Source organism: Spinacia oleracea, chromosome 2, assembly GCF_020520425.1.
Source record: "Spinacia oleracea cultivar Varoflay chromosome 2, BTI_SOV_V1, whole genome shotgun sequence".
In the NCBI taxonomy this organism is placed as follows: domain Eukaryota; kingdom Viridiplantae; phylum Streptophyta; class Magnoliopsida; order Caryophyllales; family Amaranthaceae; genus Spinacia; species Spinacia oleracea.
The window spans coordinates 111,662,071-111,799,519 of NC_079488.1; the positions used below are offsets into that span (position 1 = coordinate 111,662,071).

General features: G+C 34.8%; 15 protein-coding genes and 2 long non-coding RNA genes across 20 annotated transcripts; 9 read left to right on the plus strand and 8 right to left on the minus strand.

Moving 5' to 3' along the window:
• The first annotated feature begins 19,770 nt into the window (after nt 1-19,770).
• Nucleotides 19,771-20,946, plus strand: LOC110774878 (protein PHOSPHATE-INDUCED 1-like). Its single transcript, XM_021979501.2, has one exon. It carries the CDS (start codon nt 19,855-19,857, stop codon nt 20,839-20,841), a length of 987 nt encoding a protein of 328 aa, XP_021835193.1. The 5' UTR covers nt 19,771-19,854; the 3' UTR covers nt 20,842-20,946.
• Nucleotides 20,947-23,934: 2,988 nt separating this feature from the next.
• On the plus strand, nt 23,935-28,157 carry LOC130468117 (protein FAR1-RELATED SEQUENCE 5-like). The gene is made up of 5 exons (XM_056837858.1): nt 23,935-24,703; nt 24,813-25,731; nt 25,877-26,041; nt 26,364-27,477; nt 27,881-28,157. The coding sequence occupies exons 2-5, from the start codon at nt 25,133-25,135 to the stop codon at nt 27,992-27,994; spliced, it is 1,992 nt and encodes a 663-aa protein (XP_056693836.1). The 5' UTR covers nt 23,935-24,703; nt 24,813-25,132; the 3' UTR covers nt 27,995-28,157.
• Nucleotides 28,158-28,295: 138 nt separating this feature from the next.
• LOC130468118 (uncharacterized) lies at nt 28,296-30,697 on the minus strand. Its single transcript, XM_056837859.1, has 9 exons — nt 30,464-30,697; nt 30,287-30,343; nt 29,919-30,107; nt 29,770-29,828; nt 29,563-29,678; nt 29,326-29,466; nt 29,104-29,247; nt 28,735-28,938; nt 28,296-28,656 (listed from the first exon to the last, which is right to left on the minus strand). The coding sequence occupies exons 1-9, from the start codon at nt 30,676-30,678 to the stop codon at nt 28,540-28,542; spliced, it is 1,242 nt and encodes a 413-aa protein (XP_056693837.1). The 5' UTR covers nt 30,679-30,697; the 3' UTR covers nt 28,296-28,539.
• A 205-nt stretch (nt 30,698-30,902) lies between these two features.
• Nucleotides 30,903-37,219, minus strand: LOC130468119 (uncharacterized). Its single transcript, XM_056837860.1, has 10 exons — nt 36,957-37,219; nt 36,701-36,847; nt 34,924-35,226; nt 34,740-34,829; nt 34,482-34,656; nt 34,191-34,331; nt 33,500-34,096; nt 32,679-32,831; nt 32,109-32,573; nt 30,903-31,669 (listed from the first exon to the last, which is right to left on the minus strand). The coding sequence occupies exons 1-10, from the start codon at nt 37,004-37,006 to the stop codon at nt 31,040-31,042; spliced, it is 2,751 nt and encodes a 916-aa protein (XP_056693838.1). The 5' UTR covers nt 37,007-37,219; the 3' UTR covers nt 30,903-31,039.
• A 2,128-nt stretch (nt 37,220-39,347) lies between these two features.
• On the plus strand, nt 39,348-40,632 carry LOC110774797 (protein EXORDIUM-like). The gene has a single exon (XM_021979414.2). It carries the CDS (start codon nt 39,494-39,496, stop codon nt 40,454-40,456), a length of 963 nt encoding a protein of 320 aa, XP_021835106.2. The 5' UTR covers nt 39,348-39,493; the 3' UTR covers nt 40,457-40,632.
• Nucleotides 40,633-41,345: 713 nt separating this feature from the next.
• On the plus strand, nt 41,346-43,882 carry LOC110774693 (F-box/kelch-repeat protein At3g23880). The gene is made up of 2 exons (XM_056837861.1): nt 41,346-42,912; nt 43,000-43,882. Exon 1 carries the CDS (start codon nt 41,514-41,516, stop codon nt 42,690-42,692), a length of 1,179 nt encoding a protein of 392 aa, XP_056693839.1. The 5' UTR covers nt 41,346-41,513; the 3' UTR covers nt 42,693-42,912; nt 43,000-43,882.
• A 6,164-nt stretch (nt 43,883-50,046) lies between these two features.
• Nucleotides 50,047-51,218, minus strand: LOC110806231 (protein PHOSPHATE-INDUCED 1-like). Its single transcript, XM_021979207.2, has one exon. It carries the CDS (start codon nt 51,132-51,134, stop codon nt 50,196-50,198), a length of 939 nt encoding a protein of 312 aa, XP_021834899.1. The 5' UTR covers nt 51,135-51,218; the 3' UTR covers nt 50,047-50,195.
• Nucleotides 51,219-53,307: 2,089 nt separating this feature from the next.
• Nucleotides 53,308-54,541, minus strand: LOC110806145 (protein PHOSPHATE-INDUCED 1). The gene has a single exon (XM_022011805.2). It carries the CDS (start codon nt 54,407-54,409, stop codon nt 53,471-53,473), a length of 939 nt encoding a protein of 312 aa, XP_021867497.2. The 5' UTR covers nt 54,410-54,541; the 3' UTR covers nt 53,308-53,470.
• A 1,687-nt stretch (nt 54,542-56,228) lies between these two features.
• Nucleotides 56,229-57,884, minus strand: LOC110806058 (protein PHOSPHATE-INDUCED 1-like). The gene has a single exon (XM_022011724.2). The coding sequence runs from the start codon at nt 57,345-57,347 to the stop codon at nt 56,415-56,417; it is 933 nt and encodes a 310-aa protein (XP_021867416.1). The 5' UTR covers nt 57,348-57,884; the 3' UTR covers nt 56,229-56,414.
• A 9,869-nt stretch (nt 57,885-67,753) lies between these two features.
• Nucleotides 67,754-68,926, minus strand: LOC110776581 (protein EXORDIUM-like). Its single transcript, XM_021981412.2, has one exon. It carries the CDS (start codon nt 68,834-68,836, stop codon nt 67,913-67,915), a length of 924 nt encoding a protein of 307 aa, XP_021837104.2. The 5' UTR covers nt 68,837-68,926; the 3' UTR covers nt 67,754-67,912.
• A 2,102-nt stretch (nt 68,927-71,028) lies between these two features.
• Nucleotides 71,029-93,780, minus strand: LOC110805919 (protein NUCLEOLAR FACTOR 1). Of its 3 annotated transcripts, none has more exons than XM_022011576.2 (26): nt 93,462-93,780; nt 93,079-93,234; nt 92,749-92,856; nt 92,375-92,561; nt 91,932-92,008; nt 89,859-90,015; nt 88,996-89,140; nt 85,358-85,478; nt 83,773-83,873; nt 83,513-83,644; nt 81,891-81,971; nt 79,912-80,087; nt 78,110-78,182; nt 77,786-77,845; nt 77,638-77,676; nt 77,457-77,545; nt 77,206-77,270; nt 76,128-76,174; nt 75,935-75,994; nt 74,993-75,064; nt 73,858-73,887; nt 73,629-73,723; nt 73,415-73,520; nt 73,125-73,187; nt 72,882-72,953; nt 71,029-71,326 (listed from the first exon to the last, which is right to left on the minus strand). In XM_022011576.2, the coding sequence occupies exons 2-26, from the start codon at nt 93,104-93,106 to the stop codon at nt 71,252-71,254; spliced, it is 2,259 nt and encodes a 752-aa protein (XP_021867268.1). In that variant the 5' UTR covers nt 93,107-93,234; nt 93,462-93,780; the 3' UTR covers nt 71,029-71,251. The 3 variants fall into 3 exon arrangements, with proteins under 3 accessions (XP_021867268.1, XP_021867329.1, XP_056693841.1); XM_022011637.2 differs by having other exon boundaries at nt 93,079-93,239; XM_056837863.1 differs by having other exon boundaries at nt 93,079-93,323.
• A 4,359-nt stretch (nt 93,781-98,139) lies between these two features.
• Nucleotides 98,140-106,519, plus strand: LOC110805837 (sugar transport protein MST4). The gene is made up of 5 exons (XM_022011481.2): nt 98,140-98,425; nt 100,424-100,749; nt 103,314-103,438; nt 104,510-104,801; nt 105,571-106,519. The coding sequence occupies exons 1-5, from the start codon at nt 98,293-98,295 to the stop codon at nt 106,276-106,278; spliced, it is 1,584 nt and encodes a 527-aa protein (XP_021867173.1). The 5' UTR covers nt 98,140-98,292; the 3' UTR covers nt 106,279-106,519.
• Nucleotides 106,520-107,327: 808 nt separating this feature from the next.
• Nucleotides 107,328-108,533, minus strand: LOC110775755 (protein EXORDIUM-like). The gene has a single exon (XM_021980624.2). It carries the CDS (start codon nt 108,415-108,417, stop codon nt 107,470-107,472), a length of 948 nt encoding a protein of 315 aa, XP_021836316.1. The 5' UTR covers nt 108,418-108,533; the 3' UTR covers nt 107,328-107,469.
• Nucleotides 108,534-118,777: 10,244 nt separating this feature from the next.
• Nucleotides 118,778-120,186, plus strand: LOC130468120 (uncharacterized). The gene is made up of 2 exons (XR_008928524.1): nt 118,778-118,957; nt 119,958-120,186. It is a non-coding gene; the product is annotated as an uncharacterized lncRNA (long non-coding RNA).
• A 6,052-nt stretch (nt 120,187-126,238) lies between these two features.
• Nucleotides 126,239-127,647, plus strand: LOC130467187 (uncharacterized). The gene is made up of 2 exons (XR_008927338.1): nt 126,239-126,418; nt 127,419-127,647. It is a non-coding gene; the product is annotated as an uncharacterized lncRNA (long non-coding RNA).
• Nucleotides 127,648-128,297: 650 nt separating this feature from the next.
• LOC110805748 (protein EXORDIUM-like 2) lies at nt 128,298-129,472 on the plus strand. The gene has a single exon (XM_022011401.2). It carries the CDS (start codon nt 128,374-128,376, stop codon nt 129,310-129,312), a length of 939 nt encoding a protein of 312 aa, XP_021867093.1. The 5' UTR covers nt 128,298-128,373; the 3' UTR covers nt 129,313-129,472.
• Nucleotides 129,473-133,749: 4,277 nt separating this feature from the next.
• LOC110805608 (F-box protein FBW2) lies at nt 133,750-137,095 on the plus strand. 2 transcript variants are annotated; one of them, XM_022011258.2, is made up of 3 exons: nt 133,750-133,945; nt 134,886-135,204; nt 136,237-137,095. In XM_022011258.2, exons 2-3 carry the CDS (start codon nt 134,897-134,899, stop codon nt 136,859-136,861), a joined length of 933 nt encoding a protein of 310 aa, XP_021866950.1. In that variant the 5' UTR covers nt 133,750-133,945; nt 134,886-134,896; the 3' UTR covers nt 136,862-137,095. The 2 variants fall into 2 exon arrangements, with proteins under 2 accessions (XP_021866950.1, XP_021867013.1); XM_022011321.2 differs by lacking the exon at nt 133,750-133,945 and adding an exon at nt 134,036-134,193.
• The last annotated feature ends 354 nt before the right edge of the window (nt 137,096-137,449 follow it).

Genomic DNA, 137,449 nt, shown 5'->3' on the forward strand with positions numbered 1-137,449 from the left:
GGAGTATATTATTTCTTGAGGAAGTATTTTCGGATATCTGATGTGTGTGGCAACACACATATCTGAGTAAAAGACAAATAGCTAAAAGACAAAATAGGGAAAAAATGAAGTATTATTCATGTTAAAAGAAAAAGTATCATTCTGACAAAAAAATAAAAAGTACCATTTTTGTTTAAAAAAGTACCATTCAATTTATTTATTTTGTCATTTTTTCTATTTTGTCTTTTACTATAATATGCATTTGCAAGCACATATCAGACATTCGAGTATCGTTAATGAAAACGTATAATCAAACTCTTTAGTTTGGCCAAATGAGACAAAATTGAGGGGCTGGACTATGGAGAGTAATATCTACTCCGTAGCAATTATTTACAATATTATAATATAAAAAATTTGAAACGTATGCATAAAAAAATAAGGGGCCGTGGGAGATAATATATTTAATAGGTATAATAAGGTCATCTTTCCTCTACTTTCAATTTTCGGCCAAAGGTCGAAAGGGGAAGGGTAAGGCTTCCTTTTATTGGACTATTCACTACAAGAATTTGTATCTTTAACGACAACTTAATTACGACGGGTCAAAAATCCCGTCGTAAAAGCCTTTTGCGACGGGGCTAACAACCAAACAATGACGGGAATAACCGTCGCAAATGTCTTTTACGACGGGTTTACGATGGATTTACGACGGGATTTCTATTAACGACGGCTCCCTTTTATGACGGGTTCGCGACAAGAAATCCCGTCGTTAATCAACGATTATTGGCCTTTCGCGACGGGATTTCCCGTCGTTAATAGTACGATTTCTTGTAGTGATTTTGACTGAACTTATATTATCTGAACTTATTTAAACTTAATTGAACTTATCTGAATTTATTTTATCTGAAAAACTTATTTTATCTAAAATAAACTTATTTATGTGAAAATGTCTAAAAAATTTATTTTTATTAAACTAAAATAAGTCGAACAGAACAGAGCCTAAATAATGTCGGTCTCAACAAATCTCATCTTCGTCACCCCAATGTTGTTGTCTCCGGCCTTCTTGTCTTCGCCGCCGAAGGAGATGCAAAGTTCATAATTCATTATTCTTTTGTAATATGTTTCTATATTTTTTGTTTTTTAGATCCCTGCTTCATATTTTATATTTTTCTCTTTTTAATTCTAGAATTTTTTTTTGTTACTTATTTTTATTTGTAGGTTTAGTGATAGTTTAGTTTACAATTACTACTACTCTGTTTCATTAAAAAGATATTTACACTTACTATTTACACGGACTTCGGTGCAATGTTTGACCGTGAATATATCCAATTCTATATGGAAAGAAATTGTAAAAAATTGACATTTATAAAATACATTTTGAGACGAATCTAATAAGATATTTCATGATAATTTTTTATAAGATATAATAGGGAGAATTCATGGTCAAAGTTTTGATTTTTAGACATGTTTTTTAAAGCGTAAAGATCTTTTTGCAACGGAGGTAGTACAATTATATTTCCAGGAGGAAAAAATGCTTATGGCGTATCAAGTTATCATTATTGTATTACATCGTTGCATTGTAAATTTAAACCGGCCGTATATTCTAGATCAGCATATTTTAGATCGTAAGATTTAAGATTCAAGTAAAAAAAAAAAAGACAAATGCATCAAAAGATAAGGGCCATGGGAGATAATATATTTAATTGCTATAATAGCATGGAATGATGGAAATTATCTATACGTACGCAAAAAATCCTTGGGAATGTTATACTCCCTTCGTCCCGGAATACTTGATCTGTTTTCCTTATCGGGCCGTCCCTTAATACTTGACCTGTTTCTAAAAATGGAAATATTCTAACAATATTATATTATTTCTCACTCCACCCCTATTAACCCACCTACCCCCTACTCCATACAAAAAATAATTAAAAATTCAACCCCTTCTCTCCCCAACCCCACCCCTTTACATATTTCCCACTAACTACATTAAATAATACCCCACTATTAACTACTACCTATTAAATTAAATAAGTCAATTCAAGTCCCTTAAACTCTGTGCCGGTCAAACCGGGTGAGTATTCCGGGACGGAGGAAGTACGTAGTATATGAAATAGTCAAATCCGTATTCTAATTTTATACAAGCATATATTGGTTTCAGTCAAATAAGTCGGCTAGTTGCATGATTGAGATCTTTATTTTGTTTTGGATTAAGATTAAGATTAAGCCTAAAAAGTCAAAGCATATGAAACATATCATTCATAACCCATAAAACCATATAAAATATATTATTGTAAATTTGTTATTAAATTTTTAAAAATCTTAATTAAATTAGTGCAATTATTTTAGGAAAATGTTATATGCAGTCCAAAGGGGAAACATTAGCTTATAATGAACACCGATCGACACATTATTTTGATACACATTCCTAAAGTAGTTCCAAGTTAGATAATGCGTCAAATACTCATTTATAACCCTAGTTAAGAACTACATATGGAGTATATTATTAGCCTTAATTTAGGGTCCATTTTTATAGTTTTCATTTTTTGGTTTTAAGATTTTGAAAATCAAATACTTTAGAATAACTCATGTACTAAAAAATAGTCAGACATATAATAAATACGAAGTATGTTGCTGTAATAACTAACAACAACAAAAAGTAAAAACTATTTTTTAATTGTTTTCATGTACAAGTATTTGTTTTTAGTTTTCAGAAAATTGAAAACAAAAACGATAACGAACAGACGATTAACGTTTAGAATGGACATTGGTTCATTATTTGGCATGTGATGATAGCAATGATGTAATTAATGAAGTTAACATTAACAACTTGCCAACTTCAATTTGAAAGACAACTTGTATAAATAATTGTCTTTTATATTTTCCCTAAAAAAAAGTCTTTATAATCGTACGGAAGTATTAGTTTCTTAATCTGATAAAGCTAATCACCTTTAATAGATAAACCGCCATTAATTTCGCCCATTTTTATTTTCCCCCTAAAAGTTTTTCCATACACATACTGTTCTTTTTTTTCTTTTTCTTTTTTGACATAACACATACTGTTCTAGTAGTTGTAAATTGAGGAAATCTCAAAAGATATTTTATATACCCCACATACTATAAATAGAAATACGGAGTACAGTATATAGGTTGTCTGTTTACGTGCAACTTTCGGTACCAAATGTGAAATGCCCCTTGGTCTTATGTCTTATGTCAACTTTGTTACGGCTCGTCTTTTAAATTTGTGTTATTCTTTGTCGTTTTAATTAGGGGTGTACAAAAATATCCTATCCGTTTGATTCGATCAGAAAATTCGATGATCCGATTTGAAATTTCGGAAATTCGATCAGGTTTTAAGATTACGGACATTTTGGATCGGATATCCGGGGAAAAAAAAATCGGATTTTCAGATCAGATTCGGATCAATATTTTTTCATTTCGGATATCCGAAATATTTCAATATTTAAAAACAAAAAATAGAAAAATACGATAATCAGATCCAAATTTTCAGATATCTGATCCAGTATTAAGGTTTCGGATCTTTCGGATCGGATATCCGAAAAAAATTAGTTTAAAACGTGATTATTTTTTACTTTTTAAAAATTCGGATAGTTTTCGGATATCCGATCCGAAATATCCGGATATCCGAAACTTTCGGATCGCATTCGAATCACGTTTCCCCGATCCGAAAATTTCGGATATCGGATCCACCCCTGATTTTAATAATGGTATTAGCCTATTAGGTGTATATAGGCTTGGGCTTGACATCGGCTAAACATTACTCCGTACTATAAAGAGAAAAAAAAGTTCACGAAATACAACAAATTATCACACTACCTTTTTGGGGTTCGTTTTTTCGCATACCTGATATGTGTGGAAGCACACATATCAAATAAAAGACAAATAGCTAAAAGACAAAAAAGGAAGTACCATTCATGTAAAAAAAAGTACCATTCGGTAAAAAAAAATACCATTCTGTAAAAAAAAAAAGTACCATTTGTGTTTAGAAAAATACCATTTAATTATTTTTTTGTCCTTTTTCCTATTTTGTCTTTTATTCTGATATGTATTTCCCCATACATATCTGATATGTATTTGTACTTCCTCAACTTTTTGGGGCCGTTCAAGTCCTTTACACATCCAAAGCAGCTAATTCATACTCGAGGGTGGCGTAGCGGCTGCCCGACATGCATTACAAAAACATATCAGAGGGTAATATTGTCATTTCAGTCGCATTTTAAAAATGCTGATGTGGTAAGTTGGATCCCTGTAGGAGTTGTTTGTGGGAAACACATGTTCCAGCGTGGCATAAACTCTCACCTTCCTTCGTTGTGTTCTCCGCCGTTCTCTCTCCTCTCTCTCATCCCCCATTTTTCTGGTGAAAATTTGTCGTTGTTCTTGCTCGATTTCGGTTCGTTTTTTGTTGTTTTACTTGGATCTTGCTTAAGTGAGGTATGTCATTGAATTTGATGTATAATTTATTTAGTTTTTATAGTTTGTAATTGTTTTATTTTAAGTTATTTGGATCTCAAGTTCTGGAAACCAAAATTGTCGATATAGTAGTAGTTTAATTGGGGGATCATTTTTTTCAAATTTGTAAAATAATTTCTGGTGTTGTAATGTCTTGGATTTGATTTTATTCCAAAGAATCCGGAATTAAGTAATCTGAAAGTGCAAATTTCATTTAAATTCTATGATGATTTGTTATTTAATGAAGGTGAAAACCATGCTAATTTGTTAATTAATTCAGGTTAAATCCATTATTTTTGGTTAAATTCGATTATTTTAATTAATTCACAGGTAAAATGACGTTGAATTTGTAAATATGAATGGTAGTTTTTAAATAAGAAATGGTACTTTATACATTGAAATGGTACTTTATAAAGTATAAATGGTACTTTCTTAATTGGAATGGCACTATCTAAATTGTGAAATGCAACTATATTTAACATGATAATCGTCCAGTTTCAGCATCTATTTCTCTCGAACTCATCGCAAAAAAATTATTCCGTCCAGTTTTACAAGATAAGGTGAATTGGGGAAGAAGAAGAAGAAGAAGAACAAGTGAATTGGGGAAGAAGAAGAAGACGATTTGGGGGAAGGAGGCAGATTTTCGGAAGCTAATTTTATTGTGGTTTAAATTTGTTTGTTTTTGTTCATCAATAGGTTAGAATTGATGAAGATAAGGTGAATTGGGGAAGAAGAAGAACAGGTGAATTGGGGAAGAAGAAGACGATTTGGGGGAAAGGAGGCAGATTTTGTTTTGGGGTGAAGCTACCTTCTTTCCACGTCACATGGTCCAACTTGGCAGAAATGTCATTTGTCTTTCACTATTCAATTTCATTTTCCCCCCAAAATCACTTTACTTTTTAATTTATCTTTTCTTTTGGGTCTGATATGTGTTGGGTTACACATATCTGATATGTGTAAATACTTCCTCATTCATACTCCCTTAATTCATTAGCTCTTATACGCCACTTAAATTGCAAAATATACAAAATACTAAAGTAATGTGGAGTTAAAATTAATTTAAAAGTTATATGATATAATGTAAAATTTATCTATTTTTAGTAATAAAATTTCTCTTAATAAAAAATATCCCTTGAAAATCACTAACTAATAATTATTTATAAAGCAAACCATGTAATCAAAACATGTTAAAAGTGTAAAAATTATGTAAAACTTACTCCGATGTACAATAAATTTCTCGTACACCAGGCACCTGCAAAACCTTTTATATACTACTCCTACATTTGTTTCAACCGTTTTAGTCTGTTTCATAATGTTCTTTACACTTTGTTTTATTCTACTTTGTACATAAAATTTTTACTATCTTACCCCTATTACCCTACAATATTTACAACTTCCACTCATTTTTTTTACTTTATTCTTTTTTTTTTCTTACACTATTACGTACTTACACACACCCACCATTTTACTCATCTATCATACTTTATCCATATTTTATTATCTTCACTCACATTTTTATACATTTTTCCTATTTTATCTTAATATTTGTGCCTATAATAACTGTAAAGATCATTTAAAAGAGATTGTAGTACAAAATTACAGAAATAAAAATCACTTTTTATGCCCTCTTCCACACCCCCTAATAATGGTGTTAAGTTAGGTGTATTGTATACAGGTCGGCTTTAACAGGAGAATTCAATAATTTTGCATAGAAGGAGACAATTCACTAATTGTTGGTTGTTAACTTGTTACTCCGTACTACAATATATGGCCACATTTTTTGCGTGGACGCTCCGTCATTGAAGATAATCAGTCTCCTCCAACAATTTGAATATTGGAAAAGTTATTTTTTACGTCAACTCACAAATCACAATTGATTTGCTATTAAGTCAAACTCGGTTCCCCTCATAACAAAAGTCAAACTTGGTTGGGTTTTCCTGTCATGAGTAAGGTATCCTTATACTTTCTCTGTTCTTATTTACATGATATAATGAGTTTTTGACACTATTTACACAAGCTTATTTGACTTTATTTTGTGATTTATACTTAAGAAAAAAAAAATATAGTCGTGTGGGTTCTTGTTAGATTCGTCGCAATAAATATTTTTTAAATATCAACTTTTTGTAATTTTTTTAATTCATAATCGAAAATATTAATGTTTGAAATCGCGTATAGAAAACGTGCCTAAATAATTGTGCAATTTAAAAAAGAACAAAGGAAGTATAATCTTTGGCTTAGACTTACTTAGACATCGTTTGGTAGGCCGTAAAACGTTTTTATTGTAAAATGATTTTCCATGGAAAAAAAATTCAAGGGAAATCGCACTACAATAAATTGTACCATTAACGACGGGAATTCCCGTCGCTAAAGGCCAATAGTTGATTAACGACGAGATTTCATGTCACGAACCCGTCATAAAAGGGGGTCGTCGTTAATGGAAAATACCGTCGTTAACCCGTCGTAAAAGACATTTATAACGGTTGTTTCCGTTTTTGTTTGGTTGTTATCCCCGTCGCAAAAGCCTTTTAGCGATGGAATTTTTGACAATCGTTATTAGGTTGTCATTAAAGATACAAATTTTGGTAGTGGAAATACAATTTTAAACTACTTTTCCTTTGTTTTGTACCTTAAAGGAAAATGGGAGAAGATGGTGAAGATTGAGTGGAAGAAAGGAGAGGGAGGTAAGAGAAAGGAAAGAAAAGTGATTTCTTTCCCTTTTAAATGGAAAATGATTTTCCATCTTGGAGGGAGTCATGGAAAATTGTTTTCCATCTTTTACCCAACCAAACAACGTAAAATGATTGAAAAATGGAAAATCGTTTTACATGAAAACGTTTTACACCCTACCAAACGGAGTCTTATATAGTCGCAAAGATGGCTTTTAATTGACAGAGTAAGGAGTCTAATATTAAGTTTCAGAGAATACGAAATAGGCTTGGACAACCTAATAAAGAGGTTGAGAGTTTGATCCACTTATAATGTAGCGTAATAAAGATTCCACACTAAAATAATTGACAATAATGAGAGTAACTCCTCAAAAAGTTGGTATTTTCTCTCATCTTTCCCTATTTTGAATAACATTGAGTTTCTACAGTCGATAATGTTAACTATGAATGAATCCCCGAAAATTTATTATTAAAGTAGCACTTATTTGTGTAGAGAGATTCTACATATTTTTCTACACACTCTCGTATCGAGCCACGTTTCATGGGCCTGAATGCGCCCTTCACACGCAAAGTCCACTCGTTTCATGTCCTGACATGTCGTTTCAAAATTTCAAAAGGAAGGCCCAGACACAATACACGGCCCACGTACACGTGCCCTTGTGTCATACTCCCTCCGTCCCGGAATACTCGACCCGGTTTGACCGGCACAGAGTTTAAGGGACTTGAATTGACTTATTTAATTTAATAGGTAGTAGTTGATAGTGGGGTATTATTTTAATGTAGTTAGTGGAAAATGTGTAAAGGGGTGGGGATGGGGAGAGTAGGGGTTGAATTTTTAATTATTTTTTGTATGGAGTAGGGGGTAGGTGGGTTAATAGGGGTGGAGTGAGAAATAATATAATATTGTTAGAATATTTCCATTTTTAGAAACAGGTCAAGTATTAAGAGACGGCCCGATAAGGAAAACAGGTCAAGTATTCCGGGACGGAGGGAGTACCTTTATATATGAAGTCAACCGGAGTTCGTTTGAGTCTCGATCGGATGGCTAGATAGCAACGGCTCACAAAGAGAAAACTCAATTCTCTCACTCTAATCAGACCTTTGACTTACTAAGATGCATGAGTCATCGGCCCATTAACATAAGACCCACATTGGCAAAAACAAGTGAAATACTAGCCCATATTATTATGTGGGTTATTCCTTCAACAAGACATTTTACAGAGGGCTGTCAAATTAGGGCAATAATCAGTTCCGGATATGGTCTAATCGGTACGAATCATATAATGTTTTGTGCAGGATTAATGTAACCAAAATGGATTGAGGTGTAAATTTTATTTTTCGGGTCAATTCGAATTTGTCGATGTCAGTCGAATCAGGTAAGTTTTTGACAAGCTTATATGGGATAAGAATTATCCAAAACTGGTTTCCGACCTACTATGGAGTTATCCTAAATACTTATCTACAATTGATCTCTCATATAGTCATATGACTTAACTTTTGAGCAGTCTGATGTCCAACTATAATACCTACTCCCTCCGTCTCTTTTTGTTTTTTACGTTTGACATTTTGCACGTTTATTAACGACTAATTAATGTGTATTGAGATTCCTCTATTTTTTTATTTAAACAAGAAAAATTGCGTTTATTTATAATGTTTTCACTTTTATCAAAATTTGGATATTGGGAATATGAGAAAAATTGAATGTCCTAAAAGAAAGGTGTGAGAAATTAAATAACCAATGAATTTAATTGGTTAAAAAATTATTTGACACAAATTTTGATAGAATATTAAATCATTAACAAAAAGAGACGGAGGGAGTAAAAGATTTTGATAGAATATTTTTTTTATACTCTTTCAAATTTAATATTTCACCCGTTCCATAGATATTGCACTCTCTTGTTTTTTGCACTATTCACAATAGACTTTTGATTATCTTTTGGGATTAATAACTAAGAACATTATAGTGATGTGGTATCTTATTAAATTTGTATTGAAATATATTATCTAAAATATCAAATTTTATAATTTTTAGTTATATATAATTTGAGATATTAAAGTCAAAGTATGTGTTGGAATGCGCAAAATCAACCATGGTGCAATATTTAAGAAATGGAGGAAGTGGTAGACTTGTATTTTTTGAAATGTAGAAAACGTATCGCATTCATTTAAAATCCACCGGCCCACCGCTTTACGCCTTTACTCCTTTAGTTGGCGCTACTACACATAATCTAAACCGCCTGAGGCCCAACTAAAAGGCCCAAAATCATTCTGTACCGGATGGCTATCATGGTTCCATTTAATTTTTCAATTTTCACACCAAGGTCCAACATTTAGCTAGGTTGCACCAAAACAGATATGGATACGAACACGATATGAGTACGGGGATACACCCATCTTAAAAATGACGGACACGGAAAATAATAGTAAAAAAATAATACAGAGGGGGTGTTTGGTTAGGAGAGGTTTGAGGGAAAAAGAGCTTTTGAGGGTGAATTAGAGGTTTGACCATTAGAAAAAGCTAATTGGGAGTGTTTGGTTAGGAGAGGATTGGAAGAGAGTTTTGGGGTGAAAAGGCTAATTTTGAAAAAGCTCAATATAGGAGCTTTTTGCAATTAGTGGTTTGAGAAAGTGGATGAAAATGACTATTTTGTCCTATTATTGCCTATTATTACAACCACTATCAACCTTGCTACCCTACATATTTTTCTCCTAAAAATATACTCACTTTCTTTTTAATTTCACCATATTAACTAGATTCTTTTTTTGTTATAATAAATTTTATATTAGTACTTTGAAGCAATTGAAGTATATTGCAACCATTCTTGAACTTTAATTAGTAATATTTATCTATTTGAAAAATATATATGATTAAAAAAATTAAATAAAGAGTAATTTTTTTAAAACAATAAATATATTTTATTTAGTCAATGTTTATTAGAAAACTATAGAGAGAAAAAATTAACACAATAAAATATTTGTCTAATATTAATAAGAAACAAAGTATGTCAATGTCCTTAATGGTCATTTTACATATTAAACAACTATTAGCTAATTTACCAAACACTTTTACACAAACAGCTAATGCAACCAACTAGTCAAATCAGCTAATGCAAACAGCTAACCGCTAACAGCTAGTCAAACCAGCTATCAGCTAACAGCTAACAGCTCGTAACCAAACAGGGCCAGAGTATAACATATAAAAAAAAGATAAAATTACACTGATCTGACTAGACTAAGGTTGTTATAAATGACTAAGCAGTCTTCATAAACATAAGATGTGTAATATTAAAAGATTGTTATGTGTCCAAAATGTGTACATCGTGTATCTGACAAGTGTTCCGTGTCCTAATATTTCAAAAAAGAACGGACATTTGATATCGCGTATCAGACGCATATTTTCGCATATACAAGGTGTGTCCGTGTCCGATACGTGTCGGACACGGGATACAACAGCCCAATAACTTGTCCGTGCTTTCCAGACATTTAGATGTAGATTCCTTCCAAAAAAAACAAAAAACATTCAAATGTAGATGGATCAAAAAATGCAGGTAAAAGATATTTCCGACCATTCAACCCATTGAAATTACAACTTGCACCTGAACTCGAGTTTATAACCCGGTTAAGCTCCTTTGCCATACACCCGGGTACAAGCTAAAGTTTCCTCAAGTGGAGCTTCTTCCTCCCCTTGGTAATACTCGTTTCCAAACGGGTTTGTTACAGTGTTAGCCAAAAGCTTGGCAATATATGTCTCATATTCAAATTCCTATCCGGCTATTCCCATTTGAGGATTACAGCCGATGGTTTTGGGAACTTTGAGGTAGGTAATTAAGTTGATAATCTTGAAAGGAGTTGTTGGGAAACAAGCTAGCAAGAGCGAGAATAAGAGCTAACTTGTGTAAGAATAAGAGCTAACTTGTGTAAGGAGTTCTTTGACAAAATGCTTAATTTCAAGAAAATTACATCATCTTGTGTAAGATTATTTGATTAAAAAATGATTAGACCTTAATTAGATTAATTAGAAACATGCATGTGTTAATGTATTAGGACCTCGAAAGGGACCACGTTGTCATATTTGGCACGATGTTTATCTAAATGAAGCAATGGTATAGGGTATGTAATGCTGTATTTGAGCTTCATATATGATGGGCATTCCTAGACATTTATATTTCAGTTTCCTTTCCTCTCATAATTGGAGTATTTTGAGAGGAAAGAAAAAATTAAAAGCTAACATTTATATTTCCTTTCTCTTTTCCACGTTTTTTTCTCTTTAATTAAACATAGAAAAATAAAATCTCTTTCCTTTTCTTTTTTCTCTTCTTTTCTCTTCCTTTCTATTCCTTTCATTTACTAATAATGAATCAAATAAGGCCTGTGAGTATCCCGCCCTATAGAAAAGAGGACTTATTTGATTGTGTGGACCATTTTGCCATGAACAAGTTTTTTGTAAAAGAATCTTATCTTATAAATATATAACTAGTGTGTGGCTTGGGCGATGCCCCGATTGCTAATTTAAATAGTTAAAATTTTAGATTTTTCTTGAGCAAAATATTTGATAAGATACATGTATAGCGTTAAGTGAAAGCATTCATCAAGTTCGTCAACTACACAAACACACTAAGTCATTTATCATGAGAAATAATTTTTCAATTGCATCATCTTACAATTTATAATTTGTTTTCTAGTGGAAATAAGTGATTCAAAATTAAAAAACACCAAATTAGACATATGCAGTCATGCAAGGCATTTCTGTAGTTGATACTTATGAGACTTATGACATCATGTTTATTCATGGTTGTACTAATTCTTTAATTTTTTTTTTTTCCAAAATAGTCAATAGAAAATAAAAAGTCACATAAAAGTTTAGTTGTTGTAAACTTCATGTTAAAATTCATTTATAAATTAATGTGAAGAGATATACCACAAATGGTTGTTGGCTAAGATGGTAATGAGAGTTATCCTCCACACTCGAGGTCTGGAGTTCAAACCTCATTGTACGTATTGATTTTTGGTTTTCCATGATATGACATATCATTTGGTGAGTGGATGATGTGGCGCAAAGGGAAGAGTACTATGTGCCACATGGACATTTTTCTCAATGCCTTTTAATATATTAGTATAGATGTTAAATAATTAAATGCAATCAATTAAAATTAATTATAATTAAGTATATATGTATGTAATTGATACCATATGTAATATGTTGGAATCAGATATCTTGATTCCATTATTCAAGAGTAAAAATGTAAAGAAACGAAGTTAAACAAGGTAAGAGATAAAATTATACGGAGTAGTTGAGTAGGTATTTGAGAAATATAATCAAGGAGTTCATTTTTGCTCTCGGTGATAAGAAAGTCAATTGATTCTAATATTAGATTTTTTTGGAAAGGTAATTGATAAAGTTCGCGAGCTTTCGAGCCGACCCATGTAGAGTTTGAGTTCGGCTAGTTAATTAATCGAACTATATTTTCGAGCTCGAACTCGGCTCGTTTATAAACGCACCAAACTCAAACTGAATTTTGACTGAGCCGATTCCAAATTATTCACGAGCAGTTCGGTTCGTGTCCACCCCTACCTACAAAGTTAAAGTATTTTATTTTGACCGGAGAACGTAGTCATTAATAATACCCAAAAAAAATACTTAAATATATGCATAACTTTTTGTCTTCTTATAGTCTTACAATAAGGTGGTCAATTGGGGTGGTTACTTTTTTCCTTTTTTTTATTGTATTAAAAAAACATTAGTGAAATAATGGAGGCAAATACGCAATTTCCTCTTATCATTTCTTAATTAAGCAAGTTGATGGTTAGTTTTCAGACTTTTCACAAAGGCTATATAATACTTGAACCCAAAACCATATTAATTTCTTATTCACACATTAAAACACCAAAATATCATCATAAAAACATACTAGTAAGTAATTAAGTATGAGTAAGAAGAATGATTCAGTGTGGGGTACTTTGAGCAGTACTGTTACCGCAGCATCAACATCTTTGATCCAAGGATTTGAAAAAATCAGAGCCTCTAACATCGTATGTCCTGGAAATACCGAAATCATGAGAACCCGTGGACAAAACGGGGCTCCACTTAGAGCCCATGATATTGCGGGCCGGGTAGCAACGGAAATGAAAACCGGCCCAAATGGGCAGAATACGGTTCCAGCTAGAGCTGCTGATATTGCTTGTCCAGGAGCAACAACTAATGAACGGGTCCCCAATAGCAGCCAACAATTTAACACACCTAAATGGGCAAATATGGCCAACGATTAGCACTACCTCAAAAAAAAAGATTCATTTTAGAAGAAAAATGGTGTGTTTTTTTTTTTTTTTTGCGAATGAGCCACAATGACGGGGATGAGAACTCATCCTAGGATTACCTAGAATCGGGATGAAAGCTCTAATCAACTAAACTATCTACTACTTTCAAAATGGTCTCTTTTAGTAAGAGGAAACTGAATAAATTAATTACTTTTACTCTATCTACTCTTGTTGTTCTCTAATGTTCATGAATGGATCTTACATTATTCTCTTTATTGTCTTTAATTTCCGTTATTTTTGTGGAAAAAAAAAAACAAACCCTTATTTGGTTTTACTAATTGATGGACATGTGGTCAGTGGCGGAGACAGGGGTGTCAAGGGTGGGCCGCCGACCATCCAACTTGGTAAAAAAAAAAGGTTTATACATTTTATTTATTAGAAAAATTAAATTAATACGAGCTAAATTACTGTTTTACCAACATTACGACACCCCAATTTAGAAATGGTGACAACCCTGACACCTTGATTGGCTATGTTCTCTCGTCCTCTAAGTTAGCAAAACTAACTACCAAATTAAATAGATATGATAATTAGTTATGAATTAGATTTTAATAAGTTATCAAACTTGAGAGAAATATAAAATCGGCCTGAGCAACTCAATAAGGAGGAGGAGAATTCAGTCAACTTATAAGTCTAATTGAGGTTCCACACTAAAACCCAATTGATAATATTGAGAGTAACTACACAAGCTTATAAGGTGATATTTTTCTCACATCTTTCTCCAATGTGGGCCAACTCAAATGTGGGTAACATTAGGTTTCAATTTCCCCCCTCACATGTGAATGCCCTTAAAATTTAGAGCACACCAGAAGGTATTATAGCCTCATTAGGAATGAAAATCCAATATCGGTCTAATAACCAGTGGCTTAAAAATGTATAGTTTTGAAAGACCTGACAAACTCGAGCTCTAATACCATGTTAAATTCACATATGAGTTGGGGAGTGTAGAAGTATTCCCGAACAACACATGTGAGTGTCCACGTTGGTAAAAGATGAAAGAATTAATCATAATTAATAAGGCCAATGAGCTACCCCCTTATTGTACAAGCCACCCGACTAGGGAAGAGGGATTCCATCTAGTATAGCTATGGAAAGTCACAAATCTTGCACTATGAATCTAAACATGAAAATGACCTATGTGCTCCCTATAAGTACGGGCCACCCGACCTTCACCCGCAAGACACGCTTCTTAAAACAAATCAGAGTATCAGACCTTTGACTTACTAAGATGCATGAGTCATCATATGGCCCAATAACATAAGATCCACATTGGCAAAAACAAGTGAAATACTAGCCCATATTATTGTTTGGGTTCTTCTTTCAACTAGTCATTTTACAGAGGGCTGTCAAATTAGATTAGTGATCGGTTATAAATCTGGTCTAATCGGTACGGATCAGATAATTTTTTGTCCAGGATCAAATATTCAATGTAACCAAGTGGATTGAACATGTAATTTTTTTTTTCGGGTCAATTTGATTTTGTCGATGTAAATCGAATTAGGTAAGTTTTTGACAAACCTAAATGGGATAGAATTATCCAAAACTGGTTTCCAACCTATCGTAATCTCTCATGTGACTTAACTTTTGAGCAGAATGATGTCCAACTATAATACCTAAAAAATATCTTTGTTTTTTTGTATACTCTTTCAAATTTAATATTTTATGAAATGTTGATCTTTCAAATTTAATATTTTATAAAATGTTGATATATTATGAGTTGAGTTGTAGTACGTATTTTTAGAAATATAGAAAACGTATCGCATTTATTTAAATCTACCGGCCCACCGCTTTAAGAGCATTGTAAACCATGTGTAATTTTTTACACTTGAGGAAAAATAAGTAGAGAGAGAGAGTGGTGAGGATTTTTCCCCACGATTAACAATGATCTTATGATTTTATGTACTTTTAGATGGGCTAGACCGCCTGAGGCCCAACTAAAAAGCCCAAAATCATTCTGCAAGGGATGGCTATAATGGGTCCATCTAATTTTTCAATTTTCAAACCAAGGTCCAACATTTAGGAGGTAGATGGATCAAACAGTGCATGTAAAAGGTAGTACTTCGTATTTCCGACCATTCCACCCAATGGCATTATAACTTGCACCTGAACTCTAAGGCCGTCAAATTGGGTCATCGGTCAGTTACGGATCGCGTATAATTTATTCGGATATAATCGGATAATGTAGTTGTGCGGGGTCATTGTGCTTATGCGAATTGAATGTGTGAATTTTTTTCCCGGATCACTTCGATTTTTGTCATAAATCGGTTAGATCGGGTTAATTTTTGACAGCCCTTGAGTGAACTCAAGTCTATAAGGAACTTACCCGCATAACTCGGGTAAGCTCCTTTGCTATAGACTCGGGTACAAGCAGAAGTTGCCTCAAGTGGAGCTAATGCTTCCCCTTGGTAATAACCATTTCCAAATGGGTTTGTTACGGTGTTAGCCAAAAACTTGATAATATGTCTCATATTCGAATCTCTATCCTCCATTTGAGGATTACAGCGGATGGTTTGAGAACTTTGAGGTGAGTAAGTTGATAAACTTAAAAGAGTTGTTGGGAAACAAGCTTGCAAGAGCAAGAGTAACATCTAGCTTACCTTAGCTATCCCTTTGCATGTGTTAATTTGAGGTTTCCTAGACAAAATGCTTAATTTCAAGAAAATTACATCATCTTGTGTAAGATTATTAGATTAAATTATGATTAGACCTTAATTAGATTAATTAGAAACATGCATGTGTTAATGTATTAGGACATAAAAAGGGACCACATTGTCATTTTTGGCACGATGTTTATCTAAATGAAGCAATGGTATAGGGTATATAATTCATATGCATTGTATTTGAGCTTCATATATGATGGGCATTCCTAGACGAGCATAACTAGCTAGTTAGGTCCCCCATTCTAAGCAATGGATGTAATACTTAAAGATCACATACCCGTACCATGCTTGTCTGCTTTTTTCTAGATCCTAGGGTACATGAATGTGCCCTAATTAACTTCAATCTTTCCAACCCATTTTGTGAGATATTACTCCGTACTTTCAGTAGAGTAGAGGTGATAAACAGGTCGTTTAGACTGGAATAAGGGTTAGATTTGGATGGAAAATCTTTCATGCCTATTGAAATTTAATTTGTTGTGGTAAACTAATCTATTTCAATTCAGTCGATTTTTTTTAGTCAAGTGGGTTTGTGTCGTCGTATCTATTATGGTTCATCCAGATTCATAGTAAAATTTGACCGGCTAGGTCGTTTAAGAGAAAAGGAAAAGAGTAAGGTACCCAATTCCCCACCTCCTATGTGCTCTCAACGGAGATTGATCCCTGGACATCAAGATTAGAAGATACATTCCTCGCTATTATGATATGATATGATATGATAAATTTCTCTTAAACGACTTAGCTTGTTAAGATATGGTAAATTTCTCTTAAACGACTTAATTATAGTAAAACAACTTTTTTGAATTAGTACTTGTTACAAAATAGGATGGAGTAATCAATTAATTAAGACACTAGCCAATAACGCTAGCTAGAGAGAGTGAATGCCATAACATCGAAAGTCAATAATATATTGTCAACTCACCATAAAACGTTAAAAGGTGTTAATAATACGGAATAATTGTTTTACGATTTAAAAATGACTTTTTTCCATAAGATATTACTCCGATTCGTAGTTCATAAGTTTTATATATGTCAATTACAAATGTAGATCTCTTCATCGAAAACCTTTGGATTCGATGGAGTTGGGATGCATTGGATTAACATTGTGCAGAGTGATCTACCCGTGCGACTAATGAAGACCATATTTAAGTACCCTAGGAGAATACTATGCAATTAATTACGTTATTTCAATCTATCTTATATTCTTGTAATCTTGTGTAGTTGTGTGTACTAAAGTACAACACCCTTCATGCACGCTACTCACTATAATTAACTAATTCTTTCCAAGTTAATAGTGATTAGGACATTGTAAGTGGACACTTATAGCCCAATTAAAAAAATCATGCAAGTTTTTTTTTTTTTTCTATTGTATGAAACTTGAACTTATATTAACTAAATTTATCTAAATTTTTAGTAATTTATTGAGCCTGATTAAACATGACTGACTTATTTAAAATTTATGAATTGGATTGTATCAATCTGACTGGGCTCCATTGGAACTTATATGCATTTATTGGATCTGGGACTTTTAAGTAGGCATTCTCTTCACCGAATAAACTTGAACTTAACTGACTCAATTTGAACTTACTGGAATTGATTAAACTCTGATTAAAACTTAGTACACCCAGTTAGAACTCAATAACTCATTGAACCCTGATCAGAGCTGGTTGCAAAAGTATAATTTCGAGGGAGTTATAACTTATAGAAAATTATTAAACTTATCGACCTAACTAGACATAATTGTGATTATCTATTGAACTTACTAGAGCTGAGTTTTTTAATTTTTAAAAAAAAGCAAAAGCAACCATGTTAAAGTATCCAAATCGGACAAACTCAATAATTACTCAGAATCATTTATAATCCACCCTACCAACTCAATATCATTAATAATCCATACGATCAACTCAATATCGTTATTTCTAACGGAGGTAGTATTAATTTCCACGCAAACAAAAGATGAAGTTGACAATAACGATTAAGACCTTATAATTAAGACCAAAATGAGAGATCTAGAACTCCTCAAGGATGTTTGTCTTGTTGTTCCATAATAATGAGCAAAAAATAAAAACCCAATAAGTTTACGTCCAATATAAAAAGATCAGCAAAAATAGCGTGAAGGAGAAGGTGAGGTGGTTCATGTGGGACCCACATTTTGTCCATCTCATCCATTGGATACTCCCAAAAAACAAAAAGCCCATACACGTCACCATCTTGAAAGTAGATGAAGCCAGCAAGGCATTACCATTACCGACTCATCACTTAGTATTTGCCAGTTGGAGTAATCACCCTTCCCCATAAAAACTCAAAATAACAACTTGATTTATTACGATTACCTTCTTAAAACAGCCTGTCTACAGTTTTACGACTTTACTATTCTTTCCCTCTCTTTTTCAACGTCTCTTTTTTTGCTTACTCTTTTTCCATTTATACCCCTTCTTTTACATTTTAGGTGAACTCAACTAATTATTCCTAAAACGTGACTTTATTAATTACACAACTAATGGAAGTTTTTGTATCATTCTTTTATACTTGAAATCTTGGGTTGTTAGTCATTTTGGGAAATTTGGTTGGAACATCATATATCTAATTATCTACCCTCTAATCCTCGATAAGTCAGTATATTTGTACAAGAAGTGATGTTAAACACGCAAATAACGCTATTGAGAAATACAAAATCCAGTTTATAACAACGGTAAAATTGACTTGTAAAAAATATTTTGGATTGACTTTACATGTTAAAAGAGCCATTTCCTTTTAGCGGTATCTGGTACGGAACATGTTCTTTTGATTCAATTAGATTTATGTACACGAGCATCGATATACTTTTATAAGTTTTGTAATTACAGATTGAACTTAAAGTAAATAAGAGCATGTAATCATGTATTGAAACTAAGCTTATTAAAGACATTTTAAAATAAGGTAGTAATTTGACTATTGTGGAAAATTCCAGCGTCCGTGGAAGAATCAACTATTAGCGGATAATGTTCTTCATCGCCTGCGGAGTACTTTAGTAATCCGAGTTTGTTCAATCCGACATGTTTATATTAAAGTCAACCGTGCAACAGATTATTACAAACTTTTATGTAAGGCGGTCTTACATAAAAGACCACATTTGTGTTATATTAGTTAAGCACTGACATTAATTAGTTAAGTACTAGAATCAATTAGTTAAACAATGAAACCAATTAGTTAAGCACTGAAACTAATTAGTAAATCATTGAAAATAATTAGTTAAGCAATTAAAGTGGTCTTTCTGGTAAGGCGGGTCTTACACAAGAGTTACCGACAGATTATATGCGAAATAGAATATTTGAGATATCGTAATTCTAGCCATGGAGATATTGACCTTTTTATGCATGCTAAATGTTCCTAATCTCGTTTTGTTAACATTTCTTTTACAAAAAAAATAATAACATTTCTCATTATCCTTTTTTTTTTGGTCACTTCTCTTCTTCTACACACTTCACCTTCCAAAAGGGCAGTTTGGATATTTTCATTGCCAGTCCATAGAGGTATAAGCGTATAGGACCCACGACGCGTGTCTGTGAAGCTGTAAGCCTGTAACCTTATGTAAAAATATCGTCTTTTTCCATGCTGAAGAATTAAATTTGGAGTGTCTTTTTCTGAATCACCTTCTCCATTCACCTCATCCAAATTCCAATCTACCACCTATATAAACCCCCTTCTCTTCTTTCCCATCTCACTCATCCTCATCCTCTTCCTCTTCCCATTTCTCACTCCCTACTTTCAAACACTTAAAAACACATTTAAAAATGGCTTCAACCACTCAAACCCTCCTCCCAATCTTCCTCACTATTTTCTCTCTCCTCCACCTCACCTCCGCCGCCAGAAACACCCTCCACAAGCAGCAACAACCAATACTAGAAGACCCATCCTCCACCACCACCCTTCTTCACTACCACAGTGGCCCACTCCTTGCCGGGAAAATCTCCGTTAATCTAATCTGGTACGGTAAATTCACACCTTCTCAGAAAGCCATAGTTTCCGATTTCATAACCTCCTTATCCCCCACCACCACCACCAAACACCTCCACCAGGACCACCACAACAACAACCCCTCAGTCGCCGCGTGGTGGAACTCCATCGGAAAATACTACCACCTCGCCAACAAAAAAGCCTCTTCACTTTCTCTCTCATTAGGCAAACAAATCGTCGACGAGTCCTACTCACTCGGCAAATCCCTCACCAACAAACACATCGTCGACCTCGCCTCCAAAGGCGCGCAATCCAACGCAGTCAACGTAGTGTTGACTTCCTCCGACGTGGCGATTCCCGGGTTCTGCTCCAACCGATGCGGTACCCACGGGTCAACAATAGCCCGATCCCATAAAAGCAAGTTCGCTTACATCTGGGTCGGAAACTCAGAAACCCAATGCCCGGGTCAATGCGCATGGCCATTCCACCAGCCCATCTACGGCCCACAAAGCTCACCGTTAGTAGCCCCCAACAACGACGTCGGCCTCGACGGAATGATCATCAACTTAGCCTCATTGATGGCTGCAACGGTGACAAACCCGTTTGGAAACGGGTTTTATCAAGGCCCGAAAGAAGCCCCACTTGAAATAGCTTCAGCTTGTCCTGGGGTTTATGGGAAAGGAGCTTACCCAGGGTATGCTGGTAATTTACTAGTGGATGGAACAAGTGGGGGTAGTTATAATGCGAATGGGGTGAATGGAAGGAAGTATTTGTTGCCTGCTTTGTTCGATCCTTCTACTTCTACTTGTTCTACATTGGTGTAGAATTGTACGAGTATTATTATACGGATACGAATAGTATTTCAAATGTAATTGGAGTAGATTAGTAGAAGGATTATTATTATTAATTCATTTATTCATTTTGTTGGATACAGTTTTGAACAAATCGTTTAATTTGCTATTATCACGAGTATGGAATTACAAATTTGTCTCTTGTTTGTGTTAATTTGGACATTTTAAAGAGTATTTTAATTGAACTGTCAGGATTCAGTAGAATTGCCACTTATTTGCCAGCTTTACTTGGGAGTTTGGACTTAAAATATAATGTGTGGAAGTATTTAATAAATGAAGACATGGCATAAAGTAAAAAAAAAATGTCAAGAAAGTGAACTGTTAAGTAAACAAGTGGATCAGAGATGAAAGTAGATTTGCCATCGAATAATAAAATAATTTTTTTTTGGTAGGAACTAGGAAATTTTGGTATTATTATCCTAATCCATACTCCGTATTATGGTAAAGAGGAAACATAGGTTTTTTTTTTTTTTTTTGGTGTAAGGTCGGGGAGGAGAATCGATTCCAAATCATCTAGAACCGGGATGGAAAGTCTAACCAACTGAGTTATCCATCACTCTAAAAGAGGAAACATAGGCGACTGACTGTTACTAGTAACAATAAGAACTGATATTCAGGGGTGCAACACTAGCACTTTCTAGGAGATCACCCGTCTAAATTAGTACTACTCTCGCCCAAACACGTTTGATGTCAAATGAAATTCGGTTGCATTAGTGCTAGTACGATCACATACACGTAATATCTTTATATGAGAACACGTTTGTATTTGTATTCAAATAGACAATCACTCCAAATAAACTTCACATTAGCATATTTATGCTCTGTTATGTTCACCTTATTTTTACTTATTTCGGGAAAAATAATTTCAGTTAAGGTCGGGAAATACAAGGGTTGACCAAATATAATTTATAACTAAAATAAGTTTTAATAAGTTTAAATAAGCTAAGTTCAAATAAGATAAATTCAGAAAAAATAAAGAAATATCGGATGAATAAAACGCAACCTAATAAGCAAGGTTGTAACAATACATGAAGTTACATTGTTAACCAAACAATGCTTTATTAGTGCAAAAATTTACACTAGCTACTAGGTCTATTGCATAGTATATTTCTCCCGGTCGGCCGGTATGACCTCCCATTTGATTAGGATCTACGACTACTAGTATGCATAGTATATTTCTAGTCTAGGTGCATGCAATGGAGGATAGGCAGATCCAAGTATTAGAGCCAAATTATGTTTCCGGTGTCTTGCCTTTCTTGAGCAATGTTCCATATCGACCGAAACATTTCAATCCATTTTAAAAATGTTTTTATATTACCGTGTTGAACTATTTCATTTTGTATCTGAACACGTACTTATGAAATGAGTTGCCTATGTGTCGTAAAGAAAACCTAAAACGTACTCATACATAGTATGAGTACGTATGAGGTTATCTTTTGATTTTTCACACTAATTAAAATGAAATTAAGTGTCTCTTAAGACTTTAAGTAGGTTATCTAAGATAATGGTCTAATGGAGGAGGGTAGGCCGGTGAGTAATTAAGGTGACATGCATCTTTTCAATAATAAACTCAGAGGCTCCAACATGAGAACATATATCCCAATATCATGGCCATTGTGTTCATGCACCCACCGAAAGTATTTAGAGCATTAGAGTAACTACTTCTTCCTTAAGATTCGCCACAATATTATGGACATTAAGTATAGGACATACATGTCTTATCATTTATTTTGGAATGTTTTATATCTTTCATAACACTTCATATGGAATGTTGGCAATTCATTTTTTAAAAGGAATGTTGATAACAACTTTATGTAATTCAATTTCAACAAAACAAAAAAATCTAAGTTAACATTATCTCGGATAAAGTAAAATTAGTTTAATAGAACACATCCTGACCAAAAAACAGTAGAACGATAATAATAGTATAAAACAGATCAATCCCAATTTATTCCTCGCACGAATTTGTATGCGATAAGTTGTTGTACGCTTATCTAATATTACGTGTATTTTAATAGAAAAAGTAGATGTGATAAGTAAAAGTGGATGAACTTTTTACTTGTATGAGAAAGAATAACTATGATAGCAAAATAAACAGATAATAAAATATTATGGTTCACGCTTACTCCCTCCGTCCCGGAATACTTGACCTGTTTTCCTTATCGGACCGTCCCTTAATACTTGACCTGTTTCTAAAAATGGAAATATTCTAACAATATTATATTATTTCTCACCCCACCCCTATTAACCCACATACCCCTACTCCATACAAAAAATAATTAAAAATTCAACCTCTACTCTCCTCCAACCCCACCTCTTAACCCGCAATTTCGATGGTGCAGGCGTGTGCACCTAGATCTAGGTGCACTGGGATTAAAACGCAAACATTTTAAAACAAAACGCGTATTTTCATTAATTCTGCAGTTAAAAAGAACAAGTCTCACAATACAAAAGAACATCATGTGCTCTGTTCTTCCCTGTTTAGTTTTCGCGATTTTTTTTGTTCTTCGCTCCTTTTTATATGTCTGGGCTTCATAATTTTGAATTCAAAAAGTGTGAATAGGAGAGAGAAAGCTTACATTTGTGCATAAATTTTTTTTAGAGAGAGAAACTGATGGAAAATTCTCAAATATTCCATGATTTCTCTGTTTCAACATCAATTTCGAATGATTCTTCTTCTTGTCATCTGAATTCTTCAGCTGAAAATCAGAGTTACGAAGGTATTATTTCAATTTGTAATAACGAGTTGCATTTTTCTTTGATTTTATGATTTCGATTTCATAATAATCGTACTTTTTATGTTTTTTGTGATTGTAATTAGTTTGATTAATTTAATTTTGAATCTCATTCTTCGTTGATTTTGGTGATTGTTGATAATGAAGGTTACGAATTGGTTTTTTCGTTGATTTCGCATTTATTTCATTTATGTGGTGAAACTGATTCTGTAATAACTATTATATTTAAGGAAGATACGTTGATTTTGTCTGTTTGCAGAAAAGAACATTGTATCATTTCAGAAGAACATTTTTCAGTATCAAATGAACATGTTAAGAATACGTATTGAGACGTTCCTTTTTATTATATTTAGCTTTTCAAATAAACACTGATTGTTCTTTATTGATTGTTCTTTTAACTCTTCATTGATTGTTCTTTAAGTCATAGTGTTCTTTTCGGTCACCTTTTGTGTTCGTTTACTCTATTTTTATTGTTCATTTTAATAGTTACTGTTCCTTTGATTCTTTATTGGTTTTTTTATTATATTTGCACGGATTTTTCTTTTATGTTTTTATGAGTTTACATTGTTCTTTTGATTGACAAAATTGATTGTTGATAATTATGCCGATATTGTTCTTTTAGGTTTTAATGTGTTCTTTTGATTGACAAAACTGATTGTTCTTTTAACTGTTTATTGATTGTTCTTTTAATGCGTAGTGTTCTTTCCAGTCTAGTTGGAGTGTGTAATTTACTCTTGATGCATTGTTCTTTTCTAATAGGTACTGTTGTTTTTTATTCTTTATTGGTTGTTCTTTTATATCTGCCCAAATTGTTCTTTTAAGTTTTAATGTGTTCTTTTGATTGACTAATTGATTGTTCTTTTAACTCTTCTTTGATTGTTCTTTTCATGCCTAGTGTTCTTTTCAGTCTACATGGATTGTTCGTTTACTCTGTGCATTGTTCTTTTTAATGGCTACTGTTCTTTTAAGTTCTTTTGTTCTTTTTTTTTTCTGATTTTTTTTATTTTATAAATTTCCAGATATATTAAATAATTCAGTTAATAATTCAGAACAAAATGATGCTAATGAGGATCCAGAATCCTATGTGGTTATTGGCCAAGGTACATGAATTGTACTTTTACTTGTTTATCACAATGTTCGTTTACGTCTTGTGTTTGTTCCTTTATCATACTTATGATGTTCTTTGTGTTCTTTTTTATCGTCATGCAGATTTTGAAGAACCAGTTTCATTAGAGGGAAGTGTAGTTAAGGATGATGATGAGGCGTATGAGTTATACAACAGTCATGCATTTAGGAATGGTTTTGGTACTAGGAAGGGTAAAAAGGAGTATAGAAGTGGTACTAGAATAGTTCGACAACGGTTTTTTGTTTGTGCATACGAGGGGTTTAAAAATCCAGATGGTGTTGTGCCTAAATCCTTTAAAAAAATTGATAGGAGAACTGGATGCAAGGCTTCAGTTCAGTTTGATGTTGATAAGAAAACTGGAGTGTATGTTCTTTCTAAACATTCCCGTCTGCATAACCATTCAATGGTTCCTGCTAATAAGAGACACCTTATTAGGTCACATAGGCACATTTCAAAAGAACAATTGGCTTTTCTTACTACTTTTACTTGTAGTGGCACGAAGCTTGCTGATGTTCTTAGAGCTATGAGGAAAGAAGTTGGTGGTGAGGCGAATTTAGGGTTCACTGTTCCTGACGCGTATGATGCTGTTTTGGCAGAGAAGAAGAAAAAGTTGGATGGTTGTGATTCAAATCAGTTGATCAGATGGTTCGCTATGAGGCAAGCTAAAGAACATGATTTTTATTATGATTTTCAATTGAATGAAGAGAATCAGTTGATCAATTTTTTTTGGAGAGATGGAAGAATGCGGTCTGATTATGAAGCTTTTGGTGATTTATTGATTCATGATACAACTTATCGTACTAATAAATACGATATGATTTGTGGGCCTTTTGTTGGAATGAATCTTCACACTCAAAATATCATGTTTGGAGTGGGTTTTATATTGAATGAGAAGGCAGGTACTTTTGACTGGCTTTTTAATTCTTTTTTGACTTCAATGGGAGGGAAGCAACCTGTGACTATCATGACTGATCAATCTTCTGCCATGGACAAGGCTATAAGGTAAAGTTCTTTTAGGTTGTTTGTATGTTCGTTCATCAAACACTTTTGTTCTTTTGTATTTTTGTACAATTTTTTATGTTCTTTTTCTTTTGTCTTTTTGTTTAGTTTATATTTTTATCTATTTTTTTGGTTTATGGTTTTTTAGGGAAGTGTTTCCAAAATCGAGGCATCGTTTGTGTACATGGCACATAGGGGAAAATGCTGTTGTAAACATCAAAGGTGTTATGGCCAAAGAAGGTTTCAAACGTCGGTTTGATTATGTTTTGAAATATACTGACACAGTTGCTGAGTTCGAGCATTATTGGAATAGGTAAAAATTATTTTGCTAATAGACTGATTAGTATTTAAAATTTTGTTTTGTTCTTTTCATTCGACGACATGTTTTTTGTAATGTTAAATAGTGTTCTTTTCATGGTTGATGAAACTTGTTCTTTTAATCTGGTATTTTAATGTTCTTTTCTTTGTTTAATAGAGTCCATACTTCTTGAACTGTGATTGTGTGTACTTTCTTTTCAAGTTTTATTGTACTGTATATTGTTCTTTTTTTGTCTTCATTTGTTCTTTGTTTTACTCAGGGCGTTCGTTTTGTGTCTCTGATTGTTCTTTTGTTCTCCTCGTTTGTTCTTTTGTAGTCTTATGACTGATTACAATTGCAAGACACACAAATGGATAGAGAGGTTATATGATTTGAAAGAGAAATGGTGTCCTGCATATAACAAAGAGTGGTTTTCTGGGGGTATTTTATCTTCTCAAAGGAGTGAGACGACAAATCATTCTATTTCTAGGAGGTTGCATAAAACGAATGGTTTATGTGATTTTTATAAGTGTTTTTTAGATGTAATTGATGAATGGAGAAGTAAGGAGAACAAGGGAGATTATAATTCTTCTACTGGAAATAGATATTACGCATGTGCGGATAACATGTTATGTTTGCATGCGCGGGATGTGTATACCATTGCAATATATTTGATATTTGAGCAACGATTCATCAAAGCAATTGGTTTGAGGTGTCAACGCATTTCCTATGAGTTTCCAGTTTCTAAGTACATTGTTGGGCATCCTACAAAGGATTTTATTAGACATGTTGTGATGTTTAATGAGCAAGAGTTGGTTGTTGATTGTACTTGCAAGTCATATGGAGAGATAGGAGTTCTTTGTTCTCATATTCTTCGAGTTTTCATTGTCCATAATGTTGAAGAGATTCCCAAACAATACATTATGAAGAGATGGACCAAAAAGGCTATGAACATGATTGTTGAAGAAGGAGAAGATAGAGATAATGAAGTAAGTGTTGTTTCTGCTTCAGTTTGGAGGATGCAAAGCATAAGAAATTGCATTAAAGTTATAAATGAAGCTCAACATTGTCCGGCTGCAAGGAAGCTTATTGATTTGGGTGTGTTGGATATGTCATGCAAAGTGAAGGAGTATATTGGTGGTGTTGAAGGGGATGGTAATGTATCAAACAAGTATGTGCGAGAAGAAACTCTACTTGATGGCATTGAGCCTTCAACAGACACAGTTTTGCCGGATGTTGTTGAACCGATTGCTGAAAAAGTCATTCCAACAATGATTCAAAATCCACCAAAGCGAAAGAGGAAGATTAAGAACGGGACTGAAAAGGCTAAAGAGAGGAATGTGAGACCTAAAGGAATTGTTGAGAAGAAACGCAATAAACTGAAAGGTTGGAACAAGAGAAGAGAAAGACATGTTGATAATTTGAGGGAGGAAACTCAGTCTACTGATCAGGTAAACTGTTCTTTTTAAACATTTATTTGTTCTTTTATTACTTTGGAATGTTCTTTTTGTTTATCATTGTTCTTTTTTCCATTTTTATTTTCTATTTATCCTTTTTGTTTATGATCTTTTAGTTTACTTTATTATGTTCTGTTCTTTTTAATAATCTATTTGTTCTTCTATTCCTTTAGTTTGTTCCTTTTGTTTATCATTGTTCGTTTTTCTTTCTATATGTTCTTTCGTCTTTTTGTTTATGTTCTTTTGCTAAACAGTTCATTTTTAAAAAAAACATCTATTTGTTCTTTTAATGTTTATTACGTTCTTTTTTGAACTGTTCTTTTTTATTATCTATTTTGTTCTTTTTTCTTCTTTATCATGTTCTTTTATTCCTTATTGTTTGTTTGTTCTTTTTCAGTGTATCATAAATTTACCTGTTGGTGGGGTTTTGGTTCATCCAACATCTTCAAATTCACAATTGGAAGCATATGTTCCAGATGATTATTTTGGAGTACACATACAACCTTTGTAGATTCATTTACGATTGGTAATATTTTTATTTTTAGTTTGTTGTGTTTTTAATCATTTGTTTTTGTATTCTCAACAATGTTCTTTTACTCTTTTGATGTATATTTTTACGGGCTACTGATGTTTGGCTCATTCAATATTTTGAAATGAGAATTTTTAGTTGTATATATTCTTATTTTTGTTTTTATTTTTGTGCAATTAGGATTGCAAAATTATTGCATAAAGGAGTATATTCTTAAATGTGAAAAGAACTTACTAAAAGAGAATAAAAAGAATTTTGGAAAGGAAAGAACATATCCCATGATATAGAAGAACATGGTCTGGGATTGAAAAGAACTTGAACCTTTAATTGAAATACTTGTTTAAAATATCCAAACTACTTATCTGCAACTACTAGAACATCTAATTGTTTCCAAAAGAACACCACACATGTTTAAAAGAACAACCCATAACTCCAGCAATAACCATATCTACAAAATATACCATTGTTTTTTAAAGCATACTTCTAATAAAAGGTAAATATTATTCTGCCTTCATGAAAACAACCAACTATTCAACTTGATTAGCTCTCTTCAATGCCAGATACATTAGCTCATGCCTTTTGTTCAGAACGGATAATAAGATTTCAGTACCGTACCGCATTCTCAGCCTGCAAATAAAGTCTTTCTGAAAACATAAAATAGTACATTAATAAAAGATTATATATTAAAATAATATACGTACATATATTCAAAATTTACTTACATCTTCATCTGTGTTTTTGAAGCCACAATTCCAAGTCTGGTTGCCTTTGTAGGTCTCCATATGCCTCATTGCATATACCCCACAATCAGTCTTGTTTGTTCTGTTCTTCCATGGCATTTCAAGCAACACAATTTCATATGCTGAAATCTGTGCCTTCCGCAAAGGATGTCCTTCTTGTTCAGAAAATATTGTCCATGCTTCAAACTGAAATAAAAAGAACATTTAACTTAGTAAAAGAACAAAGAACAACAAAGAAACATAGAACAACAAAGGAAGGAAAAAAGAACATTTAATTTAGTAAAAGAATAAAGAACAACAAAGGAAAGAACAAATAAAATATATAAGAGGAAATTCTTCAAATAGACTTACAGTTCTTTCTGCAAATGTTTTATATTTATCATCATATGTAATTCCTTCAGGTAAGGAGAGATTGTCAATGATCTCCACCTTCTTCGCCTTTTGGTTGATTACAATGAGATAAAAATGATCACCAGACCAGACTGGAAAGAACAACTACAAGCAGAGAAAAGAACATTAAACAAAGGAAAAGGAACATATGTAAAAAAGAAAAGAACAATTTTATAATTTTACCAGATGGAATCCCTTCAAAGACTTCACACCAGCAGTTTCATACTCATGGCGTACACTTAAAATAAAATTTTCTAAGCGTTTGCTTTCGGTTGCTTGACTATCCTGTGATCCACCATACGGTTCATTCTGGCAGAGCATATTCTGCACCGAAAAAAAAATAATTTTAAATATATGTTATATAATAAAAATTATTGAAGAAGTACGAAAATATGATTTTTTAGTGATATTAAAACTTACGAAAGGGATTGTAGAGAAATAGAACTTCAAGTTACTCTTGACACTTTGATCTGGATCATCATTCAGTATTCTTGCAAAAGTGTCAATAACATTATTCATCACCCACGCATTGGGAGCTGTTTTAAAGGAAAAGAACAAAAATATGAGTAAAAGGAACATCAACAGCATTTAAAAGAACATTTTAAATTCCAATAATTAAATATATACCTAGGGTTTGAAACTCTTCTCTGGTAACTATATTCCAATCATCAGTGTACAACACCTGACTGTTATAAGAATGAAAATAAAATTTCCATAAGAACATGTACAAAAAGAACATCTACATTCAAATACTTGTAATAGTATAAAATTCTTACGTTGGGCTTCCCTTTCCAAAGGCATAATCCAGTACGCATCGCATGTCCTTTTCCTTTTGATTCAACTGTTCTTCCCCAACCAGTAGGTGTGAATACTGAGTTAAGAAGGGTGACAGTAACTTGAGGGGAACATTTTTCTTTCTCTTAACAAGTTTAGGTACTTGTACGTTATCTGGATCCTCTTCCTCACTTATGAAAACAAAGACATTATAAAGTAAAAAGAACATATTAGAGGGAAAAACGAATTCAGACTAACAATAAAAAGAACAACAAAGTGAAAAGAAAAGAACATTTTATAAATGATAATGAAAAATAACTTGTAATAATAAACGAAAAATAACTTATAAAATAAAATGCAGTAGTCATACTCTATGTTCATAGATGTAGGTGCATTTTCTGGTTGCGAGTACACCGCACTTGGAGTGCTAAAAGAGTGGAAAGAAAAGAATATATTACTATAAATAAAAAGAACAAAAGCGAGAAAGAAAAGAACATTAAATTGAAGATTATGAAAATTATATTTTAATAAAATACAGTAGTCTTACTTCAGGAATATTGATGGAGTTTCCATTTCAGTCTGCGACTCAGCAGCAGTTGGAGTATTAAACTCGGATTCTTCAGTTCTAACAGTTGGAGACATGGGGTTTCCATCTTCAGCTCCTTTGATTAAACCTTCCATAGTCTGAAACTCGGAGTCTTCAGTTCTAACGGTTGGAGACATTGGTTTTCCATCTTCAGCTCCTTGGATTAAACCTTCCATATCTGATCTCACATTTTCAGGTTCTCTGTGTATTACAAAAAAAAAATAAGAACATGTGAGGAGGAACAAAGAACACAATGAGAAGAATTAAAGAACAAAAGTGCAATGAAAAAGAACATATAAGTTAATATTAAAAGTAGGAAGATATTAAAGTAAATATAGAAAGAACATAAAGAAATATATGAAAGGAACATTCCGAATAAAAGAAACAAAAGATCCATTAAATAATTGTATAAAGACAGAGAATTAATAAAAAGAACAAATCAAACGAATAAAAAAACAAATAATTGTTTATAAAAGAACATTGTGAATAATGAAAGAAACAGTCACATATTTATTATACATGTGTATGTGAACTGTTTTAAAAGAACGCATACTCAGTTTTTTCTGTAGGTGGCTGTTGTTTTTCAGCTTCATTTTTGTTGTCCCCTGAAATTGTCTCCAAATCACGTTCAGTCAAAGTTTTGTTTGCCAAGATTGCTTCTAATCTCATTTCCTCTTCAAAGTCGTGTGCCTGAGGAGGAGGATTTGAATCGGAAACCATTCCAAGCTTCAATGTCAAATCAGCAAATACATTAGGCTGGGAAGGCATGATCGGAGGTGTTAAAAATGGTGGCAAATCAAATGTAACATCCTCAGATTCCTTGATTTCCTTTCTTTCATTTCCTTCTGTTGCCTTTCGTACTGCTTCCTCAAATAGTATTGTGAAGTAGTCTGAACTGAAAAATTCTTTATCTTGACTGAGGATTGAACCAATCTCCTCAGTATTCCTTCCTTCTTGCCGCTCTTCTGTAGAGTTGCCCTTCTCAAAAGTAACTGGAATTTCAGTTCCAGAGCATGTTGACCACATTTTTGCCATATTGAATGGCAGACTTTTTTTGACATCAATAGTAGTGTCAAAGAACTTTCTGGACAACGACAATAAGTCGTTGAACTTGTTCATGACACTACTGAGTTCAGTAGTGGTTTTAGTGAATTCAGCATGGAATTCCTGTTTAACAATAACAACAATAAGGACTGGATAAATAAAAAGAACATTCGAATGGAAAAAAGAACAAGAGAGATCCCTAAAAGAACATTCAAGTAGAACATAGAAACATTGTTAAAGATCGAAAGAACATGTTAAAGAGATAAATGAACATGTAAATAACATGCTTAAACATATAAAAGAACATTCAAATGTAAAGAACATCTTTTTAAGAAAAAAGAACATGCTTAAATAACATGAATAAACATTTAAAAGAACATGTAAAAGAACGTAAAGAACTAGTTTTTGATAAAAAGAACATAAACACAGAAAGCAAAAAACATGGTAGGAAAAAAGATTATATTGAGTACGTAAAAGAACATTTGTTGGAGGAAAAAGAACATTACAACAAAAACGTTGAAAAAATAAATGCAATGGTTTTGTTGAGTGAATTTAATTTTACCTCAATTGTAGAAGGGACTTTTGCTTTCTCACTGGGGTCTGCCTGTTGCTCTGGCAAATCTTTGTCATCCCCGAGTTGAGTCACTGGTGCACCTTGATGTTCTCTGGACACATCATTTGTGGACCAGTTAGGCTCTTGGTGTTGATGTTGCTGTTGTGGTTGCTGCAGTGGTTGCTGCGATGGTTGTTCATCATGTTGCTGCTGTTGTTGTTGTGGGTGTTGAAGAAGAAGTGGTGGTGGTTGTTCACTGAGTGCTTTTTGCTGTTTGAGCAGCTCCATATCCTCCCTGTACAGTTGTAGCTCAGGTGGACCTTGAATTCTGTCCAGAATCAAGCCATGTCCGAAGCCTGTAGCATTGTCATTGCGTACCCTGCTGCTTATCATATCTCTTGTCCAGCAAGAAATTAGGGGGAAGTTCCTTGGAGGGTACTCTTCCATGATCTGCACCCGATCGAAATAACATACCTAATTTAACAATAACAACATAATTTATTGTTAGTTAGGTGAAAGAAGAAGATGAAAGTAATATATATAACAAAGGGAAATGCTAGCTTAATGATTGAAATTTACCATTAGAAATGGTAGTGGACCAGCAAACCATCTGCTACGGTCCACATTCCAGTACATAGCTGCCCCAAGAAGGCTGGTGTATGCATACTGGCACCAATTTAGATTCCTCACTTGCTCCAAGTCAACAGTGCTTGCTAGGAATCTGAAGTTTGGCTTTTGAAACAGAAAAATATAAAAGAAAAGAACATTAATTATGATTTTAAATAGAATAAGAAAATAGAACATTCAATAGAAAATAAAGGAACATTAGAGAGAATGAAAAGAACAATGAAAGAAGAGCAAAAGAATATTGAATACAACTGAAAAGAACACAACTAACATTCATATAAAGGAAAGTACAACAATAGGACAGTGAAAGAGAAAGAAAGAACATGGAATTCGACAAACAAATAAAAGAACAATAAATATTAATAAACATTTAAAAGAACATAATACGCAAACAAAAGAACATTAATGAGAAATAAAAGAACATAAATGAGAAACAAAGGAATTTTGATGTAAGAAAGAACATGGAATATCATACAGAATAAAAGAACAGTGAGAAATATTTAAAAGAACATAATACGCAAACAAAAGAACATTAATGAGAAATAAAAGAACATTAATGAGAAACAAAGGAATTTTGATGTAAGAAAGAACATGGAATATCATACAGAATAAAAGAACAGTGAAAGAGAAAGAAAGAACATGGAATTCGACAAACAAATAAAAGAACAATAAAAATATTAATAAACATTTAAAAGAACATAATACGCAAACAAAAGAACATTAATGAGAAATAAAAGAACATTAATGAGAAACAAAGGAATTTTGATGTTTACCGATAAATTAGTAGTGGATTTAATGCAGGTGTTAACTGCAACCACTAGGAAAGATCTCTTCCAGTTATCATCAACTGGAGTCTCATCTTTGATCAGTTTTTCAACCATTTCTTTCAATTTTGGGCATCCAGACTTCACTTGCCAGTATGCCCAAAATTCAGCAAAAACCCTCAACACTTCAGGATCTTGTTCATCCGTCCATTCCACGACCGGAGCTCCTCCAATAGGTATACCGTACACCAGGTATACATCCTCTACAGTAATATCAAGGGAAGACTTTGGTAGATGTAAGGACCGGTCGGACGAGTTGAAATTCCTAACCAACTCGTACGGGAATGGATTTTCGTTTTGTGGGATGTCAAGTTGCAGAAGAGATCCAAAGCCTAACTCCACGATGGCTTGTTGTTTTCTTATATCATGTGGTTCATTAGATGCAATTCCCCTCAAGAATCGCATCATCAATTGCGGAGTTTGCCTTAGATTTAGTTTCCTTTCTTCAGGTTTTGGTTTGGCAACAACCAAAGATTTTGGTTTCTCATCATCCACCTCCTCCATGACCTCATCAGAAACAACAATTTGTTTACTTCTTGTTGCTCTCTGGAAAAAAGAAAAAATATAAAGAACATTAGTCAGGGAGTAAAAGAACATTATATGGAAGAAAAAGAACAAATAACTTAAGAAAATTTTTGACCTTCTCAACTACTTTTTTCCCCTTCTTCATTAAGGGTTCACTTTCCTCTTCTACTTCTTCACCTTCTTCTTCACCTCCTTCTTCATCTTCCTCGTCTTCATAAACCTCCCTCACAACTATCTGATTAACTTTGCTACCCCTCTGAATGAAAAAAGAACATAAATGATGATGTAAAGAACACAAGACAGGAAAAAAAGAACATTCTTTATTTAAAACACAGCATTTATCTCTATTATAATATAACATTAAGGTAAATAAAAAGATATACAAAAAGGGTAATGTGAAGTTTACCTTAAGTGCTGCAGTCTTTTTCAAAGTAACTCCATTCCCCTTCTTAGCATTTGGTGCAACTTTTTTTGTTGAAATTTTCTCAGCAGGCAACAAGCTCTTCTTCTTATGTGCCTCTTCCAATTCCTGCTTTACCTCTTTGATAAGATCGGGAAATTCTTCTTTCAGCAATTGACTTCTGTTGACCAAAACAATAGAACATAAGTAGTAAAAAAAAAGTAAAACACAGAAAATAAAAAGAACACCATTTATGTAAGTTACCTTGTCCTTTTCCTGTTTGGTATTGATTTCCTAGACTTCCCCTTTGCTTTTTCAGGTTCCTCACCAGCTTCTTCTCCGTCTTTTTTCTTTCTAGTAAAAACATAAATGCAAAAGTATGTTTAAGAAACGAAAAATAACAACTACAATGTAAATATGAAATAGTATTAACAAACACAGATGATACCTCAAAGTAATTTTTAAGTTCGTTTTCTTTTCTTTTCTTTCTGGTTCATCCAGCTCTTCTGGAACTTTTACCTCAGCCTCCTCTTTTTCAGGTTCTTTCACTTCTTCATGCACTTTTACTTCATGCTCTTTCTTTTCAGTTTCTTCCTGCTTTTCAGGATCTTTGCTGGAATTTTTTTGTCCTTCTCCACCCTTCTTTTTTTGTTCAATCAGATCCAGCTGCTTTTCCTGTTGTAGCAGCTTTTCCTGAAGTGCTTGCACCATCTTCTGTTGTTCTTGCAATGCTTTCCTTTGTTTGGAAAGTCTATAATGAAAAAATATATGTCATGAAAAAAAGAACAACACCAAAAACACATGTTATGAAAAAAGAACAACAGAAAAATGTTTAAAATAACACATGTAATGGAAAAAGAACAACATGTCGTGTACAAAAGAACACAGCTATGCTTTTGGAAAGAACACATATTATGAAAAAAGGAACAACACAAAAAACAAGTGCACAGTTCTCATCCTGCACCCTTGTACAATATCTTATTCATCTGATTTTTTTTATTTTTTCATATACAATATATAAATAATGTTTGTCCTCCATATTCTCATTCATTCATCATTTCATAATTTTAGCAACACATTTTAGAGAGAGAAAAATGAGAGGTTTTATTTTCTCTCAACAGAAGAGAGAATTTAAGAGAGAGAAAGAGTGAAATGCGATTTCTACTTTCTTCTCTCTCCAACTTTTCGCATTATTGTTCCTGTTTTTTTGAGAATTAGTGAATTAATCAGAATACTAATTCTCAGGAGATGAAAAAATACAATTTGCTAATTTTCGTAGAAAGAAAATTGAAGGAGATAATGAAATTCAAGAGGATTGTGATCATTTGCTGAGGATTTATGTTGATGTTGTTGATAAATGTTGTTCAACTGTTGATCAAGGTATGCTTATATGTTCCTTTTCTTATGTTCTTTTTATTAAGTGTTCTTTTACTGTGTGCTAACAGTTTTAGGTTTGTCTTTTAAATGTAGATGGTTTGTTCTTTTATCCGTGATTGATTGTTCTTTATTTTTTAAAATACATTTAAGAACAAGTAAAAAGAACACCATCTTATCAAATCTAAGCACATTGTTCTTTTTAATTTTCATTGATTGTTCTTTTAATGCCTAGTGATCTTTTAAGTAGACATGGACTGTTCTTTTCTTCTAGATGCATAGTTCTTTTTAAGCCTACATTAATACTGTACTGTTCTTTTGAGTGTACATTGGTTGTTCTTTTGAGTCTACATTGATTGTTCTTTAAACCTGCACAGTTGGTTCTTTTAAGTTTTTATAGATAAGAACATAGATAAAAAAGAACATAGATCAAATTCAATAGATAAGAACAAAATTATAGATCTAGGTTTAAGTTCGTCAAAATTGTACTGTTCTTTTTAGTCTATTTGTTGTTCTTTTAACCTGGGCGAATTGTTCGTCAAACAGTAGGGCTAATAAAAAGAACAGACAGTAAATAAATAAAAGAACATAGATCTACTTATTTAATTTAAATTTCCACTGTTCTTTTGAGTTAACATTCGTTGTTCTTTTAAATCTATACCATTGTTCTTCTAAGTGTATGATTCAGTGACTTAAAATACATTTAAAAAAAAACATAAATGTAGATCTACTTTTAAATTCGTTAAAAAATGTATTTGGTTTCGTTATTGTAATTAGAACATTAAGGAAAACAAAAAGAACAAACAGAAGGTGTAAATGAACCTAGGTTTTTGTTTAAAAAATCCACTTACTCGCTCTCTTCTTCTTCTTCTTCCGTTTCTGAAACTTCTTTGTTGATATCTTCCAACAAATCCGCATCAATTGTTGGTGTAATTTCTTTCTCTTTCTTCTTTTTGTTTCTTAAGTTCAATAAAGTCGTTGTCAAAGGAACATCATCCCTTCAAATGAAATTTTATAGAAAATTAAAATTCATGGGAAATTCTCTAAAAATTAAAATTAAACTGAAATTCAAGAAAAAAGAAAAGAAAAATGAAGTTGAATTCTTACTCAATAGAACATTTCGCATCAACTTCTTCTCCTTTTTTCGATTTCCCCATTTTCAATTGTTAGGGTTCAAGTTTTTGTAACCAGATTATCACTTCCAAAAAACAAATTGGGGAAGTTTTTAGAGTGAAAATAGTAGAATTCCAAATTGGAGAAGTTCGGATTTGCAATAATTTGAAAGGTTTTGCACTGTTTTTTTGATTGTTGGTGAGTGAAGGTTTTGCATGTAGGTTGAGTGTGAAAGTGAAAATAAATGTCGCATTCAATGATGTCTTTATATATGATAATTGAAGAGAGAGAAAATAACTGCTACAGTATTTTCAAATTTAAACTTCCTTTTTTTTTTGTTGTTCTTTTCGTCCGCTCTTTTGTTCTTTTGGCCTATAAGTAAAGAAAATGATGTTCGTTTGAGTCTCCTTTGTGTTCTTTTTATTATCTGTTGTTAGTATTTTTAAATTTGTTTTTTATTAATGTTTTTACTTAAATTATATTTTTTAATTTTTTTTATTTTAAACAGTAATCTACTTTTTAATTTTTTAAAATACAAAATGAAAGACAAGTAACTTATTTAATTTTTTTTATTAAAAGATTTTGAGGAGAGAGAAATTAACTGCCACGTTTTATGTTTTCATAGGAAAACTTCTGTTTTGCGGTTTTTTTCTTGCCACGTTCATTATTTCAATAAAAAACTTCTGTTTGGCGGTTTTTTTCACTTTTTAACGTTTTTGTTGTTCTTTTCGTTGGTTCTTTTGTTCTTTTGTGCGTCTGGTGTTGCATTTGCCATGTTCTTTTTAAAAGTGCAGAGAAATCGTTCTTTCCTTGTTTTAACCTTTCTGGTTTTTAATATGTTTGTGTTTTTCTTTTTTTCTTTTTGTTCTTTTCCTTTACTTTCTGATCTTCTCTCATTTTAGTGTATTATGTTCTTTTACGTGTTTTAATCTTTTTGGTTTTTAATATGATTGTTCTTTTCTATTTGTTCTTTCGTTTAATTGCTGATGTTCTTTCTTTTAGTGTTTTATGTTCTTTTACGTGTTTTTACTTATTGTTCTTTTACGTGTTTTTATTTATTTGTTGTTTTAACCTTTTTTGGTTTTCAATGCTATTGTTCTTTCCTGTTTTACTTATTGTTCTTTTGGTTTAATTCTTGATGTTCTTTCTTTTATATTTTTGTGTTCTTTTATATTTTTTGTTGCTTTTTTATGTTTTTGCGTTTTGTTCTTATTTTTCTGCGTTTTCAATGCTATTGTTCTTTCCTGTTTTACTTATTGTTCTTTTGGTTTAATTCTTGATGTTCTTTCTTTTATGTTTTTGTGTTCTTTTATGTTTTTTATTGCTTTTTTATGTTTTTGCGTTTTGTTCTTATTTTTCTGCGTTTTCAATGCTATTGTTCTTTCCTGTTTTACTTATTGTTCTTTTGGTTTAATTCTTGATGTTCTTTCTTTTATGTTTTTGTGTTCTTTTATGTTTTTTATTGCTTTTTTATGTTTTTGCGTTTTGTTCTTATTTTTCTGCGTTTTGGTTCAGGTGCACCTAGATCTAGGTGCACGCGCCTGTACCATCCGCGCGTTGCCTCTTAACCCACCTCCCACTAACTACATTAAAATAATACCCCACTATCAACTACTACCTATTAAATTAAATAAGTCAATTTAAGTGCCTTAAACTCTGTGCCGGTCAAACCGGGTCGAGTATTCCGGGACGGTGGGAGTAAAAGAAAATGAGGCAATCAAATTGGTACGAACGTACATGATAGTTGTGGCAATTAAAGTATTGAGACAGAGGGAGTATCATGTCACCCACCTTATATCAACTCGCTGACTAATGAACTTATAAACATGGTTTGACAATTAAGTAAAGATACTTTACTGATGAATAGCTAAATACGGTATTTAAGCTCGTTTGGTATGGTGTAAATGTTTTTATGGAAAACGATTTTCCACTTTTCAATCATTTTACGATGTTTGGTTTAACAAGGGATGGAAAATAATTTTCCATAACTAAACATTTTTCATTTGAAAGGGAAGGAAAATACTTTTCTACCGTTCCTCCTCACCTCCCCCTCTCCTCTTCTCCCATTTCTTCTAAGAAACCAAACAAAAGAAAATTAGTTTGAAATTGTGTTTTCTCTTGAAACATATATTTCATAAAAAATCATTTTACACGGTTACACGGAGAACGTTTACACCAAACTAAACAGAACCTTAATTAATTTAAAACTTAATTGCCATTTGTTGACGTGGACTCTGGTTTTGACCCCATCACAGGGTCCGTAATTTGCCCCTTTTTTCTTTTGTCCCACTTTAATTCTCGTAGTTGTTCCGCCGCTGTATCTTCTCGTAAGTTCACTATTTCCAACTGTAATCACTCCATCACCAAACGCGGCATTACCAAGCAACTAAACACACACCACCTCTATATAAACCCATCCTTCCCCCTTTCTCTCTCCCATCACTCAATCCTCCAACTACACTTCCCATTTCTGATTTCTCATCCCCAAACACGCCCTTACCTTACTTAGTTACTTGAAAAATCAACCATCCATGGCAAAACTTTCCACTTTTGTCCTTCCACTCTTTCTAGCTTCACTCTCTTTAATCAGCCATATTCTAGCAACGAGTCAACCCACTGAGTCAACTCATAACGAAATGTTATTCCAGTACCACAACGGCCCTCTACTTAACGGCAAAATCTCCGTCAATCTTATCTGGTATGGCAAATTTACCCCTTCTCAAAAATCCATCATATCCGACTTCGTCACCTCGTTGTCAATTCCTTCCAAGACTGCCCAACCATCCGTCGCCACGTGGTGGAAGGGGACCCACAAATACTATTCCAAGTCATCGTCATCATCTTCTCCATTCTCTCTTACCATGGGCGCTCACATATCTGATCAAACCTACTCTTTAGGGAAATCAATCACCAGCCGTCAGATTCAACAGCTGGCAGCAAGAGGTGGTCAAAGCTACGCCATCAACGTCGTGTTGACTTCTGCTGACGTGTCCGTCGATGGATTTTGTACAAGCAGGTGTGGGACCCACGGGTATTCATCGACCTCAAACGTGGCTCATCTAAGGGGAGGAAGGAAGAGTAAGAACAACAAGTTTACCTACATCTGGGTGGGTAACTCGGAAACTCAGTGTCCAGGTCAATGCGCTTGGCCTTTTCATCAGCCCATTTACGGCCCACAAAGCCCACCTTTGATTGCACCCAACAACGATGTGGGCCTTGATGGGATGGTCATGAACTTGGCTAGCTTGTTGGCTGGGACTGTGACTAATCCGTTTGGAAATGGGTATTACCAAGGCCCAAAAGAGGCCCCACTTGAGGCTGCATCGGCTTGCCCCGGAGTTTATGGTAAAGGGGCTTACCCGGGTTATGCCGGGGATTTGTTAGTGGATCCAATAAATGGAGCAAGTTATAATGCTAATGGGTTGAATGGGAGGAAATATCTGCTTCCTGCGTTATATGACCCTTCTACGTCTTCTTGTTCTACCTTAGTTTAATTAAGTTTAATAGAAGCAGAACACAGTAATGACAATTTATGTATAGACTATAGAGTTAAGAATGCTCCTTAGTATAAAAGTATATTTAGAAAGTAAACCTACATTCTTTCATTCAATACCAATATTTGTTTTTCCTTAAAGTTTAATGAATTACTATACTATTTTCTTTTACGTTATTTTTAAGTTGTGAAAATGAGTTTTAATCTTCAATATAAACCATTTTTTATCACTAGCATCGTACGAAGTATAATAAATAATGCACGATCAATCAAAAATGCAATTCCAATTAGGAAAAGTAAGTTTTAATTAATAAAATTCAATACGAGGTTAAAGTGTTTTTAGCACATGTTCAATGATCTAGTATAGATTTTGTGTTTTTTACTCCTTACTTCTCAAGCATTGATTAGGAGGAGGGCATGACACGATAAACACTATAAAAAAAACATGTCCAGACACGAGCTCAAGGTCGTGGGTTGTGCTTGAGCCGTATTTTTTTTAATGAAAAAGCACGATACGATACGACATGACAAAATATGTCAAAATTGATTGAAATTAGACTTAGGCACAAAGACACAATCAGCCCGACACAAGAACGAAATCGTGATCGTGTCTGGGCCTCATTTTTTTTTGGTAAAAGCACGACAAGACCCGCCACGACAAAACTCGCTAAATTGAGTGAAATTAGTCTTAAAAACGAAGTCACATAGGTCTAGGCCGCCTTTTAAAAACACGACAAAGCTCGCTAAATTGAGTGAAATTAGTCGAAACGAAGTTACATAGGTCTAGGCCGTCTTTTTAAAAAATCCAATACGACTCAACCCGACACCAGATCGGCCCATTAACACCCAAAATGCGGCCCATTAACACCCAAAGTGACTATCCCAAAGAAGGCAAATATGAGATCATCCGCCTTTTGATAACCTGGACGACAACTCCTGTCAAACCCATCTTCTTCCTCGCTCATCGCTACTTTCAATCGAATTCAAATCGACCGTCTTCAACTTCGGTTTAATCGAATTAATACCAATCGAATTTTTCTGAAGCAAATCAGTTAACAATGGATGATAGCAGGCAAACCCTAGCAGTAGATTGTCTGTACAACACAGTGATGGAGGAAATACTGCCAAGACTCCAGGTAAAATCCCTAATTCGTTTCAAATCTGTTTGCAAGGATTGGCTGTTTACTATTTCTAAAGGTTCATTTGCAAAATCCCAGATTAAATTATGTATCCCCTCCCATCAAATTATCGTGTTAACCACTAGTCCGATTGAATCCATTAAACAACTTAATTCCTTTTACTTGTTAAACCGCGATGATGAACCCAGCGACCACCTGAAACAGTTGATGAATTTAGATGATGATGATTTCCATAATAATGTTCTAGACCTACTCATAGTGGGTACTTGTAAAGGTCTTGTATGCTTGTATTTCCGAGGAAAATGTGGTTTCTGCCGTATTTGGAATCCTGCTACGAATCAATATCGCGATATTGTTAATCCAGATGATCATCAAGGATGGGGGGTTCAATCTCATGGGTTCGGATATGTATCTTCTACTGATGATTACAAGATTGTTTCTTGGTCTACAAGTATTAAGGACTCTATAAAACGTCTTTATGTTTTTTCGTTGAAAGCTGGTAATTGGAAAAGTGTTTCTAGCCTTTTTAAAATGCGAATGCCTGATGGTATTGAAAAATCTGTGTTGGTTGATGAGAGTGTATTTTGGATTGTCAGAAAGGGGGAATTTTGGTGTAATGTGCAACACATTCTTTGCTTTGATTTGGGTACCGAAAAATTTAAAGAAATCCCATGGATGGATTCGATGAATGCTAGATATGACACTACCATCAAACTTTCTGCAATCAATGGATATTTGTCATTCATTTGTCCCTGTAGAAGTATAACTAAGGATGTGGATGTTTGGATGTTGAAACAATCTGGGAATTGTGATTCCATGGAGAAACTATTCTCTTTAAGTTTAAGTAGAGGTATGTCTTTGATTACCATCTTTGAGAATGGTAAGTGTTTGGTCCGATATGAAAACAACAAGGTAAAAGTAAATCTGGTCAATATAATTGATCCAATTCATGGAGCTCTTGAACAAATTCAATCAAGTATTGAATTTCCTGAAATTGTAAAAATGGCATGTGATTATGTTGGGAGTCTTATTTCACCTTTTGGAGAAGATGAAGTGAACAATGAAGAAGTCATGCACAAGTACAAAAAGGCCAAGTAATGTTCCCTTTTAAAACTACTATATCATCATTTTTTTTTTTTTGGTTCTACTACAAGGAGTTCCCACCGCCTTCGGCGAGGTAATCTCCCGTGGGAGTTTGCATGGGTACCTCGATGGGCAGCATCCCTCCCAGTTGAGATTTTTTCCATTCCCAAGGCTCGAACCCGAGACCTTGATTAAGGAGCAAGAGACCCTTAACCACTCATGCCAACCTCAATTGGTACTATATCATCATATTTAAAACTATGCTGGTGTACTTTTAAGTGATTAATTAATGTATTCATTCATTCTGCTTAATTAATTTCAGCGAAAACAGAATTCTTTTAAGACAGCAGCAACTGAAGAGGAAGAAGAAGAAAGATGGTAAAGGTGGGCAGAAAAAGAAGAAGAAGAAGAAGAAAGAAGAGATGATTTCTAACATGGGCTGAACTTATGGCTTTGCAGCTAGATTTGGTATGTGTACAGCTTACAGGGCTGAACTTATAGCAGCATTAGTAGGTCTTGAATTAGCAAGAAACATGGGTATACAGAGGCTAGTCTTACAAATGGATAATCAAGCTTGCATTGAAGCATTGAAGAATGAAGACCATCAAGGAGGCGAGTGTTACCATATTCTGAAAAATTGCCGGAACTTAATAATTTTCTTCGGGAAGTTCAACTCATTCATTGTTATCGTGAAGGAAATAGAGTAGCGGATAGTCTTGCAAATGTTGGTGTCTTTCAAGAAGAACGAGTAGTGTATTTCGACGAACCACCACGTCAAATCACTAATCTCCTCCGGGAAGATATAAGACCATTGTTAACCATGTGCGAAAAAAATCACCATCCCTCTCTCTCTACCCACTTTCTCACTCATCATTTTTTATTTTTCCCATTAGCAAAAAAAAAAAGCCCATCCCTCTCTTATCTATGAGCAAAAAAAAAAAAACTCCTCACCCCTCTTTCTCTACCCCTACTTCTCTCTAATAACAACAATAATAAAAAATTAGAAAATGAGTATTTAAGTTTTTTGTACATATAGTTGTAAATAAGCAAATTAGAGAAAGAAATGGAAAAAAAAAAATTGTGTTAAATTATATAAAAATGGATGCCTATTTGTAGATCTTAAATTTTTATGAATGATGGTAAATTTATTTTATTTTTTTATGAATCAGAAATATAAATAAATTTCCATTTAAAACTTATCTTTACATGAATTTTTTATGTAATGCCACGTGGCGGATTAGATTGGGTGGATTTCCTCACTCCAAATCTAAAAAATCCCTATGCCAAGGGGGTTTTTGATTTTGCACTCCCAAGTGCAAAATTTTGCACACCATTAAGCCCTTAAATTTGACATTTTCCCCTTATTTTTTCCCAAGTGCAAAATTTTTGCACACCATTAACAATGCTCTAATAGGTGTGGCCTATCCACGTTTTGTTACTTAATTATTATGTACGGGTAATCCCCTCATTTGCATCAAAAAAAACTGACAAATCCAAAGTTGGTTCCTTTCTGAAAGTGCATTTTCATACCAGATGAGTTTATCAGAATACAAAAGTGCCGCCTAATTAGGAAACTCTACATAAATTGACGCAAAGGGGATTGCTTTAGGTGTTGAGTAACTTTAGTCAAGGAAATAATATTCAGTGCCACTGCCACCAGAGTGCCCCTTCTATAATTTTATTCTGTAAATTACCCAAATTTAGGAATCGTTTCTAAAAATTGGTTGCATTAATTGGATTAAGCTCCTTAATTGCACACTAATACCAAAATGAAAATCCATTAAGAAGTTAAGGCTTAAAAGAGACAAGGTTACTAAACTGGAGTACATAATAATACTTCGAGGTTAGACAACAAATTTGGAATTTAAATCCATAAATCAGCTTTAAAAAATCATTACTCCTAACTCATTACAAAGTAGTCAACAAATCAGGTTCTCTTTCTCATCATCATCAAGTTACTCTTCTTCATCGTCATCAGGTTCCTCATCATCATCATGAGGTTCCTCATCATCAGTAATTCCAAGTTTTTCGTATCTCGTAACTGTAGTGAATCATTTTAGTAGCAACCTCTCGGAAAGCGCTCGAATGAGAAACTTGTTCACCGAGTTTAATTAATTTGATATAATCATTTACATATACGAGACACTTATTATCGATTCTACCAAATTCAAGGATACATAAAAATTTCGATCAATTGAAAACATCTTCGTCCACGATTCAATGTTTTTTTTTCGCACCCAAATATGTGAAATGTTGTTTGTCTTCGTGCATAAGCATGCTAAACAACCCTCCATTTCGAATACTTTATCGAACTCTTCATATTTGTTTTCACCAAAAATAGTAGATATTCTGTTCCCTCCGTGAGTTTCCAAATTGAATTCAAGAATTTCAATATTCTTTTGAGAATAATTAAACAACCAATATAGAGAACCATTCACGTATGTTCCGGGTCCGTGACGAATGTGTGCAAAACTAATAAGATCAGATTTTTTTCCCAACAGTTACCTCTTAGAGAGAACACGTACACATTCTCATCGAACAATACCATGATCTTGTAATCACTACGTGCACACCCCAAACTATAGATGTTTGGAAATACGAACGATTTAGTAGGATAATTGATAGTTTGATTACACATACGAGCAGTGGCGTATCCAGAATTTTGAAGTAGGGTAGACATTTTTTTAATAAGTACTTAATATGGAGTTTGAAGTGAAATAAAACTAGTTTAGTACATGTGCAATGCAAGATTATTACTACTCCGTAAATATTTTTATGTAATAATTTTAATAATTTAATAATCATTTACAGAAAAGTTAATAAAATAAAATACATTTCGTAAATGAGTTCATCAACACCCATTTATTTAATTTTTCCTAAATAAATAATTAAAAAAAAAGTTTTTTTTAGACATTTTAACACACAAATATGTTTATTTCAGTCAAAATAAGTTTTTTCAGATAAAATAAGTTTAGATAATATAAGTTCAGACAAAATAATTAAGTCGAATAAAACAAAGCCTTAAGTTAACTAAATTTATCTAAACTTATTTTCCTTGAAATAAGTGTACTCATATTTATTTTCAATATAAGGTAACAATTTGCCAATTATTTTTTCTTTCAGTTCTCTATAAAAAGTTTCTCATTTTTACTCATTTTGCAACTTTTTCTTTTCCCCTTTTCACTCCTATTCCAACTTATTTCTTTACTTAAATTATTAATTTCATTACGTATTTATTTTGAAGATACGACACATTCATTTTTCACAAGACAAAAGAATTTTACTGTATACTAAAAGACACACCAGAAATTACACATGTCACGTCCTAGTGAGTCCTTGATATTTTTTCATTTTTTTTTGCCGAAAAAATTTCACCATACTTTAAAGAATCACATCATTCCTTTTTTTTTTTGATAGAAAATCATTGCTTATCTAATTGATATCTTTTATCAATTTTTTTTTTATTTGTAATGCATGTTATAAATATCTTTATATTATATATTCTTTTCAAAATATATAAATATAGAAACATACATGTTTTGTACTACGTAATTTTTTTTTTTTTTTTACAATTTCATTTCTAAAAGTTAAATAAATGAAAAGCTGAATAGGTAAATACATTGAAAAAGTAGAGGATTATAAGTTATCACCCATTAAGGAAAAGAGAAAAAATTAAAAAGAAAAAGAAAAACTCAAATTGCTCGATGAGTCTTGAACTCAGTTGCTTGTATACAATGCTTGAAATATTGCCAACTAAGGTAGGTCTTTAACATTGTTATTATATGCATCAAATTATTTAAAAAGAGGGTAGACAACTCATAGATACGCCCCTGCATGGCTGCATATGAGTAGCAGCCTAGCAGGATTCCAGATAAGACATTGAAACTGTTATAACCAAATGCGTGCCACGAATAATTAGGAAGAAATCCACAAATACAATATAGAACAAGTAGCATAAATAATAATAAAAGACACACGTATTTGTGAAGAAATTTAGATGTCCTCCCCTAAAATATTACCGTATTATTAAGTTCCTGCAAAATAATACAATAATCCCTCAATTGATGATTCTCCCACCAGTGTATTTTCCCTCATTTTTTTTCTTCTTCTAGCTAGGCCTAAACCCTTTTATAGGCTCAACTAGAAACCCTCGTCTACTATAATTATACTTGCTCCCCCAAGTCTAAATAATTATAGAGATTGTTACATACCAAAATGTATCTAGTTTCCTAATTACAATTCTAATTAAACCAAGAAACAAGATATTAAACCAAACAATTCCGTTTGGTATTCTTGTTGATTTAACTAAGTTGTGTTTAATTCCTAACACAAACTCTTCTGGATCTATTAAAGCCAACAAGCCATTACAACACCCCAAGATCGTAAAGTCTGGTAATTTATCACCATCATTAAGGACCGTAACCATCGGTAGAAGTTCTTAAATTCAATTTCATCACAAAAAACCATATACAAACGTTTGCGTTCAACGAAATCCAAATCTTCAAAGGTTTGCATGATGAATGATTTAGGTAATCGAGAAGAGAAAGATAAATGGTATTCTGCAAATCTTGATGTTGAAATTGTCGAACCCCAATGCCTGTTGAGTTTAAATCGGATGATGAATTTTACCGGAAGTCTCACCAATATATTTTGAATTATATCATTTGGAACTTCAATATTTTGAATTATATCATTCGGAACTTCAATATTTTGAACTATATCATTCAGAACTTCAATTGCTGGGGTTTGGCTTGCAGGAAATGTTACGTGGGCACCTTCTTCTTCTAAAAGACGTATCCTCACCATATTTTGTTTTGTTACTTTCAGTGTTTTATTGGAAGTGGAATACTTTTTCTACAGAGATATTAGGTTAGTTTAGTATATATATGCCGGTCTTGAATTATTAAAATATCGGTACTCGGCCTGATCTCGTTCGGGTTTGAACCGAAGAACACCCTTAGATATGACAAAACTCGTTAACGTGAGTAAAATTACGTTTAGGAACGATGTCAGGTTACGTAGGTCTAGTCTTTGTTTTTTAAATTTTCAGTACGACTCAAGTCAACCCAACCAACCCGAAACAACTATGCTTGACATATGTCGATCTATTCAGACCTAAAACACGTGGACTCGACGTGAAACATTTCCCCACCTGAGTACATGACCCACAAGGCCACAACCATCTTAAATTTAGACGAGGAGGGAGGGAGGGAGAAAGGGACTATCCCAAAGAACGCAACCAAATATGAGATCACAATTCACAAATCGATTATTCCGCAAAAACAATTGCTCGTTTGGATTTTCAGACACGCTCTTCAGGTACCTTCATTATCATCTTTTGCTAATGACACTTCTGTTAATCTTTAGTCCCTTCTCAATTTTCATGTTTTTTCTGTTGTCTTGCATATTTGGTTTCCCTAAATTTTGGCTGCATTAGCATGTAATTTTTATCTAGAAAAAAGGAGGAAGAATTGCACATTTCACAAATATAAACCTAAATTTCTGGTACAACGTTGAAATTCCGTCGGTTTTTGATCTTTACTGCATAAATTTGGTCATTCTGAGTTGAATTATACATTTATACTCTTCGCTCTGTGTATAATTAAGACTAGGTTTAGTTTTGATTTGTATTATTGGATTGCAAATTTGCAATTGCATGCCATTATTGCTCAATTCGATTAATTTTCATGTAATTGGATTGTTATTTCATGCCATTATTATTCAATTCGGTTGATTTTCATGTAATTGGATTGCAACTGCTTGCCATTATTACTCAGTTCGATTAATTTTTTGTTTGAAAGGGCATATGTCTCTTTAGAATAAAGTTCTAGTGCTTTAGAACAGTGTAGTTCCAACTGTGAATTAGTCAACTAGAAAGATAAAAAGTTGGTTTAATGGTTCGTTTATGAGAGTTACGGACTAAGGTCACCTTTGAGAGGATTTGAGATGAACTACCGGTGAGAGTGATAGACTATCTGACTGAGAGAACAAAACCGCAGAAGGATGAGTTTCAGGCTTAAGGAATTGGAATTCTCTTGGCAATTTTATGAAATTTTGTCATGATTTTGGTTCAAAAAGAAGTGTTAAGTTGCTTTATGCTTGCCTATCATTGAAGTGTCGATTGTCGAGGATCCCACATTGGTACTTGGGGGAGTTGGGGTTGAATGAAGAATCCAAGTAACAAAGGTTAAGCAAGATAAGGTATAATGCTTCCTTATGTTCCCGTAATTTCAAAGTATTACTGACATTTATTGGGATGAAAAGAGTAAATTCAAGTCCATGCACAATTCTGTAGATTTATACGTTGAGCAAAATCTAGTACAGCGACTTATATAAATTGAATGAATGGCACAATTTTGAATACACAGGTTTTTTTTTATTTTACACCCTAGCTAGATTTTTCAATTCTATGTTATAGACATATATGAAGTATATTACATTTAAATGATCAAAATGATCTCACACAAGTGTTGAGCAAGATCAAGTGCTGGGATGGTACAAAGCAGGAAGAAAATACTTCTTACCATTAACCCCATTAGTATTATAACTTGCACCCGATGTGAAGTCCTTTAAAGGTTCTCCGGCGTATCCTGGATATGCTCATACTTAGGAAAATGGATAAACTAATGAAAGTGAGTACTTATGATTACTTTTAGAAGAGAGAGATAAAGCAAGGTGCAATAAGAGAAGTAGTCCCACAAAGTGAACCAAGTTGAGGTAAAATAATAGTCTTTCTTTATCAAAAATGGAATAAAGAAAAAGTGGGAAGAACTTTATGGAACGGAGGGAATATATGCTAGTGTATGCTCATCTTCTTACACATCTCGTAAGTTATAGTCTCTTCAACAAAAATACGCACATTGTTATTTGTAAAAGTTGGCCAGGCTTGTTGTTATGATTCTAATGAAAGGTTTGGTACCTCGTTCCCTGCCCCGGTACCCTAAGAAATAGGGGGGAAAAGAGGCATTTATCCATGAATTTAGTCTAATGTCAAAATTGTTTTTATACATTTTAATGCATATGGGTATTGATCAGAACTAGTTTGCCTACATACCAGGTTTGTTTAGTGGCCATCAATATCTAAGGATTGACTATGTAGATAAAGCAGGGATTAAGCTCATATACTTTGTAAAGCCAGAGCATGGACAAGTAAATAAAGTTACGGACGGAATGATGATTTCAGTGATTCAGTCCCAATAAAGCAGGGATTAAGCTCATATACTTTGTAAAGCCAGAGCATGGACAAGTAAATAAAGTTACGGACGGAATGATGATTTCAGTGATTCAGTCCCAGTTTAAAAGTTAAATAATGAGGCTGAACAAGTGAAACCTTCTTGGAAATGTGTAATATCTGTCTGATGCTATGAGATAGGCAATGGTAAATTTTTATTGCAACATGTCAATGAATACATGAATTTGAGATAAACATACAATATCTATTTGCCTTTTCAGCCTAGTATACATCTTTATGCTATTCTTTACATGATCTTGTAGGTGGCTTCAGAATTCTGAAACTTCTTAAACCAAAGTTGAGCAGGATGAGGTCGTAGGGTCATACAACGCAGGGAGCAGATATTTCCTCTTGTTGTTTCCATTAGCATTATAGCTAGCTCCGGTTGTAGGTTCCACCAAGAGGTTTCCGGCATAACCAGGGTAAGCCCCCTTTCCATAGACTCCTGGACAGGCTGATGCAGCCTCAAGTGGGGCGTCCTTCGGGCCTTGGAAGTAACCATTCCCGTACGGGTTGGTCACAGTCCCGGCCAGTAGGCTTGCCAAGTTGATAACCATACCATCCAAGCCAACATCATTGTTGGGTGCGGTCAATGGTGTGCTTTGTGGGCCGTAGATGGGTTGGTGGAATGGCCAAGCACATTGACCCGGGCACTGTGTCTCGGAGTTACCAACCCAGATATAGGTGAACTTTTGAGTGGCCTTGGAGGAAGACCCATGGGTTCCGCACCTGCTCATGCAGAAACCTTCTACTGCCACATCGGATGAAGTCAACACTACGTTGATGGAGTTTGGTATTTGTGGGCCCTTCCCGGCCAAGCCTTCAAGCTGCCTTGTGGTAAGGCTTTTGCCGAGGGAGTAACTGTCTATAACGACTTGCTTGCCCATCGAGAGAGACAGTGAAGTTGGCCTCTTGGAATTGGCTACGGGGTAGTATTTGCCAATGGAACTCCACCACATGGAAACTGATGGTAGGCTCTCAGACTGCAAACCCGATAGGGAGGTAACGAAATCAGAAATGATAGCTCTTTGGGTAGGCGTGAAGTTGCCATACCAAATAAGGTTGATGGAAAATCGACCACTTAGAAGAGGGCCGTTGTGGTATTGGAAAGTCATAGGTTGAGTTGAGGACTCCATGAGGATCCTACTCGATGCAATAGTTGAACTGATTAAGATAAACAGAGTTAGAGGCAGAAGCGCGTGTTTGGAGGTGAACATGGACGCCATTATGCTCTGCTCTACTCACTTTTTGTATAAGGAAGAGGAAGCGGAATTGATTTGAGTGATATATTAGAAGATGTTAGAATGTATTGGAAGGTTCTAAACCGAGGATGAGAAAATTGTGGGGAGGATGAGGGGTTTATATACCCAAAATAGTAAAGGATCCAAAGGAAAGTGGTAGGAGTAGTTTGAAAAATGCCCATGCAAGGAGTGTTATGCTAAAGTATGAATCTTTGACTGATAATAGGCAAAAACTATCTGTAACTTTGCAAGTTGCTGAGATTATAATTGAAGAAGAATTTTGTTAAATTGGCTTGCTTAGGATAAATTGGAGGCCGACGTTGTAGTATTTTCTAGCTCAGGGTCAACGAAGTACGTGAAGAATATTATAAGCAGGCTGGGAGGCAGCGCATGCATGTGGAAACTTCGTGTTTGATCTCACTGGTGAGTTACTTTTAATTTATAGTTATTGCCTCTGTTAAAACTGCATGGTTAAGTAAATTTTATTAGCTAATCGTATTTGCTTAGTTCTTTTTGGTTAGATACCGAGATGGTACTTCTACTTAATCAATCGTATGAATTTGTGTTAGTCACAGTGGAACCCAAATTAGTGACGTACCATATTTATAGATGAGAGTGTACTTAATAATAACGTAATACAAGGACTTTATAATTTTTTTTTTTTTGCAATTTCATAGCTTGTTGAGGGTAGTTTATTGATCATTAAATTTTCCGTATGAACAAAACCAGCTAAGATAGGAGCATTCTTTGAACAACATTGCTTAGACTAAACTTTCTTCATGACATTAATTAGGGTAGAAGCAGTCAATCACATCGGCCGAGTCTCTAACCTACCCGTGAGCTCTTCAGCAGTCATATAGACCACACAAAAATGCCATTAGACTGTAGAGTGTAGACCTACCCCAAACAGTGTATAATGATAATTATGTACCAAATTGCACGGTCTAGCCGACCTAGATCATATCCCTAAAGACATGGAAAAGGACTAATAATAGTATTATGATATGAACTGATCTCATTTGGCTGCTTCCTTGAAGAATAAATGTCAAACTTGCTTGCTTCTCATTAATGAAGTAGTATGTCCCTCCTAATGAATAAAGAGGACCCAGAATTCTGCACCAAAATATGATCACCTCAGCCTCTGATATTTTTGTCCCTTGATTTTATTCAATACGAAGTATATTAAACTCCGTACAATGTTTATTTATTCAATAAGTTGTGGACCGTATATTTGTGGTAAAAACTTGGTTATTTCTGGAGATTTTTAGTTTGTGTTTAGTTAATCGACTGTGTTCTAGATACTTTTTGTATGTACATGCTCAGCCAAGACTGTTTTATCTTGAGATTTTTATACCTTGAGGCTTTTTCCGGATAAAATTAGTAAAATCCCAAAACTAAGTCGCACTTCCATGAGTTCCATCTAGGTTTTGTTGAAGGAGAGAACTAGACTATCCAAATTTTTTGTGAGGCAATACTCTGGACTGTCATTATACAGTACTCCGTATAAGCTAGTGGACCGTGGACGCTCATCTTTTTGCACACGTCTTAAGTTTTAGGACTTCTCATTAGAAATACAATGCCATTCGTAAAGTTTGGCAGCGTAGTTGTTATGGTTCAAATTAGAGGTGACAAAGGGCTAGTTGTATCAGGTTTGGTTTAGGTCATTTTAAATGATAACTTGGTAAGTCAATTAGTTCAGGCTAGGCTATGATCTCTGGTCGATCTTTTATTAGAAAAAATCAATTATGAACCTGTAATCGTATTAAATTTTCAGCTCTTGACAGTTAGAACTTAGAACCCAGCCCATTTTGGTTGGGGTAAAAATCGGTTACGTAATTTCTGTTCTAATGCAAGTCTAGGTCAAGTTTTTCTGGTTCAACTTCATATAAACTCGAGATATATGATTGTCAAGTTGGAGCCTCCTAAAGACTTAATTAAAGAGTTGACATCTTTTTCTATCTTATGAGTAGCTTTTTGTTCTTGCATATAATTCTGGTTAGCTAAACAATTTAATTCTGACATACTTCATGATATATTGAGTATGAATTTGTAGTGTAAAATCCCATTGATCTTTCTGATTTGTAGAAACATAAAATTATTTGCAATTGGTTGAATTTCAATTAACAAAAAAGCAACACTCCACAATTAAGCTGGCATAGGCACACAAAACATTTTAGTATCTATTTATTATTCTCAACAAACCAACTTTACAAATTGAATAATTTAATTATAGTGTAATTCAAAACTTAAGATCTCTAATAGTACTAAGTATCTTTACATTATGCATCACTTATCATCATACTTATCTGAATTCTAACTGTTCACACCAAAGTTGAGCAAGATGAAGTGGTAGGATCATATAAAGCAGGGAGCAAATACTGCCTCTTGTTAGCTCCGTTGGCGTTATAGCTAGCACCGGTTGTGGGGTTAACCAAAAGGTTTCCGGCATAACCAGGGTACGCTCCCTTTCCGTAGACTCCTGGGCAGGCTGATGCAGCCTCAAGTGGTGCATCCTTCGGGCCTTGGAAATACCCATTTCCGTACGGGTTGGTCACAGTCCCTGCCAAAAGGGATGCCAAGTTGATCACCATCCCATCGAGGCCCACGTCGTTGTTTGGTGCAACCAAAGGTGGGCTTTGTGGGCCGTAGATGGGCTGGTGGAAGGGCCAAGCACATTGACCCGGGCACTGGGTCTCAGGATTACCAACCCATATATAGGTGAACTTTTGAGAGGTAAATTTGGAAATGGAGGATGACCCATGGGTTCCACACCGGCTTCTACAGAACCCGTCAACTACAACGTCAGATGCAGTCAACACAACGTTGACTGCGTTGACTTGTTGACCACCTTTGGAGGCAAGCTCTACAAGGTGCTTGTTGGTTAGGGACTTACCAAGGGGGTATGTCTCATCTATGACTTGTTTGCCTACGGAGAGGGAGAGAGCGGTGGTGGATTTCTTGGGATTAGCGAGGAGGTGATACTTTCCAATGGAATTCCACCACGTGGCAACAGATGGTTGGGCTTCACTACTTTGGGAGGATGAAAGGGAAGTGATAAAGTCCGAGATGATGGCACGTTGGGCGGGCTTGAAGTTACCGTACCAAATGAGGTTAATTGTAATTTTGCCATTAAGGAGGGGTCCCTTATGGTATTGGAAGGTCATCAGCTGAGTCGACTCATCAAGCCGCCTTGCCGCTAGGGAAAAGCCAAGGAGGGAGATGAAAAGAGTAAGGAATAGAATTTTGGCCGAAGATGCCATGGATTAATTGTTGAATATTACAGGCAAAGTGTCACGGTCCGAATATTTTTGGCAATCGGATTACAAGGAAAGGAATGTTGGATTCTAACACGAAGAGCGAAAAACTGAGGGTGTATGACTTGATAAAGTGTTTTTGGGATGAGGAATGAAGAGAATAGAGTTAGAGGGCGGGATATATATAGGTGTGAGGAAGTTGCTAGGAAGAAGTAGAATGAGTAAAAGTAATACGGTTGGAGTTTTGGAGGTAAAAGGTAACTAAAATAAAACGTGTGTTGTTGTGATGCTTGGAACTGTGGGAAGAAACTGTCACATTCTTGTTTGTTGGAATAATGATGGGGTCACTAGAAAAGGGTAGCTTCATTGCAGCAAGAAAAAGGTCAACTTTAGGCTGCTGCTGCGAACACCCCTTGTTGTTAAGGTCAACTTTAAGCTTTGATTCATATACCCGAAATTAAGGAAAATTGATTTTAAACAAACACTGGTAAAAACCTGAACCGCGATTTTACTGTCTAATTACCCTATAGTAATTTAGTAACTTTTTTAATAGAGCATTTTAGTTAGTTTTTATTACCTTCTTAAATCTTAATCATTGTCGATAATATCTTATTACTATATACGGAATACTTCATAATTCTGATATTCCTACTTACTAAAATGCTTAGATTAGTGTTTTTCTTTTGGGTAAGTAAGCAAATTTATTTCTCAAAAGAACACCATCATAAAACAGGGGAAACTAAAGCGGAGACAAACCATCTAGGATGGGCTTTAACCCCTCTAGAACCCAAGAAACATAAAGGAAAAAACCAAAATACAACTCATAAAATTATTTGACTGACAACTAGAGCATCAGACCAATCTTGATCAGAATATGACACTTTCGTACTCATAATACTCTTGACTCTAAGCATAATCATACCTTGAATAGTCTTCACAATGGAGTCTTTATTTTTGGCACAATTTTTTCATTTTTTTTTTTTTTAAGGGAGTGTCCTCTGGTCTTGTTTTTGTGACTGTTAAAAAACTAAAGTTGAAGTGCTTTTTACTGTTTTATCAATGCAGACAAGTTATCTATTTAGCTGAATTAACTTCTCTGATTACATGCTAGATTCATACAAATTAACATATTTGAATACGATTTATAAGAACATAGGGTTCAGTAAAACAATTAACGACGATAAATCAACTAATGAGAAAGTAGTAATCTTTCTCTTCACAAATCTGTCTCTGTCTCTTTGAGTTAAAGTCTGTTTTTGTCTGCAAAAATTGTTAACCAGGAACGCTATTAAGGAGCTTTCAATCTGAGAAGTGATGAGGAAATTAGCTATGTGAGGTCGAAATCTAGTAATGCAAATAGGCATGAATTAAGACCGATAGCGGTCCAAGGCTTTCCGTCAAATGGCAAAACATAACATTTTTATTTAGTGATCATAGCCTCCTCTCGAATGCAGAGGTTAATTAGAGTAGGTAATGCAGACATTAGGCTCACTCAACATCTATCTCTATTCTTTAAGCCAACTCCTGAGGTTGACTCTTTAGTGTCCCCCTTATGAATTACCTAAACTACCCCCCGTTAATTAATATTTAATCAATATTTACATGTATACAATATTATTTTAAGGAATATTTATTGTTCTTAGTATAAAATTTCACGTACGCACGCATCATGTGCATAAACACTAGTGTACCATTATACCTAGAGTACTGCGTAGAAGCCAGTTCGACTTTCAGTTATAGATTGAAGTGAAGATTTCCTGCTCAACTTATTGCTTACCTCAGTTCATTTGATTTGCACAAGTGAAATTTTAGGGTAGACAATATGGAGTATTATAGTAACTTTTTATTGCAATATCAGTGAATCAATGAATACATACTACGGAGTATTGAGGAAAACTATACTTCGTACTTAGTACTACTTCGTAATTTCTATTTGTTTCTTAATCCTAGTATACACTTTTACACTCTCCTATCTATATTACACAATATTGCAGGTTTCTTCTGAAACTTCTCAAACTAGAGTTGAGCAAGTCTCAGTCTTGGGATCGTACAATGCAGGGAGCAGATACTTTCTCTTGTTGATTCCGTTGGCGTTGTAGCTAGACCCGGTTGTCGGGTCCACCAATAAGTTTCCGGCATAACCCGGGTAAGCCCCCTTTCCGTAGACACCCGGGCAAGCTGATGCAGCCTCAAGTGGTGCATCCCTCGGGCCTTGGAAGTAACCATTCCCGTATGGGTTGGTCACAGTCCCAGCCAGTAGGGTTGCCAAGTTGATAACCATACCATCCAAGCCCACATCGTTGTTTGGTGCGGTCAGTGGTGTGGTTTGCGGGCCGTAGATGGGTTGGTGGAATGGCCAAGTGCATTGACCCGGGCACTGTGTCTCGGAGTTACCAACCCAAATATAGGTGAGCTTTTGAGCGGGCTTGGCAGACCCAGACCCATGGGTTCCACACCTGCTCATGCAGAAACCTTCTACTGCCACGTCAGCTGCAGTCAACACTACGTTGATGGAGTTTGGTTGTTGTTGTGGGCCCTTCCCGGCCAAGGCTTCAAGCTGCTTGGTGGTTAGGCTTTTGCCAAGGGAGTAACTGTCAATAACTACTTGCTTGCCCAATGAGAGGGAGAGTGAAGTTGGTCTCTTGGAATTGGCTACGGGGTAGTATTTACCAATAGAACTCCACCACATGGCAACCGATGGTTGGCTCTCAGACTGCGAATGTGACAACGAGGTAACGAAATCAGATATGATAGCCCGTTGGGTCGGGTTGAAGTTGCCATACCAAATAAGATTGATTGACAATCGGCCACTCAGAAGAGGGCCGTTGTGGTATTGGAAAGTCATCGGTTGAGTCGTCGAGGAGTCTACGAGCATCCTCGACGCGATAGTAGAGCCGACGAGGATAAGGAGAGTGAGTGACAAGAGTGAGTATTTGGTGGCCATTGTGAAGAATAGAAGAGAGACTTTTAAGTGTTTTTAGTAAAGAAAGGATAAGTTGGAATGTTTTGGATGAGAGAAATGAGGGGAGAATGTGGGGATTATATAGTACCCAAAAGAGTTAGGGAGCAAAAGGAAAGTGGTAGGAACTAGGAAATAGTCCATGCAAAGAGGGATATGCAGATATATGCTAAGGTATGAGTGTTAATTGAGTAGGGAACATGATTTGGTTGGGCTAAATAAAAATTGAAGAAGAATCTAAGTAAAAGATGTAAGCTTGTTTTGGATTTTATGGAGGCCAGCTCAAGGTCAACTAAGTGCTTCGAGAATACTATAACGCACTACGCATGCATGGGCAGGTTGAATAGCTGGACGCATGGATCTCAATATTTTGGAAACTTCTCATTTGATATATCACCTAATTACTGTAAGAAAATGGCAACCCCAAGTGTTAGACTTTAATTATGCTGACATGGTATATGATTTATCTAGTTTTAAGATCAGAAAAATAAATTTGTAACATTGAAGTGGATGAGTCTTAACAAAGTATTAAATCGAGTCTTGAAAAACCAAGATTCAACTTAAGACTGAGTGTGTGAGTTGAATAAAAATAATATACTCTGATTCATAAATTTACAACTCTTAAATGAATTTGAGGTGTGAAAAGCTAAATTTGATTGAATGTTAAGAAATAATAGTAATTTAATTATTAAGTATTGGTGGAATGCTGACATGGCATGTGAAGAAAATCTTAAGACAAGATCCCTCTGAAAACCTTGCCCTTGCTCTAAAATTTTTGGTGTTTTACTTATTGATTGTACTAGTGTACTTGTTGGATTGTTAGGTTGGTTAAGTTATGATAATCGAATACTTGCCATATTTGGAGGTGTGTTACTCATAATAGAAACCCTGATTAGTCTAAGTGTGCGTGCCTAGGGTTACAAGCGAGTTGAGCTGAGCTGAGCTGAGCCGGTCTTAATAAAGATTATTAGTATATGAACTAATAGAGAATGGATAGGCTGTTAAATTTTTATTCGAGCTTGACTTGTTATGAGTTTGAGCTTTTGTAAATGCTCGTTTGCATTTCGAGTTTGAACTCGAGCATTTTTTGATATTCGTAAGCGTGCCACACACATTATTGTTTCACACAAGATATTGAAAAGTATTTGAATTTTGTATAAATTTGAAAATTTTATTTTCTTGCAAATTTAAAGCTTGTTGAATGAGAGATACTGAAATCAATTCCAGATCAAGGAATATTTGGGGATGAATCCAATGAACTAAGCAAGCAAAAGACTTGACTTTGTGATAACATTAATTAGAGCATAATAATAGCGTACTACTATGAGTCAATTCCATCGGCCATATCTCTTCACCCACTCGTGGGCTCTTTAACTAGTCATACACTCGTAGACCCCAAACATGCCAGCAATACTCTCTTGTTTAGAACTACACCAAACCTTTGTACGGTCTGATTGCCCCAAAAACATATCCCTAAATATGTGGAAAATTACTTATAATAATTATTATGAATCATCAACTTGTCTTCTTTGGATGCTTTCTTGTAAGTTAGAAGAATCAATGTCAAATTAGTTTTTTTTCATCATTAATGGTGTAGTATTTGCCCCCTTTCAATTAAGAGGACCCGTAGCTACGCATTTGATCGATACATTATACCAAATTATTATTGGTAGAGTTTGCTAATGCCACCCTAGTAACCCTACATTGTACCGAACTTTGATATTTCTACTAACTTATACTTCCTCTACTAACTTATACTTCCTCTGTTTGGAAATACTCGTAAAATTGGTCATTCTCACGAATGTCAATGCATAATTTTGATCGTTAATATCTTAAATTTTCTTCAAGAAAAAACTATAAAAAGTAGATATTTTGAAATCACGCAATGTCTGACTATGTTTCAATATATGAAAATTTAAAAAGATCAAACGTTGCGAGTATTTGTAAACAGAGAAAATATGTTACGTGGGTACTATATGTGGAGAGAGTGGCGAATAAATTAAATAAAAGTCGATGTTAAGACTTGATGTTATGTGTGAAAGATGTGTGAGGTTGGCTACATCGCTGTCCACCAACGACAAAAAAAATCCATACCCACCCTTAAAATAAAAATAAAAAAAAAGGTTGAAAAGATGGCCCACACTTAAATAGTGTTGTTAACTTGTTATATACTGTCATCGGTAATATAAGTATTGTCATTGTTATATATATACTGTCATTGTTGTATTAAAATACTGTCACAATCATCCAAAAAGGGAAATTATGTATACAAGTGTAATGAATTAGAAAAAGTAAAGGGATCACTTAAATGAATGGATAAAAGTGTTGCATATTAAATGAATAGATAAAAATATGTATACAAGTGTTATATAAGTATTATCATCGTTTACATAAATACTGTCATTGTTGTATTTAAATACTGTCATTGTTGTATCAATTACTGTCATATTACCGATATTTAGTAATTTGTTTGACTTTTCAACTTATATAGCGAAAATACTATTTTACCCTGGGTATGGACTCTTTTTGTCGCTGTCCACCAGCGATGTAGCATGTCTCAAAGATGTGTTGCCTCTAACAAAAGTAGATGTACTATTAACTTATCTCCTTTGGCTGCTTCCTTGTATATTAGACCTACAAGAATCAATGTCAAACTTGCGTTGCTCATCATTAATGAAGTAGAGCATGCCCCTTTTTGTTAATTAAGATGACTCGTAAATCGTAATTAATGCTAATTGCTTTGGCTAGTTTCCTATCACTCATTATTAGGGGTGAGCAAAAAGTCAGGGTACCCTGAATCGGAACCGGAATCTGTTAGGAACCTGCGGTTCCGGAACCAGAACCTGTTGCGCAGGTTCCGGTTCTGGGTAACAAATTTGGGAACCTGTTGCAACAGGTTCCGGTTCCGGGTAACAAATTTTTAGAACGGGTACCCTGTTGGGTACCTGTACACAGTTACACACTGATTTTAACGTGGAGTACCCAAAATAAGGAATTGGGCCATATGAAAATTCTTCATATGCCCAATATATAAAACAATCTAAGTTAATTTTTGGAAAATATAAATATAGAATTACAATTTAAGCCCAAACTATAAAACAATCAAAGCTCAAACCATAAACTAGATAGTTTTTCAATAAAATATAAATATTTTACTTAAATTTTCAAAGTTACAGGGTACCCTGAATCGGAACCTGTTGCAACAGGTTCCGGTTCCGGTTCTCATTTTTAGGAACCTGTTGCAACAGGTTCCGGTTCCGGTTCTCATTTTTAGGAACCTGTTGCAACAGGTTCCGGTTCCGGTTCTCATTTTTAGGAACCTGTTGCAACAGGTTCCGGTTCCGGTTCTCATTTTAAGGGGTTCCGGTTCCTGGAATTTCAACAGGGTACCCTGTTGTGCTCACCCATACTCATTATAGCGAATGTTGATACTCCGTATTTCTTCTAGTTAGACGTTGTTTTTTCAAGACTGTGTGGCTAATTATGTGTGAGAAACAAGTTGGGTATTACAGTGTTTTATGAAAGATAAGTGGTTGTGTTCACAATGGTCACTCATTTGGTGATTAGTAGTGACAACTTGGAGTCAACAAAATATAGGAATACGAGAGCCGATCAACATGGGTCCGACCTGAAAAATACCGGGTTTAGATTGTCAGGTCTGCCCGAACATTTTAAAAAGTGCCGGCTTTGGGCAACGTAAAACAACAATTTTAGTTATAAATTTGGCCCGAAAAGTCCGCTATTTTTGGCCGAAATAGCGGGTTTTGGGTGTTGGAAATTCTCATTGGGAAACACAAAGGAAAAAAGGGTGAGTGAAAATTCAAGAGTCCCACATTGGAAAAACTCTTCATATTCCTCTTGTTTATTAATTGGGGAATGAGTGTAACTCTTGTTTAAGAAAGTGTGAGAATGGTATGGGTGGACACATCACACACACGCGCGCGCGCGCCGGGCCGGGCGCGGGCCGTGGGCCGTGGTACTTGGTACTTGGTACTTGGTACTTGGGAATGCGGTTCGCGGGCGTGGGTTTTGTGGGTCAACCCTATTCTTTTTGGTAACTGGACCGTTTTGCTTAAGTCATTGTTACGGGAATCTGTATTGATTACGTAACCGTTGGATTAATTACCATTAATTACGTCCGTTACTACATTCAATGTCTCTGACCGTTTTTGGCTGTTGCAACATTCATTCCCTCAGCCGTTTTTGTCTGTTGCAATGCTTTCCTTCTAATTATTTAAATCAGAGTTTCAGTTCCCTTCTCACAGAAAATCATACACACAAAATACGAAAACACATTCTTACTCTCACACAAAATTGCTCTCGGTTTTGGGCATACGTTCTGACTCCATCCGGCTTTGTGAGTGCACACAACGTCGGAGTTGCGCTAATCCTGGAGGGCGACCGCATTCTGTTCTACTGCACCGGGAGGTAGCGCGGAATCGTCTTTTAGGACAGTGGGTGTCCACGACGCAACAATTGTTCTTCGTTCAGTTCATCGAATCAGATAAGTTTGTTCTAATTTTCGCTTTAATCGCAACAATCTAAAAGACGATTATTATGGCTTTGACTTCCAAATTCTTGATTCCTGATATGTCTAAGTTAGAACCTCTTGATGGCAAGAATTATAAACGTTGGGCTGTTAGGATGCGATTCTATTTAGAACAAATTGAGATTGCTTATGTGCTTGATGACGTTGTCGAACCTGATGATGAAACTGAATTGCATGCTTTTGAGTTGAAATTTGCTAAAGATGATAGGACATGTAAGGGCATGTTGCTGCATCATATGTCGAATACTTTGCTTGATATCTATATGGGGTTTAATCATGCTAGGGATATTTGGGATGCATTAGAAAAGAAATATGGAACTGATGATGCTGGTACTAAGCGTTATTGTGTCAGTAAGTGGTTAGCTTTTCAAGTCCAAGATGATAAACCAATTATTGATCAGATTCATGCTTATGAAAATATTTGCATTGCTATGGCTGCCGAGGGTTTGAGTATTTGTGATATTACCCTTGCTATAGTTTTAATTGAGAAACTCCCACCCTCTTGGAAAGATTTTCGTAATCAGTTAATGCATAAGAAAAAGGACCTTACCTTAGAGGAGCTTGTAGGTCACCTGAAAATTGAGGAGGAAAATCGTATTAAGGATAAGGGTCAATCTGTGTTTTCCGGGTCTGCTAAGGCTAACCTTGTAGAACCTAAGCCTCATGCATATTCTGAAAAGTTTAAGGGAAAGGGAAGTCCTTTCAAGCCTCAAGGGAAACCAATGAAGTATAAGTTCAAGGGCAAGTGTTTTGAATGTGGGAAAACTGGTCACAAGTCTGTAGATTGCAGATCCAAGAAGAAGTCGGATCATAACCAAGCCAACCTTGCTGAAGCTAATGAAGTTTCTAATCCTAACCATTTTGTTGCTGTTGTTTCAGAAGCTAACTTGACAGGTAATGTTGCTGAATGGATCGTTGATACTGGAGCAACGAGACATATCTGCACCAACAAAGACATGTTCACTACCTACGAAAAAACTGATGGTGAAAATGTCTTCATGGGTAATTCAGCTTCTGCAACTGTTCAAGGCAAAGGGAAGATCGTTCTCACTCTTACCTCTGGAAAACTTATTACTCTTACCAATGTGTTGCATGTTCCAGAAATGCGTAGGAACCTGATTTCTGGTAGCTTGCTAATGAAGGCTGGATTGAAGCTTTCATTTGATTCTGATAGGCTTGTTATTACTCATAATGGGGAGTTTGTGGGAAAGGGTTTCTGTAATGGGGGTTTATTTACTCTTGATGTCAAACTTGAAATTATGAATAAGAATGCTAGTACTTCTTCTGTTTATATTGCTGAGTCTATTGATTTATGGCATGCAAGGTTGGGTCATCTTAACATTGCTTCAATTAAAAGGCTTAAACAACTTAACTTGATTCCCAGTTTTTCTAAAACTGATTTTGCAAAATGTGAAGTATGTGTTGAGGCCAAGTTTGCAAAGAAGCCATTTAAATCAATAGATAGACAAACTAAAGTACTAGAGCTTGTTCATAGTGACTTGGGGGATTTTAAAAATTATGAGAGCAGGGGTGGTAAAAGGTATTATATTACTTTTGTTGATGACTGCTCAAGATTCACCATGGTTTATCTTCTCAGGTCAAAAGATGAGGCTGAGGAAATGTTCCTCAAATACAAGGCCGAAGTGGAGAACCAACTTGATAGGAAGATCAAGAGACTTAGGAGTGATAGGGGTGGTGAATATGACCCTAACACTCTTAAGGCATTTTGTGAGCAGAATGGGATCATTCATGAGACAACGGCTCCCTACACACCCGAGCAGAACGGGATTGCTGAAAGGAAGAACAGAACATTGAAGAACATGATGAATTCTATGCTTATTAGTTCTGGGTTTTCTGATAACATGCGGGGGGAAGCTATATTATCTGCTTGTCATGTTTTAAACAGGGTACCTCACAAGAAGCTAGACAAGACTCCATACGAAATATGGAAGGGTCGTGCACCTAACCTAAGTTATTTGAAAGTGTGGGGGTGTCTAGCAAAGGTGGCTATACCCAGCTTCAAAAGGGACAAGATTGGTCCTAAAACGGTTGATTGTATTTTTATTGGTTATGCTTACCAAAGTGCTGCATATCGTTTTCTTGTTAAAGGTGCTAACAATTCTTATGCAGGTGGTAACATCATTGAGGCAAGAGATGCCGAGTTTTTTGAAACAGTATTTCCTTTGAAAATATCTTGTATCAATGATGTGCCTTCTTCTAGCACTTCTTCTAGTATGCCTGTTGTTGCTCCTCCCACCTCTGATGTGAATTCTGAATTTGAGCCAAGGAGGAGCAAGAGGGCAAGAAAGGAAACCAGTTATGGTGATGATTTTATTACTGCTTTCTTAACTGAACCTTACTTGATTGATGATGACTTTGTTTATGTCTTTATTTTGGAAGATGATCCTAGGACCTATGAAGAGGCTATGAAATCTGTTGATGCAGTGTTTTGGAAAGAGGCAATAGATAGTGAACTTCAGTCAATCCTAAGTAACAATACTTGGGAGTTGGTTGATCTGCCTAGGGGTTGCAAGCCCATTACTTGTAAATGGATCTTTAGGAAAAAATTGAAATCCACTGGATCCATTGACAAGTATAAGGCTAGAATTGTGGTAAGGGGATTCACCCAAAGGCATGGTATTGATTATTTTGATACTTATTCTCCTGTCACTAAAATTGCTACTATTAGAACTTTGATTGCTCTTGCTTGCATTCATGATCTTGTTGTGCATCAAATGGATGTTAAAACTGCATTCTTAAATGGTGATTTGGATGAGGAAATTTACATGGTTCAACCGGAAGGGTTTGTTGTTCCTGGTCAAGAGAATAAGGTTTGTAAATTAGTCAAGTCCTTGTATGGGCTTAAGCAAGCTCCAAAGCAATGGCATGACAAATTTGACAAGACTATGACAGGTAATGGGTTCCATGTAAATGAAGGTGATTCTTGTGTTTACTCTAAGCATGATTCTGATGGTTGTGTGATTATTTGTCTTTATGTGGATGATATGTTAATTTTTGGGACTAATTTGGATCGAGTAAATGAGACAAAAAGTTTTCTAAGTTCTAAGTTTGAAATGAAAGATATGGGTGAGGCAGATGTGATTTTAGGAGTGAAAATCAAGAGAACTCCAAATGGCATTTGTCTTAGCCAAGCTCACTATGTTGAAAAGTTACTTAAAAAATTTAACTCTTTTGACGTCGATCCAGTTAGGACTCCCTATGATCCAAGCATCCACCTAAGGAAAAATAATGGTGATCCTGTTAGCCAACCTGAATATGCTAAGATTATTGGTAGTGTTATGTTTCTGATGAACTACACTAGACCTGACATTGCTTATTCTGTGAGTAGATTAAGCAGGTATACTCATAACCCAAGTCATGAACATTGGGATGCTTTGAAGAGATTGCTCAGGTACCTTAAGGGTACCATGGATTGGAGTTTGCACTACTCCAAGTTTCCAGGAGTTTTGGAAGGCTATTGTGATGCTAACTGGGTTTCTGGCAATGATGAAATTAACTCTACCAGTGGTTATGTTTTCACCCTAGGGGGTGGAGCTGTGTCTTGGAAATCTTGTAAACAATCTTGTACTGCTATGTCTACTATGGAATCTGAGTTTATTGCTCTTGAATTGGCAGGTCATGAGGCAGAATGGTTGAGAAATGTGCTTGCAGATATTCCGCTGTGGGGGAAGCCAGCTCCTTCAGTTGCACTTCATTGTGATTCGCAAGCGGCTATTGCTGTGGCAAACAACCATGCCTACAATGGGAAGAAGAGGCACATTCGTTTAAGGCACAAGGCCATCAAAGAATTGTTGTCAAGTGGGGTGATATCACTAGACTATGTAAAGTCTGAAATGAACATTGCGGATCCGTTAACGAAAGGCCTATGTAGAAAACTAGTTTTGGAAACATCGGAAGGGATGGGCCTGAAGCCCGTTGAATGAATTGTAAAATAATGAACTCCTACTCACAGAGTTCAAAGGACGACATTATTGTTATAATTCGGAAGCACAAAATTTTATTTTTTGTCCATCCCCTAGATGTTATAATGTGCTTGCTACAATAGGAAAGAGGTTGAGCATACGGCTCTTAATGAACTCATACCATATGTTTGGTGGTGTGAATGTAGCTCACACTTGATGGGATTCACCTACGTAGGTGTGGAAGTGTGGCCGCTTCCTATGAGAATTGCGATATGGGCTATTCTCTAGAGCACCTATGAGCATATCCAGGTCGGACGTATGGCCAGTATAAGGCGTCACTTTATTCGCGGAGTCAGAATGTCATACATATTCAGTTGCGTGCTTTAAGTGACGGGTTTCTATCTCCCTATCAAGTTCAATACGAAAGTCACTTGGTAGGAAAGAGATCATAGCTTAAATGTCACTAAGTGTTAATTCAAGTCGAAAGACATTGACACCTATTCAATTGTTTTGTTTGCCCAAAACCAATATCCTTCTCCTTTCTTTTCTTTCTTTTCCGCATATTCGAACCTGTGGGGGATTGTTGGAAATTCTCATTGGGAAACACAAAGGAAAAAAGGGTGAGTGAAAATTCAAGAGTCCCACATTGGAAAAACTCTTCATATTCCTCTTGTTTATTAATTGGGGAATGAGTGTAACTCTTGTTTAAGAAAGTGTGAGAATGGTATGGGTGGACACATCACACACACGCGCGCGCGCGCCGGGCCGGGCGCGGGCCGCGGGCCGCGGGCCGTGGGCCGTGGGCCTTGGGCCTTGGTACTTGGTACTTGGTACTTGGGAATGCGGTTCGCGGGCGTGGGGTGGGTTTTGTGGGTCAACCCTATTCTTTTTGGTAACTGGACCGTTTTGCTTAAGTCATTGTTACGGGAATCTGTATTGATTACGTAACCGTTGGATTAATTACCATTAATTACGTCCCGTTCTGACTCCATCCGGCTTTGTGAGTGCACACAACGTCGGAGTTGCGCTAATCCTGGAGGGCGACCGCATTCTGTTCTACTGCACCGGGAGGTAGCGCGGAATCGTCTTTTAGGACAGTGGGTGTCCACGACGCAACAATTGTTCTTCGTTCAGTTCATCGAATCAGATAAGTTTGTTCTAATTTTCGCTTTAATCGCAACATTGGGCACACAAAATTGGCCCGAAATTGCCCCAACCCAGCCCGACCCGACACAATAGTCAAATTTTTATGTCATCGGTCCGGCCTGACCCGCCTTTTGATCAGGTCTAGGAATACTATGTCATTAACCTGCACCAAGTATATGTGTACAAGTTAGAAAGTTATCTCACATTGATGTTGTTACTTGCACCATAAAATTAGGTGTACAAGTTAGAAAGTTATCTTACATTGATCTTATTACTTGCACCTTATAAAATCAGAGATTTTTTTTTAGCAAATGTTCATTACCTATAGATTAATATTTTACTTCTTGAAGGTTTATGTGTCTTGGCGCGATGGTCAAGTGTCTACTTGCTATCCGCTAGATTCTGGGTCCGGTCCCTAGAAACATAATCTTTATGAAATCGAGCTAAAATTGCGTCTGTTGGAACCTTCCTCACGCCCTACCATAAATAGTAGAACCTTTTTGTGTATTAGGTACGACCGTGTATCAATATTTTACTTCGTGTTTTTCTAGTCTAGTTTAAAAGTTCAAGGTCACACACTCACAAATGATCAATAGGTGCATCTCATCCTCATGCAAGGTTTAAAATTGAGATCTTACTTGATTCTCGTCCAATTTGAAATTTGAGGTTGTAATCGTATCGAAGCTATCCAATAATATATGTTAGCCATTTTCTAGGATTATTAAACTATATACCTTGTATAATTATCAATTTCAATAAACAACACTCCACAATTTGGAAAACTCATAGTATTATACATTCATAATTCTCAACCAAACCAACTTTTACAAATCAAATAATATGTCATAAACCAAAACTAATATTTTTACACTATGGAAAACTTATCATTGTATTTTTTTTTTCTTTTCATCTAAATTCTAATTTAATTATTTTTACACCAAAGTAGAGCAAGATGAAGTGGTAGGATCATATAAAGCAGGAAGCAAAAACTTCCTCTTGTTCACACCATTAGCATTGTAGCTAGCACCGGTTGTGGGGTCCACTAAGAGGCTCCCGGCATAACCCGGGTAAGCCCCTTTCCCATATACACCGGGGCAAGCTGAGGCAGCCTCAAGTGGGGCATCCTTTGGGCCTTGGTAGTACCCGTTTCCATACGGGTTTGTCACGGTCCCGGCCAATAGGGATGCCAAGTTGATCACCATACCGTCAAGGCCCACATCGTTGTTTGGTGCAACCAATGGTGGGCTTTGTGGGCCGTAAATGGGCTGATGGAAGGGCCAAGCGCATTGACCCGGACACTGGGTCTCGGAGTTACCAACCCATATGTAGGTGGACTTTTGAGAGGTACTTTTGTGGGTTCCACATCGGCTACTGCAAAATCCTTCTACTGCCACGTCAGAAGCGGTCAATATTACGTTGACAGTGTTGACTGGTTGACCACCTTTGGAGGCCAACTCCAAAAGGTGCTTGTTTGTGAGGGACTTTCCTAAGGTGTATGCCTCATCTATGACTTGCTTTCCCAAAGAGAGAAAGAGTGGGGTAGTGTTTTTCTTGGGATCCGCAAGGCGGTGATACTTGCCAACGGAACTCCACCACGTGGCAACAGAGGGTTGGGATTCGTGCTGAGAGGATGATAAGGACGTCATAAAGTCAGAAACGATGGCACGTTGGGCAGGTTTAAAATGACCATACCAAATCAGGTTAATTGTAATTTTACCGTTAAGGAGTGGACCCTTATGGTACTGGAAGGTCATTGGCTGAGTCGACTCATCTAGCCGCCTCGCCGCTAAGGAAAAGCCGAAGAGGGAGATGAAAAGAGCAAGGTATAGTGTTTTGACTATGAGTGAAGAAGCCATGGAATTGTATATAGTATAAATCGATGTTTTGGTTAAGATAGAATGAGAAAGTTGAGTGATGAGTAGAATGGTAAAGGAGGATGGTATATATAGTGAGTAGGAAGTATGGGAAAGGAAGTTGCAAGGAAGAAGTGACAAAATAGAAGTTGAAGATGTAAATATGTAATGTGAGGCTTATAGTGTAGCACCAACTAGTGGGAAGATCTAATGTAATAAAGTAATACCGTGTTTTATTATCGATTTATGGTTGGTAATAAAAGTAGTTTTCTAGAAGTTTATCGTTAAAGTGACAAGAAAATGTCACAATCTTTCAATAGTGGAATTGGGAAAAGAATGATGGGAGATGGGTAAGTAAAGAAGGCCAGCTCCAATGCAGCAAGAAAAAGGTCAACTAAATTAAATTAAAAAGGGTGTTACATGCTAACTGCCAGCATGCTTGCTAGCTGCCGAGGCTAACGTTTCTTACAAGCTATGTATGGTTAACAACTTAACACTAATGTACATGGTTTAGATGACAGCTTTCTTTGCTTTAAACTTTATTACTTAAAGCCTAGCTTGTATTCTTCATCTGATGTGGTCTGATTTTTTTAGTTTGTGGTTTGGTCAGGTCTGATTTGATCTGAATGTTTTATGTGAGTGACTTTCGTTTTTTCCGGTCTGATTTGATCTAATAAACAATAAGAATAAGGTGAAGAGAACAAAGATTAAATATCTTACAAATTTTGTTAACATTTCGACCACAAACTCTTAGCTCGTAATTAGGAGTTTGGATATGCTAATTAATACAGATCGGGGAAGCCTTTTCATTGATTTTTGTAATTATATACCACATCCGTTTCTGAAAGTATTTTACAGTTACTATTTGCACGAACTCCCATGTAATATTTAACTACTATGTATCCAATTTCGTATGTGAAAAAAATTATAAAAAGTTGATATTATTAAAATATATACCGAGACCAATCTAACAATATTTTACATATAACGTTTTGATGTATTTAATAGCGAAAATTTAAGGTCAAAGTTCTAATACTTTGGACACATATTTCAAAGCGTAAAAAAATTTCAGAAACGGACTATCCGTTTTTCATTTTGGCTCGTTATTCACTTTTGCACTAACACGCATTTTATTTGAACTTCACTTTTGCTAGTACATAAAGGAAATTTGGTCACACACAAAAAAACATCACTAGTAAAACTCTATTTTATTGAGAGCCTAAACTTTGATTGCAATTGGTAGGATCGGACAAGCAAAATAATAAAAGCATTGACCATGCACAATTAACCTTCCCGTCATCCCGTGATCAACCTCACCCCTTTCTCTGTGAGCCCATCACCCCTTTTTTTAAAAATCTTGTCATCAATAGAGGTTCCACGTGGAAGTCGTAAGGTCAAACTCGCCGTGCCCCGTAGACATTGGCCCGACCCGAAACATGCCGAGTGTTGGATAGATATTTTGGCCCGATTAGTCCGAACTTTTAAAAAATACGGACTTTGGAAAACGTAAAACAACAAATTTAGTTATAAATGGCCTAGTCCGAAGCCTGCTTTTTTTGGCCCAGAATAGCGGGTTTTGGCCACATAAAATTGGCGCCCAACATAATGGACAGCTTTTTATTGCCGCGACTCAGGCCGAATTCGATCCGACACGCCTTTTGATCAGGTCTCATTTATCAAAATACTTGAATTCTTTCCTCCACGTACATCCTATGTTGGGGCAAATTCATCAATCCACTCAAGGATGGTTTTGGATGGCGCATGTATATTCCTAAATTGTACGTTAATTTTAGAGCGATTGACATATTCATTATTAGATCGATGTATGTACGCTTAGATATATAATATGATCGTTATTTCTTCAACTAGTAGTACTCCGTAATATATTGCCACGTACGCAATGTAGCACGTCAATTATACAGAGACATTCAGAAAATGTAACATCCTAAGCTTACAGCAGGGGATCAAGAATAACAACAGAAATGCAGAAAAAATATGCTGATCAAACAAGTTACAACTTACAACAGAGAATATACACAAAAATACTAGATAATTCTGCAGCTTTCATTAATTCTGCAGTTGTAATAGTTATTTACCTGTTACATAAGTGTCCTACCAAAAAAGCAACCAAGCACGAACAAGTTGAGAACATTAGAAAATCAACATTCGACAGGCATTTTGCGAGTACAGCAACAAAAGAGTACTGGAATAGCTGGTACGATAAAATAAAATTTACTTTGGACTGTTGAAATTATACAAGAAAATCAAATTTCTCAAAAATGGTTGAATTACTCGATCAACCAACCCCTACCATGTTACACTCAGATAGACAAAAAAAAAAACAATCTTCTACCTAACAGCATTTAGGGCAACCCTTCTGCATGCTACAAATTCATAAAACAAGCAAGCAAAATTCTATCATTTAAAGATAAAGAGGCCCTTCTCCGATGATGTCATCTTCTTTGCTGCAGCGCTTCCAACAATCCTCTCGAGCTAAGAAATAAAATACATAAAATAAAATCAGATTATGAACAGGCAGTAAAAATAGAATTAAGAACAAGAATATTAGTGTGCAGCCTTATAAAGTCGCGACTAGTAAGCAGAAAAGGCGCGCCTAGGCTCAAGGCGAGCAATGTCTGGCACCCTCCAAAAGGCGCACGCCTTGCACCTTTCCCCAAGCTCAAGGCACGATGCAACTTATGGTATAAGGCTCCAATTTTTGACAAGAACTTTTTTTTTTTTTGAAAAAAGCCAGAACCCACAGGACTTTAATGGCTTCCTAACAATTAGAGTTTACTGTATTGAATAGAGGACAATAGGTATTGAATAGAGGACAGAGAAAACCCCCAATTTTTTCATTTTTTCCTTGTCTCTTTCAGCAGCTGGTCATGCAAACTCCATTTTTTTTTTTTTTTTGAAGTAACTGTTTATGTAAGGAGTGGTGCACTTCTTTTAAGAATCTAAATGAATAGTCATTGACTAAAAAGTTACGTGAACCTTCCTTGGTCCTTTTTGTTTGTTTTTTGTTCCCCAAAAAGCCTTTTAATTTTACTATAATTACTAGTTTACCCCTTGGGGACAACTAGTAATACTATTTTGGGCGTGCGCCTTCGCCTTGTGACTAGGCTCCAAGGACTTTTAGCCTTGGTGGCCTTTTAAAACCAAAGGTTTGGTTAGATAAATATGAGCTCATGCATGCAGGGAGGCAATTTTTTTGTTTTTTGCTCATTTAGAAGGCAAATGACTAAATGAACACAAAAAAAAAGTCTTAGTTGTATAATAAAAATTGCCAGATACTATGTAGATATTAATAGAGGGGTCATTTTATAAATCGTGTCAGATTTGCTCAAATGAATTAGACCTTGTGGAACATTGTTGATTAAAATCTTCTTGTAAAGTGAAACTTCTCAAACTTGCGGTCATGAATTCAAACTTGGTGAATGGAAGAAAAGTTGAATTTTAATAAATGTAAAACGTGGGAGAAGAATGCAACAAAGATATGAAATATGTGCATGAGAGGGATGCCACAAGTCCACATGGAAAATATAGATATAGATGACTAGGCCAAAAAATATACATACTATGAGCCAACAAAGATCACTAAAAACAAAGGATCTATAGCTAAAGATTCTTCTGTCAATTAAAGCCAATCCACCATGAAACTGCCTTACCAAAGGCCAGCAGGAACTATCTGCTTTTAAAAACTTATATCTTCCTTTATTTTCAAAAAATGTCTTTTAAGATTAAGAACACATCACAAAATCGATATGTATTGTATTGGTAGTTTGTTACTCTAAAGTAAAAACTGAGAAGTAATTTTGCATTGGCATTATGAATGAACAATAATGTACAAATGATTAAAAGTTAGTCAAGTGAACGGATATGTTACTCAACAATCTGAAAATTGCTGAACACAGCCAAACAACAGGAGTGAACATTTCACACACTAACTTATCATTGCATACCCACGACATATATAATGTTGGATGAGGCATAAAAGTAAAGTCATCTGCATAATATGACTACAAGGATGCGGCAAGATGCTTACCCTAAGCTGATCAAATCTCGAAAAGAGTACAGTAGAAGTCATGTCACGAGATCCTTCAAGCATATTGAGAACCTAAAAGACATACCAGATAAAAACCATGAAGGACTTTCGTTTTTTAGTTGAGGATTGGGGTAATAGGGACATAATATACAAACCACAGTTTATCAGTAACGTAAGCCCTAAAATTGAAAGGAAACAAAAGGAAGAGAACTCAAGTGAATTGAAGATATAAGATATACTGACCTCAGGGTAAAATTCTTTCCTCTCGGGTAGAGAATAAATAATTAGATTCTGGATGCCACGGATCTACAAAACAAAGGTTCAACAGTGAATTTAGTATGGGAAAACTAAGGAAACTATTGCATAAAGAACCTCTTTGGACACCATACAGAAAACAATATATATGAGCCTCCTATTATCTTCTGTCCCTTTTCTTAGTGTTTTCTTGCGCAATTTGAGCAGGTGGTAAAGATCGTTTTAAAAGTGTCTTCTGGAAAATCCAGTATTGCGCACTCAATCCCAACAAAAACTACCTTGTAGCGATGGTAAAAGTGAGCTCTCTCAGTGTAGAGCATGATCTTTCGCTCCCCCTTGATGAACCAATTTCTTGCACGAGATATATCACTTTGCTTTGTATACCTAACCACCACTCAAAAATATTGTTAACAAAACTCTCAATGCATATCTGTATCATGTAATTGACATATGAAGACAGTTGTATGATATAGACAAATATATAGAACTTACTCGCACAGCAGGCAGAAAGATGCATTTTGCGACTTTAAGAAATTCCTGATGCGGACAAATTCAAAGTAGGAACTTATAAACAGCATAATTCCACCCTGCAAAATATTTGTGACTGAAGGATTTAAGACAAGCTAACCAGTCACTTGCGCAATCACATGTACAGAACAAATAATTTACTTGATCAACATACAAAACAAAAAGCGTTGTATTAAGGACGGGATCATTATACCTGGATGGTATCTTTTATCTTTGGGAATATCTGCAAGAAGAAGATGAACTCGCATTACACGCATATTGTACCATACATTTATCAAAAAGACCGAGAGCTGCTTCCTGCCATTATTTTCTAGAAGACAGTTACTAGCCCCAGGTGATCAAGGCATCAAGCATTGAAGAAGTCAAGAGGATGCCTTGATGTGGAATACAAGATGAAAAATAAGAAAGGAGCTACTGAAGGACGATTATAAAAAATATGACCTCTATTTGGACATGCCAGTGAACAATGGCATAATCGAAGCAACAAGAAACCTATTCTTAGCTTAAAGTGGACAGGTTGCCCTTATTATATATTCATAACAGGGAAAAATTGAGATGATTTTCTTAACCTGCTTAACGCAACATGTTTATTACCCTTCACCAAATATTTTACAGTTCACATAGTTGTTAGTCAAGCATAATGGTCTCCATGCATATCAAGCAATTCCTTGTTTGGGACTTGTTTTTTAAGCAACACGCCAACACCATAAGGAATAACCACTACCACTAGCTCACTATGGATCCCACTAAAAACAGAATCTTGATGGTCAGGGTGCACATATTCTAACCCTAATCAGTCAAGAGTTAATGAGAGGCTGTATCTAATAGAACCCGGAAAAGTATAGGAACGTGAGCAGGACAAAAACTAAACAGAACAGGCATAATTTTGACAGAAATGACATTAAGAAATGTCACTCTTGGTGCACTCCTTTTAAACACATATTTTAACATCAGTTGATTCAGTTGTGGTGTAATCCTGACTCTTCACTCGCTATCACAATTCACAAATACTTGGTGCAACCAAAAGATATCCTCTCATCCTATCAAACATAGTAGCTGCTTTTAGTTCCAACAAACGAGCTATATCATAAGCCTTATAAGATCTAATTTTCACTGCAAGCATTACTTGACTAATTACCAATACGGCCCTTGTTTTCATTTAAGTCTTGAGATGTTTAGGAGGGAAACCTATTTATGTGGCTTCCACTTTCGTAAGTATAATGATATTATCATTCCCCACTCATAAAACCTCTCCTCTTTGTCACTTAGGCACATCTAAATTCAATGCATTGCAGACCGTTGAGACCAAGCAATTACTATATCCAAACCTTCTTGATAAAGTAATCCAAACGAGCATCATCAACTTCCGCTATGGAATCAGAATCGAAGCGCTCATAAACCTACCAAATAAGCATGAAAATGTGAAGATAGTCAGATTACTGGAAAGATATATCAGTAAGTGATGCTTATACTAAAGGAACAGTTATGAGCTGCAAATAATCTAGCAACCTAATGCATAAAAGACATGATATTACATGTTAAAGTGAGTAAGGCATACTATAAGTGATGATTAAATTCGGGTTAAGTGTCATCAAGAATTACTATTTTGTCCTCTAGTCAATACCTAAACTATTAAGCCACTTCCAGGTCAAGGAGTCTTTAAAATGAATAACTAACTACATAAGATAAGTAAAGCTGCCAGAATAATTTCCAATAAGCCCGAATACAACATCCAAAACAAGAAGCCAAACACTAATTATGTGCCTAACAAATTAAAATAAACAGATTCTGAGACATGCAAGCACATAAAGCTTGTTTGCTAAAGCTCGTTTTTAACTCTTTCCATTTCGAGCTCAGGCTCGAAATACAACAAGCAAGCTAAAGCCGAGACCGAGCAAGAATTTTAATAAAGGAGTCCAGCTCGAACCAAAAAAATCAAAAGCTTGTTCAAGCTCGAGCATGCTCGAACAACAATTTTCTTTACCAAGTTTAGCTCGAACGCACTAATACCAGGCTCTGGTTTGTTTGCAGCCTTACTTGTACATTGATAAAGAAGACGCAGATGATGAATTTTGATTGTCTGTACTTTTATTGTTAAGATCAAATCAATAACTTAAACAAAAACTTAAACTATCATCCGATAATAAGCATACTTCAATGTTATTTCGGGACATCTAAGATGCAGTCGTGTCTTAATTTTTTGACAAAATTTTGAGTCACTTTCAAATAGGGGAGGAGAGAGAGCCATAAGCCTTGTTAGAGAAACACACCTGTCTCACTTGCAGTACAACTTTTGGCAACACACCTTTGTGTTCACAAGACAACCTTAGCTGCAGAAGGAAGTGTCACATCAGGCCAGAAAATATGCACTCCTTCAGTTTTGATTTAGGAAGAAGATTTAAGCAATATAACATTCCATCTACGTAAAATATTACGCTAATGTTACAAGAAATATGACTCTACCTTCCCTTCAAAGTTAAGACAATGGCGATTGTACAAAGCATTTATGTCTGCAATAAAACGTCAAAATCAAAATACCATCAAACAATTGATATATAGTCAGACATCACATGCACAAAGAGTATCAAATGTGTACATACTTTACAAGAAAAAAAATATTATAAACTGGAAAAAAACCAGACAAATTTGAGGATTACTAATTATATTCAACCAAGGAGGTATTCATCGCAACTAGGTGGGTTGGTAATCCTTTAAAGGCTAAAAGTTCAATTCTCAGAATTTTAGATAGTGGCTTCCTTTAGAGGAACTATGGTGGATGAGGTAGAATCCTAGTGATTGGGAAAATGAAGCAATCTGAATCCATGAAATTAGATAAAGGTTCTGTCACCTAAAGGCCATTCTATAAAGGCTTTTTTACTTATTTTTCCACCAAGAACCCGTTCAATAACATGTGCTACAGAGCATAAATTAACCAGTAATATCTACTATCTAAAAACCCATATAAAAAAACACTTAGTGGTTTTGGTTTGGGATTTTAGAAAAGGGAAAGGAATGTTCACCCTTGTTTCCCTTGGTAGATGTTTGGCTCCATTGTTTTCTTTGTTTCTCTTTCCCAACTTACCCTGCATTGAAGTAATCCAAGTTGGGTCAACCTGATTCTTCTCAACCCTCTCTCACGATCTCAACCAAAGGGCTTTGGAATTCTCCATTCCCGGGACACTAGGCGTCCACCATTTCCAGCCACCATATTCCACCTTCCACCACCATAGCTATCCTCCACTTAAAGATAACCATCACCCTCAATCAAAACCAGCATCCCTGTCCTTTATTCTTTAACAGCCATCACCCTCACTCAAAACCAGCATCCCCGTCCTTCGAAGACCTGTCTTTTGGCCTAAAAACAGCCATCTTTCCCAAGCCTCACAACCTCAACTCCTCAAGTTCTCCACCTCTACCTGTCATACAACTGCAGCGTCCATTCCCAAGTCACCACCCAGATTTTATGAGTGTGTTCAAAAGGTCCTCATAATATATCTGATTCAAGTAGCTAACAGATTGGAATTAGATAGCTGAATATTACCTGGATTTAAATAAGAACTTAATATTATTGTTTGTCGGTAAAACTGTGCATGTGCATCCAGGTACCTAAACAGGGGAGGTAAACACAATTGCATAATCAAATACTTGAACTTAAAGTAAGAAAATTGCTTGTTAATGACTGACAAATGAGTGAACAAATCATATTACAGCACTTGATGTGTACAAAATAAATCTGACTATGAACTTGAAAATATAATGATGTAAATTCATAAGACAGCCATTGTATGTTACCATTGTCTGATACGCATGATATCACCATCATGTTGCTTAGAAGGCAGGAGATTAAGATGTTCAACGACTGTATTTAAGTGGGACCAGTTCTGCATGTATGTATGACAAAATTAACGAAAGATAAAAGGTGGGAATTGGTTATGATAAGGAATGTCCCAAAATATCAACTAGAGATATATACCTGCATAGAAATTACATCTGCATGATCTACAACTAGAATCTGCAGATAAAGACACACACAAATATTACTTTTAGCATTCAGTAGGTAATCTCTTAGAGGTAGGAATCAAACTACTGAACTACTGATAAGTCTTTTTTGAAAAATTCACCTCTATTGAAGAAAGATAGTTAACATCTTTTTCCTTCTTTGCCTCAGCTTCCCCAATTTTCTGAGAAAAAAGAATTGCAGTCATTCAATCATAATATCATTAACAAATATAACATGATCACAGTAAAAATAGACTATCGCAAAAATAACCAGACCACATAAACATGTGAATTGAAAAAAAGACCAAAAAATCAGAACAATAAAAGGATAAGACTCTTCATGTCCGACAATCCAAGACTGAACTTTAAAAAACTTGGAAGAATGACATCATATAATGAATCCAAGTGCTCCAAAAACTGAAACTGCATGAGTTAAGTATGCTTACAGTAATCAAGCCAAGAGGTGAGGCAACGATGATGTCTGAAGAATAGAAATCACTGTACAACCTTATACTCTTCCTGGCAAAGCAAAGACAAAATACTAAGCTTATAAACCTAAAATAAACCCGAGATGCAACTCATATAAGCAAAAATAAAAAATAAAAATAAACGAAAATATGTACTATACCCTGTTGAAAGATCTCTATATGAAGACCAACAAACTTTTTATCACGGTAAAGAATTCAATATTAACTTTCTTTCCGACTTCATACATTTTCTCCTTATACTCCTCTCTACTTCGATTCATTTCCCTTCTAGGCCCAGAATACTACTAAATTGGGAATTGCATATGTGGAGAAAAGGCAAAATTTATGTTGCTTCCACATGACATGCTTAATGGACATTGGTGATTCAGATGATATTTTTACCTTCTTTCCTAGAATGTGGCGTTTTTTCCATTTTTTAATTCTTATTACTCCAATATTCAGCTCTTGAATTGGTTTAGAAAGAAGATCCAAGCATTTAGACGCAGCAGTGTATTCCTTGGGTTTCCTGTCCTATGCGAGCCCCATTGCATACCAGTTTCATTTTCTAATTTCTATTAATGAAAGAGTAAAAAAAACCTGGGAATCTGAGATGACAACCAATTTAGAGGATAGAGGATCCATTATTATCTACAGGCTCCAAACTTTATATCATTATTTTCTGAGCTGGGGGTGTCCTTTTAGATAAGACAAGACTGACACTTCAGTTCATCAAAAGTAATGAAATGTGTCATCAGCCGTGACATCCATATTCGGCACAATAATAAGTCGGGGATTTGGGATACTACACCCGAATCACCAGAATATGACAGAGAAAAGGGAAAAAAAAACTTTGGCGGCATTAAGATAACCTGCATGGTATTTTTTTTATTGCCCGGTCCAGTAAGAAAAGGCATAAGAAAGACATAGCTTTGCCTGGAACAAAAGAGTATGTTCTTCACCTAAATTATAACTTCAAGGTTCGTCCCGGGCATAGTACGGGATAAACCACAAGAGAATCATCAGCTCATTCCAAATAAATGTCAGGAGACCTTTTTTCCATCTTGATCTAGCATGTGCCTCAATAGATCAGAGGAATCTACAGGTAACTTCATCACAAGTATTCCAGGTCGAAATAGATTACTAAGATCAATCCAGCTCATAATGTGACAACGGCCAGCGACCCCCAGGTTAATTTGAGTTTTGGATCATTAATTAAAGATATACCAGTCCATCACAAATGCTAATTGTTCAGATTATTCATTTATATACTTCCTCCGTTCCAAATTTATTGCACAATGGAGGTTGGGCGCTAGATTTTTGATTGCGTGAAAAAGTAAGTGAGAGAAATGCAAAAATATAAACTTACCCTTATGATTGAAACATAAATAAATCAACAAGAGTTAACATGCAAGGGTATATTGGTTATTTGTAGTGTGAAATTAAATATTTTATTTCCTAAAATGGATATGGTGCAATATTTGTGAAGCTTTCTTATAAGGCAAATGGTGCAATGATAATGAAACGGAAGAAATATCTTTGTTTTGACTAAAAAAAAGACATTGAATTATATATACACAATATTATAATTACAGTAGAAAAAAAGGAGATCAAACAATGAGGACAAGCTGTTCTCTGATCTAGAAACAAAAGGCACCTGTATTAAAGCATTAGAGATTTATAATATTTGCGGTTACTTTTGAAGCCTTGAAATTTAGAAAATGAACTTCGAGCTGCTTAAGTAGAAGTAAACGATCAAAGGGAAGTCAACAAGATAATAATACCTGGAAAATTTTATCCCGACCATAAAATGGTCATTATTATTAGCACCGAAAAGTGCTTGATAGTCAGAAGGTTTTGAAGGCTTCTTGTGCTTTGAATTCTTAGCCTCGGCATCATCCTCGTCTTCTTCATCACCTCCAAATTGCTCCACAAACCGATCCATATATTCCACATTGGCCTGAGAATAATGTGAAAAATCATTAAGAGCACATTTCACATTAAAATTATACTTCCTCCAATTCTTTTTAGTTGCAACACTTTGGTGTTCACGCTTGCCAATGCATATCTTGAACAATTAATATATTTAATTACCGATAAGTAAAAATTATAAAAAGTTGATTTTCGCAAAATATACATTAAGACGAATCTAACAAGATCCAACATGAATATATGTATAGATCATCAAAAATAAACAAAGTAGATTATATGAATAGTGCAAAAAACAAAGTGTAGCAACTATTTTGAATCGGAGGAAGTATATTATTTCTCTTTTTAACAGATATAGCGCAGCCAACTAAAAATATTAAATTCTTTACCCTACAAAAATTAGCATAAGTTTAAATCAAGTCAGTTAGGACCATGGCTTTTAGGAAACACTAATTTAGAGACTTGTGGGTTGTGGCACAGTTCATTCATAGTTCTCTAAGATATGAGATAGACTAACAGACCAGAAAAGTGAAAGCTGGATGGAATAATGGATGTCTACTGAGGTGCTGTATGATTTTGTCATACCTTAAAAGGTCCTATTCTTAAGCTTACACCACCTCCCTCCCCAAACCCCTTCTGAACCTGACCTACCTATAACACTAGAGTTATACTTCATCTTTTTTGTTATACCCACTATTCTAAGGTGTATTTTTATTCTACCACCCTTTTACTATAAAAAAATTATATATTAGCCAACACCTTTCCACTCACTCCCTCGCTTCATCCACCCTCATTTTACTTTATCTCTCTTACTTCATCCACCTTTTTCTTTAATTCACCCACCTTTCCAAGAAACAAGAGTCTAGTAGGGGGCGGTTGGTTCAGCCATTTTTGGAATCAGGTATGGTTTTGGAATCAACCAAACCTATACTTGATGTTTGGTTCAATATTTTTTGTAATTTGAAAACTGGGGGCCCACCCTCCAAATCCTCAAGGTATCGGGTTCTCGTACCTTAGGGGTAGGTGGGTATGAGCCAAACCCATGAATTTGGAATCAACTTTAAAAGTAAAATAAAAACACTACTCCTTCGCCTCTTCTTCTTCCTTCCCTCCAACCTAAAGAAAAGGAAGAAACTGGAAAGTGAAGGTCATTCCCTCATCAATCATGTCAATTACCATGGCAAGAAAAAAAAATATGAACAAGACATAACTATTCCACCTTCACTTTACTGATTTAAAAATTATCAATTTAGACTATAAGTTATGGTTCTTGGACGCTAAAGTTTTAGATATGATACTTCTAATGGACAAACTCACCAATTTAAAATTAAATTTTAAGTTTTCATGGTCATTAGAAAAAGCATCAATTTATTTTGTTCGAGGAAGACATTGTTTTGTTATAGCTTTGGAGGAGCAACATTTGCTTTCCCGGAGGAAGGGAGGGGGAGGGAAGAAGAAGAAAAAGGGGTTGGATGGCTGACGGAGCAAAATTGAGGTTTTTATATAAAAAAAAAATAGAAAATTGAATTTTAAATTTAGTTTGATGAACCAAACACTTGGCTTTAGGTATTCTTAACCCATGGGTTTGATATCAATTCCAATACCTAATTCCAGAGTTGAACCAAACGCCCTCGGTATCCGTATAACGAAAAAAAAGGGAGGGAGAATTAGCAAACCATGCCTCTTTTTCTATGGCAAGCTGGGGGAGAATGAATGTGTGCCTGAACATATCAGTGCACTATATTTGTTCCAATATTACTATCCTATAATCTCAGAATCCTGAAACAAATGTAACATATGACCGACACAAATGAAATGAAGTATAGTCTAAAACCTTATGTGACGAAGGCGTCAATTGTATAAGCCTCCTCACAAGACGGAGAGCAACACTTGCTAGTGGCAGCAGAATCAACACCTACAATAAGCAGTTTAAGAATTATGGTTGTCAAAAGAATATACTTCTAAAGAAATAATTTCAAAAATATATGTAGTAACTTCTACAGAATAAAAAAAATAGTAAAAGAAGTACAATGGTCCCAGAGCTTAAATCAAGGATGAAACTGAACAAAAAAAATAAGTGGTTACATCAGATAGATTTGTCAAGTCGTCAAAACAACAGGGTCAAATCTTTCAAAGTAATCATTAAAAATAAAAATAAATATTTCAGTTGCCAATCATTTTGCTCAAGGCTGCTAAATGCTATTACTCCTAAGTTCCTAATTCTGAAGGCACCTAAATTATGCTACACCTTCTTGCCCATTTCGGCTACACAGCTACAGAAAGGATTGCAACATAAATAAGTCATATTATTGCAATAATTAGTTTCCCGTCTTCTATAAATAATACTTCCTCGGTTTCTATATAAAAAAAAGGTTATTCACATAATGTACTTTGACTATCTTTAGTGATTTATTCACATAATGTACTTTGACTATCTTTAATGATTTGTACTTGGGGAAAATATAGTCTTGTGGGTCTTGTTAGACTCATCTCATTGTATACTTTCAAAATAATAAAATTTTTATAATTTCACTAGACGATAACTATTAGAGATATTAGTGATTGAAATCATGCGTTGGAAAACGTGAAAAAAAGAAAACTTGCAACAAAACAGAGGAAGTACATAAGAAGCTTAACATTTCTAAATATCATCCCCAAGATATAGTCCTGTGGTCATTTTATCGCCTGGTTCTCCATAGATTCAGAAAAGCATATACTTATAGAAATTCAAATGGGCTCATATATATGACCAAGTAAGAAAATATTAAAAGAATCTATGTCAATTAAAAGAGAAAATGGAAAAAAAACGTAAAAACAAATGTTACCATGCTAAATGGAAACTGATCTAGATTAGAAATTTCAGATTTGCATCTAATGTGAACTTTTCTCAATATCACATGAAATGTTTCCTCATTTTTCTATCAATAATTAGGACTTTGTGGTAACTAATAACTACCTTAAAAATACACCATTTTACCAATTACTACCTTATAAAACATTTATTGTTAGTTGCTACCTTAAAGTAACTGTTTTGTTGGAAAAACTACCACTTCACGGTTACCTCATTTTCAAATTAAGATGTCTCTTTCATTTCTTAATCGTTTTAACTTTCAAGTGATTCAAAGCTCATTGTTTTTAATTGAATAATTGTGCTTAGGAAATTATGATTTTTCCCTTTTGTCTTTATAATATTCTTTTTTTTTTTGAGGAAATTTTCGTATTATGTTGTCAAAAATCATATTTCAAAATACCTCAAAACGCATTACAATTCGACAACCCTCGTATTGCGTATTTGTACTAAATCGTACTACGTATTAGGTAACTCTGGTTAATCACAAGGTAGTATTTGGTATAATGGTATATTTTTAAGTTAATCTTTGTCATAAAAAATCCTTATCATTAATCATAAATTGGCTGAATAGGGAATTAAGCAAAGTTAAGAAAGCAAAAACTTACTTTTGGTCGAGTAAAGCCTTGATCGAGAAAATTGTCACTAGTTATGACTTCCTCTTTAGCAGTTTCCCAGTTCTTGGACAATTTCGCATCATTTTTAGAGATAAGATCCTTAGTTCTGAAAACATGATTAAGCTGAAAAGAAAAGGGCACAAGCAGAAACAAGAAGTCCAAAAAGTCAACATACGGTCAGGGAAATAAATTGATATAGAAACAAGAACGATCTTCTAGTCAATAGGTGGAGACTAGAGAGGACCACTAACCGAATGCATGATATATGCATCCATTGTACTTGAGTCTTCATCTGACCCCTTTTGATAGAAGGGTTTCTTGTGATGGTGCAGTATATCTCTATAGCTATTGCCTAAAAAGAGAACACATTATGCAGCTAGTAAATAATTATGCAAGGTGATGCTCTAGCAGTCTACTTCACCAGTAATAAGAAACTATAAGCGAACAAGCTTCTTCCCTACATGGAAAGATTTATAGGCATTTCAAACACCTTCTTCCAAAGATAGAAATAATTTACAAGAGACTTGAGAAAAATATCTCAAAGGGACATAATTCATGGTGAATTGATGAAAAAATTTATAAGGGAGAACATTTCATAGAGAGAGTTGACAGAAATATCACTAAGGTTAACATGTGCTTCACTGATACTAACATATATACAAGGATTCAAGAAGGAAAAAATGAGATGCAGTTAAACACCCTGATACAAATATATTTTTCTAGAAAATGTAAAACATAACCCCCGAGTAAAAATAGAAAACTATTTATTAACACCGAATGATACATGGTTTTGCCACCCCGACTAAATATCATCTTGCAATGTATAAATATTTAAAAAAAGCATATCCATAGACAGTAGTCCTTATACATAAAATTGAGGGATGGTAATAAAAACTACACACTGATGGGACAAGCCTCTTCATAGCGACATGGCTTTCCAAGGAATGGCAAGATTCCAAGTCAGCAAAAATAAAAATCTGTGTCTAGTGGCGTGTAAGTGTATAACTTTCATGTTCATCTAACCATTAAATAAAAACAGACATTATTTCTTTCTATGCAGTATCCAAACAGCCCTAATTTGAGCTTATTTCTTTCTATCCAGTATCCAAACAGACATTATTTCTTTCTATCCAGTATCCAAACAGCCCTAATTTGAGCTTATATTGACACCAGTTATTCGGTTATACATTTCAATATCTCATGTACCAGTTAATCAGTTACACATCTCATGCACCAGTTAAAGGCATGAGGTGCACCGAGTCAATAGGGGTCCTGGAGCAAGGACAAGTTAGAGGTGAAGCAGTGCGTCTTGGGTAAGCAAAAGGATTGGATAACCTCACAGGGAAAACAAAGCTCAAATACATTGGATTCTTCATAGTGAGTCTAGAGGCATCATGTTACCATATCATATCTAGCTTAACACTAGGGTTCTTAATTTGCATTTTTATGGAAAAATGAAAGAGGGAAAATCATTTAAAAGGCTCCAAGATACACGCCTCTTCTTATATTGAAGTACCTACAAACAACCTATAGGGATCACCCTTCGGATGTTGCATCTTAGTGTTTTAGGCACGCCTGAGACAAGCATTTTACACACTGTATGCCATCTTTTGAATCTAATACAAAGGCAAAATGCAAATTGGGTGTGGGAAGCAGAAGTTTCTTCAAGATTCACAATACAATTTACAATACTTTATTGATGTAACATAATATTTCGAAAATAATATTTCGAAGCCTTCTTTTTGGCCTTTTTTTGGCAAAAGACCCTACCACACCAACAATAAATGACACATTTGTACAAAGGGAAAACTTGTGCATCAAATGGGATTCACTTACAAAGAGAGAAAAACATTCTTTGCCTTGAAGACTGAAAATTGTTGCCCCCAGATTTATTGTAGACCTCCAACCAGTGCTTGTACAACTTTAATTTGACACCGTAAGGGGCAGCAATGGTATCCTAGAACATTTCATAAACCAATGTCAAGTTCCAATTTTTGCTGAACTAAATTAATTTTTTTAGTCAATTTTATAAGTTCCAATTTTTGCAAGAATCAAATAATTGGTCGCTTAGGTAACAATCAAATAGAGTTGTCATATTAAGCTCTTTAACTGTGACAATAGCGATTGACTTCCTTTTTCAGAAAACGGATAAGAGAGAAAGTACAAAACGTGAATGAGCAGCAAGAGAATGTCTTTCGGGAAAAAGTGAAAAATAGTTCTCAGTTCTCACCAGAAGATTTTAGTTATAAAAACACAAACTAAAAATTTCAAAGCAAGAACCAGGAATCCTCAAAAAACAACTAGAAAAGGAATGTATCTCAACCAGGTGAGACATCTGGAGAAATCCCAAAGAAAAACATCAAAATTATGCAAGGGCAAGTACTCTGTCCCTTTAGGATTCACGACTACAGAATCATTTCTGAAATATGGTATTCCTTCCACCTGTAGATCCCAAAAGATGGTCAAACACGCTACTGTCACGAAGGTCACCTCGTTTATTCCTACCAGATCAGCATAATCACTTCACAAATATTTCAAACCACAAAACTTAGACCATCTACAGCCAACTATCCCTAACAATTACTATCTTACTGCCAAAAACACAATTACTATCTAACTCCAAAGGGACCTACCAACTTAAACAAGTGGGAGAGAGAAAAAAAAACCATCACTCCACCACTATAACCTATGACACATGGCATGTACATCTAGGAAGAAAAAACTAAATATTCATCTCTGGAGTTTGTCATCACAGTAAGCTTCCCTAGACATATCATTCACATCAAAGCCCCAACTCTGAGGGCTTCATATCTCAAGATAAACTAGTGTGAGTAATAAATGACAACAACTCATTGATTTAGGAAAATTTAACGATAATAATCCCAACTATAGGCGGCCTTCTCAAAATAATGCGAACTTTTGATTAACCCCCAATAATCCTAACTATTGGGGTAACCTTCTCAAAACAATCTCGATTTATTTTTAACTTGTAGATCCGGTAACTTTGATAACGGATAAAATTCTATTAGGCAATGATTTTTTATGATTTTTTTCACTTTCTCTTTCTTCCCCACCCCTTTTCTCCTCTTTACCCTGCCATTACCGATCACCAGTCTTAATTTGTGCAATTCAATCCGAAGCACTTCAATCCAAAATTCATTATCCTACTCTTTTTCACTGCACACCAGTTGACCTCCAAATGTCAAAGATAAATAAATGGTGAAGGCCAAGAAAAGTACAGCGAAACAATTAATAGACTAGAAACGACCTGCCCCCACCTCCAAAAACACACATATGCCTTCTTCCAGTGAAACAAAGACAACACCAATCTACCACTGTACCACCACCCTGATGGGTGCAAACCAAAAAAAAACCCAGTGCCACCTCCCCCACAAACTCTACTGTAAATTTTGAATTTTCTCTCTTTTTATTTTTTTGGTTTCCGTGGTTGATGTTGGGTCTACCTTTTGACGGAAAAATTCTTTTTACTCATTCTTTTTCTTGTTATTTTGCTTGTTTTGAAAACCACTATTGGCGTGGCTGGTGAACGTGAGGGAGAGGAGGAGGAGCAAGATGGACTGGGATAGGTGGTGAACGCAAGGGTGGTGGTAATACTTGTAAGATTAGGAGGGAAGATGTTGCAATTGGTGATGGTGCTCTGGCAGAGTGCCTGGTGGCCCTGGTGCGAAGACGAGAGAGTAGAGGAGAGAGAATGTCATAAAAATAAATAAAAACTTACCGGTTCTAACTGTCACAGGTAAAGGCATAGCGTTCTGGGAAGGGTAGGTTGACAATTGGGATTATTTAGGTTAATCAAAAGCTCGGATTAGTGGATTACTTTAAGAAGGTCGCCAATAGTTAGGATTATTGGTGTTAATTTTTCAATTGATTTATACAACTATGAAAGTGCTAAGAAAGACTTTACAAGATACTGGCATTATGGCCACTTTCATCAGCTTCATGACTTAGCTACAACAAAGATAATCCAGCTATCTTAAACCACCTCGGAAGCATCACTACCAGGTTGACGAGCAAAACTCTCTACAGAAGGTGTACTTAATTTGCAAGTGGGTATTCAATCAATACATCATTCCGCTGAACTAATACATAAAACAGGGGCCAATTAAAATATTGGTGGGAAAAAAAGTTAGTCACCGACAGATTGATAAATAAAAAAACTCAGCCGACACATAAGGTCCAAAAAAATTAAAAAATAATAAGATCTCACTGCTCAGGTGACAATTAAAATTGAAAATTGGCCAGAAGTGGATAAAAAGGGAGTGTGGTTTTCTTGAAGCCATTTTTTATATCTATTTCCTTCTTTCTCTCCCTGTCACTTTGTCCGAATTAATTAATACTAAATTTTCCAGGGTCGTCAAGCATATTTATTTTCTGGAAGAAACACAAGTGAGAGACACTTATGAGTTATGAATTTATGATCAAACCATTTATTCAAAAGATGTTACTCGGCCGTCTACTGTTGCTGCTACTTCTAATACTTATTGTTGCTCGCTTGATTCTTCTAGATTATGTGAGTCTTTGGCCGTTCTCCCACTGATTTTATTTCCCTTTTTGTATCTAATTCTTCTTCTTTGAAACCCTAAAAGGCCTAAATTGAAATGGAAAAAAAGGGAGGGCAGTTGTATGGAGTAATAAGCTATTACTCCCTCCGTTCCTAAATGTTCTTCCCGTTTTTATTTCGGGCGTTCCTAAATGTTCTTCCCAATTGGAATCTATACTATTTTTTGACATACTTTTTTTCCCAAATACCCTTATATCCCCTTCTATTTACCAAAATACCTAAAGATTCTACCCAAATTCCAACCTAAATTTCCCAACCTCTATTATTCAATTTTCCCTTCCCCATACACCCACCTCTCACCTCCTTTATCACCCATCCTTATCACTCCTCTCTCTTTACCTTATTTCTTTATTATTTTCTCTCTCCTTCACTTATTCCAATCTCTTACACACAAACATTATTCTTACACCCAATCATTACACATATAACCAAACAAACTAAGATTCCAGTTTTCTTAATCCCCTCCCCGATTCCAACCGGGAAGAACTTAAAGGAACAGAGGAAGTACTTATTAATTAATTTGGCCAAAGTACAGGAAGAAAAGGAAGGAAATAGGTAGGGAAAAATATTGCATTCATCAAAGCCACACTTCCTATATATCCACTTTGAACCATATTTTGAGCTTAATTTTGCCTGACCTCCTTTGTCGTTACTTATATGGTCACCTGACTTTTTGTTTTTTGTTTTTTTTATTACCTATCTGTCACTGATCCCCTACTTTTAAACCAATCTGATTATCTGTCCATAAATCATAGAATAATGTAAAAGGGTGAAAAAATGTGTTTTAGGAGATTATTTAGCTCATCCGACAATAATGTTGGCATCAAACTTGGAGCACAGAGAATAAAAGAACCAGGACCTTTCCAGATATCGAGGAAAAAAGAGCAAGTACCTTCTGAAAACAATCTCCAGTGCCCATCCATATACAATTGCTCGAGTCTAAGGCAGGCATATTCCATCTATATTTCCATTTCCGCTTCAATAATTTTTCGATATCTTCCGTTGACAGTTTGTGGGTTATATGAACCCTGAAGTTACTGCATGAACAATCCCAGATAAAGGCACAAAAAGAGGAATCATAAATCAAACAAACTCATTCCAAGTGCATAGCTATTTGAACTGCACCCACTCATCACAAATTTCAATTCATGTCTTTCCTCTTAATATTTCTCATTACAAGCAGAAATAATGCCAGAATCATACCCAAAAAAAAAAGTTTTGAATATTCTACTGGAAAAAGATGAGAATGTAAATATGATCTAGATTGATATTCCACTTTGATGCCAAAACACAGTAGATCATAGAAAATTCAAAACCCGAGTTAAGAAGATGACATTCCACTTTGTAGAATATATCCATAAGCTCAGCAAATATTAGCCCGTGTGCACCAGGAAGTCAAGCATGCGCTTTGGTTAATCGAATTCTTAGCCGACACAAAACACAACCTTCATAAACAAATACTCCATATTTTTTTTCACCAAATATTGCAAGGTACTATGATAGGAAAAAAAATCGGGTACAAACATTGATGCACTTTTATTTTTTGATTAGAAACCAACTATTACTTGTCAGTTCTAGATCATAAAGCAATTACCAAAAAAAACCACAAACTTGTACATAACATTTAACGAAAATTCAAACAAAAGGGGGGGGGGGGGGGCAAAGTGAAAAATAAAATCGGGGAGATGCATGATAATGGGAAACATGATGCAGACAGAATCCAAAGGAACACTACAAAATAAAGTATAAAATCACCTTTGGCTTTGGGATGAACTAGAAAGTTTGGTATTGTCTTCTTTTGATCCATTCTCTGCATCCGAGACATCATCATCTACTAAATCAGTGGTCTCATCATCACTAGATCTAATGGCATCACCCATCGCACTATTTCTTCCAATGTTATCATCTGAGCCTAAAAGCATAGGCACCCGAGAACAGGAAAAAAGAATCAACAGATTATCTCAACGAAATGTACAAGAAAACAGTAGAAGCAGAAAAGTAAAAACAGAAATACAAGTACACAACCAATGTTCAAAACAGATAACCCAGATCTTATAATAGCAATTCCACATACAAGATTCCTCCCAAAAGACAATAAAACACTAGAGTCGCAGCAGAATCTTATAAATGATGATCCAGAGCACAACTTCCTAGGGTTCCTCCCAAAAGCCAATAAGGCCATAGTAAGTTGTTTGCCAAAAATTGACCTGAGGTTAAAAAACAGTCAAAGACCTGATAGAAGAACTTCCAAGGACTGCGTAAGTGCGTAGGGATCAGGAGTCCAAGCTTGTGAGTCCACTGCATTCCTTAGGAGATTGGATTGTTCATACGATAATCACTTTTAGTCAAAGGAAGTCAACTCTAGCAGGAAACACTCAATGCCATGTTCAGCATTAACACTATATTTGTTTGGATTTGAAATTGAGGGAAGGAGAAGTGAGGAGTACATTTCCTCTTATTTGGATAAGACACATGAAAAGGGAAGGGAACTGTAGGGATCCATTTACCTTCCCCTTTCAATAAATCAAATCCCTCTATTGTTGGAAATGATTGGACGGAAAATAAAAGTTCACTCTTTCCCTCCCCACACCTACCCTTCCTTCCTCTTTTTTCCCTCCCTAGCTTTCCCTAGGGGTGAGCAAAATAAAACAACTACTCGGTCCCGGAACCAGAACCGGTAAAGACCGCCGGATCCAAAAATCATGAACTACCTCTGACTGGTTCAGATTCCTAAATTTCGGACCTGGTACCAGCCAGAAGCGTTTGTTGGATGTGATGCAAATAAATGGCTGTATACGGATTATTTCTGATTAAAAGTCTACCCTACATTCATTGTCACCTACTCATTCACACATATACCAGTGTACCACACTCGTGAACCCTAACGCAATAACATTTTTTGACTCATCAGTCACCAACTCTCAAGATTCACCCTTGGTTAGATGATAGATGATAAAATGGTTCATCTACATGTTAAAGGCCCTTGTTTCCTAGCCCATAAAGATGATAGATGAACCATTTTATCCACTGCATTAGTTTCTATCCCAAAGCAAACAACACATCCTACTCCAAATAGCCATCTCAAAATGAAGAAAGGCATGAGCAAGCTCACTACTTGCACAAGACAATGTGCACATATCAGACAATATACCGTCCCTGGTCTTCTTCAAAGCATGTCGTTAGTGTTAAGTCTACCCAACACCAAACTCTAGTCATTATACTCATGAGAGGAACTCTATCCTTCAATTTATGGTCAACCGAGATGAGGGGGGAGTCACCTGATGTTAGTCAATTAAGCCCCGCGTTAAAGGCTTCTCCCGCAAAGATCCTTTTCCAAACCCCACCAACGAATACATAAACTTCTAATCATATTAAGTGACAAAGGGCGTAACTCTACAAAGTCTACAACATCAAGTAGAACATCATTTGTTCATCTATGTTTGGCTTACACCTTCTCAACCTCCACAAACAATAGCCTCCATTTGGTAATCAGCATTTCAGTCCATGCCGCTCCTATTTAATTAACAGAACTTCTAAGTTCTAATCGAGCATCCACACAATTTATATCTTACTATTCAACTAATTTACCTCCTTGATTCCCCTAAAATCACTAACAACTCAATAGAATCTAAGTATCGGCAAGGTGTAATAATGTCCAAATACACACAATATTTAGACAGTTAATATTGATTCCAAAAGGCCCACCATCGAACTTTCTAAGTGTAAAAGTTATTTTGTACAATAACATATAACAACAAAAGAAACATCATGCATAAATGAAAACAATAAACAATACAAAAAGGTAAAGTGGGGACCAAAATTGATTACCGTTAAAATCATCCTCTTCATCATACTCATAATCACTCTCTTCTTCAAAATCACTTCCATCCTTGTTTTGTCTTTCTCTACAAAATATTGAAGTACAGACACATTAAGCCATATAATTTTTCTTATAAACATCATAAGAAAAAACACCCTCCCCTTTCAATCCACCTTGGTCACGATTTCAAGAAAACTTTTTTAGAGTTTAGTCTTGTAAAATAATATTATGGATTTAAAAAGGAATACAGGGGTGATATTCAGAATTAATCGAACACCATAACTGATGTAACTGTAAACATAAATACATAAAGGCAGTGTTGGCTCTCCAACCTTTCTTGAAAACAGCCAGTTAGCATTAAGCAAGTACCGTAAAAAATGAAGCAGAGGTAAAAAAATTCAACATGTAGGAAAAAGGAACTGCTTGCCATAGAAGAAACGAAATCAATTACCTTTCCTGATTCCTCTCAGTACATGAGTTGCTAGTCTTTTCTAGTGTCTTAAGTAGATTATCATAATTAGAAGGCTCGCTATGAAACTCCGCCACCTCCTCTTCGTCATGTTCATTTTCTTCCTCTACATCCTCATCACCACCATCTTCAGACGCTATAGTCTTCACATGATCCTCGAATCTATCATCTAATTCAAAAGTATTTAACAAACAAGGGAAGTTGTAACTTTTATTAGCAACATAATGTCAGGCAGTTTGAGCAATGGTTGAACCATGCACTAGGTTCTTTATCATGAAAATTACACCTCTACAAACAAAACAAAAAGGCACACTTCCATTACAGAAAAAAAGTCAGAGTTGAAGCACAGCTCAAACCTAGGGAACCAGAACCGGAATATTTGTTTCCAGCATCTTCGCTTTCGGTTCGACGACTCTTCTTAACAACCTTTCCGGTACTCTTGAGCTTTGTAAGTGGTCTGCCACCTGAGAAACCACCAAAATATATCAGAACCCACCTGGCCTTGTGCCATTCACAGTAGCACTTAAATTTATCATTTCAACAATTTTAACTAATCAAGGAATGATAATGAATTCAAATTTCTAAAATTATACACCGGATTAACCTAATTCCGAGAAACAATATCGAATTAACAAGAAGAAACTAGCAGGTTTTATAAATCCAAATCATTGTGTAACGAAGAATACCTTGACTCCTACTAAACCGTTTGGCCATTGTATACTGAAAGGAGACCGGAGACGGCGGCTGGTGGTGCTAGGCGTCGGAGGTGAGAGGTCGGCGGAAGGTATCTCCGGTGGTTGCGCCCGTCACTTCGTTCGTACCTTCTTCACTTGGGTTTCCAACTGAACTTAATGGCCAAACGGTTATTAAACCAGATTATTAAACCAGGATTGAAGAATGGTGAAATACTAATCTAACACCATGTCAACACCTAACAAAGTTATAAAAAACAAACCTATTTTAAATTCAATTTTACAAGGAATTAAGTGTTGTCTAACAGACTAAGTGAAGAACCTTAACTACTACTGTGAGAAACTGATTATTTTAAATTCAAAAAGAAATTAAATACCTGAATTCGAGAATGATGTTGAGTCGTTCCCCGTTCTACCGGAGCAGCGTTCTCCTTCAATTAGCGACGACGGCGAGCCTTCAATCTAGTCGTCTGCTTGTCGTGGTTGGTGGTTGGTGGTTCGTACACGAATGTGGAGGTTAGTGACCGACGGTAGTCGCCTACTTCCCTGGTGGTTCACTCCGGCGAGTCAGTTACAGAAGTTCAATCGGATTCAGACCTCAAAGGAGTGAAGAAGAAGAAGAAGAAGAAGAAGAACGGCGCAATTTTTAGAGAGAGGGAGAGTGAAAAAATGAGAGAGTGTGAAACAGACTGTGGGGGTGTTTGGTTACTAGTGGTTTGAGAGAAAAATAGCTTTTTGGGGGTGAATTAGAGGTTTGACTTTTAGAAAAAGTTATTTGGAAGTGTTTGGTTATTAATTGTACATGTAGCTTTTTCCAAATTATCTTGTACAACACCATTAATTTGTTGACACATCATCAAATCCACTAAAAAATGAGAATGAAAGACAATAAATATGTCATTTCAACCAATAGAAAAATATGGTGTACGAGATGTCTTGTACACTAGGTGTACATGTAGTATGATCTGAATAATTGCATGTGGGAGTAATTTGATTCTGAAATGGGTTATCGGAAGTGCATGCAATTGCAAAAGAGAGTGAATGAATGAGTGAAATCAATCAGAGTTTCTATTTGAGTTTAAACCTTAAAATATTTACGGAATCGTAGATCGAGTAGTAGGACTCTATTGGGTACTTGGGTTGTTTATATCGGGCTTCGGGTCATATACAGATGAAGAGGCCCAGAGCCCAGAGGTGTAAAGATTGATGTAAAGGCTTAATTATGTACTCCGTATTTGTGTAATTGTGTGTGCTTTACAGTAAGCAAACGTCAGTAAGCAAACGTTACATGCAGAGTTGCAGACTCTTAGACTACCTTAAATACAATACTTCCTCCGTTCCAAAAATATCGCACCATATTTGACTTTACTCCTCTAACCAATACTTTGACTCTTAGTATCTCAAATCGTGTGCAAGTAAAAGTTATAAGAAAAAAATATTAGAAATATATATCGATACGATTCTAACATGATCCCATACGACTAAAATTTTCTTACGTACGAATCACAAAAAATCGTTAAAGTCGTAGTATGAATAGTGTAAACAATAAATTGTACGATATTTTCAGAAAAGAAGAGGTATATGATTTTAATGCTTCCTTATTATTATCTCAACAAGAGGGGATATATGATCTTGTAAGGTCCTTCCACTTGGCTTTACAAAAATTATTATAACGCTTTCGGCGACATGCAAATGTACGTGTAGGGCAAAAGGCTCAGATGGTTGTGTGCCGAGCTGACTCGCCTACATTGGGTCTGAACAAGGCTGGCTCACTTGTTGCATGATAAGCGAAAAATTTCAAGAATGACACAGCTTAAGCCCACGTGCCTGCCTTCATGTCGACTTCATATCTAAGCTTAATTTTACAATATTAACGTGTTTGTTGTGTCGGACTTTATCGTGCTTTTCCAAAAAAAAAAAGTGTGGCACAAGCCCCACCCACGACTTCAATGCTTATGTCAGATCGTGCTTTTTAGTGCCCGTTCTAGGCCGTACTTTCGCATTGGGTCGTGCCTTGTCTCTGTTAGACCTGGGCCATAGCCATGTTTAAGCCCAACTTCTTATTACTACTTTACTAGCTCCAAAGTTCAAATATAGCTCCAAAGTTCAAATATGCACATGCACCATGAATCCCTATTGTTAATTTCGAGGTTAAACATGTACGGTTGATTACAATTTGAGTACAATCAAAAACAAATTAACTCAGCAATCACCACCGAAGAAAAAATATTTATAAAAGATTTTTGAACTTATGGTGATGCTCTAATCAATTAAAAGTTTTGTTATATTCACCTTATGCTTATTGTTTATTATGTAGTACATTGAATCAGATCAGATCAGACCAACAAACCACACCAGTAAAAACAAAAAGCACTCACAGACAGGGACGAAGCCAGACTTGATAGTTGAGGGGGGCCGAGATAACTCCTAATAATTAAAAAAGAAAACTTAATTAGTACTTATTTTTACATTTTTTACTTCAACAAATTTAAGAAACAAAAGATAAACTTCAACTTTTCAGAGAAAACTATAGAGTAAAATAACTTGTGCAAGTTCTGGAAAAAAATTGTATTTTAAAGTTGAACTACTTTTTTCTTTTAATTTTGTACATATTTGATAATGAAATACTTATTCCTTTCCTTAAATATTGTGGCCCTGTTTGGCAATTAGCGGTTAGCGGTTAGCTGTAGCGGATTGGATTAGCAGTTTTGACTAGCTGATTGGATTAGCAGTTTTTATAAAATTGTTTGCTAAATAGTTGTTTACGGTTAGTTGTTTGAGCATGCAAATTACAAAAAAGGACATGACATATTCTATTGTTTAATTTTAAATTACTAATTGTTGAAATGATAATAATATATTTAATCATGTATATATGGTATACTTGTGTGTGTATATACTATCATGAAATAATTAAGCAACATTTTTCAAAAATAATTTGTAAATATATTTGTGCAAATAAATAAGTCAATATTAATATTTTTCTAATATATATCTAATTAATAAAATTGTGAGATCAATTCTTACAGTTTGTAGATTAATTTTGCATTGAAGTTCACTTATGAATTAATCTAATTCACCATTACTATGTTGAGATGATAGTGAGAAAAGACAACTAAAAACACAAAAATGTTTAAAACATTTTTTTTTCTATTTACAATGCTATGAACAACTAATTAACAACATAAAAGAAATTGTAATAAGATTGTCTATTCAAACAAATAAACCAAATGCTTAAGACATACGATGCCGATGTGTAGACCTTTTACCTACCATAAAACTATGAGTAATATCATTTCTGACCATTGTTATCTCATTATTACTCAAACGATATCAAATGTGTTTAATTTAGGAAAGATTGGGGGCAAAATTATAGAGCTTGAACACACTTATTTCATATATCTATTACTACCATTTCTATTTCTACATGAGAAGGTTATTGAAATAATTACTTTAATGCATTATGATCAAACTTTAGTTTAGTAACTAATAATTAACACTTAGGTGTCCACGTAACATATCGGTAATATCCTTACAAATAATTTTTTGTATAAAACGTTGGAAAATTACTTGTGCATATATCAAATCAAATTTTTAAAAATATCGGCACGCATCGCGTGCATATAAGACTAGTTACTATATACTAAAAGTGACACCAGAAATGACACATGTCAATTCCTGGTGCAATTTTTTCTTGACAATTTTTTTTTCTTTTTTTCCTCTTAAGTTACTAAAACTAAAATTGTGTACTACAGGATATCAAAGATAGATTCCAGCGATTTCATAAATGAAAAGGTTGACCATTCTTAATGCATTTAAATTGGTGGTAATCTTATTTTTCCCTTTTTAGTATTAGATTCCTTAAAATGAATATAATTAATAATATTTGACTATAAGTAATTTTCAACGACCTTACATAAATTGGTCATAATTTCAGCGATTGGTCAGAATATATTAAAGCAAGATTTCAACGATTTCATATTTAAATTGGTCATAATTTACTTTTTCTTTTTTTAGTATTAGATTCCTTAAAACTGGTATAATTAATATTATTTGACCATAACTAATATTTCAACGACCTTACATAATTTGGTCACAATTTCAGTAATAGATTTGATAGAGAATTGTGGAACTGCCAAAAAATAAAAAGGAAAAATGATATAGAATAGTAATCTACGGTGCACGATATGAAAATTAGCTATTACGGAAATTATATACATAAATTAAAATCAATATAGTATTATTATTGAGCTTAACATATTAAAATCAACATATTAGTATATCAAATATTTTGGTCAAATTAGCATATCAAGTATATAAAATATGTAATACGTGGTATGACGAAAATTGAGTCATCCGAATTAGATGATTATATAAATTCATTTATAAATTACTCCGTATGTAGTAACTTTAGGGAGCGAAATATTCCAGTCAAATACATTACGAAGTATAAAAAATGTTAAAAAATATTATCTATGCATATACGGGACCTAATCTAGTTAAAAGAGATAAGAGAGAGAATATAGTTAAAAGAGATAAGAGAGAGAATATATAATTTCCTAATTATGTCAGATTTTGTACATGAACATTATATCCCGGGCTTAGAGGCCGTCTTTTAGCAGTGGATCCACTTTTTGGGTTACCATGGGCCAGGCCCCAGATATTTGGGCCACTTTTTTGGGCCCCTGTTTTGGGCCTCATAGATTGTACGAAGTACTTTTAACATCTCTTCGAATTTCTACTCTTCCTCCCTTCTTTCTCCAAACTTTGTCTTCTCTCTCATGATTAGTCAAGTTTCAACTTCCAAGTCGACAACCAGTAAAAGCCGCCTATTTAGAAAAAAAAAGGAAAAAAGAAAAATACAAGTAAAAAAGTGAAGAAATAGAAAGTCCAAGTCAACAATAACACGTGTAAAGATCCCCTTAACAGCTGGAATTATTAGCCAATTCACATTCACATTCACATTCACATTTTGTAACACACCCTTTATTAGTTTATTTTTCACCTTTTATTAATTATTATCTCATTTTGGATTAACATACACTTAATTTCTCTCTCCTCCCTTACCTTTATAAATACAGTTGTTACAACTCTTTACTTTCAGTACACAAAAGTCACAACACATTACACATATATCATAGAGAAAACATAGATAACATATAGAGAGAGAAAGTACAGATCGAGTAACAACAACTTAAGAGAGAGAAAATGGCCGGCGGAGGCTTTGCGGCGCCGGCGAACGGCGCTGTTTTCGAGGCGAAGATAACTCCGATCGTCATCATTTCTTGTATTATGGCTGCCACCGGTGGTCTCATGTTCGGTTATGACGTCGGAATATCAGGTTCGGATTTAGTTTTTACGTCATTAATTTAAATTACATTTTTGTAAATTAATGTTCACACGGATAATGGGTGGTCTGTTTATTTTTATTCAAATGTTTTAAGTTTGATTCATTGATAGTTAGGCGTTAGAAAACTTTGTTTGATCAGTTGGAAGTTGAATCTTAAAGAATCATTTCCTTTTAAAAAAAAATGTTTCTTTCCTTTTTTTAAATATGATTGAAAAGGAAGTGAATAATATATTTCCTACAATTTCATAATTTTTTTATAATACTACGATTTCTTTTCCACATATGGCATTATTTATTTTATAGAATATTGGGATGACGAATAATAACAATATAGTTTCTACTAAGATAAATTTTAAAATAGAGCTCTCATTTCAAAATTTGTTCATAAAAATTGTAACACTTTGACTAATACGTTCGCCAAGATACTATTTTGACCCTAATTATCTCTAATTATCTTTTTCTAAAAAAATCTTAAACTTTAATATTATGAAAGTTTATCACTGAAATCAATTGAAAGATATTTTATTTGATGGCATTTGTTTTTAATAAATTAGTACAAATATATGGTCAACGTTTATGTATGAATAACGCTAAAACTAAATGTATTGTAATTTTTTTTGAAACGGAGGAATTAAAAATAATACTACCACTCCTCTCCACACTTCGCATGTTAAAAAATTTCTAAACTCCATTTTTTCATGGTCAATTGGTAATCTTCTTTATCTCCATCTCGGAATTAATGGAGTAATTATGAAAACATAAGTTTTTTATGGATCAATTTTTAAAAGAGTTTGTCTTAATTCTATGTAATGATGAAAAGTATGAAAACTTTCCAAATGAAAGGGAGTGCTTCCCGTTTAATTGGGGACGACCACCAATAGTTTGAGAAATACTTTTGTAATTTACGGATATATCCTTATTAAGTACGTACTACTTTATAATTGTGGGTTTCTAATGACATCATAGTGGACCCTAGGGGTAATTCGTCCAGGAAAAAATATCCGTCCCATAATACAGTGTCCGTTTGACCTTTTTCACGTAAATTAAAAAACTTGAAAAATAATATGATGAACTATTAATGTTATTGTACTTTAGTGAAAAAATACACAATTTATTTTATTTTTTAAACAAAAAGACAATGATATAAACATTAATGATAAGACCACACTATTTTCTAGGTACAAACATTAAATATTAGACCATATTTTAAGACAGCCAAAATGGAAAACGGGCGCAACATTTTAAAATACCAAAAATGAAAAACAAACACTATATTTTAGGACGGAATGAAAAGCTTTTAAAACTAGGCAAAATATCAAAGAAATAATATATTTGATTTAAGAATTATAAAATCACAAAACAGAATCAGAATCTCATACATGTGACTTGTCTTTTTGTTCTCACCTAACACTTATACTCAACGGTCAAGTGAACACAACAAACTAATTTTACGTCAGAATTTTTTATACTATGAATTGCTTGATCAATTTGAAATTGAATTCTATGATTATATCAAGTATATAGTTATATATTTGTGTTTGTCACAACTGTTATGAGCATCATTATTTGCAAAGACGTGCAATAGTTGTCAAAAAAACTAGTCATTATTTAAATAGTGGGATGACAAATTTGTGTTTTGTAAATTTACATAGTTTCCTTATCGGCGTTATAACTTCTATTCGGAAAAAATGACGTGTATATCATTGAAAGTTACGTGATCATGTATGTTTTAACATTTCTACTGTTGAAAATAATGGTTAATTTTAAATAAGATATATTCTCAATTCAAAAACACATTAATGTCTGGCGTGATATAACCCAAAATTCACGATGGCTAATATGTTTGATGGTAGGAATCACATTATTTAATATTTAAAGATCATCGATTTTATTTAATTTAGTTTATGCGTTAAAAAAAAGGTTTTAGTTAATTTTAATAATGATGGATTTATTTAAATACAAAATGTAATGAATATGGTTGAAATGCAGGAGGTGTAACATCAATGGACCCTTTCCTAAGAAAATTCTTTCCAGTGGTGTTCCGTAAAAAGAATTTACCAGATGCAAACCAAAGTAACTACTGTGAATATGACAACCAAGGGCTTCAATTATTCACATCATCACTATACCTTGCTGCTTTAGTTGCAACGTTTTTCGCCTCATATACCACAAGACAGTTGGGGAGGAGGCTAACTATGTTAATCGCGGGGTTTTTCTTCATCACCGGTGTCGTTCTTAATGCCGCAGCTCAAGATCTTGCTATGCTTATTATTGGCAGGATTTTGCTTGGTTGTGGCGTTGGCTTTGCTAATCAGGTACACCTGCATTTTTAATCTTGCTATTTTATTTTCCAATTATTTTTCCTTCAACAATCAACATAGTGGTGTCCGGTTGGACTCGTATAGGGAAATACAAGTCTAACATATACATAATACGACCTTTTTTTTATTTATTTGTTTTGACTCATGGTGGAAATTTTTGACTTTGATTACTCTTAATTAATTAAAGGTTTTACATGCAAAGATCATTGAAATTGATATTGTTTAGGAGTAGTAAATTTTTGTAAAAGAAAAGTGAACAAAAACTTGAATATTTTCTCTCAAAGCTATAATTGATTAGGAACTAAATGAATCATAGTTATGAAATGCAAATTACATTTGTTGAAAAAAAAATCAACTTCGTCAAATTAAATGAATTGTAGTCAAGAGCATGATTTGGCTTGTGTGAAAGATTAAAAAAAGTCAGCCTTGGGACTTCTAGAGTAGGTGAGGTAGGATAAACTAAGACTAATACACGCATTATAAATTTGAATATGGCTATTGAGATAATTAATATCATAATATAAAGGATACTATATCCTTTAAATTATTGTTGATTATGTAATTATACTTAACATATTAGTGATAGATTTGATTTTATAATATCTTTTAATTATGTACAATATCTTTGTTATTTTAACAATTAAGCTTTCTCGTAACTTTATCATGTTATCATTACATAAAATTTTAAAAACAGAAATAGTAAAAAACTTTCAGAAACAGAGATAATATACGGAGTATGCTTCTTAATTTTCATTCATACTAAAAAAAAAGTAATCAAATATTTTTCACTTCCATTGCAACTTGAAATATTAATGGTACACTATAAAAGAAAGGGGTACTCCGTTTTTACGGAGTAATATAACCATTTTAATTCGGACTTTTAAACACGTATGGTTGATCAATATTAATCTTTGCTAACCTTGAATTAACAAGTCAATATAAGAAGTTGATTGAGAGATCATTCATATAATTCACTTACCAATCACATAAATAATGAACATAACATAAAGTATACCCTCTCATTTTCACTTGAAGCAATCAAATTGGGGTTTGTTTTGGTTGTTCATTAACTTGTCTTTTTCATGTTTTTCCTCCCCACTATTAATGGCCATGGGCCGTTGTTCATCAACTTGTATTTTTCATGTTTTTCATCCCCACTATTAAAATCTCGATTAGTAACTTTGATTTCATATTTTGATAAGAATTTCTCATTTTAAATTGCCCATATGAGTAAAGAAGATCATAGAACGAAAATAATCCTTGAATACAATCAGGTTTATATAAGCTTTTGTTAATTTGTATCAAGTGTACAATAAATTTATTATTAACCGATTTACTTTAACTTTGAACATATTTTAATTAAATTTGCACAATAAAAAATTGTTTTTGATGTGTAAATTAAAGGATTATATTATTATCATGTATTCACATTTTATCATTAAAAAGTAAACGATTTTTATATTATCTCATGCTAATTTTTAATCTTTATGACATCCGCTTTATTTATGAGTTTTTGTCAAGCTTAATTATACTTGGCTAATAGAAGAAGGTGGCCAATAATCATACATGTGATGTACACATTTTTTTTTCTCATATTTTTGGTCTACCTTCTAGAATATAGTTAGTGAGTTGGATTTTATATACTCTTATCCAATCTTTTAATAATCTAGAAGGCCCAAACTCATCCATTTTCTTTGCAACTTCGTCATGCTATTTTAATTTTAATTTTAATTTTAATTAATTACATATGCGTTACTTTATTGGAAGTTTGTGGTCCTCTTTTTGCTAAGATTTATTATGACTTTTATGAACACCTTTTTGTGGGTTCATATGTGAATTTTATTCACAAGTATGTTGATGGGAGTTAACTTTTTTGAATTTCATGATTCTCTCACTTATCCATTATATTAGATTTAATTTTGCCGAGTATTTTCTGTAAAGCTTGAATTTTCTCAATTGTTTAATGACTAGAATACAACTTCTTGTGTTTATAATAAGCACCTACATCACGCTTGTCATTTGCCCACGAGTAATAATCACAATAAAAAAAAGAAAGGTTAGGGAAAACAATTTACATTTTGAATTTTTATGTAAAATAATTTGACACAGGTTAGGAAAAACGATGTACATTTTGATTTTTTATGTAAATAATTTGACAAATCTCTTTCTCGATATTTTAAAGGATGAGTTAAGTTAATCATCTTAAATCGATTGATAATGAATAATTACCCACGACTATTCGTGATTTACTGATTAATGCTAGAGGTGATTAAAATTCGGGTCGGGTTGAATCGGGCTTTAACATAAAAAATCATGCCCGAGCCCATAAATTTGGTTCGAACTTTGTCGGCCAAAATGGGCTTCGGGTCAGGCTCGAATTTTGGTCTAAATATGCATATTTTTATGTTTCTAATCCACATTTTTATCGGTCCGGGCCGGGCCGGGTCGGGCTAGCGGACCGAACCACAGATGGTCAAGTCTAATTAATGCATATAAGTATTACTTATGATATGTGTAATGTGGATTGTAACAAGTTAAAAAATGGATGTTGAAAACAGGCAGTTCCCGTGTTTCTATCAGAAATAGCACCAACTCAAATTCGAGGTGGTCTGAATATATTATTTCAGCTCAACGTCACCATCGGTATTCTTTTTGCCAACCTCGTCAATTATGGCACCGCAAAGTATGTCCTTATTTCCCTCCTTCTTTTACGTTCTATTCTTAATTAAAATATCCCATATTCCCATTGCATGCATGTCTTTTATTTTAAGAAAAATAATCTATACGTTGAATTGAGATGGTTAAACAATCGATTATGATTTGTTTAAGGTGATGCGAAGGCAGTTGATTATTTCAAAGCTTATATTAATATACGGAGTAGTACTTTGTAAATTATATCTAGTACTTTGTAAATTACATCTAGTACGAATCAATATAATACCACAAATTAGTATAGTAAAATAAAATCGAGGTAAATTAATTTTGACACACTATATTTGTGAATAAAGCACATAAAAATGTGTTTTCCCAGTAAATGTGCTAAAATCGTTTTCTAAAAACAAGTGGGTGTTTTTTAAGTTCTCGATTGAGGGCACTAAAACAAATTGTACTTCGTATTACTTAATGAGGAAGATAAAATGACTAACATTATGTTAGATAATGCCGTAACTTTTATGATATTTACTAAGCGGTAGTTAATTTACATGTAACATGCATGTCTAATTTGTTCTTTTGATTTACACACACTAAGCGGTAGTTAATTTACATGTTAATTTACACACACTATTTACATGTCAAACAATTAAGATACTTCGTATAAGATATATTACAGATGTGATTAACATGAGCACGACCCGAATTTTGGCGGATTTGGGCAGACTTTTAGGCTCGTTTTTCGGGCCCGATTCGAAAATTTTTAAAAAATTGACGGGTTTGAAAAACGTAAAAGCTACAATTTTTAGTTACTCCGTATAAATTTGACCCGGCCCGAAATGACCCAGAAGCCCAATGTTATAAGCTTAAAATAGCGGGTTTGGGTATGAAAAAACCAGCCCGAATCTTGACCCGACCCGAGGCTGATTTTAAGCTTCGGCCCGGCCTGCCTTTTGATCAGGTCTAATATATTGCGGAACCAAATGTGACGAGTACTGATAAAAGACATTAATTTGGAGTAATTAAGAACGTAGTGATTAGTTTTATAATAATTTGAAATTGGTGATTGTGTTTATAATTAATGAAGTAATAATATGTACAGAATGCACGGAGAAAATGGATGGAGGGTGTCACTAGGAATAGCTGGTGTACCAGCATGCCTACTGACGTTAGGAGCTCTACTGGTTACTGACACACCAAACAGTCTTATTGAACGAGGGAAGTTGGAAGAAGGCAAAGCTGTACTTAGAAAAATTAGGGGTACAGATAACATTGAGCCAGAGTTCAATGAACTTGTTGAAGCTAGTCGTGTTGCTCAACTTGTTAAGAACCCTTTCAGAAATCTCCTCAAACGAAGAAATCGACCTCAGCTTATTATTTCCATCGCGTTGCAGGTTCGTATTACCATATTTATGTATTACATATTTACAAGTTTACAACAGCTTTATATATTGACAAATTTGTCAAAAATAACATTTTATAACCCATATTTTACGAGAAACAACCTTTTTAAAAAAATTGCGATATAAGGACTTTAATTTTTTTGTTTGGCAAAGAACAACCCAAACCTATTTTCTGGTGTTGACTTTATAATTCCGACCATTGACTTGCCGTTTTAGCTAAGCACACCATTTTCCCTCCAATTTTTCTTCTTAAAAGCAAATTTTCCGGCCGTTGCCGCGAACGATGTGAGAGGTTCGAAAGGACCTTAAAATGAAGGTTTTCCAACAGGCATATTCTAAAACTCCTAAAGTCGTTTATGAACGATCTCCTTTGCATTGAGGTTGAACTCTAACTATTATTTTTTTTAAAAAATATTATTTTTAATTAAAAATGAGTTTATTTGCTTATATATGGGAATTTGGAGGGACCTTGGGTGTGAATAGGAAAAAATAATAACATGTGTCATCATGCCACGCGCGTGGCAAGTCAATGGCTGAAATTTCTCAGTCAACATCTGAAAATAGATTTTGGTTGTTTTTCGTATAAGTTTTTAGTTTAATGTCCTTCTTCACAATTTTTTTTAAAGGCGATTTCTTGCAAATTCGGGTGATAAAAGATTATTTTTTGGCAACTTTGCCTTATATATTATATATTGTAGGTGGTCTTGTTGAATGAAAGACTAACTATATATATCATACAACTTAATTGTGTTAATTACAGGTGTTTCAACAATTTACTGGAATAAACGCAATCATGTTCTACGCCCCTGTATTATTCAACACCTTAGGATTCGGAGGCAATGCATCCTTATACTCAGCCGTTATCACGGGAGCGGTAAACGTCCTTTCCACCATCGTCTCCATTTACTCCGTCGACAAACTAGGAAGACGCATCCTCCTCCTCCAGGCAGGAGTTCAGATGTTCCTATCTCAGGTCATCATCGCCATCATCCTCGGCCTGAAAGTCAAAGACCATTCCAACCACTTAGGCCACGGGTACGCAATATTTGTAGTTATACTCGTGTGTACTTTCGTATCCGCCTTCGCCTGGTCATGGGGCCCACTAGGGTGGCTCATACCATCGGAGACCTTCCCGTTGGAAACCCGGTCAGCCGGTCAGAGTGTGACCGTCTGTACGAACATGCTCTTCACTTTCGTCATTGGGCAAGCCTTCTTATCCATGCTTTGTAAGTTTAAGTTTGGGATTTTCCTCTTCTTTTCTGGGTGGGTTTTGGTTATGTCTCTTTTCGTGGTTTTCTTGCTCCCTGAAACTAAGAATGTTCCTATTGAGGAAATGACGGAGAAGGTTTGGAAAAGACATTGGTTGTGGAAAAGGTTTATGGATAATGATGAGGATTTCGTTGGAGTTGAGGTTAACACCATCAAGGATGTGAACAAGAAGCAGCAAACTAATGGGTCGACTCTTTGATTTAAATTTGGGTGTAATAATACAAATAATGCAATTCAATCTTTGTTAGAAGTACGATTTTTGTACACTTTTTTAGGTGTAACGATATAATTAAAGGGTAAATATGATATTGATGATAAAATGAGGGTATATATACATTTGCTAGTGAAAATTGTGCCCCTTCCTAGTTCCTACTCTTAAAGTTTTAATGGGTTAGGATTTTTTTTATATATATATTGAATGAACAGGCTTCTTTCAGTGACTTTTCACAACTGTTATTGATATGTTACAGCAATTTTACATTAATAGAAATGTTGAATTGAAAGCTTAATATAACTATGTTGTCACTGTAAAAGTAAAGCAATTTCAGATTGTCAAACAATCTGTTGTTGTGAAAACACTAATGAATTAGATTGTCTAATAATCTCTTGTTATGAAAACCATAATGAATCAGATTGTCAAATATTCTCTTGTTATGAAAACGGATAATGAATTGAGAAAACCAATTGCGTCTTGGTGGTCTCGCGCATACATACACGTAAAGATGGTCGTGGGCCGGGCCGGGATTCGGGTTGGGACCACACCAGACCCATATTGTATTGGTCCGGGTTGAACCGGGTCGATAAGTTCAAAACATGGTCCATACCCGGCCCAAGTCCACAGGCTTTCATGTCTAAGGCTAATTTTACTAAATTTAGCGTGCTTTGTCTTGTCATGCCGTGCCTTGTCGTGCTTTTTTCGTGCCCGTACCGAGCCGTGCTTTTTTCGTGCTAACTTCGTGCCCGTACCGAGCCGTGCTTTTTTCGTGCTCGTGTCGGATAGGGTCAGGCTGGGCCGGCCCACAACCATCTTTACATGCACGTCTTTACATGCCCACAACCCTTTGCTAGTTTGCTGCAATAATCTCCATTAGTAGCAGCTCAATGGCTTATACAGATGACAAGACATCTGAATCATGCGATTAGCTAACTTAACAATAAACAACGGTTGTATATAATACGCAGTATATTGTAGTTTAATCTTAGATCAGAACTCGAGTTTCAAAAAATCGCTTAGATCGATCACACGACTAAAAACATAAAGTATAAATATCATTTTGAAACGGAGGTAGTATATCTTTACAAACTTCAAAAACAAAGTTTATTTATACTACGTATTATATATTCCATATATACAAACTTGAAAAATTCTACACATCTAAAATAAAATCTGTCACACCAAAGTTGAACAAGATGAGGTGGTAGGATCATATAAAGCAGGAAGTAAATACTTCCTTTTGTTAACACCATGTGCATTATAACTTCCTCCAGTAGATGCATCTACTAGTAAATTACCAGCATACCCTGGGTAAGCCCCTTTCCCATAAACACCAGGACAAGCTGATGCAGCTTCAAGTGGGGACTCTTTTGGGCCTTGGTAGTACCCATTTCCATACGGGTTTGTGATTGTCCCAGCCAAAAGGCTAGCCAAGTTCATTACCATCCCATCTAGGCCCACATCGTTGTTAGGTGAAACTAATGGTGGGCTTTGTGGGCCGAATATGGGCTGGTAGAAAGGCCAGGAACATTGACCCGGACATTGAGTCTCCGAGTTTCCAACCCATATGTAAGTGAACTTTTTATTGGATGCCGAGCCATGGGTTCCACATCGGCTCATGCAGAATCTCTCAACTGCCACGTCGGATGAAGTCAACACAACGTTAATAATAATTCCGTTGACTTTTTTACCTCCCTTGGATGCCAGCTCAACAAGGTGCTTGTTGGTGAGTGACTTTCCTAGAGTGTGTCTTTCATCTATGAGTTGGTTCCCCAAGGAGAGGGTGGTGATGGTGGTTGTGGCGGCGGTGGTGGTGGGTTTCTTGGGATCGGCGAGGCGGTGGTACTTGCCAATGGAGTTCCACCACGTGGCAACAGATGGTTGGCCATTGCGTTGGGGGGATGACAAGGAGGTGATGAAGTCGGATATTATGGCCCGTTGGGCGGGCTTGAAGTGGCCGTACCAAATGAGGTTGATTGTAATATGGCCTTTAAGAAGAGGACCTTTGTGGTATTGGAAGGTCATCGGCTGAGTCGACTCAGTGAGTTGCCTCGCCGCCATGGAAAAGCCAAGAAAGGAGAGAAATAAGGTAATTAGACATAGAGTTTTGGTGGAGGATGACATTATTGATTAATACTGTAGATTGGTTTCAAAGAATGAAATTTACACTAAATGATGTGGTAATGTGGTATATATAGAAGAGTGGTATATATAGAAGAGTGAAGCCAAGTATAGAATAGGAAAGTGGTAGGAAGTGGTAGAGAAGTGAAGATAGATGTAACGTAATAGTAAGACCAACTAGTGACAAAGCTAATATAAAATTACAAAAGTATGAAGTAGTATATATCTACAATATCCGAGTGTTATTAATTTTGATTAGACCTAATTATTGAGCAGGATGGGTTAGAGTCAGTATAGGAAAAAAAATTAAGTCGCATAATAAAAGGGTCATTTTAAGCGGCTTAATTAATAAAGGACGGGTCAGAGTAGGTCATATGTTAATAGCAAACTATAGGTCCATAAACGAAGAAGGAAAAATGGAAGAAGAATTAGTTGTATGCGAATACAATTGAATATGAAGCCCTAAACATTTTTTTTTTTTATCTCATAACTATGTACTCCGTAGTATTTTAGTTTTTTAAATTATAGTGTTATAAGTTTGAAATTACATTGATCGTGTCCAATAAAAACTCTACCCAGTAAAAGCTTTATAAACCTGATTCAAATCTTCTGCTCATTGAACTACCCTGTCCAACAATAGAGTCTATTACGATGATTACGGTTTGGAGTTAATTAATAAAATAAATAAAATAAAATAAAATAAAATAAAAGGGTGTTGATATTGGCTGGTGGGAAGAATCTGTGATATTCTGTAGTAGATCGATCGGATAAGAATAATGAGATCAGAAGAAAGGGGCAGCAAGCCTAGAATAAGTCAAAATCAAGGTGCGCGATAATATGTTTGCTGTCAAGAATCAAGATAAGTTTTTGCATGCTACTACCAAAAGGCTTTGTACGTACTGTGATTATCTGTTATACACTTGTTAATTTACTGTGATGACTGTTTGTTTGGCAATGAATTTTATGGAATAGGACTATAAGAAGCCATAAGAATAAGTGGTCGTTTGATTGAATATAGAAAGAAACTAATGATTTTTTAAAAATTAGTTTTTATTTTGAATTTCAATTCCTCCTTAAAAATACGAGTAATCTGTAATTGTTTATTCTAGTGGAGATCTCATGTGTTTTTAGATGGGCACGACTTCACATTTTAACATGTCATGCTTTATTTCTTAGACTTGTTATTTCAATATTTTTATTTACTCCACTAATTACACGAATATCTCTATACTTTCTTCCTTATTGGGTGTTACCAATACTTTTATTGTTTTTTATTTTCGAGCATACACTTTTCATACTTCTATAAATTATGATTGTTTTTTTCTAATTTGCTTTTTCCCACCCAACCATCCCACATCCATTTTATAATCATTTATTTTTATAATGACTGTTTTTCTTACACATGCATGCATTTTCTTAATACTCGTATGTAGCTGGGGGAGTATCTAACTATCTAATAAGAATACAAATGGACAATATCATGCCTCTTGTAGACCTGATCAAATGGCGGGCCGGGCCGAGCGAATAAAAATCTGCCCATTATGTCGGGCCGGGCCAAGCTCCGGGCCAATTTTTTGTGCCCGAACCCCGCTATTTCAGGCCAAAATTAGCGGGCTTCTCGCGCCATTTTCGGACCGGGTCAAATTTATAACTAAAATTGTTGTTTTACGTTGTCCAAAGCCTGTACTTTTTTTAAAAGTTCGGGGCGGGCTTGAAAGCGGGCCGAAATATGCTGCCCAAAACCCGCAAATTTTCGGGTCGGGCTAGCGGGCCGGGCCCATGACGATCAGCTCTAGCCTCTTGTAAGCTACTAGTACAATTATTTCCCAAAATATAAACTAGTAATGTATGTCAAAAATATTAAATAATTTAGGCTTATCTAATTAGAAGTTTCAATTATTTATACACATTAAATAAAATAAATGATTAAGAGCCTATCCATTGAATTGATCCCCAAAACCTAACTATATACTAGTTGGAGAATCATATCTAATTAATGAAGCATTGACTATATATGGATAATGAACCTTCCCTTTGCATCCATATTCCCCCACGAACGGAACTCCAATAATCCAAAGAATTCCACGTGCATGCACAATGTCAAGCTTGTTGTGCCACCGGGATTAATTGATGTTCCTTTCAAAGATAACATCAACAAAATTATACTTCTAATTGTATTTTGTGTACCACTTTTAAGGAGCACTCTTTACATTTTCTTAGGAACTAACGTGCAACTAAAGAATTGAAGCTTCAACACTTTGCAATAACAAAGGCACAACTTAGATTCTATGCTTCTTCCGTTCAATTCACCGGATTTTGTCATACATTCACTCACCATCATGTATATATTCAGTGACGTATGCAGGATTTTCTTACAAAGTACGGAGTATATATAATCTTAAACTACGTATACCAATAACGTCGCACCCATGCAAGTATGATTTTTGTGATTAGATTGCATACAACTCATCCGATTGATTTTAAGAAAATAAAATAAAAGATAAATTCATACTAGCAACATACATAGTAGTACGTATATATGGTACGTCATTTGAGTATTTGACAATGTGTATAGGAATATAGGATTAGGGTCAAGTTAATAGATTTTTTATTGGACAGGGTAAACTCATACCCTTAAAATGCATAGGATTAGAGTCAGGTTAATAGGTTTTTTTATTGTGCAGGTTAAAATTATTGAACTTATATACAACACAATAATTTTCAAAATTAATTAAAATAGTTATGAATAAAAAAAATGTGTATAGTTTCGTAATCACTTCTATTTGCATACGCTTCTTTTTTCCATTTTTCCTTGCTCGTATATTGAACCGTCCACTACCGATCCGCTATTGATTCACGGCTCACTTAGACCCACCCATTATTTACCCACTAAGAATGAGCCTTTCATTACCCTACTCGCTTTTGATCCACACCGACCTTGACCTAACCCGCCAAATAACCTGACTCGTTTTGAGCTACTCCAACCCATTATTGACCCGCCCAATAACCTGACCCCTTAAAAATGACCCTTTTGTTACCCGCCAACACAATACTCCGTACTTAGTAGGATGATTGCTTTTTAAAGGTTGGATCTCTACACTTTAGAACTAAACCCGGACAAATGAAGATTAACACCATGGTAATTAACTCTTAATTGGAATTAACCATTAAACTAGAGTTGATCTTCATAGACCCGGCCCGCTGGCCCGATTCGAAAATTAGCATAATTTGGACAGCCTACCTCGATCTGGTTTTTGGGCCCGTTCCGGCCTAACTTTTTAAAAAATTTGCAGGCTTTGGGCAACGCAAAACAACATATTTAGTTATACATTTGGTCCGGCCCGAAAAGCCCGCTACTTTTGGCCCGAAATAGCGGGTTTTGGGCACACACAATTGGCCCAAACCTTAGCCCGACCCGACGCAATGGACACTTTTTTATTTTCTCGGCCCGACCCGCCTTTTGATCAGGTCTACATTAAACCAAGGGAGTCTTCTTCGACCGTACGACATTCAAATTTTGACGGCTATAGTGAAGTAGATCGAGGTTCCATGCAGTCGACATGGCTATTTAGGTCCTATACATTACAAAAGGGACGGCTGAACCACTTGTTGAAATGCTCTGTATACTGTCAAGTGGTGATAATCCATAAAGATATTTGAGGCCCATGGAAGATATTAGTGTTTACTTCTTAACTAATTCAAACTAGTTTGGTAGACTTACCCAATTTAGTGTGTTGTTTGTTGATACTCTCCATCAAATTATCAAAACAAAGCAAGATATTATTGATTTGAATTCTTTATAGAATTGTTGATTAATTGTATGGTATTCGAACATAAATTGGGTTGGACTTTTATTATGTTGAGTTTCAATTGATGAACATAAGGTTCATTAGGTTGCTATGGACTCTTTGTTAGAGTATTTGTTTGGTTGACATAAAAATGAAAAAAAAAAAAAAAAAAAAACTTCAGACAATTTATAGAAATTTGTTATAGAATTTTGATTCCAAAGAAATACAAATTCTTATAGGAACCTATTTTCAATGACAACCGAACTAATACTCCGTATTTGTTATAGACCTCGTGAGTCATGATATAATCACTAAAGTTAAAATTTGACCATGTTTGGCCATTAGAGTTAGCATTTAGTTGTTTACTATTAGCATTAGCAATTAACTGATTACCTTTTTGTTAGTAAGTTTGGCTAGTTGTTTGTATAAATGTGGTTGGTAACATATAGAGGTTTGCTAATTAATACTGTAGCGGTTAGCTACTCTGTATTTTATTGTGTAAAATAACATTTATGAACATTTTCATGCTCGTTTTTCGGGTCCAATCTGACCCGATTTTTTCTATAAAAAATTGGGTTGGTCTTGGACAACTCGGTAATTTTTGTTTAAATGTGGCACAATCCGAAAATAAGTCGGAATAGCTTGTTATTTTTAGCCCGAATTAACAGATTTTAGACAAGAATCATGTCTTATTATACTATCATTCAACAAAAGAGTAATTTGGATTAAAATATGATAGTGACCGTGCATGATTTCCGTGACTAAAAGCGAAAGGATTAAAGAAATTAAAGGTGCATTTTGGTTTGTGGTAGCTCCATCATTAGTAAGGCAATAATACGGTTTAGTGATCAATTAAACGCTTTTGATTTGTCTTTTGCTGATTCGTAGACTCTGGCTTTTCTTTCTAGACCTTTCTAATGATAACTAATTATATGTCCTAATCTATCATTAACCCTCTAGCTAGACGCAGCTGGATCACATTAATTATCGAGTACGTGTATCCGGTTATATCCATTCAATACTAAATCCATAGAGCCTTAGCTTCTTCACGGGACATGCACGGTACTAGAGTAGATCAAGATTCGGGTCGGGTCGGGGTTTTAAAACAAAAATTATGCGTGGCCCCATATATTTGATACGGGCTTTGCAGTCTTTTCGGGTCGGGATCTGATTTTAGTTTAAAATGCATATTTTAGGCTACCTAACCCCCGCAATTTTTCAGGTCGAGTCGGGACAACAGGCCGGCTATAATTGATCAGGTCTACACGGTACGACTGGCTATATACTTACATTTGCTCATTTACACTTCAAATAAGTAAATGAGTAAAAGATATAGTTCTGATTGTACTTTGCAAGGTATAGTTTTACTCACACGCGCAAAAAATAAAATGCCAAACTTGTTTTGTCCCTAACCGAAAGTCACCCCCTTTTGAAAACTGTACAAAATTCAATGTTTTTAACATTGTTGTCATTTTTTTTAACTCATCAAGTAGGGACTCGTGTTTAGCAACTCTCTCTCTCTCTCATTTAGAGCCTCTATTTGAGCCCGTATTAGAGATGGTCTAAAACTATTTATGGTCAAACTTATTTTTTATTGTTTTTTCATGAGATGCCTCCGACTTTTTGTGAAAAATCACTAAATACCCTTATTTCAAAACTTAAAACACCAAATACTTTTAATGATATTATCAACTCCTAATTAAACCAATTAGCCCCCTAATTAACCCACCCATGAACCTTTTCCATTCACCCCATTTGGTCATTTCACATGAAAAACAACCTTGAGTAGGTCAACATTCGTCAACTTCATTGCGGTGAACAATTACAAATTTGTGGCTAGCTGGGTAGCTTAATTTCTTCCCCCGATTTCTTGGCAATGAGCTCATGCATGCAATAATGTATATTATGTCAGCATCCATTTAGCAATAAAGTTTCCGGATCATCTCACTTAATGACAATTATGATCACCTAATATGATAATATTTCTTCATATGTTCATTAAATATTAGCATCATAGTCGACTTTACAATTTCCAGCACATATTTTGACTCTTAAATCTTAATATCTCGAATTATGTATATATTTTTTTTTTTTGGTGTTAGCACCCGGTTCACCCTTAGGGCTAATTCGGATTCAGGGCGAGTTCTGGGTGGATAGGTTCCAGTCCCCTCCCAATTGTTGTTGTGGGGGATCGAACACACGTCCTCCCTACTAAGTTCAGCCTCAATCACTACTGAACCAACAGACAATTGGTAATTATGTATAAGTAAACATTATAAAGTTTGATATTTAGAAAATATATATCGACGAATCTAACAATATCACACATAAAATTATAAAAATTGATATTTATCAAATATATACGAATCTAACAATATCACACATGATTATAATTTTTTTAGATATGAATCACAAAAGATGATAAAAGATCTAGTGTTAATAGTGTAAAAAATAAGATTGTGTGATATTTATGAAATATGGGACGTATAATAGTATTCAATTTTAAATGGGTTTGAGCTACAACCATCGGGATCCATATAAAGAGAAGAGCGTCTAAGTCCTCCTTTAAAGGTTTTTATGTTGTTTATTGCATGCTTTATTTTCGAATTATTTTTGGCTTCTAACTCTAGAATTTTATGTACACTTCAAAAATAAGTTAAACAAATTTGTAGCTATTTAAAATTAGTTTTGTACATTTATTACAACCATTTGTGTGCTCTAAACCACTTCTACTACTCCATTGTTTTGAAGTGTTTTCCTATTTTAATCTAATAGAGATTAGGTATTTTAGTGGTCACTCGTCAAAAAAAAACATGGTGCATTGGTGCACGTACTGCTCCAATTTTTTTAATAAAGAAATGATCCACTTGATTTAAGTATTTAACCACGTAATATATTATTCTTTTATTTTCGTGAATGAGTTATAAGGGCGTTACAAATTCAAATGAAAAGGAAATTTGAACATGTGACCTATCTTATACACAATTCGATCTTTACATCTATTTCAATTTTCAAGACCTCGTTAGTAACCAGTAACCATATGTTGTTAAATATTATTCCCTTCGTCCCTTAATACTCGCACCGTTTTGACTAGACACCCTTGCCAATGCACAACTTTGACCACCAATATATTTAACTACATATTATATTAAAAAAAAACTTATAAAATATTAATATTTTGAAAATATATATTAAGATGAAGCCAACAATATATTATATACTAACATTTGTTAATACTAACTAGAAATAAAATAGGGTCAAAGAAAATTATGTGAATAGTGCAAAAAGTCAAACTGGATCGAATATTAAAGAACGAAAAGAGCACTCCGTAAGACTTAAGATGTAGTCATTTAGGTAATCTAGTCACGAGTTGCAACCATTGGTTTTGTAAATACCAACCAAATATTTTCCGGTTTCACAACATATATTATATACTACATATACATATATTAAATACTAGTAGCAGTTATATTAAATTTTATTGCTATTGAAGAATTATTAAATAAGTTTAATGTCAAATACTAGTAGGAATTATTGGTTTTTCATTTTAATATTTGAAACAATGTACAATAATACAATATCAACATTGATCATGTCTTACTCGATTCGTAAAGGCCCATAATATTTGTATCACTTTCCATTTCCGTATGTTTTTGAATAATTCACTACAACGTCCACATAAATAAATAATAAAAAGGGCAATGTATTACACTAGCCTTCTCTGATGAAAGTCTTGTCTTCTTAGACTACTAGTTGAGTCTACGGAAACAACTTTTAAATCACTCTTATAAATTTTAATTATAAGTTAATATTTTTAAAATATACATTTAGATTTAAGACGATTCAAATAAAATTGCAAATGACTTTATTTTAATGTTATATACTTGGTATAAATCACCATAGTGATCAAAGAAAAGTTTGTAAATAGTCTAAAAATCAAACTTTTACCATTACTCCATAGAGATAGCGGAGAAGGTGACGAAGTTGGTCGCGTGATCTAAACCTCACTTCACACAATCACGCTCCTTTGAGTCATATCGACTCTCCTCTTTACCTATAAAAGTATAAAACTACAGACACAGACACGAAAAAAGCGAAGCCCGGCCTGGCCCGGTCAGAGCACAAAATTGTGGGTTGTGGTATGGGCATGGGCTGTATTTTTTTGGGGGAAAATACCAACAAGAGTCGAAGCATAACACGACATGACAAAACACATTAAATTTAGTAAAATTAAGTTTAGATATAACAGTCCGATCCGACACGAGGACATGTTATGGGACGCATTTTTAAATTTTTTAGTTTAGTCCAGCCCATTAAAATGGGTTTGGTACGAACGGGTCCATTTAGCCCATGGTCTTGACTTGATACCCGACCTAACCCAATACCCAACCTGACCCACAACCATCTTTACTCCGTGCAATTTAAATAATTCTTGGCGCGAAATAGAGGAAGTATGAATAGAAAAATAATAATACGACGGCGTGCAAAACAAAAGAATGGGAGGCTCGACCCATACCTCACTTCCCTTGAAAACACGACCACCATACGCTTTTTCCTTGCCGTCCAAAAAGAGTTAAAAAAGTCTAAATACAAACATATTACTCACTACTCCCTTCGTCCCGGAATACTCGACCCGGTTTGACCGGCACAGAGTTTAAGGAACTTGAATTGACTTATTTAATTTAATAGGTAGTAGTTGATATTGGGGTATTATTTTATTGTAGTTAGTGGGAAATGTGTAAAGGGGTGGGGTTAGGGGAGAGTAGGGGTTGAATTTTTAATTATTTTTTGTATGGAGTAGGGGGTAGGTGGGTTAATAGGGGTGGAGTGAGAAATAATATAATATTGTTATAATATTTCCATTTTTAGAAACAGGTCAAGTATTAAGGGACGGCCCGATAAGGAAAACAGGTCAAGTATTCCGGGACGGAGGGAGTACTTAACTTGTAGTAGTCCAACTAGACCAACTCCACAGCTGGCGCCTTTCATTAGTATTGGCGTATTGTGGTATTGCTTGCCCCCCATATTTCTTGGGCACACCCTTTTTTCGTTCCTTAGTCAAAAAACAATAACCCAAAACTTCTCCCTCAATCTTCAAACTTCATCATGTCACCATCCCTTTTACTTTTTATTGGATTATTATATTTTTATTTTTATTTTTATTTTGAAAATATAATTGTAATCCCCCGTAATTTTATACATTTTATATTTTTATTTTAACGTATAGTTAATTATATTTGAATAGAATTTACGAATTTTAGAAATAAATATTTAATTAACGAATATTTATTTTTATACGTTTTAAATGTTTTAATGATTTATGCAATGTAAAATAATTTTAGAATTCTATGTTGAAAAGACTTTGAATTTCGAAAACACATTTGAAATTGGGAAACCAAGCCTAATCGATTTTGGATTCAAATACTAAAAGTAAATCCTAATCCTAGCCCAAATTGGTGAAGCCCAAAACAAATAAACCCAAAATAAACCCATAACTCTCTCTCCTCTCCTTCACTCACGTAAAACTCAAAGGAAACAAAAACCCTCTTTCCCTCTTCTTCCTGCTGCACGTGAACAGGAACCTCAAGCCCCTCTTCTCGTCGCCGCCGTCCAGCCGACCACCGTCGTCCTTTACCGAAGCCTCAGCCGCCGGTAATCCTCCCTCTCCTTCTCTCTCTTTCGTTCTCTTAAACTCCTTGGTCTTGGTTGCACACCCATTAATAGTTACTCTGTTTTTGTTCTCGCTCAGCCTCCGCGCCACCGCAGTATCCGCCCAGTCATTGCTGCGCCGCCGCGTCCTTCGCCCACACCAGAAACCTCTCCTCTCCCTTCTTTCTCCTCCACGCACGCAACGACATTCCCTTCGCTCGTTGCTTCTTTCTTCCTGCCCCACAAACTCAGCCGTCGCTGCACGGCCACCGCAACCACCAGCAGCGTCACTCAGCCGCTGCACCACCTGCCCGCTTGTTGCCGCACCACCTTGTCCACCGGCAGCTTCTTGTTTTCTCTCTTCGGTTATTTCTTAAACCCTAAGTAACTAATTATTTTAATTAATTATAATTGTTAATTGAAATTATGTTCTTGATATTAAATTCATAATTTTTATGGTTTGAACATGATTTTCAGATGTTGGTTGAGTTTATAAACGAATTAATTTCAAGTTTTGGTTGATTGAATTATAAGTTAGGGCTTATTATGATTTATTAATTTGAATTATGTTTCATTAATTTGAATTATGTTTCTTGAATTAAAGTGATGATTTTTGTAATTTAAATTATAAATTTCAGATTATGCAAATTATATAATAAAGTTATTAATTTTCAGATTATCAAATTACTTTGAAATATGAATTTTGATTGTTTAAAGTATGAAATTCAAGGTTTTTATGATTTTTAATCATGATAGGTTGAGTATGAATTATTGAATTGGTTGTTTTGAGATACTAGGAACGTAGATTGACCTTGGTGAAGCTTTTAAATGAATTTATATTGCTGAAAATTTAAAGTACGATGTTTGCAAAAGTTTTCAACGAATTTCAATAATTAATATAATAATTATGATGCTAGGAAACCAAATATTCAAGTTTCGATATTGAAAAATGTTCTAATTATGTTTAGGAAGGGTTTGAAGCTCCCTAATGTTGTTGAAAATTCAATATGAATTGATATGAGTCTATATTGGTTGTTGTTAGGTGGAGAATTCTCCGTAGGCGACTTTTGAATTATTAAAGTGGTCTTGCAGTTTGTTTACACAAGGTACGTACATACCTGCGTGCTTGCAATGTGTGCTAATTGTTGAAATCATGTTGATATTATTGTTGAACTTGGTGATGTTGATATTATAGACAAACTTGGTTATATGGAATGTGCATGTTTAATACTGTTGGACAAACTTATTGAACTTATTTTGCACTATAAGAACTGTAACATGTTAGTATGGATGTTTGATACAAACATGTTGGTTGGGGACACTAGATTATTCTATATGATTGGGTTGGATCAATTGGTTGTTGTTCCCTTTCTATCTTTTCACTACTTTATAAGGGCGGAGGACCTTGTTTAGTAAGTTGAAACTTTATGCCCATATACAGGGTTGCTCATGGTTAAAGGAAAGGTTGGTTAAGTTGGAATGAGTCTTGATTGATGCTTTTATGATCACTTACTTAATTCCAAGATAAAAAAAACAGTTGTGAACAAATGTGAATTGTCTGTCTTATGTAATGGTTGAGTCATAACGGGATCTCAATTTGTAAATCATGTAAAGTGAAACTGAATAGCAATAGCTTTAGACTGTGCACGTCTGAAGTGACGGACAAACAGGAGTTGGGGTTCATGGTGGTAGCCCATGGCCTTTAATTCGGACCGGATTGATCACCGTGTCCTATTTTTATTTAAACGTTCCTCGATATCGCAGGTCACTGAGGTTACGGAGTCGCGCCCGTACCTCGTCTTCCTTAGTGAAGACTTCTGGATGGTCAACTCGGTCCATTGTCTATTTCAACTAAAATAATATTATTGCTAAAAGTCTAGCCTAGTCTAGTCTGGTCAAGTATGGTCGTCAAACTATCATGTTTTGTCTGCCCTTGTTTGTGTTCATTAGTATCATGTTAGGGTTGTTCGTTTAATAGAATCATGTTAGGATTATTATTGATTTAGTATGTAGTACTCAGCTTTGCTGATTACGTGCTTTTGCTTGTGCATGTTGATCATGGCTATGCCTTATTGATCCTGTGATGACCCAATCTTTGGTGAGCAGTCTCTAAGGATCAATAAGCATTGTCCATCTGCAGGTTTGAAGATGTTGCATCATTGGGATCGGGAATAGAGAGCTTGTATTTAGTTTTGATTTGCTAAGTTGACTTGGGTTTGTTTAAATGGACTTTAAACTTGTCATACTATTTATATTTCCTTATTTTCGTTGGTTGATTTTTGAGACTAAACCTGTAATCGATTATTTATAAACCTAAAGTTAGTTTTATGTTTTCCGCTGCAAAATTCTGAATAAGCCGTTACGTTTTCACACGGGCGATAATGCCTTGATAATTCTCTATGTTTTATATTAAAAGGTTATTTTAGAAAAGAGAGAATTGTCGGGGTGTTACAAAGTGGTATCTAGAAGCTAAGGTTTTATTTTAATAAATTTTTAGGCGCCTAACTAGTTAGTTATTTAAAATAAATTTCTTAAAAATCGAGCTTCTACGGATTATAGTGTTCAAAATTGGTACTTTTTTTTTGGGGGGTCGATTTCCTTTTATCTTGTTTGAAAGTATATGATATTTCTTATTTAAGTTCGAAATCAAATTATTATTCAAGTTAAAGTGATAATTTTGACATTTTTATTTTTCTTATTATTTATTATTCAAAAAAATAATGAGTACACTTTTTTAAAGAAGTTCAAATTTTTTTTAGTTGTTTTAAGATTTAGAATTCGTTATTAGAAAATATAAATCTTTTTCGAATTAATAACTTTATTTTCTAATTTATTCGCTACGCATTTCCTTAATTTATTTTACTTTATTTATTTTATATTTTATTTATGTTATTATTCTATGTTATAATTTTATTATATTAGCGTCCTTTTACCTTGTTATTTAAATTATTCCAATGCTTTAGCTTATGAGAGATGGGTAGTATAAGAAGGGCATATAAGATAGAATTATATGTGCATTAGTAGCTAGTCAATGATAAGAAATTGATTGTTATGTATGTGCATGTGCTAATTGTTTAAGTGTTACATTTACAAGTGCATAAAGAATTGTTTGATTCCACCAAACTTATCGATTACTGAACCTTGTTTATGTTTTGGCTGGAAAATCGTTAGTGAGACCTTGAATTGTTTATTTCAAGAATAAAATGTTTCTTTCCAAGTATACCAACATAGGATCCTTCGAGAAACTTGATATAGAAACCCCTGATATTTACGTGAAGAAAATCATGTTTGGATGTGAATATTATGCTAAAGTTTAAGGGCAACCTATCTTAATGAGAAAGGATATCATAGCAGCCACTATCATTAATTGCTTACCTAACAAATTTCCATACCTAGAACTCAAGGAAAAGTTTAAAGACATGCATTCTGATGATGGAACACCAAAGTTGATTAAGTATGGGACTAGGGATGGTAGGTAGAGATATGACGTAGAGATCCTGACCACCATTATTGAGGTCGTAGAAAATGGGTTCAAGGAGGGTAGAAACTCATGGAGTCATGCTTGGGATGCAGTTATAGATGAACCTATTAGAGTTGTAAATATCTAGAGGGAAATGATGTAACCGTGGAGAATGAGAATGTAGTGGTTGAGGCAAATAACCCTAACCCAGTGGCCCATGAGCCTACCATTGAGATTCCTAGTGAGTCGGATGTGGAACCTAAAGGTGATGGTGAGGTGGCAAGTGAGTCTCATCAAGATAAAGACATGAAAGAAGACTCATACTCGGAAGAAGAATTCGACGAATATTGAAGATCTAGATCTTACTCCACAAGTTTCCAAGGAAAGAATAGGTAGGCAAGATGCCTTAAACATTTGAAGTTGTAATAGTTAGTTAGTTCTTTTATGTTTTAAAGAATAAGTGGCATATCAGCAACGGTTTAAAGTTAAAGCAATAAGAGTTTGAGTTATTCTTTATTCTCTTCAAGGATATAATAAGCCTTTATAGAGTTAGCAATAGAAGTTAAAGTATTCATTTCCAGTTTGAGAGTTTCGTTATTCAACAACAATAGTTTATGTTTGTGTCGTAGAACCTTTATGTTAATTTGAGGACAAGTGCGTTATTATGGTTTAGAAATTGTTATTAACATTCTTTTGAGGAATAGAGTTAGATTATTGATAATCCAAATGATCAAAAGTTTATTTTGGGCACGCGAATGGGAATATTATTACTTATTTGTTGTGATTGAACTTCCATTCATTGGTTTTCAAATTTTATGTCCTTGATAGGGATATTTTCTTGAATGAGTGACAATGATTGCTCTATTATTGGTGTACATTCTTGAATAAGTGTTTGTTGATGCGATCTCTACGATCAAATCTAAAATTCTTTCGTAGAGGGGACATATGAGTTATGTATCGTAGAGTAATTAATTTTAGGTCGCACACTAGAATGTCAAGCAATAGTGAGTTAGTTGCTACTATTCGCCTTTTGGCGGGAAGACTGGCTGAAGAGAGAACTGAGCGTCCTGATTCTACTGGGGACATGTTTGAGAGACTAACCAAAGTTAAGCCATCATACTTTAAGAAGCAAGCTGATCCTACCTTTCTAGAGAACTGGGTTAGAGAGTTTGAGAAACTGTTTGGGGATGTGAACTGTCTTGAGAACATGAGAGTGGGTCAAGTTGCACTGTACTTGGAAGATGAAGCTGATTTGTGGTGGAGAGAAAATGGGGTTAGACTTAGCGTTGTTGAGAGATTCAATTGGGATTCATTTGTTACCGTCTTAAGGAAAAAGTTTTATCCTCTTTTTATGAGAAAACAAAAGGCACAAGAATTCATAAACCTTAGGATGGGATTGGCTAAGTTTGTACAACGCTAAGATAGACGTACTGTGAAATTCAGAAAGTAAATTTAAGGAACCATATTGGAAGATTGACCTCGTATAGATGTTTTGAGAAGTCCAAGAACCTTTAGTTATTTCTGTAATGCAAGTGAGGACTTGATGAACAAGAAGTGTGAACTATTTTTCGATAGTGTGTTAGAGGTTAGTAAAGAAGTTAGAGTGAAAATCGAGGATGTTACCTTTGTGAATGGATTCATTGATGTGTTTCCGAGTGAAATTGCGAGTATGTCACCTGCTAGAGCCTTTGAGTTCATTATAGAGTTAAATCCTGAAACGACACCTATATCCAAGGAACCTTATAGCATGACACCTCCTGAAATGAGCTAATTAGGACACAGTTGTAAGAGTTGTTTGGTCAAGGAATATATTAGGCCTAGTGCATCACCGTGGGGAGCTCCTGTGTTGTTTGTTAAGGAGAAAGATAAGAGTATGGAATTGTGCATCGATTTTAGGGAGCTAAACACCATCAATAACAAGTATCCCTTGCCTAGGATAGATGACATATTGGATCAATTGAATTGGGCGAGTGTGTTCTCGAAGACTGATTTGCGTTTGAAGTACCACCAATTGGGAATAGCTGATAAGGGTCTAAGACCTCATTAGGATTCGTCATTGTCATTATGGGTTTTAGAGTAACGTCTTTTGGGTTAACCAATGCACCTGCATTAATTATGGATTTGATGAATGAGATTTTCTACGAATTCCGAATTAAGTTCGTTATGATGTTATTAATGATATCCCCATTTATGCAAGGAATGAGAAAGAGCATGACAAACACTTGAGGATTACTTGGAGACGCTTAGGAAGAATCTAGTTTTATTAAATGAAGTATACAAATCTTGAAGTCATATGTGTATAAGTGACACCGACAGAAAAGTGAAGGACTAAATTGATTGAGAACTATGTTACGTAAGGGAATAAATTTAAGAGAAGATTTGAGTGGTCCAGGATCGTTGGAAATCATTGTTGGCTGGAAAAGATGAAAAGAAATACATGAATTGGTGCAAGAGCTAAGAGTTAAGCCCAAAAGTTATACACCCATGAAAAGTGTAATGAGGTTCGGTATCAAGGAAAAGTTGAACAGAAGGAGTTTCTGTAGATCATGCTAAGATTCAAGCTGTGAGTGAGTGACCTACTCCAAAGAACGTGTCCGATACTTGAAGTTTTATAGGCCTAGATGACCATTATAGGAGGTTGTGAAAGACTTTTGGAAGAAAGCAAAACCAATGACCAACTTGTTGAAAAAGGAATCGAAATTCAAGTGAAGTGAGAAATGTGAGGAAACTTTCTAGATTTAGCTGTTGTCGCGTCAATTGAAACCTTATAAGGCTAATTACCAAACCCATGACCTAGAGTTAGCTGTTATGGTGTTATCTACGAATATTTGGAGACATTACCCTTATAGGGCAACATATAAGATCCTTACCGAGAACAAAAGTCTGAAATTTTGGCAATAAGGTCCAGTTGAATCTTGGGGACAACATTGAAAATGAATATTTCTTTCCGCCCTGCAACCAATAGACAGATTGAGATTACTAACGGAATTTATGTTGAAAACCTGTGTTATTGACTCTAAGGGTAATTGGGAAAGCCACCCAGGTTCGATTGAATTTTCGTGCATCAATAGTTACCATGCAAGCATTACGATGTCACCTGTTGAGGCATTGTGTGGAAAGAAGTGTAGAAATCCCACTTGCTATGATTTTAGTGGAAATATAGCTTTGGGGGCATGATTCGTTGAAGTAGAAATATCCAAAGTCATTCCCTGGGGTGAGTTACGAGGGCGTAACTCGTTTTCTTTAAGGGGGTAGAATGCGATAGAAATTCGCGCTTTTTACCTATTTTTATGGTATTTTTATGCATTTTATGCTTATTTTTAGCAACCTTTACAAGTTGATGCAAAGCAAATAGATTCTCCGCATAAGAAAAGGTGTTCATGAGTAACACAAACAGCTTTGAGTTGGCAAAATAGTGCACTTAGGTGGCACAAATACTTCTTTAGTATGAATAAGTTGAAAACTTTTGAAAAAGGTGTGAATTTCCCTGTCAAGTTTCGGGACGAAACTTCTTTTAAGAGGGGTAGATTGTAATCCCCCGTAATTTTATACATTTTATATTTTTATTTTAACGTATAGTTAATTATATTTGAATAGAATTTACGAATTTTAGAAATAAATATTTAATTAACGAATATTTATTTTTATACGTTTTAAATGTTTTAATGATTTATGCAATGTAAAATAATTTTAGAATTCTATGTTGAAAAGACTTTGAATTTCGAAAACACATTTGAAATTGGGAAACCAAGCCTAATCGATTTTGGATTCAAATACTAAAAGTAAATCCTAATCCTAGCCCAAATTGGTGAAGCCCAAAACAAATAAACCCAAAATAAACCCATAACTCTCTCTCCTCTCCTTCACTCACGTAAAACTCAAAGGAAACAAAAACCCTCTTTCCCTCTTCTTCCTGCTGCACGTGAACAGGAACCTCAAGCCCCTCTTCTCGTCGCCGCCGTCCAGCCGACCACCGTCGTCCTTTACCGAAGCCTCAGCCGCCGGTAATCCTCCCTCTCCTTCTCTCTCTTTCGTTCTCTTAAACTCCTTGGTCTTGGTTGCACACCCATTAATAGTTACTCTGTTTTTGTTCTCGCTCAGCCTCCGCGCCACCGCAGTATCCGCCCAGTCATTGCTGCGCCGCCGCGTCCTTCGCCCACACCAGAAACCTCTCCTCTCCCTTCTTTCTCCTCCACGCACGCAACGACATTCCCTTCGCTCGTTGCTTCTTTCTTCCTGCCCCACAAACTCAGCCGTCGCTGCACGGCCACCGCAACCACCAGCAGCGTCACTCAGCCGCTGCACCACCTGCCCGCTTGTTGCCGCACCACCTTGTCCACCGGCAGCTTCTTGTTTTCTCTCTTCGGTTATTTCTTAAACCCTAAGTAACTAATTATTTTAATTAATTATAATTGTTAATTGAAATTATGTTCTTGATATTAAATTCATAATTTTTATGGTTTGAACATGATTTTCAGATGTTGGTTGAGTTTATAAACGAATTAATTTCAAGTTTTGGTTGATTGAATTATAAGTTAGGGCTTATTATGATTTATTAATTTGAATTATGTTTCATTAATTTGAATTATGTTTCTTGAATTAAAGTGATGATTTTTGTAATTTAAATTATAAATTTCAGATTATGCAAATTATATAATAAAGTTATTAATTTTCAGATTATCAAATTACTTTGAAATATGAATTTTGATTGTTTAAAGTATGAAATTCAAGGTTTTTATGATTTTTAATCATGATAGGTTGAGTATGAATTATTGAATTGGTTGTTTTGAGATACTAGGAACGTAGATTGACCTTGGTGAAGCTTTTAAATGAATTTATATTGCTGAAAATTTAAAGTACGATGTTTGCAAAAGTTTTCAACGAATTTCAATAATTAATATAATAATTATGATGCTAGGAAACCAAATATTCAAGTTTCGATATTGAAAAATGTTCTAATTATGTTTAGGAAGGGTTTGAAGCTCCCTAATGTTGTTGAAAATTCAATATGAATTGATATGAGTCTATATTGGTTGTTGTTAGGTGGAGAATTCTCCGTAGGCGACTTTTGAATTATTAAAGTGGTCTTGCAGTTTGTTTACACAAGGTACGTACATACCTGCGTGCTTGCAATGTGTGCTAATTGTTGAAATCATGTTGATATTATTGTTGAACTTGGTGATGTTGATATTATAGACAAACTTGGTTATATGGAATGTGCATGTTTAATACTGTTGGACAAACTTATTGAACTTATTTTGCACTATAAGAACTGTAACATGTTAGTATGGATGTTTGATACAAACATGTTGGTTGGGGACACTAGATTATTCTATATGATTGGGTTGGATCAATTGGTTGTTGTTCCCTTTCTATCTTTTCACTACTTTATAAGGGCGGAGGACCTTGTTTAGTAAGTTGAAACTTTATGCCCATATACAGGGTTGCTCATGGTTAAAGGAAAGGTTGGTTAAGTTGGAATGAGTCTTGATTGATGCTTTTATGATCACTTACTTAATTCCAAGATAAAAAAAACAGTTGTGAACAAATGTGAATTGTCTGTCTTATGTAATGGTTGAGTCATAACGGGATCTCAATTTGTAAATCATGTAAAGTGAAACTGAATAGCAATAGCTTTAGACTGTGCACGTCTGAAGTGACGGACAAACAGGAGTTGGGGTTCATGGTGGTAGCCCATGGCCTTTAATTCGGACCGGATTGATCACCGTGTCCTATTTTTATTTAAACGTTCCTCGATATCGCAGGTCACTGAGGTTACGGAGTCGCGCCCGTACCTCGTCTTCCTTAGTGAAGACTTCTGGATGGTCAACTCGGTCCATTGTCTATTTCAACTAAAATAATATTATTGCTAAAAGTCTAGCCTAGTCTAGTCTGGTCAAGTATGGTCGTCAAACTATCATGTTTTGTCTGCCCTTGTTTGTGTTCATTAGTATCATGTTAGGGTTGTTCGTTTAATAGAATCATGTTAGGATTATTATTGATTTAGTATGTAGTACTCAGCTTTGCTGATTACGTGCTTTTGCTTGTGCATGTTGATCATGGCTATGCCTTATTGATCCTGTGATGACCCAATCTTTGGTGAGCAGTCTCTAAGGATCAATAAGCATTGTCCATCTGCAGGTTTGAAGATGTTGCATCATTGGGATCGGGAATAGAGAGCTTGTATTTAGTTTTGATTTGCTAAGTTGACTTGGGTTTGTTTAAATGGACTTTAAACTTGTCATACTATTTATATTTCCTTATTTTCGTTGGTTGATTTTTGAGACTAAACCTGTAATCGATTATTTATAAACCTAAAGTTAGTTTTATGTTTTCCGCTGCAAAATTCTGAATAAGCCGTTACGTTTTCACACGGGCGATAATGCCTTGATAATTCTCTATGTTTTATATTAAAAGGTTATTTTAGAAAAGAGAGAATTGTCGGGGTGTTACAATAATAATAAATATGTAATTCAAACCAATACCATTTTAAGAAATGAATGTCCTTGAACTGAACTGAATGAAACGAAGCTGAACTGAAGTGAATTGAAATAAACTGATCTGAACTGAAAGTGAAATTAAATCCAAAAAATTAGGGTCTTAATCTGTAATAACATACCCAACCAATTAACACGGTTACGTGCAGTAGGAGGGCAATTGATTCATCAGGTTAATTATAACTAAGGACGATTTTATGATGATATTCTTAAAAATTGGATCGTCCTGATAAACCAAAAAACCCTTTAAAAGTAGAGCGCCATAGTTAATTGTAGATGTCGATTTTCCACAATCATAGTTATTCCAATATTTAATTTTAAATGTTTTAATTTGTTCCTTATTTTCTACTCCGTACGTTCTTAATTAGCTACTCTTCCTTTTGTTTTTCTCCTCATCCTTATCATTGCATTACCGTTACCCACTTCTTAGCTGTACAATTGACCTTTACTTAAATTTTATTTCCCTCATATAAATACCCCCTTCCTCTCCTCCTCCTTACCACATCTCTCATCAACCTTCTCTATTTCTTAATAATCCTTAATTAATCACCCTAATCTCATAAAAATGGCTAATCATCATAATAACCCTCATTTCTTAATTTTAGCCACTCTTGTTGTAGCTTCTTCCTTCTTCCTACCTTGCTCGGCCTCGCCGCCACGTAAGCTAGCTCTAGTACAACAAGAGCCTCTTACACTAAAATACCATAATGGCCCTCTTCTCAAAGGTAACCTTACCGTTAATCTCATTTGGTATGGTAAGTTCACCCCAATCCAACGGTCCATAATCATTGACTTCATCCAATCACTTTCCTCTAAAATAGCACGTACATCACAACCGTCGGTTTTTTCCTGGTGGCAAATTACCGAAAGGTACAGGGGAGGACCTTCCACCGTTACCTTAGGAAAGCAATTCCTAGACCAAACTTACTCCCTAGGGAAAGTCTTAACCCCTGCTCAACTCGTCGTTTTAGCCTCTAAACTCCCTCATAGGAACTCAATCAACGTCGTTTTGACATCTGCTGACGTGGTACCGGACATGTTTTGCATGAGCTCGTGCGGTGCACATGGGTCCGGTTTAGCGGGAAAACACAAAAAGATCAAGTTTGCTTATGCTTGGGTGGGTAACCCGGAAAAACAGTGTCCGGGTCAGTGTGCTTGGCCCTTTCATCAACCCATATATGGCCCACAAACCCCGGCACTCGTTTCCCCGAATGGTGACGTTGGGGTTGATGGTATGATTATGAACTTGGCCACGGTGTTGGCTGGGGCTGTTACTAACCCGTTTGATAACGGATATTTTCAAGGTCCGGTTGATGGTGGTTTGGAAGCGGTTTCTGCTTGTACGGGTATATTTGGGTCGGGTTCTTACCCTGGATACCCGGGTAAGGTCCTGGTTGACCGTACAACAGGAGCAAGTTTTAATGCGTATGGGGCCCATGGGCGTAAGTATTTGCTTCCGGCTATGTGGGACCCGAAAACTTCGGCGTGTAAAACTCTTGTGTGAGGCGCCTTGCCGACCACTTTGGGAACACTAGGATATTTCACAAAAAAAAAAAAAAAAAATGTGTACATAAGTGTGTAGAGTTGAATCCGTATCTCTCTTTTTGTATTTTGTATTACATTTATTGGTTATTGTTCAAGTTACAAGAATTAAATTTTATCTACGGTATAGAGTATTTTCTATTATTGTTTTACTTTACGGGTAAATGATAAAAATCTTGAATGCGTGTCACTTTAATTTAGGTTAAATGCGGAGCTTTGAGCTAGGTGATATAAATGTCTTTTTTCACATACAATGTACTATGTGTACTATTGTTGATGTTAATTATTGGTTTATTACTTCTTCGAAGTAAACATGTGAATATGTGTTTGACAATTTAAAAGTATACCAAACATCTAGCTTGCAAAGTTTAGGTCAAATGGAGTACATACATCATATTCACACAATCACACCTAAGCTATGTTGCAAGTTAAGTATGTGGTACATGCATGGTTCATCCACATCTTTATTTTAAATTAGGCTATGCCTTTTTCTGCTTTTCACCTTAGTTTTTTATTTATTAGATTAGATCTGATCAAATCAGATTATAAAAAATAAAATACACTAACAGAAAACATTCAGAACACACCATAAACTAGAAAAGGCAAACCAGACCGAGCGAAAAGAACAAAGCTTAGTCTGTGTCACTTAATATTGATTCCTTGGTCAAATGTTAACACTAAACTCTTGTTAATTCTACTTTGCTCTTGAATGAAAAGATGAACCATTGTACATTTGTACTCAAATTTGTATGTTTTCATATCTAAGTAGTAAGTTAGTAATCCATCTTGAAGAATAAAGATCGGACATGTTAGGTGTGACAATGGGCCAATAGGCCCAATCTCGAAGTAAATCGTCTTTGTGGTCTAATTTGAACGGTTTTGGATGTTGATATTCACGCAATTATAACCTCAATCTATATTCGTTGTAGATCGTGTGATTAACTGATGAGTGATGATGGGAACTACAGTCTACAGTCAAGTCCATTTGATCGACCATGTTAGAGATGCGACATATTCAATTATTCATATTATATCGATATATATTTTTTAAATAATAATTTTTATAATTTTTACTTATACATATTTCGAGACATTAAAAGTCAAAGTAATGCGTTAGAGAACGTAAAGTCAATTATGATACAATATTTAAAAAACGGAAAAAGTATTATTATTAATAATCAATCAGACGACATTTTACAAAGATAAAATAAATCTATAAAACACGGATTTAGAGAAGAAAAAAAAAACATAATGTTGCGGGTACTAGTTAAAATTATGCTTAATTTCTTTCCTCTTACGGAGTACTGGATAAAAGCCTTTTGTATTGCAAAAAAAAAAAAGAAAAAAGAAGAGGAAGGGCCGCTAGCCTTCTAATCTGGCTGGGCTGGGTGACGGCTTAAGCGGCTGAAAGAATGGGCAGGCCCAATAGCTAAATTTGGGCCAAGAAGCTGTAAACAGTAATAAGAGATCCACTAAGGGGCCTAAGGAACTAATCAGATAATCCAATGCACATTCCAAAAAAATAAAAAAGTTAGACAATGCAATACTCCATATCTCATACTTCGTACTTCATTTGAAAATGAAATGGAGTGGTAAATTATTGGATCAACCTAAAGACTTGAGCATTGCATTTACATGTTAGTGCTAATTTTTGAAGTATGAGATATGGAGTATTGCATTGTCTAACTTTTTTTTTTTTGGAATGTGCATTGGATTATCTCATACGGAGTACATCATTTGTATTCATCTGAAATTATGATTAAGGTTGTCCGCCTTAGTTTTTTTTCCTTATTAAAAAAAAATCTCATACTTCATACAAAAAGAATCCTTAAACAAACAACCCTTACTTATTTACATAGCATATTATTTTAAGGAAAAATGTGATTATGTGGGATTGTGTTGAATTTGTTTCAATGAATACTCTTAATATTTTATGATTTTTACTTATTACAAATCGAATTAAAGGGTATTTAATATTCTAGTTTCTAAGGAGGCGTTTAGTTGGGGGTTTTCGGGAAATGGAAAGAGAATGATGAGTTTGATTACATTTGTTGTTGTTGTTGTTGTTGTTGTTGTTGTTTGATTGGTGGTTTTTGTCATTCTCTTTACTCTACTTCCTTTTTCACTTACCCTCGAATCCCTTTACAATGATACCCTACCCTCCAAGGGTTTTCCATTATCATTTCCTTGACCACCCTCTATAATAAGTAATACGAAGTAATTAATAAATAATACGGAGTAAGTAATAAGCAATAAGTAATAAATAATAAATAATTTTTTTATTAATTTTGTTATTGTTTATTACGGTGAGAGAGGAGATAATTGTGAAAACCAAACACCATTTTTAAATAAAGGATTTTCATTTCATTATCTTTGATTCCCTTTACCCTTCTCCAACCAAACGGTCCCTGACTTTCTAAGGGTCACTAAGGGTCGGTTTACAATAGATTTAATGTTCAATCCTTTTTTCAACCTTTCTAATTTATATTATCCTTAAAACTCACAAAATAAAATAAAAAAAAAAAAACAAAAAAAAAACCGGCGATTATCCGTGTTAGCACAACATGTATGCAATGCTTACGTAACTAACTTTCGCCTTTAAGTTGATCCAATAATTTACCACTCCATTTCATTTTCAACCCTCTTGGAAGTTGAAATCCTTTTTATTTTCTGTAAAAAAATAATATTCTCCTGTTGACTAAACTGCTCTAATTCTGCAGAAAATCGTACAAAAAGTGGATAATTCCAAAGCTACCACCACTAATTTTATTCCAGTAAGTTTGACACTTTGACGTGTATGCTTAAACTTATTTCACATTTTGCGTACACTATAAGCATATCTCATTTTCACCCCTTTTTGGTTTACTTTTTACATTCATATTTCATTTCCCATTTTTTGCTATTTGCATTTTCATGTGACTCTACTTTTTCTTCAAGAGAAAATCACAAAGGGAAAAGACAAATGATACATAAGTCATATGGGTTTTATGTATCATCCCTCAACACTTTACTAATTAAAGTAATTGATAATTTAACATTTACATGTGAATTTCATAAAACAGTATGCTCATACAAATGATGCATTTAATAAAAGAAAATTGTAAGGAATAACACCATACTACTCCCCCCGTCTCTTTTTGTTTTTTACGTTTGTTATTTTTCACGCGTTTTAACGATTAATTAATTTGCATCGAGATTCCTCAATTTTTTTAGTTAAACAAGATAAATTACGTTTATTTATAATATTTTCACTTTTATCAAAATTATGATATTGGGAAATGAGAAAAAATTAATGTCCCAATGAAAAAGTGTAAGAGATTAAATGACCCAATGAATTTAATTGGTTAAAATAATAATTGGACACAAATTTTGATAGAATACTAAGTCATTTATGTGATAATATAAAAGGAAATTTAAAGAACATTTTGAAATACCCTAAAAGAAAAACGTAAAGAACAAAAAGAGACGGAGGGAGTATTAACTAGAATACTTTGGAGTGTATTTTTTGTTTTGTTTTCCAAGAAGCATCGCACTCCATATTCTAATGTGTATATTTGACATTAAATTCCCTTTACAAATACAAAAATCAAAATCAAAATCGTTAAGATTATATAAAATCCAATAGAAAAATACGTAATATCGCATATGTTCAATTAAGAGTGTATCTATGTACCATTGAAAACATTTCGTAGCATACGAATAAGGATAATCGCCTATCTAATGGTGTCATAACATTAACATGTACTTGTATGAGATTACCCAGCTCGAGTAAGGTGGTTTTATTCACATCATAAGATCACTTTCATATAAAGTTACTCCATTCATTCATTACCAAAAATTGATTTTGGTTTAGCGAACCATATTCAATTCCAAATCATCCAAATCAGAAACGACTTACACACTAATCAAACAAATCAAGTCACACCAACTTTACTACTCCGTACGTTTATACAACTCTATCTAATGACAACACATCCACATTGTTTTACCCCTTCATTAACTCATTTGGATTTACTCGAAATGAACAACTCTACCGAAAAAATAGGCCTTGGGTACACGCTAAAGCCAACCAATAATGAAAATTGTTCTATACTCATTAACAAGATTGAAACTGCTCTTTCTTTTTGTATGCGAATAATTCACGAAAGCAATATAATAAAGAGAAATTCAAACCTGAGACCTATAACTATCATATCGTACATAGACCCTCAATCTTTACCACGAGATTAAAGAAGGCTTTGATATTGAAATTGTTCTATAATTAGTAACAACATTGAATTTAATTTTTAATTACCCCCTTGTCCCTCCCCTATAATTCTGCAAATTTGGTGATTTGTGGGGTCTTTTGTTAATAAAAGCTTTTCATGGTATACAACTTTTCTTGTCGGTGGTTTAAATCAGTTTGGTTAGCTCACTCCACTAGAGAGATAAACTTCTCCTTTTTTGTTTTTTTTTCTTCTCATTTTCTCACACACTAAAACAAATTCTCTCTCCACTTTTTTGTTTTACCGGATAATTCGGAATTCCCTCTTCATGTTCGGGCGTAAAGGTTGAAGCTTTCAAGTTTTATCTATCTCCCTCCTTAATTAATTAAGGTATTTTATTTATTTATTACCACCCTCTTAATTTTACAGTATTCTAATTTGATTTTTGTTGAAACTCCTGCTTTAATTGTTCTGTTCCTTGTTGATCTACCCTTCTCATTTAATTTTCTGGGTTTTTGGTAGTTGGCAAGATAAACTCTCCCCTCTCTCTCTTTCTATCTCTCTCTCCTCATTTCTTGTAAAATCCTCCTCCAAATTCTAATTCTGATGTTAATTTCTACCAATAAATTTATGTAAAGGTAAAAATTTAACCTCACATTTTGAAGTTTTCTCTGTTTTTTAAGTTTATGATCTCATATTTTTCAATTTTAGAGCTTGTAATTATTTTGGGGTTTTTGTATGATTAAAAACTTCGCAAATTAGTTTCATTTTATTGCATGATTAAGATTGCACATCTGTGAAAGATTAAAACTTTGGCAGTATAGGAATAATTTGAAGGCAGTTTAGCTCATCCCATTTCTTAAAGATTAAAACTTTGGTAGTATTGGAATAATTTGAAGGCATTTTAGCTCATACCCATTTGTTAAAGATTAAAACTTTGGTAGTATTGGTATAATTTGAAGCCATTTTAGCTCATACCCATTTGTTAAAGATTAAAACTTTAATAGTATTGGAATAATTTGAAGGCATTTTAGCTCATACCCATTTGAGAAAGATCAAAACTTTGGTGCTAATTTTTTAGACTAAATATGCAGTTAAGTGTGATTTTAGCTCACATTTCTTAATTTTCTTTGTGAAATGGTGTATGTTTAATTTATCCATAGATCTGCTCTTTCCCATTTTTAGCTTAGTTAGTAAAAGATTCCATCTTTTTTTAATTTACTGTAATTTTTCATACAATTATCCTTTACCCATTTGAAAACACCCAATTTTTCATACAATTATCCTTCTTTGAATGTGAAGGACTAATTTGTGGGGGTTTGTTTTGAAGGGGTGAGTAAGATGGAAGAAGGAAGTGAATTTAGACAATGGGATGAGTTAATTCCAGATGCATTAGGGTTAATATTCAAGAAGCTCCCTTTAGAGGACATATTGACAGTGATTCCTAGGGTATGCAAGGCATGGGGGAAAGCTGTTCAAGGGCCTTATTGTTGGTTAGAGATTGACATTGATGAGTGGAGTGTACATTGCGAGTCCGAGAAGCTCGAACGGATGCTCCGATTGCTTATTACTCGAAGCTCCGGTTCGCTTCGTAAGCTCCATGTTTCTTGTGTCAATAATGATCAGAGTTTTGCTTTCATTGCTGAAAAGTAAGCATCCTTGATTCTGTTTTTCATTGTTGGATTAAACCCTTGTTTTGGCTAGTTTTGTGTGATTGTTGAATGTGTGTGTAGTTGTGCTTTGTTTTGGTATGAAATTAAGCAAAAGGGTGGAAGGTGAAATTGAACATCAATGAATTAATGTGGAGTTAAGTGTGATTTGGGGACCAATGAATTAATGTTTTTTTTAATGATCCGAATGAACCATAAATGCAATATAAATTACAAATGGGAAGGGGACTTGAACCTGAGACTACAGTAACACACAGTAACACTTAACTATTAGGCCACGACCTCATTAGTACCAATGAATTAATGTCATAGTTCTGGAATGGTTTGTTATGCAAAGAAAAGAAAGAATATTCGGGACCATGCATTAGAGTCATGGATTTGGTGTTTTGTGGATCTGTGAACATATTCATTTTGGTGGAATGTCTCACATCCACCCAATGCCAAACCAATGTCTTCACAATCACGTTTTCGAGATGAGGCCGGTGGATTCCTTTGGCATTGTTAGATTTGTTGGCTTGCTTAACCAAACAAATCCTCAATGTATCTACTCCAACCAAACAAAACTAACAATGTTACTATCTTCATGATTAGTTTTTTTCCTCTTCAATGCCAATTCTCTGAAGTTAAAGGCTTGAAGTTTTACATAACAAAAGAATGTAGGAGAAACGGCCAATTCCCCGGTTTCTATTCCTTGTGTAGAAGAGGACATAAACACTTAATCTGAACTTCCATTGCAGCAATATTACCTGATCTATTAATTTATTATCTAATAAGTTACTAGTAACCAATGCGGTCTTGGCCTAATGGTTAAGACTGATAGCTTGCGCGTGATAGGTCTCAGTTTCGAATCCCCCTCCCCCATTTGTAATTTGTATTGCCCTTATGGCTCATTCGCACAAAAAAAAAGTCAGTACTCCGTAATTGTTTTGTTAATTTATGATTATGTGACAATGTTTATTCAAATCCATGATGTTGTGGTGTAAATGTGTTATTTCTTTTTCATTTTGCTAGTGCTGGATCCCTTCAGAATCTTGTAATGCGGAGAAGTGAAATCAGTGACTCAATCGTAGAGCAATTAGCCGGAAAGTTCACTAGACTCACTTCATTAGACCTGAGCTACTGTTGTCAGATTAGCACCCATGCTTTAGAAGCCATTGGCAAAAACTGTAAACTCTTGTCTTCCTTAAGCTGGAACATGCACCCTTTAGGCTCGGCTTTCAAACCATCACACGCCGATGAAGCTCACGCTATTGCCAAAACAATGCCTAAACTTAAACAACTTGAGTTAGCTTACCTCCGAATCAACGTAGAGTGTGTCCTTAACATCCTTTCGGGGTGCCCTAACCTTGAGTTTTTGGACTTAAGAGGGTGTTGGGATGTTCATTTAGACAAAAATGCCCTTGTGAAACGGCACCCTAAGTTGGAGATTCTCGGGCCTCAAGTAGTGATGGGTGTGTTCGAAAGAAGAGCGTATTTCGATGATTATTACTCGGATTCGGACTTTTCGGATTACGATTATATGGATTATAGTGATGATGAAAGCTTTGATGGAATGTGGGATGATGAAGATATAGAGCTCAGGATTTATGAAGGCCCTGATAACATGTATGAATTCGGTTGGCCTCCATCGCCTTAGTAAGTAGTTAATAGTTGGTTACTTCATAGCTATGTTATGAACTTTGTGTTATTTCACTCCTTGTGAAATTTGTGAAGAGTCTATTTTTCTACACCTTAAGTCTTTATGTGGATCTATATACCCTTTTAGTATGAATGAAAGTATTGCAGTTTGTATATTTTTATCAGATTTTCGATCTCAGATGTTAGAATATTTATCTAATTATTTTATATAAGTATAAGATTTAAGTTTTGATTCATTGTTTTATTTATGCGATTTTTGTTTTGGTTTTGATATCATGTCAGATTACCGATGTTAGACTATGTTATGTTTACTTTATTCTTATTGCTTATTACTCAGTAGATCAAACCAGAAAAATCTAACCATATTAAACTAGAAAAAGTAAAAAGCATTAATATAAATCAACGACAACTGTCGTGTAAGACCGTCTTACTGAAAAGACCGTTTTGATTGCTTAATTAATTGGTTTCAATGCTTAACTAATTAGTTCAATTGCTTAATTAATTGGTTTCATTGTTTAACTTATACAATATCAAGGTGGTCTTTTGTGTAAGACTGCCTTATACAGTATACAAGTTTGTAATGAAT

Bases quoted from the DNA above. Each gene is read 5' to 3' on its own strand.
- LOC110805608 (XM_022011258.2), top strand. From the start codon at position 134,897: ATGGAAGAAGGAAGTGAATTTAGACAATGGGATGAGTTAATTCCAGAT. The intron at 135,205-136,236 runs GTAAGCATCCTT...TCATTTTGCTAG, and splicing joins TTTGCTTTCATTGCTGAAAA to TGCTGGATCCCTTCAGAATC.
- LOC110806058 (XM_022011724.2), bottom strand. From the start codon at position 57,347: ATGGCCACCAAATACTCACTCTTGTCACTCACTCTCCTTATCCTCGTC.
- LOC130468118 (XM_056837859.1), bottom strand. From the start codon at position 30,678: ATGGAAGGTTTAATCCAAGGAGCTGAAGATGGAAAACCAATGTCTCCA. The intron at 29,829-29,918 runs GTAAGAATTTTA...TTCTTATAACAG, and splicing joins TTTGGAAAGGGAAGCCCAAC to TCAGGTGTTGTACACTGATG. The intron at 28,939-29,103 runs GTAAGTCTATTT...TTTTTATTTCAG, and splicing joins AAACATTTGCAGAAAGAACT to TTTGAAGCATGGACAATATT.
- LOC110776581 (XM_021981412.2), bottom strand. From the start codon at position 68,836: ATGGCTTCTTCACTCATAGTCAAAACACTATACCTTGCTCTTTTCATC.
- LOC110774878 (XM_021979501.2), top strand. From the start codon at position 19,855: ATGGCTTCAACCACTCAAACCCTCCTCCCAATCTTCCTCACTATTTTC.
- LOC110775755 (XM_021980624.2), bottom strand. From the start codon at position 108,417: ATGTCATCCTCCACCAAAACTCTATGTCTAATTACCTTATTTCTCTCC.
- LOC110805748 (XM_022011401.2), top strand. From the start codon at position 128,374: ATGGCTAATCATCATAATAACCCTCATTTCTTAATTTTAGCCACTCTT.
- LOC110774693 (XM_056837861.1), top strand. From the start codon at position 41,514: ATGGATGATAGCAGGCAAACCCTAGCAGTAGATTGTCTGTACAACACA.
- LOC110805919 (XM_022011576.2), bottom strand. From the start codon at position 93,106: ATGGCCAAACGGTTTAGTAGGAGTCAAG. The intron at 92,857-93,078 runs GTATTCTTCGTT...GTGGTTTCTCAG, and splicing joins ACGGTTTAGTAGGAGTCAAG to GTGGCAGACCACTTACAAAG. The intron at 77,846-78,109 runs GTAAGCATACTT...CTTTTTTCTCAG, and splicing joins CACCTCTTGGCTTGATTACT to AAAATTGGGGAAGCTGAGGC.
- LOC110805837 (XM_022011481.2), top strand. From the start codon at position 98,293: ATGGCCGGCGGAGGCTTTGCGGCGCCGGCGAACGGCGCTGTTTTCGAG. The intron at 100,750-103,313 runs GTACACCTGCAT...TGTTGAAAACAG, and splicing joins GCGTTGGCTTTGCTAATCAG to GCAGTTCCCGTGTTTCTATC. The intron at 103,439-104,509 runs GTATGTCCTTAT...TAATATGTACAG, and splicing joins GTCAATTATGGCACCGCAAA to AATGCACGGAGAAAATGGAT.
- LOC130468117 (XM_056837858.1), top strand. From the start codon at position 25,133: ATGGTTCCTGCTAATAAGAGACACCTTATTAGGTCACATAGGCACATT. The intron at 25,732-25,876 runs GTAAAGTTCTTT...ATGGTTTTTTAG, and splicing joins GCCATGGACAAGGCTATAAG to GGAAGTGTTTCCAAAATCGA. The intron at 26,042-26,363 runs GTAAAAATTATT...GTTCTTTTGTAG, and splicing joins TTCGAGCATTATTGGAATAG to TCTTATGACTGATTACAATT.
- LOC130468119 (XM_056837860.1), bottom strand. From the start codon at position 37,006: ATGGGGAAATCGAAAAAAGGAGAAGAAGTTGATGCGAAATGTTCTATT. The intron at 34,097-34,190 runs GTCAAAAATTTT...TCTTTTTTCCAG, and splicing joins GGAAAAAAGTAGTTGAGAAG to AGAGCAACAAGAAGTAAACA. The intron at 32,832-33,499 runs GTAAACATCAAA...CTGTTTCAAAAG, and splicing joins AATCCACTACTAATTTATCG to CCAAACTTCAGATTCCTAGC.
- LOC110774797 (XM_021979414.2), top strand. From the start codon at position 39,494: ATGGCAAAACTTTCCACTTTTGTCCTTCCACTCTTTCTAGCTTCACTC.
- LOC110806145 (XM_022011805.2), bottom strand. From the start codon at position 54,409: ATGGCATCTTCGGCCAAAATTCTATTCCTTACTCTTTTCATCTCCCTC.
- LOC110806231 (XM_021979207.2), bottom strand. From the start codon at position 51,134: ATGGCGTCCATGTTCACCTCCAAACACGCGCTTCTGCCTCTAACTCTG.